The sequence below is a fragment of the Lepisosteus oculatus genome, chromosome 14, assembly GCF_040954835.1.
Source record: "Lepisosteus oculatus isolate fLepOcu1 chromosome 14, fLepOcu1.hap2, whole genome shotgun sequence".
Classification (NCBI taxonomy): domain Eukaryota; kingdom Metazoa; phylum Chordata; class Actinopteri; order Semionotiformes; family Lepisosteidae; genus Lepisosteus; species Lepisosteus oculatus.
In genome coordinates this window covers 49,317,712-49,461,890 of record NC_090709.1, presented here as the reverse complement: position 1 = coordinate 49,461,890, position 144,179 = coordinate 49,317,712, and the positions used below count along the sequence as shown (strand labels likewise).

The window sequence follows — 144,179 nt, the reverse complement described above, 5'->3', positions numbered from 1 at the left end:
TATTAAAAAGTTCTTGTAAAATGCAAGATTTTAAGACTTTTTATGATCAGAAGGTAAGGTCGTGGTAAATATGCAGAAAGTGCCTGTGAACTTGTTTTGCCTTTGTCTTATTTACTTATTGTGTTTGTGTTATTCTGAGTTTTGAAAATTGGTTTACAATGTTCTGAAATGTGTTTCACACAAAAATTCTATTTGGATAGTCACTACTTACATATTCCCCTTTACTGAAGATAAATACAGTAATCCATCCCGATTAGTACTTTTAAAAATTACCATCTACAGGTGAAAGGCGGCAAAACATCACAGCAGCAGCATTTAAGGCAGAAGAAGAAGCTGGCGAATAAGAAGCCAGATTCAGCCTCGTTAATGCAATACCACTGGGTGAGGTGGAAAAATATTTCTTGCTCTGAATCCTAACATTTTTATAGGAGGTGTTCTAGTACTTCTTGCCTCAGATAAAACTACCAATACACTTATTTCTACTCCATCAATAGCAGCAGTGTTATTGGTACTGAGTCCTAAATGTATGTCCTGTCATCATATAAAATGTCAAAAGTTTCAACTGCATTCAACTGATCAAATTTCTCTTTGATGACAGTTATAATTTTATCCAAAATACATCCGAAACAAATTTGCACTGTTTTTTTTTTTTATCCAGAAGAGCATCATCATGAGACTCAAAACATACCTGTTTTTTCTTCTTTCCAGGAGGAAGGATTGTTCAGATGCAAACATTGGTCCAAAATCAATGTACTCTCCTATCGCTGTTGCTTCTTTAAATCCTTCATTTGAACGTCGATATTGGGGGATGATATCTTACACATTTTGGTTTTCTTTTAAAGCAAATTATATTAAAATATGAGCCTCTGTTATAGTTGTCTTGGAAGTTTCAGAAGGTATAATAGACCCCCTTGTGCCATCAGCTAAAATGTGATAAAATACAACAAAATGTATTTACATAGAACAGCATTTATGGTTACATGTATATTAAAATTAAGATAAATATACAAAAGTATTAAAATACAAACGTACAGTCCTAACATCATCATGCTGTCCAACTGTCTTTTTTGCTTGTCAAGTTCTCCAACAAATCTGTGTCGTAATTTTAAATATTCTAACTAAGGATGCATCGAGAGCATAAATGAATTCTTCTGCCAGCCGTTCGAAGATCAAAGTCCTTGGCTGAATATGATGTCCTTGAATGTTGGTCATTATTGGCCATTCCCAGTGATATTGACTTACGTACTTAATTGTTTAACAAAAACATTCACATTTCTTGCAAATATCAAGTGGGTTAAGGTTTTGCTAAGAAATCCGAATAAGTAGAGATGAGGTTTACATTGCAATAATGAGAAGTGCATTTCTGGGTGGGCTCAAACCACTAACCTTTCAATTAACAGAGACTCACGTGTGTCCCTTTTCTCCATTTGCAAGCTTCTGATTAAAAAAAAGAAAATAATGCTTCTTTCTTACCAGCCTGCGATATACAAGGCAAGATTTGTATTTCATCTTTCGCAAGCTGTATGAATTTCATGAAAAGCAAGTTGTTCCAGAAAGAAAATGAAAACCTGCGTAAAACAAAATCAAGCTGTACGTAATCATCCATAGTGATACATTTTGTAAGACAAGACAGGAAGAAAAGCACTGTTGGGATTTGAACTCAGCATCTCCTGTTTAAGAGAAAAGCATGTTAACCAAATCAGCCAAAGTGCCATCAATGGCTCAACACCATGTCTGAGTCAGTGATTGCAGCTGACTGTCACTGGAGGACAGTTCATTGTTCAACAAGTCAGCCTGCATAATGAGGGGGAAGAGACTGACCTCTGTGATGCAGTATCGACAAATACTAACCTTCTGACCAACTGTTCTCTGCTGCATTCTGGATTAGCAGGTAAATATTGGTTTCCATGCATGTGTAGGGGTTTTTTGTATTTACTGGGACAATTATTAATTGTAGCAGTAAGTCACAAAATGATTCTTTGATGGCTATTAGAAAACCGACATTGCGGGTTAACTCATTAACGCACACACACAGATACTAATACACTTATTTATACATAAAATGTGCATATAAACATAACAGATCTTAAGAGTGTGGGTTAGCAGAATACAAAAGGTATATATTAAATCACGAAGAGTTCCAAACCAAGAGGGACATACATTCAGTATACCATTCATTTAGACTGTTTCGTAAATGAACTGGGATTACAACTTCTACACTAGATACTCAAAAGCAAGTACATCACTCATAGGTATTAGATTGATATCAATTGTGGTTGAGGTAACAATTGAATTCTCGAGCTATAATGCAGAATGTTGAATACTCATCCGATCTGTGTGGATTCAGATCTCCCACAGACACAAAGAAGCAGTGGCAGGCTGTTGCTGTGTGCAATCGGCACTCTCTGGCTTGGTGCCAGGCAGTGGCCAGTGCAGCTGGTGAGAAGGAGAGGAGGGAGAGATTCCTGCTGCGATGCGCTGCTAATGCTCTTTGAAGACCGGCTAGTTAGTGTTGGCTGAAACTAGCAGAGCTTGTGCACATGGAAAGTGACTGCGGGTCCAAGCAAGTCACACTCTTTAGATGGGAAGAAGACCAGTTTGTTCCCGATGTAGCGCTAGTCCTGAATCCTGAGATTCAGCTGTCGACAGTTCCAACCGCAGTTCACTCGTTGATCAGGCGAGCTTTGGCGGTGGAGTACCGGTGGTTCACGAGGCTGTCAGCTGGGCTAACCTCGGGCAGATCTTTTTGTTATGCACGGGCAACCTCCGTTCTCAACTCTTAGAACAAAGTTAAGTCCTGGCACTCGGACACACTGGCCGTCTCGTGATTGTCCGAGCTGAGTCTGAGAACATCCTGGAGGGGCACCTTCTGGGCATTGTGCTGCCTGTTTTATCTGGAGGAACTACGGTAGTTCAGTGGCTTAAAGTTCCGCGGGCATTCGAGACCCACGTGGGGTTACCCTGCCCTTCCAGTTCCTGATTGGCTGATTGAGGTGGAGGATGAGTAACAATGACCTCTGACCTTAGGGTTGTAAACCTTGGGATGAGACTCTCCCATGGAATCTCCCAGACAGTAAGGCGACAGAGATGACCATTTATTAGGGTGGCTGGCGAATCTCAGCCTTGGGAGCTGTTCCTTATCAGGAAACTCTATCAGCTAGAAAAACACCTTAAATGTGAACCAGATGGAATGGCCTCTCTGTATCCAGCTGCACTGAGATGAGGAAGAGAGGGACTGGCAAGGGAGCAGCAAACTTAATTCCTGTATTTTAAATAAGCCTTGCCGCTACAGAAGTGTCCTTAGAAGAAAAACATCTTCTATGATAGCGATACAGTCCATCACGCCCCTCCTATAGCCTTTCGAAGAGAAAAAAAACTGACAACAAAGTATGTCTATGTGTGGTAATCAACCAGGTCTAACAAACATTCTTAAACCCTTCCACCTCTTTTCATTGCAAATGATTTGTACATGTTAGAAGGTTAATTTTGGCTTCTGATATGGTGGATTAAGAGTCCTGGAATCTTTGTAGAAGAAAGATGAAAGAAAGAGCATTGAGTTCTTCACCAGTGGAGAACTCAATGCTCTGAGGTTTACTGGCAGAGTCTCACACTGGGTAATGTTAGATGTTGATAAATAATGTCCTATGGAATTCTACTATTGATAAATTCTACTATGGAACTGTGATGCAACAAAGTAAGTCTGTGGTGTAATCAACTAGGTCTTGCAAACATACTTAACCTCTTCCAGCTACCAACATTACAAATGCTGTTTACACATTTGATGGTTATTTTTGGCTTCTGATATTATGGTGGATAAAGAGCCCTGGAATCTTTGTAGAAGGACAAAAGATGGAAAGAAAGGGCAGTGTAACCATGGCCAAGAGAAGGGAAATGTTGGAGAGATCTTTTTTCATTCACTTTTTATCATTGTTTTTCCAGCCCAACAAAGATTAACATATATGACCAGGCGTCCTGTGTCAAATCCAATCTGCCTTCCTTCCAAGCATACAGGAATGTCAGTGAATTAAATATTGACATATGAAAATACACAAAAATATGCAATCACACATATGCAGTTTGAGCAAATATAAGACAATAACAAAGTAACACAAACTACCAGGCATCTAGTATCATTAGCAGTTCAGGTGGGGAGCTGCGTCAGCATGTGTAGGCTTCAAAGGAACAAGTAATAGGTCTATTCCATGCTTAAAAGAGAAGAAAGAAAACACAACATTTCAGCCGTGAAGCCCTCACACCTGAAGAAGGCTCCACGGCTGAAACGTTGTGTTTTCTTTCTTCTCTTTTCATCTAGTGTCATTAGCCTTTTAACAGTTCCTGTCAAAATAAAATAGAAATGGATAACATTCTAGAGAGAGTTTGAAATACCAAGGTACAATTTAAACCATATTTCTTCCACTACAAGATCGTTGAACCTCACTGTTCTGACATGTCCGTTAGCCTCCGTCCTGCTTCAGCAATGAATGTGGCGGGCCACATTCTGAGGGAGATGAGGTCAATCAGGTGGCAGGAAAACCACGCTATGCTTTTTTTTGAGATCCTGAAAAGGACAGAGGGGCCATCTATATGTGTGGAGCTGGCTATGTAATTGCAGGTGGCGTAGCAAATTCTGCTGAAGCCCCACTGCCTGATGTGGACAGTAGCTGTGCATGTTGCAGCAGAATTGTGCATGTGAGATTAAGGGGCCATGTCATGTGTTTCAGCACTTCACTCCCTTCAGTAGCACATGATTCCCTGAGTTCTTTAGATGACCTGTGGACCGATCTTTCATGATGAAGAATTCCTTAAGAAGAATAGATCTCGGCCCACCATCCCAATGCCTCCATCTCACAACAACAACCTCCCACTGCCCTTAGTCTGCAAGGTAGTCCTTTCAAGTGTGATGACGACGCTGGGACCTTCGTTGCCTATTGTACGAGCTGAACTTTTGTGCTCATCAATTCAACGTGCTTCGTGTTTTGCGCTCCTTTGACTTTCGGCATATCGGGTGACTGCAAACACTGAAGTTCTTGCTTACGGAGTGTGGAAGATTGTTTTCAAGTGATCGCTATTCTGTCATGTTGACGCCGAGTGAGTCTGTCTTTGGCAACATGGGCAGGCTGACAGCAGCGCAAGCGAAAGTAATGGCAAATTTCTTGACTTATTTCTGAATGTGAATGTTCTTTAGAAAAGGGATGCGGCGTTGCTTCTCGCCCGTGTAAAGGTCACGCATTCCAGACGTGGTTATGAGCTAACAGTTGCCGCAAGTGTTTGAAAAGAGCAAGAGAGGAAGCAGCCCTGCCCCGTGTGAGGATCAAACTCAGGCCTTTCAGATGATAAGACTGACACACTACCAATTATGCCAACGAGCCCAGCTGCAGTACACACACCGGAAAGTTTGCCTCACATGGATTTCAGTCGCCCGTAACCCTAATCTTTAGACGCCCTCTGCTGAATGTTGCATTTGCTTTTTGATCTCACTGATACATTTTTGGTCTGTTTCTGTTGCGAGTCCGTCTTTCAGATCTCACCTAGCACAAGTCTCTCTGGCTGAAGTGGCCTCTCTGCTTCAGCATCGTGCCCTCACTCAGCCATTAAAAACGTCACTCGGACTTCTGACATGCTGACATGAAATGTCAAGAGAGAGGGGCGGAGTGACGCTTAAGCCAGAGAGAAGATGAAAAGGGGGCGTGGCTGCGAAACGCTTGACAGTTGCACGACGCTCTCCACGCAAGGCATGACCACAGGCTAAAGGACACCTTTCGGCACATTAAGCTCTAAGCACACACCTGGAAGATGCGGGAATCAATCCCGCTACCTCTCGCATGCAAAGTGAGCGCTGTACCATGCAAGCTAACCCCCCTTGCTGGGGCTCATGCCTCGGTGTCGCCTAGTGCCACTTGTTCCCCTCTTACTGGGTTCACTGCCCTTCGTCTGCAAGGCAGTCGTGTAATTGCGGCATTCTTGACTTATTGATGAAGGTCTGACTGGACAAGCGAATGACGCCTCTCCCCCGTCCTCAAGCTCGCTGACTGATTGAATTGGAAAGCACTGCCATGGCTCGTTGGTCTAGTGGTATGATTCTCGCTTAGGGTGCGAGAGGTTCTGGGTTCAACTCCCGGACGAACTCTTCTCCTCCTCTTCCACAAGACTGGGAACTGATATCCACATCACCTCGCAGCGTCTGCTTATGGCAAACGATGGAATGTGACTAATGACTGAACGAGCCTGGTGAATTCTCATCACGTGGCACAATGAGAGCGTGCAGTCAGCTGTCCAAGGCGGCAACCTCATTGCTCATTCAAAAGAACGCGTCCTGAAAACTCATCACCATTATGTCGTAGATGAGCACCGCGATCGCTTGTTGTCATGTGTCCTTATTGAGAAATGCAGAAGCAAAACCTGCCTTCTCTAGGCCACCGAAACGTGTGCGGCTCACCTTGCGCTCTCTGCGCCTCGCATATTTGTGGAGCTGTCTGCTCTTCTTTCTGTTGAAGTAATCAAGTTACGGGGCGTCCTGCAGCCTATGATGTTCTCACTGAGAGCTTTCAAGATTTGAAGGAAAGCTACAAGCTTGATGGCTCAAGTCGAACGAATGTGATTGTTAAGCAATCGATGATCAAAAGCACGTCTTCTAACAATTCGTGAGAGTATTATCAGCACTGTTTTTACTCGGATATACTTTTCACTTGCTAAGCTGACAAATTGGACGAGAAGATGCCAGAGACGCACTCAGTGCAGACTGAGGTTGGGAAGGAGGTGTGGCCTTTCAACACTTGACAACTGAAGGACATTCTCTCCGCAACGGGGAGCACCTGTCAGAAGTCACAGAGGATAAAGGAGAGCACCTGGCTCCCAGAGCTCCAAACTCAGACCTGGAGGATGCGAGCATCGATCCCGCTACCTTTTGCATGCTAAGCAAGCGCTCTACCATTTGAGCTAATCCTCCTCGCTTCAGGCTTTTCGGCATCATGTCTTACTGCCTCCGCCCCTCTTACAGGGCACCATCCACTGCCCTTGGTCTGCAAGGCAGTCCTTTCAAGTGTGATGACGACGCTGGGACCTTCGTTGCCTATTGTACGAGCTGAACTTTTGTGCTCATCAATTCAACGCTCTTTCCATCAACTCATCTTGTCTTTTGACACTTCGTGTTTTGCGCTCCTTTGACTATCAGCATATCGGGTGACTGCAAACACTAAAGTTCTTGCTTACGGAGTGTGGGGCATTGTTTTGAAATGATCGTTGTTCTGTCATGTTGACGCCGAGTAAATCTTTATTTGGCAACATGGGCAGGCTGACAGCAGCGCGAGTGAAAGTAATGGCAAATTTCTTGACTCTTGAATGTGAATGCTCTTTAGGAAAGGGATGCGGCTTTGCTTCTCCCCCGTGTAAAGGTCACGCATTCCAGACGTGGTTATGAGCGAACAGTTGCCGCAAGTGTCTGAAAAGAGCAAGAGAGGAAGTGGCCCTGCCCCGAAACTCACGACTTTCTGATGATGAGGTGATGAGGATGCGAGAGGTCCCTCATTTGTAAGGAATCCACAGTAACAGCTGCTGCCCTGTAGTCGTTGGTGCAGTAGGTGACTAAGCAGAACACCAGATGATATTAGAACGTTCCTGAATATAGTAGAAATAATATCCTCAGTCAGAAATGAACTTGCATCAGTCGCTTGAATTTTATTGTAATATTTCCCTAAAATTGCTTTAAAGACACACCAGAAATATACACAATGAAGTTTAATTAATTCACGTTTATTAATCAGTGCAATTTAACAGTGTATTTTAGTGTCTATAAGATTCGATCTTTTAGCTAACAGATGTAGAGCCTTACTATGCAATAGTGAGTTTTCAGAATTCCTGTGGAGCAACGAGAACAAAAATTAAATACATATTTAAATTCAGTGTATGTCTTAAATGTGATCTGGCCCCTCTGACTGTTAATTTAATAGATTTGTTGAAATTTTAAATGGGATGTTACTCTTCACTTTTGAGAGTGAAAAGGGATAGGATTTGGGGATTCCGAGCATAACGTTTGTAGGCCAGTGTAAGGACATGTCCTCTTTTTAAAAGTCATTATTTAAGACAGTTCTGAACAGTCTCACTTCTCTCACTCACTCACAAAGGCAGAGGAGCAGATTGTTTCAGGTCATTTTAGTTCACTGTAGTTACAGAGGTCTCTCCTGTGTAACATTTTTGACTTATAAGTAAAACAGAAATTATATTTGCAAATTAATTGTATTTGCAGCTCTAAAAAGATAAACTTCAGAGACTTCTGTAACAGATCTTTTCAGATCATTTCAGCTCAGTGCTGCTCCTCTGACCTTGGGAATGAGTCTTAGGAAATTCAGAACAGCGTGTTGCTCGCCTATCACTTGCTCTGCGGACCAGTCCAGTAGGAGCTGCACAGTCACTATGACGTGTGCAGTCCTACACCGCCTTGCTATCAACAGGATGAGCCTCCTCTTCCATCTGCATTACTATCAGCACTCTGGCTGTATATTACTGGACCACAGCCACAGGACAGAGAAGGGGCAGTGTTCCTAAGAACTATCATGAATAATCACTTTTAAAAAGACGTAGAAGGTTATTTTCTTGAACGTACCTGTCACGATTATAGTTCCCCCTCCTTAAGGGTGCTCCAGCCCTTTCACGTGAGTGCACCAGCGCACCTTGGACAAGCCCCCCTGTCTTCAGCCCTGTTTTCCTGCATGACGTTTCCCTAGTGTTTCCCCACTCCGTCGGACTGTGTCGTCCGCATAGGGTCAGGAAAGAACTGTTCGTTACAGAATGCAGAGCCAACACCTGGACCCCGCGGACGGCACCCTGGCAGCCTGGATTCCATCGTTTTTTTTTTCTCCCCTTTTTCTTTTCTTAGGGCTTCGGAGCCGCCCTGAAAAGGAGGGGCGTACTGTCACGATTATAGTTCCCCCTCCTTAAGGGTGCTCCAGCCCTTTCACGTGAGACTCTATTCTATGCACCTGCTCCCTATTCCCAGCCCACCTTAAAAGCCAGGCGCTGACGCTCATCCGGGCTCTGCATCTGATTTCCGTATCATGCGAGTCCGGGACCTGGAAGCGCCTGGTCCCGTTAAGATTTTAACCTCTGTTCCCGTTCCCGTTCCCGTTCCTGTTCCCCGTCCGCCGGTTCCGACCCGGCCTTCGTGGTTTTTTAATTCTTGCTCTGATGGATCTCCTGGTTTTGGACTTACCCTTGCGTTTTGAATTTTCCCTAAGGACTACTCTCGGATTGTTCGCCTCGGCCACACCTCCCCGTGCACCAGCGCACCTTGGACACGCCCCCCTGTCTTCAGCCCCGTTTTCCTGCATGACGTTTCCCTAGTGTTTCCCCACTCCGTCGGACTGTGTCGTCCGCATAGGGTCCGGAAAGAACTGTTCGTTACAGTACCCTTACATTTGCCACCACAACTTAATTCTCTGTACCCCCAAATCCCCAATCTCCCTGCTTTCCCCAGAGAAACACAAGTCTAGAGTCCTGGCACCCTTTCAAACTGCTAGGCGGTGCCGTCGGTTACAAAATAAAAGAAATTCCTTTATTTAGGCATCGTCATTCCCTGACATTTCCATGGCCCAATGTAAAACATTGGACACACACCTTTGGAAATGTCTGAGATGACACATTTTGTGGATATCAGAGATGAACGGCTGTTAATAAAGACCCCGCCCTTCACGAGCACTTGAATATTCATTCAACCGCTGGGTGAAGCCATTTCCAATTGGGGCTCCTTCTGGCCAGTACCTATTCCCACAAGTAACTCCAGTCATTGGGATGCTGGAATGACAGGTGACCCAACTGGTGATGTGCTTGCGTGAGTCTCAGTTAACTGGTGTCATGGGATACCAGATTATAGCGAACAACAGTCTGCAGCTTTATTTCTTCTGCCACCTGGAGATAATCAGGGACTTTACCAAGCTCCCTCGGTAACAACAGCATAGTGAGAGATATTACAGCAATCTACAGCTAGTCCATATTAGGAGAGCAGGACGGATGACCGGAGACAGTTCATCACATCCTTTTACAGAATACATTTGGTTACAAAACAGTTGACCCTTCTGCCCTTTCTATTTCCACATAGGATCCAAGAACAGTGTAAGATTGCAAGGCTTAAGGGGTTGTTTCAGACCTTGCACAGGGAAATGTAAATATAATTAATATTAATATATTTAGAGGTCTCAGGTTTTGCAGTCTTATTTTCCAATAATAGAAAAACACAGAGACAGCAGTTAATTAGTACAAGTACACATCTAATTTCATTTCAAGTACACCTGTACTTAACCGGGTGCCAACAGCGTCTGAAAGCAATGGTCGTACGGGGATTGATTTCTGCTGTTTAAGTTGTGGTATGTGTTGCCAACTAAAGTTCAAACGCTTTCTACAATCTTTCACTGAACGTGGATCTTCGTGGTCAAACTAATGTGTCGTGACTGAGGATGCCTCTTCTTCATGTCTTTGAACAGCTTCTAGTCCATTTCGTCCAGCAGCCAGCCGTGCAGAAGAACATGCTGGATTCTAGGGAGCCGCGCAATGGCCCTTACACAGGTGACGACCAGGCGGGAAGAAGGTTTCAGCAGATGAGACACGGGTCTGGAGATGTCCACCTTCACCAGGTTACTCAGGCACCCCAGACAGTGGAACAATTCCTGCCAACCTCTTTCTGTGGTGTTGATGCTGTGATCTATAATGAGTTTATGAAGTCCAAGGAAATTGCCATTTTGCGTTGCCTTTGCTAAAGAAATATTTATATTTATTTATTACATGGAATAAGATAAGATAAGATCACTTTATTTGCCATATACAATTTCTTGCATGAGAATTTGTCTTTTCACATACCACAGCTTGCTCTGGACAGCTAATCAAGCATTTTAATTCATTTTAATGTCATTTCCAGGAACGTTTCAAAACAGTAGTATCAACCAAGATAATGTTTTCCTGATAGATAGGTTTAAACAATATTATTTTTTGAGAATACTAATACTACTAACTTTATATATATTTCTAATAAAAAAACATAAATTGCATTGAAAAATAAAATGCACTATTGTTAGAAATAGAACTACTGTTTTATTACAACACAGTCCTAAATTAATAGGATAACAATTCTGTCATGCAGCTTATCAAAAATTAGAAAAAGCTCTATTTTATGATTTCCTATGCCTGATTAAAATACCTAAAAACACTCACTTTATTTAGATCTTTTGAATGTTTTATAAACAGACATAGAATGTATCCTAAGCAATGTATTTGAAAAATTACATAGAAAACAAAAAATATGATAAAGTAGAGAGTACTGTTTCACTGGGGAGCTGGAGCCTATCCCAGCAAGTAACAGGCGTAGGGCAGGATACACCCTGGATGGCACACCAGTCCATTACAGGGCAGACAGACACACACTCACAAACAGCAGGGCTAATTAACCTACCAGCATGTGGGTGGAAGCCCACATAAACAGAGAGAGAACATACAAACGCCACACAGATAGCATCTTAGGAACTGAACCGAGGGCCCCAGCACTGACAGGTTTGATTTAGTTCTTATTTTTACACCATTTGAAAATCATACAGTAGACTTGTCATAACAAGCACTTATTCTGTTGTAGATCTATTCTAAACATAAAGGATCTCTGTGCAACTTACCAAATGTGATAAGACTGTCATCGTTCAAACAGGAGTGCATTCGAAGGGACCTCAAGCACGGCAGAGTTTGACAAGCTTTAATAATAATCTCAGCTGCCTCTTTCATGCCTTTTCCAAATGGCAGATGCAAGACTTCAAGGTTTTTAAGTTTCTGCAGTGCACAAGCTGAGAACACAGATAATTAGCAGCACTTATTTACTCAGCTCTTTTCAGGACGGCCTATCCCTTCAGGACATTCAGTCTCTTTACTATACATACTGTACAAATATGTGCAAGAGCGGTGCGAGCGCAAACAGAAACGCGGTAAGAGAGCCGGGCTGCAAATAAGACTAAAAGAACAGCAGAATAGACCACCTATACCCAGCCTGTTCCTCGCTAACGTACGGTCCCTAGACAACAAACTGAACGAAATAAAACTCAGGCTCACTACTCGCCAGGAAATAAAAGACTGCTGCACTCTTGTGTTTACGGAAACGTGGCTTCACAACAACATACCGGACTCCGCCATTCAGCTGGATGATTTTTTAACTCTCCGATCGGACAGAACAGCCGCCTCTGGTAAAAATAAAGGAGGAGGTCTGTGTATTTATGTCAACCAAGCATGGTGCAGAGATACTACAGAAATCGCTATCCACTGCTCACCCGATTTAGAATATTTAATGGTAAAATGCCGACTCTTCTACCTACCTAGGGAATTCACGTCGGTCATTATTACTGCTGTATACATACCTCCTAACGCTAATGCTAAGGAAGCAGTCAAAACGCTGTCCAAAGCTATGAGTAAACAAGAATCAGCACACCCTGATGGTGTTTTTATTATTGCAGGTGATTTAAATCAGGGAAATCTGAAATCAGTCCTTCCTAGCTACAACCAACACGTTGACTGCCCCACCAGGGGAAACAACACACTTGACCTTGTTTATACTAATGTACCCGGTGCTTACAAAGTAGTACCTCACCCCCTCTTGGACAATCTGACCACATCTCCCTGTTCCTATTCCCAGCCTACAGACGACTTCTCAAACGCACCAAGGCTCCAGTTATAACTGTAAAACATGGACCAAAGAGGCAGAATCAATGCTTCAGGACTGTTTTGAGTGCACAGACTGGAGTGTGTTCAAAGATGCAGCCTCCCATGGATCCCACACTGATATTGATATGTATGCATCAGCAGTCACTAGCTACATCAGCAAATGTGCTGATGATGTGGTGAGCGTTAAAAAGATACGCAAACTCCCGAATCAAAAACCTTGGATGAACACTGAGATCCGCTCCCTGCTCAAAGCCCATGATGCAGCCTTCAAATCTGGTAATGAGGAATAACTGAGAGGGGCTAGGAAAGAATTAAGAGCTGGCATAAAATCTGCCAAGAAACAGTACAAATCCCTGATAGAACACCACTACAACACCAACACTAACCCACGACGCATATGGCAAGACATAAATACAATCACAAGCTACAAGAGCAAAACAAGCCCTGTAAGCGCTACTGACCCCTCTCTTCCAAACAAGCTTAACACCTTCTACGCACGCTTCGAAGCTCAAAACCCTGAACCAACCACCTGGACCACTGACTCCCCTACCACCCCACTATCCAAGCTTGATGTGTGGAAATCACTAAGTAGAGTGAACACACATAAAGCTGCTGGACCTGATGGTATCCCTGGCCTGGTACTCAGAACATGTGTCTGGCAGATAGCTGATGTCTGTACCGACATCTTCAACATGTCCTTGGCCCAGGCCACTGTACCTAGCTGCTTCAAGACGACCACCATCGTGCCAGTACCGAAAAAATCAGCCCCCACATGCCTAAACGACTACCGCCCTATTGCACTCACCCCCATCATAATGAAGTGCTTTGAAAAACAACTTATTCGGCACATTAAAGCCAGCATTCCAAAAACACTGGATCCTCTCCAGTTTGCCTATCACACAAACCGCTCCACAGAGGATGCAATCTCTATATCTTTACACACCACACTTACCCACCTGGATAAAAGGAACACCTATACAAGAATGCTGTTCATTGACTTTAGCTCAGCATTTAAACCATCGTACCCATAAAACTTTCTACCAAACTCAGGGCTCTTGGTTTAGATACAACCCTCTGCAGCTGGATCCTAGACTTCCTCACCAGCAGACCCCAGACTGTCAGGATTGGCAACCTCACCTCCAACATACTCACCCTTAACACCGGTGCCCCTCAAGGCTGTGTGCTCAGCCCACTGCTTTACTCCCTGTTCACCCACGACTGTACTGCTAAGTTCAGCACAAACACCATCATCAAGTATGCTGACGATACCACAGTCGTGGGCCTGATCACTGACAATGATGAGACTGCCTACAGGGAGGAGATAAAACAACTCGCAGACTGGTGCCGAACCAACAACCTATGTCTCAACATCACCAAAACCAAAGAGCTGATTGTTGACTTCAGAAGACAAGGAAAAGTTCACTCCCCCATCTACATAGATGGGTCTGCGGTGGAGATGGTGAATAACTTCAAATTCCTAGGCGTTCACATCTCTAAGGACCTTACATGGACACTGAACACCTCCAGTCTCATCAAGAAGACACAACAGCGGCTGTACTTCCTGAGAAGGCTGAAGAAAATACACCTACATCCACTGATCCTCACCAACTTCTACAGATGTACGGTGGAGAGCATACTGACCACCTGCATCACAGTCTGGCACGGCAACTGCACCGCATCCGACCGTAAGGCACTACAGCGGGTGGTCAAAACTGCCCAACACATCATCGGCAGTGCCTTACCATCCATCCAGGAAATATACAACACCAGGAGTCTGAAAAAAGCAACCAAAATTATGTCTGACCCCACTCACCCCAGTCATAACTTGTTTATTCCCCTACCATCTGGCAGAAGGTTCCGGTCACTCCAGTCGCACACAACTAGAATCCAAAGTAGCTTCTTCCCCAGAGCTGTCAAGTTGGTGACACCCCCACTCCTTTCCACCTTATTATGATCTCTCCTAACGTCCTCCTGTACCCACAACGACTGTACTCCTACACCACCACAAACACATGTAAGCCGAAATTGTACTGTCCCCTCGATACCCCAGTAAAACTGTAACAGTCTAACTGTGCTAGTCTGTGAACTGATCCGTCATTAACGAGAACGTGTCCTGTTCCTGCTTGATGAATTTGGGAAGAATGCAAGTCCTCTTGACATGCTGATAGAGGAGTTGATTCATCGGACCCACTTGTGGAAAATCCCAGTAATTGTTGGTGTAAGAACCCAAAGCCTTTACCTTATCTGGAAGCATGCAGAGCTCCTGATCGCTATCTTAGATTTTCCTCTGCATGGCACCATTCTGTCTTGTAACATGGTCCAAGTGGAGGATGCTTACAAAAGATTAGATACATTCCCTGCTATCTGCCCCATCATCAAGACCCCCCTCTTTGAGTTAGCAGCCTGTGTGTCAAGGATTAAGTTCCCCAACAGAGAGTTTAACGGCGTCGGCCTCCTCGACTGCTACCTGCAATTCATAAGGAAAAACTCAGCTGGGCAGAGTGGTGTCTTTAGTGACACAGTGTGTCAAAGGAGCTGTAAAAGAGAAGAGAGCTGCTGGCTGGTTTAAGCACCTGTTGAGTAAACAGGAGATCCTGGGTCCGAATCACAGCGGTGCTTTCCTTCCTTACTTACAGTACAAAATCCATCATTATGGACAGCAACATAGGTCTTGACTTAGTTTAATGAAAGTGTGCATTTTCTTCCTGGATCTTTTTTTTTAAGAAAATCATAGAGCTTGTGATGAAAAATGAAATGGAAATCTTGCTTATCAGTGGAGAAGAAATATCGCCGGCTGGCAAGGAAATGATAGCGATTTGTTTTTGCTCCTTAATGCAAACCTTCGAATGGAGAAACCCGGTGTAAACATTGGTTCAAATCAAAACTCTCCACACTACTGCAGTTGGTTCTTTGAGAGTTTCTTAAAATCTTTCAACTGAACATTGACATGACATGAGACATCTGCGTGGGGGGGCTCTGTCTGAGAGGGCAGTTTGAATTCACAGAGGCTGACCTTCTCCAGGCGGGAGTGAAGGAAACAGAGGCCCCCAGGCTGGGGCTTCTGAACAGACTCGCAGCCCAGAGAATCCAGCCAGTGTATCGGGTCTTTCACCTCTGTTTCCAGGAGTATCTGGTGCGCTCATGACCTCCAGCATCCCTGAGGAGAGGGAACAAAGTCAGAAATACTTAGAAGAGATCGATTCTGTAGCTACTTTTTTATGCTTAGAGCACTTCCTTACCTTCACCTCTACAAGGTCAGAAAGAGCGGCTACAATCGTCACAGACTATACACTGAACAGGATTAACAAGAACGCTGCTTTTAGTGCTGACAAGGCAATCAAAGTTTCCGTACTCATCACCCTGAGATCCCGGTTAATATTGATACTTTCCTGCATGTTGTGAATGCTGTCCCAGATTTTCGCATCACTGTTACAGATACTTTTCTCTATACCCAGGTTTTAAGAATGCTGATTGACTTCCTGTATTTACCGTCCTGTTCGCCAATAATCACAGAGAAAATGAAAGGGAAAACCTTTCACATCGGCCCAATTCCATTACACGTCCTGTTTTATTTAATAAATCAGTATCCAGAGAGCATTAAGGGGATCAAAAGCTTTCGCCTCCACTTTTTCAAGGAAATGACCTATTTCAATGAGAATGAGGATTGCTTTCAAATAACAGAACCACCAGCTGTTGAAGAGGAGTTCGCTGGTTCATTTCGTGATCCTGAGATATTGAGAATGAAAAAAAAAGAACATTGAATCATTTGTTTAATTTGGCAATCAGTTTTTTCTCTGCTCCCATACCCAAGGAGTTTATTTATGTGCTGTGTCCGTCTTACAACAGACATGAATGTACAATCCCCCTGCTGCACATGTCCATCATGCAGACGAGACAACTGGCGGAGAAAGAGCTGGGAAACCTGAGCCTGCTGTTCTCCCTGTCAGACTCTGTAGTTCTGGATCTAATTCAGAGTTCAGGAATAGTTCAAGAACTGCATCTTGTTCTGGAACAATATGCAGCAAAGGTCAAGGGGTGGCTTGTGTTATCCAACAGAATGAGTGAAGAAGAGCAGGCGATTCTTGCCTAACTGACCAATTTAAGGCCCTTAACACTATTTTGCACTAAAGCAGACATTCCAGGTAAGAGCTCAGTCGTGTTGTAAAAGTGTGGTCAGCAGGCCCGGATCAAGTGTCAGGAAACTCTATTTCAAGGATATCTTGACTGTTTCAGAATGGATTAGGAATGCTTCTCTTCATTCAATAACAAATGTACCTACTAAGATCTTTTCTGCATAGATCTGCAATCTATGTTTTAAATAACTTTTAAATAACTATTTAAAACAAGTTTTAAATTTAAAACAACTTATTTAAAACAAGTTTTAAATAACTTAAATAAATATTTAAGTTATGTAAAACTTGTTTTGAATTGATGTTTTTTAAGAATCCATGGGAATCAGACAGCTGTAGTATGTTCAATGTACAGAACGCCATCATGCTGTGTCAGATGATTTTAGACTCACGCATGTTAGCATTGTGCTTTCAGCAGTGAGGAAAAACACTGCTTAATTAGCATCTTAGTAATAAGAATAATGTATAATTTTCTAAATGCACTTAAAATTCCCTGTAATTCAGGTATAATTTAGATCTAATATATCAGATAGTTAGGTGTAGAATAGCTTTCCTCATGAGCTGGACAACTTTCTGACCTTTTTTATTTGGTTGCTAGTACTGAATTGATCCCAGGATGTCATCCATTTGTTTCCTGAAAGAAAACTATCCCACCACCCTTTGTGTGAGCTATTGTCTCCCATGCTCATTTTTAAATGTACTTCCCTGTGGTTTCCATTTGTGAAACAACTTGGATATTTATATTGTTCCATGCTCCCACATCCCTTTGAGTAAAGGAGTGCCTGATAGTTTAGGGATTCATGGAAGATATTTGTTTTAATAACATTTCTTTTATCTGGCAACACAACACTGAGTCGCACACAGGCACTGCTCTGGTAACAGGTCCACACACAAGCCACTTCTAACGCTTTCCTGAAGAAAACTGAACAACTGAATCATTACCCAGGATGCACTGCTCCAGAATCATGTTAAGTCATGTTAACGCAGCTGTGCCTTATAACATTGTATAATCTTATAATACGCTGGGCAAACGTCCCGAGATCGAATTCTTCCGCGACAGGGGTACCTTTAAAGCGGAGACGACGGCACCGAAATTTTTTGGCGCGCCCTCTCTTTAAAGCCCTGGCCAAATACGAAGACAGTACGTACAGTTATAATTCAAACGGAATTAAAAACTACACATCCCAGTTACCATGGTGGTGCTTGTGATCATTGCGTTTAACCAACGAAACAGGGCGAAAAATCAGTCACATGACTTTGGGGCAGAGTTTCGAAAGCTTAACCTATCAGCAACAAAGCGAAATTTACACGATAGGCTACCTCAAACTGTCAGTTACACGACTGTGTATGTCGCTTAAGCCACTCCTATTTGGCATTTTAGTTATGGAGGCGAGAAGACGCCCCCCCCCCCCCCCCCCTCTGGGTGTCTGATTTGCCGCCATGTTTAACCGTCCGTGTCCGAATCGCAGTAGCTACGCGTATGAAATAAAGTTCATCCCAGCTACAAAACATATATATTTTTGTGGTAAGAGGGCGCAAAACATCAGTATTTACTGCTATTAATTACTGTACGATTTATAGTTGAAATCTGAGCCTAGATATAAAGTTAGATATAAAGTTAAAATCTCGACAAAGCAATGTAGGAAATACAGAGAAAAGAAATCCTTTCTGACATCTAAAATCAGTTTCGATCAAGGTCTCTAAAACGAACAAGAAAAAGAGGATTTTCGGAGGGCAATTACGCTGTGTTTATATAGGATAAGTGATCTATGAGCAATCTAATTTCTTGTTCGTTTAAAACAGTGAAATGTCAGCTGCAAAAGATCGCACCAGAAACAGCACTCTCTCTGCCTGTCATAGACGTTCAGGAAAGGCTGAATGAAGTCATGGTGATCAATAATAACAGTTGTAGGACAAGAAACAAAAGATAATGAAAACTTCTTTAGGCTAAAACTCAAGTTCATTCTACAAATTAAGGCAAATGAAAATTCAGGATGTTAAAGTGCTAGAGGTGTAAAAAATACAAAAATGCACATGAGTAAAAAGTTTTAGAAATGGAGCAGGTGTTGCTTTGAAATAAGCAAACAGAAAAAAAGCCATGACTAAAGTGCAGAAGAGGGATGCAGGAACACTTGCTTAGATATACAAAACAAATCACAAAAAGGTGTATGTTACAAAAGAACATGCAAACATGTTCATCATGTACATCAATTTCCCTTCACGATCAATAAAGTCTTATCTATAAACATGAAACAGAGTGAGGAATCAGAAAATTAGCATGCATAAAAAACAGCAATTCTGTCAATAAGCCCTAAATGAATTAATAGCAACCATGGTTTCATGAAGGGCTTCTCAGATAGTTGGGCATTCAGGTAGATTGCCAGGTGAAAGGATTTGTAAACATACTTTGTTAAAGCAAGTCAGTTTTTTCTGCAACACATAAAATACATTTTTCCAAGAAAGTTTAGCCTTTGTCACTAATGAAACCACTAAATAAAGACATAAATATAGAAATCTTAAGATTTTGTTATTCAATGTTGGTAGCAGGATGAACTGTGCTAAGTGTATATTTTGTCGCAGCTTTGCTGCAAGATGTTAACAGTGAAAAAAGGTATTTAGAAATGAGTTATTTCAAGAAGAAAATGTTCAGAATAATTGCAAATCTAGCAGGATAGAGAAAGCACAGAAAACAGGCAGTTAGATTGATCAGATTAGTATGAAAAGTTATTTAGCAAAGGGAATGAGAAGAGTGACAAACTAGTATGCTTTAGATCTTTTTATCTGAACCAGGGAAAACTGATCATGTTTCTCTATAACAATAATAAAAAACTTTATTTTATATATCACCTTTAAAAGTGGCATCTCAAAGCAATACAGTAGATATAAAAACAGATATAAGAAAGACAAGCAGTTAGAGGTGCTACCAAAATTAGAAAGTGAAGCAGATACAGACACTAAGTCTTCTGAAAAGAAAGGTTCTGAGGTTAGATTTAAATGCACTCAGGGTACGTGACTGATATCACTGGGAATACAAATTGAGAGCTCTGGGGTGCAGCTAGAGAAGACCCTGTCACCCACAGAATGTAGATGTTCTTGAGGACAGCTAAAAGACCAGAGTCAGACGGACAAAGGTGGGGAGTAGACAGATAATAAGCCATATACTGTAGGTACTGAATGAGGATGAGGATTTTGAAGTTGACTCGAAACCTGATAGGTAACCAATGCAAGGACTTGAAAACAGGTGTAATGCATCCCTGATAGGATTCTCGCTGTCATATTCTGAACATATTGAAGATTGCTCAGTGTGGATTCAATTTCCCCAGTGAACAGGATGTGCATTTATTAATTCTAGAAAAAAAAGCCTTTCTTGATTTCTCTAGTTCTTAGTTTCTCTAGTTCCCTTTAAAATAAACTATTATTCCACAATGCAGAGTATTATATGGACAGTATTTACACATGATATTGTGATTTAAAGAAATGAACACAAGCAGCTTTTCGAGATTTAAGTGTTGGCTGAGTTATTGCAGGATAAAAAACTAGAGATGTTGGTAAGAAGATAATTTTGGGATAGCTGAGGAATACACTGATAACAAGAACACTTCCTAATGGGGTTAGGCATACTTTTGATGAAGATGATGAAGTTAACAGACTGTATGTTTACATAGATACTGAAATGAGGATTGTATTTTAGATTTTGTGTAGTTGCTAGCATTGAACTGTGTGTTGGATGCACATGAATTGAAGGAATGGGCAAACATCGCTGATGCGGATCCACAGAGCCAGCATATTAAGATGTTTATAATTAGAGGCAATTTGTTTAAATAACTAGGTATGGATACTGATGTGCAAGAGAGGTGGAAAGGCTGTTTACTTAAGCCAGCACTATAAAATATTTTATTCTCAGTGAGATGCTGCCATTTCATAGTGGGTTTCTAACACTGTGTATAGTTCAATCCACACAGTGCCTTTACTTCCATCCATTTCTAATCTCTTTATCCAGTACAGAGGATTAGGAGCCTATCCCAGTAAGCAACGGACACAAGGCAGCCAGTCCATCACAGGACAGACAGACACAAACACACACACACCAGGGCCAGTTTTCCCATAAACCAATTAACTTACCAGTATGTTTTGGAGTGCGAGAGGGAGTCATATCACACATATGGAGAAAAACCATGTAACCCAGAGAGAACATGCAAACCCCACACACACAGGATGGCAGGAATTGAATCTAGGACCCCAGTGCTCCAAGATAGCAATGCTAACCACTTTGCCACCATTATAAATGGATGGATATCTTAGTTATCTTTCTAGTTCACAGGTTTGCATGCATAATTTAATTTTGAAAGGCGCTGAGACATCAGGTACTACTGTTGTATTTATGAAAAAGAAACAAAACAAAAAGCATACTAACAACTGTGCCATCCTACTCTTTAGTTAATACAATTTATTATTTATAAACAGTTAACATTGTTAGCCTACTTAAAAAGGAATTTTACTTAAAAAGAAATAAGCAGCTTTCTGACAATGAATGGATAGGAAAGTGCAACAACTTATTACAGTGCTAAATTTAATATTGATTGCTAATAGTTTATGCTAACACCTAACTTTCTTAATTAGGTGTAATTAAAACAGTGAACTAAGTGTAACATACCATTCAGAAATACAATCGAGAATACTTTTGTGGTGTTTGTATGGATGAAACGTTTCTAAAATGTATAACGTAACAAATTTAAAGACGATTAAATTCTGTAATCTTTCCACTTGTAATGTCATTAGACAGAACAAGAAGTTTCTGCTATGTCTAAGGATGGTATAAAAAAGTAGTCTAGGTGGTGAGATAGCTGTGCTTAATGATAATTAAGTGACTTAAAAGTAAAAAGAGATGGTTCATATTGCTTGATTAATTTTAAAAACTAAGTTATAAATGCAGACGCGATCGCTGCCATAAGCGCTCCAGGCAGTAGAACGTTCGTTCTGTACTGCTGCGCTCTGCGCCTCCTCCCTCTCTCGGTGCCGCGCCCCTCTCTGACGGAGCGCAGTGGGCGGTACGCTATTTTCAGAGCCTCTGATTGGGAAAAAAAGACCTGCTGATGAGTTTCACACAACAGGAAGAGAAAAAAATGGGATTTTTTCTCTTCGAAACGTGTGTTGTCTTTATGATATTCGTGTATTTTAAACGTTTAATTAAGAAGTAAAAACCTTACAGCGTACACAGAGATTCTGAGCTGATCACGAGGAAGAAAAATCACCCATTTTTCGCGCATAAAAAGTGGTTTTTAACTCTCGTAACCCATTTTTATAGGTTTTAAAGTCGTGCAATGTCTAAGTTAAGCAGGAACACATCATTATATCTCATTTTTTATTTCTTTTTAAAAAATTTTAAAAATCGTTTGCCCAGCCTACTATAACACTTTTGTGCAAAGAAGCGAAATCACGAATATTGAACACGGTTTTACTACAGAAAGTTGGCTGTTAGTAGTTTAGAGTTTAATTAATAAACTGCCTTTTCTAATTTTCCAGAATTAATACTCATTTTCAAAACTGGAGGAACTGAAATTAGTACTCGGTCCATATCCAGGAATTTTGTGTGCCCTACCAGTTGGATTCAGCAAGGTGGTTACTGTAAGGAAACTGTACTTGAATATTACCATACAAGATGAAGACACTATATTAGGTAATATCAAGTTAATCCATCCATCCATCCATTTTCTAAACTGCTTTATACAGTACAGGGTCGTGAGGAAGCCAGAACCTATCTAGCGAGCAACAGGGGTAAGGCAGGATACACCCTGGATGGGATGCCAGCCCACTGGAGAGCAGACAGATACAAACATACAGTACATGCACACTCAGATCGGGGTCTGTTCACCTACCAGCACTGCCAGTGGACTGTGGGAGGAAACTGCATCACCTGGAGGAAACCCACATGAGCACAGGGAAAACATGCAAACTCCATGCAGACAGCACTGAAATTGAACCCAGGGCCACTGTGCTACAAGGCTAACCCTAACCCTGAACTGGAATAAGTGGTTAGAAAAAGGATGGCTGGATGAGTCAGACTAAAAAAGATCTGTTGGAATGAATGGCTACTCCTGACCAAGACTGGGAAGTTTTTAGGTGATCAAAACATGATTCCAAAAATATTGTGCCAGAGCAAACAAATATGGGTATTTGTACTGCATTTTCTTCTAAAACATCAAACCATTTTGTCTTTAAAAACACTTAACATGACCGAACAGATGTGTTCCTTGGAGCAATACGAATGCAAAAAATATTGCTGCATGAATCTAAATATCTGCCTTAACTGCATTCCATCTTAAATTTCAAAACTCATTTATGTAATCAACTACAAACTTCCCTTTATAAATTCGACAGTGTGTGACAAGTAGAAGCTACATTAATGCTTACAAATAACCAAAATGTAAGTTTTACAAAAGTGCTGATGGAAAGTGAAAGGACGAAGGAATAGAGTGCACTTTGGGAGTTGTCACAGCATTGTTTGAAAAGGCACAAGCAGATAAATTAAGAATACAAAGACAAAAATGAATCAAGGTAAGGCCAATGCTGAGGTCAAATCAATATACAGTAATTATCATTGGGAAAAATCCTGCTGTATTATTGCAACGTGATTGCACTGCCCTTCTTGGTGAAAGAACCAGAGGCTGTGGTTTTCAGGAGGAGTGGCCAGTCATCGTCTGCACCAGTAACAGTATGAAGCTGCTAATGGGTGGTGTTTGTTTTTTTGTTTCTGTTTCAGCTTTTCGCGCATTTCCCACTCTTGTCCAGCTTTGTATTGGAAAGTGACTCCTGTCCTGCATATTCCAGATTGTTGTTCTAGCAGTTCTTATCCACACCAGTGCGTTTTATAGAGGTTATCTAAACTAGTCACCCTGGCCTAGACTTTTTCACATATTACTGACAAAATCATGTCAAAAAAACAAGTCTACAGCTCATCCGAAATCAATTAGAAATATAAGACTGTTACTTGCATAAGTAGTTAACTACTTTTGCTACGAAACACTTGAACCCAGGGCATTATCCTCAACAACATGCCTGGGAATCTTGTTCTGCTCTCTCATAGTCTCCTTCTGTGCTGTTTGGTTCACATTTCACTGTTCATTCTGACAATGTCCAGCCAGTGTTTCTATTATTTCATTTTCATTTGCAATTACTGTTCAGAGCGTCTCACCACTTGTTTTTCACTTGGAGGACGGATTTTACAGTGTGTGAATAAAGGTAAAATAAATTTTGATTTTAGGTTTATTTCCCTTGCACAACCTTTTCACAGATCAAACTGTACAGAAGGTATTCTATTTCTGGACATAATAGAAGAGAAAAGGTAAGAGGTCTTTTATAAAGTAAACAATCACAGTTGTCGTTGTGATCTCTGCTAATTGTAATGTTTTTTTTTTTCTCAGTTGCACAGCTTGGGAGATTCACAAATCTGAAAGTGCTGAAGCTGTGTGATGAAGTGTTTGACAGTAATGCCAGCTTTCGGTATGTGGAAAGTAACTTCTAAAAAGCCAGGCACTTCTCACTGAGTTATTGAAGCTTTCATGTGAACAACTCGTCTTATTGACGTTGAGACTGTAACGTATTTATGATTTGATCTTAAGTTCTTTGACTTTTTTAATATAGGTGAAATGATTGTATGCTCTGCAATTCAGCTCCAATTTCTTTGGGATGTTGGGCTTGATTGTGTTAACCTAAAACCAATTAGCTTGCTCTGTCCATGGGTGGCACGGTGGCTCACTGGGGTGTATTGCTGGGACATTGGCATTGCCTGTCATTGCATTAGCAGTTCTGGAGCCCTGGGTTTAATTCTGGACCTGGGTTCTGTCTGTGGGGAGTTTGCATGTTCTCTCCGGTTTAGTGTGGGTTTCTTTCAGATGCTCTGGTCTCCTCCCACAGTCCTCCCACAGTGGTAGGTTATATAGGTATGTGCACATCTAGATACACCCAGGCACGTGTATCTGCCAGGCACGTGTTTCTTGCTGGGATAGATTCCAGCTTCCATGCAGCTCTGTACTGGATAACATGGATAGAAAATGGATGGATGAATTTAGTTGACAGAATTATCAGTTTTTTAAATACATCGCATAGATATTGTATTGTATGTGTGTCTATTAAACATTTAAGTATCTACAGCTGGCATCTATATGTGCCCCGTGATGGAAAACCAAATGATGAAACATTTGACTGTCCATTTGACTTCATGTAACAGTCTTTAAACACAGGCTAATGCAGAGAAACAGACATGCGCAAATACAGGCATAAGGCTCAGAAACAGCACTGTTTATTTATAGTGCAGGGAAATAAAAAACAAACTCCAAAGTAAAAGCCTTTCTCTTTTTCAGTCCCTCACTATCAGGAGTGGGCAGCTAAGCTAATTGCCATCCTCAAAGAACTGAACAACTCTTAACTCCAGTCTCTCTCTCTCTCTCTGTGACTCTTCACAAATAAAACATGTGTTTCCCTGAGTCTCTTCATACTAAACACTTCCAGAACCTTGCAGCTCTGTCCTCTGTGTCTTTCTCTTGGTCCCTCAGATGCACAAAGCCTAACGGAGGATCTGCCGTCTGTCTTCAAATGGCAGAAAGCAAAGCAACTGACTTTTGGAAGCTTGAGCTTTCTTCTTTGTGATCTGACACCTAACCAATAATCTTCCACCAGCAGGTCAAGTGACAGAGGGCAGCAGCTCACACCCCACAGCATTCTGGGAAATGTGCTCCAGACAAGAACCTCAAGCTTGTCTTGACTCATTTCCCTCTTCAATTCAATTCAACTTTATTGTCATTAAACTTACACAGGTGCATAGTATAATGAAAAGTGTTTCTCATTAGTCACTCAGGTGCAGTTTATAAATAGGACAGAAGATAAGACAATAGACAGTTACACAATAGCAATAACAGTAACATGTAATAACGTAACATAAATAACATGTAATCAAGTAATCAGAACTGTGCAAAATTCCGCAAACAGAGAAAATATAACAGGACAAAAACAGTGCAAGGTAATTCTTGGAACAGTGCAAAAAATATTATGGTTAAAAGTAGTATGGTTAATTAATAAATATTAAATATTATTATATTTACTCTGAAATACCCAGCTCCTCTTTGAGAAGATGATCCCTAAGTATTTCAGTCATGCTGAGTTTTTCAAGGGCACAGTTCAAGGGATTATAAAATACTCATTCAAATCGCCTCAGAATGGGACATGCCCCCTGAGCCCAGAGCATAGCTATCATTTTCAGACAGGCTGTTTTCCCACTCCCTAGCTGGCCCTCTGACACTGTGATGTTTCGCAAGTCTCTGAGCACTTCGGGCAGAATGACTCGAGCAAGAGGAACATTCCTGAAGTCCTTCGTCTCCATGACTACCTGCGTGTACAGCAGGCGGATATCAAAAGAAATATGGATATCGGAGAACAGGAAGGACCTGCCGAACTCCTTGGTGGCGTAGGCCTTCTTGAGGAGGGATTGCAGATTCCTCGCTTCTTTCTCCAACATATTTAATTCCAGCCGAGACTCTGAAATAATGATTAAAAAAAAGACAACTGAACCAAGCTTGCAGAATGATTCCTGTTAATCCTACGAGCTGTTAAGTTCATCAGTCAAATTAAACTGAACTAAACACCGTGCAAGACATTTCCAAATGAACTGCAGGAAACGTACTTGTGTATTATTCCCAATGCTACTGCCACTATAGAGTGACACAAAAATGAACAAATTATAACGAGTGAGTATAATACAGCTCACAGAGACAAATACATTAGGTTTGACAATATGGGAAGTATTGTCAAGTACCGAATAAACTATTTACTACCTTTGGAAGACAACAGGAGAAGCCGGGCAGAAACACCAGTATCTTGATTGAGCTCCTTAAAAAAGAGAAGATGGGTATCTCTAAATACACCGGTACACATTGAAAGACAATTAGCTTCCTAGATATTTTTCTCAAATGCTAATGTTAATCACTGATGATATCTGGGAAACTCTGTGCCAATATTTCTTTTCATGTCTTCCTTTCATTATATCACTTGATATCTCAAATTTTTCATGCACTTGCACTTCCTGAGTGATATCTGATGTTTTCTCTAAGATTAGTGATTTACAGTGTTTAGTTTTCATGCCTGATGGCTCTAAAATAATGTCTTGGAAAGTCCCTCAAATTTCCTGATGCCCTGTTTTCCTGATAGTGATTCTAGCTTTTTCACCATTTATTATTATTATTATTATTATTATTATTATTATTATTTAGCTGGATTTTGCATACATCTTTGTGTTCCTGTTCTTCATATAATTTTGCAATGAGTAGGTAGAAAGTTTTCTGATTAAGGGTTTAAGTTTTTAAATCAAGACAGGTTCTCTAATCACTCTCCAATCACTGTTCTGATGGTTGGAACTGGATTTTGTTTCAGTTACACACTTGAATCCTTTACTGGCTCAGCAATAGGATTAATTTGAAATGACAACATGTCTGGTCGCTTTTAACACTTACTCATAAGTCATCTCAAATTCCAAACTTTGGGGTAGAAAAATAAAACTTCTAAAAATACTCCAATGAATCAACACGTTATTTAAATTAAGGCTTCAGTTAGGTCATTAAGAGGGTGAGGAATTGAAAACAAGCAGTTGGAAACAATTCCATTTTTGAATTGTCAGAAGTCATCTGCTAATCCTCCCTCCTTTTTCCTCTCTAGGTTTTTGATCTCAGTAACTCCCAGGTCTTTTTAGTGCTCCAGCTGATTCTGAGCAATTCTGAAACAGATAGCACTCCAAGGATCAGAGCTGAATAATCAAGATGGAAAGGTGGAAGTTTTAAAATCTATCCAAACCCTTACCTTTTTGAGGCTAACTGCAGTCTCACTTTGTTGAGGATTTTGACTGATGTTAATGACATATTGTCATCTGAAAGCAGACGTTTATTTGTGTATTAATAACATAAGATTAATGAGGTATCTTGACACGTTATAAAAATATGTAAAGGCCTTAAAAATCCTTCCTGAGGAAATTCAATACCATTGCACATACTGTATATGCAAAAAGATTTAAAATTCTATACGTCTAGCTGCTTCCATTCTCAAACTCACAGACTGATTTGCGCAAAGAAAATATGCATCTCTAAAAGTGAAAACTTGTAGAAAATAGCTTATGCTACTCAGTGCTGCAGGATATTAATAACTGCAGTTAGAAGTTTTATTGCAGGTGTCCAACAGGTTGATTTGAGCGAACTCAGTGACTGTTAGCAACTTCAAAAATCTGTTCTGTGGAAGAATAATTTACTGTGAGAAGATCTTCTGCTGCTCCTGTAATGGATCAGCTCCTCCAGGCCAATGTAAAATCCTCCCACCACACCAAAACCACTGAACAGTTTCCTCATCACCTAGATCCATTTTCAAGTTACATCTACACATTGGAAAGATCTTTACAATATTGACTTTTTTTCTACAAAGACCAGACTGTTGTAACCTGCTGCTTTCTGGTACAGAAGACTGCACTATATCCAGACTTCACCCTGTTCAAAATGTTGAAACGTGTCTCTCAACTTGAATTAAAAAAAAACAATACAGACTTAAAAGCATTTCTTCTGCTCCACAAAACACTAAAGGGTCTACCGCCCCTTTATTTAAGTGATCTGCTAAAAACAGACCAAGCAGAGCACAGCGCTTACATAGTGGACCCAAGAAATTACAAAATAACTGCTGGGGGCAGTGTCTTTAGCTACAGGACCACTAAATTGTAGAACTTCCTCAAACAGTCTAAGAGATAACCCTGTGCTATCAGAAGTGTTTTTTTATCGTTTCACTGCTGTAAAAACAAACTTAATAGTTGGATTTAGAGGATATTGGAGATCACTCGCATGTGCAGTACTTGTGAAAACGTTAAAAAGTGTCCTTTGTCACAATTCACAAACTAGCCCATTAGTGCAATGCGCTCTCTCACCATTTAATATTCTCACTGTCTGAATCCCAGCGCAAGAACACGACATTGAGCGTGCTGCACCCAGGTTGGCAGACCCAGGAAACCAGCCCTGGACCTCACAGGTTTTCCAGATTTAAGATGATCAATGTATAAAAAAAAACTAATTAGTGGAAGGAGGGGTGGGGGATGTCGCCACTGGGGCCTGGGACCTCCAGAGGTTTCTTGTCACCCACGGGGAGGGGTTTTTTTCTCCTCTTTCCTGGCCAGATGCCATTTACCAGCTATAGCAATCTGTAAGGCACTCTGTGGCATTTTTACAAAGGGCCCCAGAGAAAACAAAAGACTGATTGACTGATTTAAAATGACCAGCCGCACCGAAATTAAATTGGTCCACTAATTCAACAAAAACACTGATAAAAACACGACAAAAACAGCAGATTTTAGAAAAATCAGTTGTGATCATTGTAAGAGGACCCGGGGAAGGGTCATTTATAACCAGAACGAAACACTAAAAATACTCTATAATAGACCTGGGCAAGATGGCCACCCAGGATAACCAGCTGACCTGCTATTGGGAAAAGCCTAAGCAGCGAAACAAGGAGACACAGCTGAACTACATCAGGAAACAGGATATAAATGCCCCAGAAGCGATAAGCCGGCGCGGAAGCCGATAAGGTGAAAGCGTTTCGAACAGAAGGAGAGATTTAGGAGTGTGCTGGAAGGAATTTAAGAATAATGGACTATTGGATACGGTTTTTCACTAAGATTACGGATTACGGCTTGGATACGGCGCGGAGTAGTGTGGACATACGGACTTGGGAATTTGGATCCTTTAAGGATACTGGCAACGGATTGCGGAACGGATTTGGGGAGACGTATGGACGAAGAACAAAGAAGATCAGTGTGGTGTGAGTTACATCTCTTTTACACCTGTTTTCCCTTCGGCGACACCACATCATATATGGGATGAGCACACCAGTGTTTCTATTAAAAATAACAAAATTGCTACTAAACTGATATGTATAAAAAGCTTGACAGCTTGAGCACAGATGCCAGATGACAGTGCTGTCGTTTTTAGATTTGTGAGTTACCGTTCTTCACCTGTGGAAAAGAAGCCAGCTTTCGCCAGTTTGGATGGGACTGCAGCTGAGTTTGCTTGGCCATTGGAAGTAGGACTCCATTTGAGAGCGCTCATTCTCAAATACGTTACGGAGGATCTCTTCTGACAAGGCTGTGGAGACAGAAATGGCCTTGGTGAGCACTGCTGGCACGCGACACTGGGCCAGAGGTTCAACTCCTTGGGTACCAAAGACATGATGGTAGGTGAACTGCATTCTGGGAAAACTGGTCCTGCCGTGAGTGTGTGTGTCCTCTGTGATGGACTGGGTGTCCAGGGTGTGTGCCTAGTGCAGGTCTTGCACCTGTTGCTTGGTGGGATTGGCTCTGGCTCTCCCATAACCCTGTACTGGCTGAGGCAGTTAAAAAAATGAATGGATTGATAAAATAATTCTAAATGCCGTTGAGTCTGGAGTAAAGTTCAGGTTCTCCAGGTAGTCTTTGCTAGACCAGTCATTCTGTACTCACCTTTCTGACTCTGCTCTGTTTATCTCAGTTTCTTCACTCACTTTGTCGACAAAGTAATGTTTGGACTATAGTTACATAAAAAAAAGAGTAACAGCATAATTCATGAAAAACAATATTCCTGAGTTTGTTTTAGTTGGGGTCTTAAAACCAAATAAGGTAAAGAGAGCATGTAAGATCCTCACATGAAGGACTTAAATATTTCAATGAATATCTCACACAGTCAGGTATTTAAAAAGTTCAATTTCAAGAAATCAAGCTAATCTAATGCAATAATTTCATATCAATTATCCATGTTTGATACCCATTGTCAAATGAATACTAAATCATCCTGTATATGATTACCATAGTTTGCAGCTCACAATGACTGAATGTTTTGTATATTTTTACACTGGTTCCATTCTTTAAATTCTCCTACTGCATTTAGCACCACCATCGACTCCTTCTCAGCACGTTTATCTTGTGTATTTTTTTTTATTGCTGTTGTGTTTCTGTAAAGCGCTTTGAGAAGCCACCTTTAAAGGCGCTATAGAAAAAAATATTATAAACTGAAATAGAGTATAAGACAGATTTGTCTAATATAAAATCTTATCTACTGTATACTCGTACTGTTATTCCATGGAATCCAACATAGGAACTGATATGTTCTAAAATCGCCCTTTCTGGGAGTCTGCTACGGAGGTAGTTGCAAACAAAGTTACCTACAAAGAAAAAAAAATCATTTTTCAGTTGGGGGGTGGGGTTCAGTTGATTTTCTCACTTTTAATTTTCGGCCGGAATCAACTCGGTTGACTACTGAACAATGTAGGCTGCAGGCGATTTCACTGGCAGGGCTTTAGACCGGGCAGCATGGTAGCACAGTGGTCAGCATGGCTGTCTTGCACCACAGGGTTACGATTCCAGTGCGAGTCTGTGTGGAGTGCGTAGGTTCTCCCTGGGCTTCTGTGCGTTTCAGGCCGGTGGCCAGAACAGAAGGAGCCTGGGCAGGAAAGGGTCTGTGTGACCTGAGCAATAGAGAGACAGAGGATTCTGTGTGTAGTCTGATTGAAATAATAATAATAATAATTGCTTACACTTCTATAGCGCTTTTCTGGACACTCCACTCAAAGCGCTTTGCAGGTAATGGGGAATCCCACTACCGCCACCATTGTGCAGCCCCCACCTGGATGATGCGACGGCAGCCATAGTGCGCCAGAACACTCCCCACACAGCAGCTCTCAGTGGGGAGGAGAGCAGAGTAATGAAGCTAATTCATAGAGGGGGATTATAAGGAGGCCATGATTGATGAGGGCCAATGGGAAATTTGGCCAGGACTCCGGGGTTACACCCCTACTCTTTTCAAGAAACACCCTGGCATTTTTAATGACCACAGAGAGTCAGGACCTCGGTTTAACGTCTCATCCGAAGGATGGCACCTGTTTACAGTCCAGTGTCCCTGTCAATATACTGGGGCATCAGGACCCACACAGACCGCAGGGTGAGCGCCCTGTGCTGGCCCCATTAACACCTCTTCCAGTAGCAACCTTAGTTTTTTCCAGGAGGTCTCCCATCCAGGTACTGACCAGGCTCACACCTGCTGAGCTTCAGTTGGGGGCTGCCAGCTGGGAGTTGCAGAGTGATATGGCTGCTGGCAGATTAGATATATACTTTGCAGATGAGTTTTTGGAATTTTCAAGGCCAATAAGCCCAATAAGCAGCCTAGCTGCCTGGATATTAGTATTGGAGAGAGGAGAGAAGAGAAGAGCTTGCTACACAGTTCAAATTTGACCAGAGCTTTGCTCCACTGCAGGCAGGTGCACCAGAGGTGACCGACTCCAGCTTCCAGGTTCCAAGATGTAATGAGGTGGCTGAGCGCTAGTGGAACAGGCAAAGTCACTCAAGTACAGCGTGTCCTAGACAGCCATGAATGCTGAAATAAAAAGATGACAAAGTTTTCATCAGTATCCAAAATCTGTAGAGTAGATATCTTGAAACCTAATATTTAATTTTTTTCTGAAGCTCGCAGGCATTCGGGGTTCTAGTTTCTTTTGACATTCAGTGTCAATGGTCTGTGGTACCTCCAGGGGAAAGTTTATGTAAATGAGAGAAGTACTCGCACTTTTCTTTCCTGTGTTTCGCGGCATGTCTTCCGTCCAATTATCTTCCAAATCCAGTCCATAAGTCGTTCTCTTAATCCTGATCCGATCCGGGTTCCAAAAGCCCGTATTAAAGCCAATCCGCGAGGTATCCTTATCCACTGTCCGCAATCCGAAAACCATAAACCGTTTCTCCTCTCAGTAGTCCTTTATTCTTTAGTCCGATCTTTAACATAAACCTCTTTCCTCTCTCTCGCTCCAAACCACATTCACCTTATCCAGCCCTGTTCCCTGCCTCCGGGGCATGTATATTTCAGTTCCTGATGCGGCTCAGCTCTGCCTCGTCGTTTCTCAGGGTAAACCCTTCCCCTATATGGCTCAGCTGATTCTCTTGGCCTGCCATTTTGCTCAGGTCCATATCTAGTATTTTAAGTTGGTCATTCCGTAAATACCTGTTATGAATGACCCTTCCCCCGGTCATCTTACAGGTCACAGAATTCAGAAGTTACACCTCAGCACCTGAAGAGGAGGGCAGGGCAGCGCAGTAGGTGCAGGGGTCAGCCCTGCTGCTCTGAGCCACTGTGACCTTGAACTGGATAAAAGGGGGAACCGAAATGGATGCGATGACCTGGAAGTGATTAAAGTGCTATCCGGCGGGTGTGCTCTTTCTCCTCCCGGTCGTCAAACACGGCGAATCCGCATCGCTTCCTCTGGAAACCACTTGGCGTGCTCCCTCCAGGGGTCACTGGCCACCCCCCAGTCTCCCAACCGCCCTCCGCAGAAGAAGCACTGCACGTGATCCTTAACACCTCCAGCCGCATAATGAACAGCAAAATCAGGAGCACGCGCGACTTCCTCCACGGTCTTGTATATAATTATATATTGTATTCTTTTATTGAAATGTTTTTTTAATGAAAGGGAAAATATTTTTTCAGTCCTTAAACACTTTTTTTTACTCCTTAAATGCTAAATTTAGTCATTAGTCTATTTTTTCTTCCACTGACAATAACCCCCCCACCACCACCATCAAAAAAAAATCTTGAGCCCAAAATGAGCAAGGATAGATCTAAAAGCCTCATTTCAATGGAATTTGCTTTTAATTTGTTATTTTCACACATACGTTGATGAATACAGACTTTGGCATAACAAATATATTATCTTGAGTGCAGTGCACAGAAAACCAGAGTTGTTCACTACAGCTGATGAATTGTACAGCGCAGCATTTTCAGTGGAAAAGATTTGCTACCCCCCTACAGGCCATCTGTCATTTATGAACAGACACACCAGGTGGAGTTCAGTTAATGAGCTCATCACTGCTGCCATTAGAACACATTCTCAAATGCTATGGATTACTGGTTTGTTCTAGCATATAATGGGCTTCTCACAGCGATAGCTGGTGGATGAGTTTTGGCAGCTGTCTGGGGTGGCTGCTTCTTTACAGTAGGAATTAACTAGAATCTCTGCAATAAAGCTTCCTGCACTGTTCGCATCGCCATTGTGATTTTTACGAGCTCCGATTCTTAGAGCCACTTGGTTTTAAGGCTGGAGTCTGTCAAAAAAAAACTAGACATTAAAAACGAATCTAGTCTTTTTACTTATACTTGTGTAATATGTATGTGGTATAATTTGTGCAACTGGGGGATGTGGGTAAGATCATGGCAATGTCCATGTGATTAGGTATCACAAAGAGGGGGGAAAACCTGCACTAATTGCCAGCAGCCATATCACTCTGCAACTCACAACTGGCAGCCCCACTGGAGATTAGCAGGTGTGAACCTGGTCAATACCTGGAGGGGAGACCTCCTGAGAAAAACTAAGTTTGCTGCTGGAAGTGGTGTTAGTGGGGCCAACAGGGGGCGGTCACCCTGCGGCCCATGTGGGTCCTAATGCCCCAGTATAGTGACGGGGACACTATACTGTAAATAGGCGCCGTCATTTGGATGAGATGTAAAACCGAGGTCCTGACTCTCTGTGGTCATTAAAAATCACAAGGAGTTTCTCGAAAAGAGTAGGGGTGTTACCCTTGCGTCCTGGCCAAATTTCCCATTGGCCCTTACCAATCATGGCCTCCTAATAATCCCCCTCTATGAATTGGCTTCATTACTCTGTTCTCCTCCCCACTGATAGCTGATGTGTGGTGAGTGTTCTGGCGCACTATGGCTGCCGTCGCATCATCCAGGTGGGGCTGCACATTGGTGGTGGTGGAGGGGAGTACCCATTGCCTGTAAAGCGCTTTGAGTGGAGTGTCCAGAAAAGCGCTATATAAGTGTGAGCAATTATTATTAATTAATTATGGCTCAACCATATAGCCACCTGTTAGATGGCAGAGGCCATGAACATCCCCGCCTTTGGCTTCCTAATGCACAGGGCTGCTAAACACTTTGATAAAAACCAGCAGACAAAACCTCCTCTTCAGTTACATTCAGGGCTCCCACCCGCAGAGGCTCGGCCCGAGAGTGAGGCGCCCTGAAGGTATTCGGCTAGAGAGAGGGAGTTCTTAACATGGGTGTGAGCCACTGCGGACTCTGTGTGGGCGAGACGCAGCCTAGCTGCAGCTGGTGAGGACGCCAGGGGCTGGAGGCAGACCAGGAAGTCCAAGGGCTGACTGACGAGTGAGCCGGTAGCCAGCGTGGCCTGACTGGGAGCAGGCAAACTCCTCCTGCTCCTAATGGAGGGGTGAAGCTCGTTGAGCCCGGGCATCCGCAAGCTGAAGGGCTCAGCTCGGCGAGGAACCCCATGCAGGACTGCGGCTGGGTTGTGATGGAGACTCTGGGCTTGGGAGTCTGCGAGTGAAGGGCCCAGACTTGTCAATGTGGGACGTTAGGGTAGTCCGGCCCTGTGGCAAGGGGGCTGGTGTCAGCACCACTGTTGGAGGAGAGTGCGTGGTCCAGTGTGTGTGTGTACAGGAGCAGAAAAGCTTCCCCAGCAGGCCAAGAGGCGCCTGTCTGTGCCCAAGTGGTGACCTCTACCCCTGGGGTCACAGTACACATCAGCTCCAGGATGAAGGCATCACAGCCTCATGTACATATGAGCCTGGTGCTGAATAACTGGCACAGGGCAACACATCATGGCAGCACATAAAACATTCCAACAGCAATTGACTAAATGCACATTGGCATGAAGCTGCTTAAAGTGGAATAATTGTAGTCAGCGTGTGTACTACACAGGCAGAGGTACAATCAGTGTTGTGCTGAACAACTGGACCTATATTGGAGCTGGAGTTGTGAGGGTATGGAGGCAGCACAGTATGAAGACTGCAGTGTTTAGTGATAACTCCGTAATGGTGCAAGACATTTTTTCCCCATATACTGTACCTTTTCATGCATGATGGCACACAGCCACAGGTTGTGCTCATTTACCGGATCTCCCTGCTTTGGCACTGCATCTGTGTGCAGGACTGTTCAACCTACTCACCCAGCACAAACCCAATAAAGCACCTCTGGGAAGCAAGGTACCGCAGCTTTTAAGAAAAACTCAGTGGTTTCACTACTTTGTAAAACCACCAGGTGGAGCAGTGAAAACTTAATGTTGTGTGTGGAGGATTTGGGCCATCGCCAGAAAACACCTGGTTTTAAAACCCTGTCAATGATGAGGGAGAATCTTTTTCTAGTTACAGTATTTAAGTTGTAGACAGTTTACACTTTTAATAATTTTAAACTATTATAGCATATTAAATATTGAACCAATTAAAAATTACATACATTTGGAAGATTGCTCAGTTGGATATATAAAAAAGTTTATTATACTGTAGCTTTTGAACGTGATGTGCCTCTTTCAGATTTACATCCAGAGAGAAAATCCAAAGGTACATTTTTGTAGCTGAAAATAAAAATAGTAGTATAATATAATTACATACCTAATGTACACACAGTAGATGGTAGTGGTAGCTAAATGCAAAACAGTACACGACATTTTATTCCACGTTCTTCATGAATATTTTATGCATTAAAGTCTTTTACTTGGTGGGTTACAGTGGGTTATGGTTTTAATGTGCTTGTTTTAATGAAGTTTACAGATGCAGCCATTCAAAACAAGCGGGCGATACCACATTATTTTGCAGTGCACTTGACGCAGTTTACCGCAAGTTACCGTATTAATACCGTTAATTCTCGCATAGTGCCGCATGATACTACCTGGTACCAGAAGTAAAATAATAGTATCCAGAATTTCCGCAAGGTGGAGCTAATAAAGCTCAACCTCTCATGTTTGAGCTGTCGCCATCAAAGTCTTTACTGAAGATATTACTAATAGTATTAATAATGAATGACCTTGGACAAGCTGTAAACTCAAAGTATTGCCCTGGTCCACATTCTTTTTTTCATTGACCGTCTTTGTAAAAGTAACACCACAGCATTTCGCAATCACGCATTTGTTTCCAATCATGCAAAGTACAGTAATTTTTGAGAATCTCCGATTCACCATGCCTTTCACATGCTCATAAAAGAGATTGATTTAGGAACATAAACATATTACTGTATGCAAACTGTACTGTATACAGTATGTATATGTAAATTAAATGTCTTTACTGTGCCCGTTTAAGTATTGAATATTTATATGGAATTTTACCACTGAATGGAAATCTTAGTAGCTGAGCATAAAAAGAATAGGAGCACATATACAATGCTCTGCAGTGTAGGGTGGCTGTTTACTTATTAGTGGTGCCTACAATGCAAAAACATAAGATGTTCCAAAAAAAGTAAATGGGCAAAAGGCCTCCTATGTCATTTGGAAGTTGATTTATTAATCCAAGGATCTCAGCCTGCTGTTCCTTGAAAGAAACCAGAGTATCGGCTTCAACAACATGGCTGGATAGTTTGTTCCATATCCCCACAGCTCTTTAGCTAAAGAGCTGCTCCTTGTTGTTCTGTTTTAACCCCGGTTCAGTCAATTGTTGAAATCAAGTGTATGGTACTGTGAGGAGGAATGCATTAGGATATTATTTTTTTTAGCACATTAGGTTTAGAAAGACTTTTTAATGCACAGTCCTACACACACTCTCCCAGTTGAGAGGTCTACAGATGCAGCCATTCAAAATGCACAGTACAAACCCGTACCGCACGCAACTACCCACAACCTACGTGATTGGCTGGCCAAAATGACCGATAGGGGCACTCGTGGTGCATTAGTTGGTAGTGAAAATATTTAATCATTTAATCTCTTTACTGTGCACATTTTAATCTGCTTAGTATTGAATATTTATATGGAATGTTACAACTAAAGGGAAATTTTAGTAGCAGAGTATAAAAAGAAGAGGAGCATATTGCATCTAATGGTCATAAATGATATTAATTTAGGAACATAAATATTTTATGTAAACTGTATATGGCTGGTCTCAGTACTTTAAAGAAAAAATACACACCAGTATTCCACTTTCTCCCTAAACATTATAAGCATCAAAGTTTTACATGTGTTTATTTTGGAAACATTTTTACGTGCTCCTTCTGACTATATTAAGTTTATATACTTTGTGAAAGTGATGTTTTAACCTTTTCTGTGAATTCTCTCATTATCGGCGTAAACAAAAGCATACTTTTAGAATTTGATTAACAGGGAATATAATGTGGAATCGCGTATCTAAACAAATTAATGATGATATAATTATATTCATATACTGTTGTCTGACTTATATGTCTGAGGTCTGCAGTTGCCATTGGTTTTATTTTAACAAATAATCATTTTTTTGCAAGACTAAAATAGCAAATATTATGGACATAACAATGCATAATTTCAAACTGCTATTGATATTATTACTGATAATAAATATTATCAACACTATATTAATTTTTTTGGTATTTCTAAATATCACAAAATGCATTTTAAAGACCTTGTGAAAATTTTCACAGCCTCTCCATAAAACTATCAGTGAGATAATTCTCTTTTTGTAAACCTCAGGTTTTTCACCAATGTGTTTCTTGTTAGTGTGCAATTACGCAAGAAATACTGCTCAATACTGCTTCATGCGATAAGAACCATAAGAAGCAGAACAATTACCCAGACTGCAAGCAAGGGAATAAAACTTTGTTTGATTTCTGAAACATTTTCTTTATTTCCTGTTATCATTCAGCAGGAAAATTCATATTCTTTACTCAACATCTTTTTGAAAACAGCACCCAAAGATGTTCAAATCATGATGTCCGTGATTTTTTTTTTTTAGCAGAAGACTGACATTTAGCATTTTAGCATTCCAATTTATGTTGTGTTTGTACTTGCAATAATAGTGATTACAAACCTTAAAACATACTTGCTTTATACTGTCCAACTCAGCAATCTTGCTTTTATAAAATATACAGACTTTTTCATGTTTAATGTGTAAGATGCTGTAATACAGTTTAAAATGATTAAAAGTATAAACGGTATACAACTTTAATTCGTATCTCTATTAATATAACTATCAAGTGGTATTAAATAAATACAACTTTTGTGTATAGATGACAGTTTTCTCAAATTTATTTTAAAAAATAAAAACGATTACAATCTTATCTTTCCATGTTTGATCCCGAGAGGAAGTACAATATGCTCCTGCTTTGTTTAACTATGGTATGAAAAATAAATCTAAATGGAGAGAAAGCTATGTTTAAAGTTAATTAAGATACTGAGAAGACATTTAGTTAAACATGTTTGCAATTTAAATCTAAATGGGGGTAATGGGGACTCTCTTATTATTTTTCTATTATCATCAAAACTTGTTCAAATGTGTTTCTTTTGAAAACATTTTGACATGTTCCTTGTAACTACACTGCTGTCGATATTGTACCAATAGACAAAATGAAACGCTTGGAGTTTGTAATGTAGGGATTTCTATATGTCTTTATCTAGTGGTTTCATTAGTGACAAAGGCTAAACCGACCTGCCTGCCACACACACACGCCTCAGGACGGTGACGTCACTGCCTTTCATATGAATCCTTTCATATGGAAACATTTTGACACTGCGCTTAACAATTTAACAAAACAAGCCTGTTAGCCTGGTTTTTGCTTAAAAAATCACGCCTGAGAATTGAGGTAGCATTAAGTACCGTGTTTAAGGTGTTTCGCAGATGTAGGCATAGTACGTAACTCAGGCTTTATGAACTCTAATAATTAATAACCCTAATTAATCGAATCCCAGGTGTGAGTTCATAAAGCCTGAATCATGTACTATGCCTACGTCTGCGAAACACCTGATCATCTACTCGAAAGATTTCAGTGCTTTGTGTATATTCTAATCGCAGTGGGGGCAGGGTGTGTGGGGACAGGTTTGGTTGAAATTGCATTGGGGATCTGTGTTCTTCACACCTGAAACATTTTCTCTGAAAGTGTTTTCTTCCCCGTTTAGCTGATCTTTTGCTGCCTACGCATGCTTACACAGCTCCCTGAGAAAGCTTTAGAGAGGTTAACATTTTTATCAACAAATTGTAAATACAACATTTACATTGGCCTTATTAATTTTTCACTTAAGTGTATGGATGAGTGTCAGCTGTCAATGAGAGCAGACTTCCCTTCTTAGGCTGGGCTAATGATTTTTTTTTTCATTTTTAAAAAAGAAATGAGATAAAATGATGTATTCCTGCTTAACTTAGACATTGCTTGACTTTAAAAGCTATAAAATCTGGTTTTGATAGTTAATAATCATGTTTATGCAAAAAAAACAATAGATTTTTCTTCCTCGTCATCAGATATTTCTTGGAAAAATGTCTTATATGTATTGCAAAAAACTGACTTGCTTTAACAAAATATATTTACAAATCCTTTCGCCTGGCAATCTACCTGAATTAAATATCTGTGAAGCCCTCCATGAAACCATGTTCACTGATATTACTACTGACAGTAAATATTATCGACACTATATTGTCATTACAAACATGTATGCCATACGGAGTACGCGTTACTGAAGCTAAAAGTTTAGCCTTTGTCACTAATGTAACCACTTAATAAAGACATAAATATAGAAATCCTTACGTTACAAACTGTATATGGCTGGTTTTGATGTTTTAAATAAAAAAATACACACCAGTTATAGTGGAAACGTTTTTACGTGCTCCTTCTGACCATATTAAGTTTAAGTGCCTGCGGGCACTTTTCCTGTCCGTGGGGGGAAGGGTGACTGTCTTTCATTAGAAGATTCGCCTATTCTACTGTGAGAATGTAGAGGGGGAGGAAAAGTGCCACGGTTCCAGTTAGTGCATAATTACACATGGATAAAAAACTGGAGGTTTAAAAACAGATAATTAGCTCACTGATATTTTGATACAGAGGCTGTGGAAATTTCCACAAGTCGTGGTCTTTAAAATCCATTTGGTTTGAAGGTGTTCTGTGTTTCCCTTGTAAAGATATGGACATAAGAATATTCATGCTTGGTCAGAAAAATGGCATGTAAAAGACAAAGTGAAGGCTGTGAAAACATTCACAATGTACTTTATACACAAAGTAAGTGTTCTCACAACTCTAGGAAGTTTCCTGAAAGCGCTACAGGCATGCCAAGATCATTTTCGAACTTCAAGCTAACTTTAACCCAGTTTGCATTGTCAGATTGTGAATCAATAAAAGCATTTAATAAAACACCCGTTTGTGATTTTAATCAAAATGGGTATAATGGGGTTAGACCATTAGACATGCAATACACTTCCTTGTGATCATCTTAGAATCTTTGTGTAAGCTTTAACTTTTTTTTTTACTTTTTAATTATACATTTTAAACACTTTAATTTTGGAAGCACAACACACATTCAGTACAGATACAGTACAATCATATTCTCCTGTCTTCCTGTGGTGTAAAATGAATTAGCAGGTGATTGAGATATGCATTGCCCACTGAGTGGAATGTTCTCATTTACAAGTTTAAAAAGAGGTGATGCATGTCTTCTCTATAACCCTTCAGTTTACAGAGTAATCCCACCAGACCCTAACAACATTGTCCAATAATACTTTTGTGTCTAATTTTTAGTTTAGCAGGATTTGAGCGATAAGCACATTGTTTAATGGGGATGACATTACCCAAGTCTATTATCACTGTACAACACTTGAGTTGGAGTGTCTGTTAATAAAACAAAGCGCCTTGCAATACTTTTACTCCAATACATTTACTTTGGTGGGTAGTCACGTCAGCCTGCGTAGTCTGCAAAGGAACAAGTAATAGGTTTATTCCATGCTGAAAAGAGAGGAGAGAAAATGCAACATTTCGGCTGTGAAGCCTTCTTCAGCTGTGAGGGTCTTCAGCTCAAAATGAAATGCTTGGAGTTTGTAAAAAATACCAGTTTGTAATGTAGGGTGCTCTGAATGAAGCACATAAAAATGTTTCCGAAATAACCACATGTAAGACTTTGATGCTTAAAATGTATAGGGAGAAGGTGGAATACTGGTATTTTTTCTTTAAAATACCAATACCAGCCATATACAGTTTGGTAAGTAGTGAATGCGATAAAACACAGCCTTCAAACCAAACACATTTTAAAGACCTCTACTTGTGGAATTTTTCACAGCCTCTACATAAAACTGACAGCACGAAAAATCCTATTGTTTACTCAGCAGCTTATTAAAAAGAGCACCCATGATGTACAAACTGATTTTTTTACACAGAAGACTGACACAGCTTTGCATTGTGAATTTCTTTTTATTAATAAAACATTTGTCGGTCTGTCCGTGGGGGGAAGAGGGACTGTCCTTCATTGGAAGGTTGGCCTATTCTACTTTGAAAATGAAGAGGGGGAGGAAAAGAGTTGTAAAACTGGTTTCTTTACAAACACTTTATCCAGTGGGGCATTTTAACAGAGGCCTCAAGCCTTTGAAAGACTTCTTTGAAATACTAAAATAGCAAATATTATGGACACTATATTGACATTTTTAGAATTTGATTAATAGGGAATATAATATGGAATCGCGTATCTAAATACATTAATAACAATGTAATTATATTCATATACTGTAGCTTAAATCCTGCTAAACTTAAAAATTAGACACAAGAAGAGTATTATTGGACAATGTTGTGAGGCACTGGTGAAGTTTCTCTGTAAACTGAAGTGTTAAGGAGGGGACACTTGTGTATCGCCTCTTTTTAAACTTGTAAAAAAGGAACATTCCCATGTTAATGCGACAGAAAATATTATTAATAATGTAGGGCTTTTGGGCTCACGTGGGTTTGCGCCCTACACCCTGCAGTACCACTGTGTACATACAGTATGAACATGTTGTGATATTTAGAAATATAAAAAATGTCAAAATAGTGTCCATAATATTTGCTATTTTAGTGTTTCAAAGAAATGTTTATTTGTTAAAAGAAAACTTATAGTGACAGCTGGGTTTGAACACACGACCCCATGGTTATAAATCAGGAAAGTCTTATACTACTGTTTGTGCTACAGTTATTAATTTCTTTAGATACATGATTCCATATTATATTCCCTATTAATCAAATTTTAAAAGTATGCTTTTGTTTACGCCGATATCGAGTGTATTCGCAGAAAAGGTTAAAACTATCACTTTTCTCACAAAGTATATAAACGTAATATGGTCAGAAGGAGCACGTAAAAACGTTTCCAAAATAACCACATATAAGACTTTGATGCTTAAAATGTTTAGGGAGAAATGGAATACTGGTGTGTATTTTTTCTTTAAACTACCAATACCAGCCACATACAGTTTACATAATATGTTTATGTTCCTAAATTAATATAGTTTATGAGCATGTGAAAGGCATGGTGAATCAGAGATTCTTATAACATACTTTGTATGATTGTTAATGAATACGTGATCGGATCAATGAAATGCTGTGGTGTTACTTTTTGTCAATGAAAAACTGATTTTCGTTTACAAAGATGGTTACAAAAATGTGGACCAGAGTAATACTTTGAGTTTACAGCTTGCCCAAGGTCATTCATAATTAATACTATTAGTAATATCTTCGATAAAGACTTTGATGCATAAAATATTTCTGCATAATTAAAATATTTTTGAGAAAGGTGGTTGGTTGTGTACTTTTGTCCAACTGAGCAATCTTACTTTCATAAAATATACCAACTTTTTAATGTTTAATGATTAACATGCTGTAATACACAGTTTAAATTTAAAAGTCTAAAGAGTATACAACTTAAATTCTTAATTGAATATAGATTGTCCCTCAGCAGTGATCGGGATTCAAAACCAGGTGTTTTCTGGCGACAGCTCAAATGCTGTATATGAGAGGCTGAACTTTAGTAGCGCCACCTGTCGGTTTTGCAAGGTGATTCTGGATACTATTAATGTAATCTAATTTGCATAAGGTGAAATGCAATATGATGCGAAATGATGCAACACACCCACCACGTTGTACCGCAGCGTACTCCCCTTGTTTTGAATGGCTGCATGTGTATACAAAGATGAGTTTTAGGTATTGTTGTGCAGTATCTTGTTAAGCTTCGGTTCAAAAGTCCTTTCTTGCATTCCTGTTAAGTAGTGGCCCCAAATGTATGGCCTTGTCTCTGGATTTGGTGAATCTATTCTCTTGATTTGAGAATCACCACTTCATTTATGGCCAAATAGTTTCATAGCTGTGTTATACAACTCTTATCTCTCCTTGAGAGAGTGGTTCACTGTTTCCATTATTTCAAGTAGTAAGGGTTCCATTTGTTCCCAAATAGCAAAAAAAAAACTATTTTTAACTTGTATGGCATCAAAATGGAACTACTTGAACAGACGTTTGGGTGGAGTTCAATTTTTAATGTCCCGTTTCTCTTCTCCAAAATAGAAATTCCTTGACTGAACACAGTGCCATCAAACATCCTGTCATGCAGTCAACTACTTTGCTATAGATGTACTTTGACATTGCTGGGACCATATTTTAATTGTGTCCATTAGAACCTGAGACACTCTTGCCTCTCCAGCCTCAGTGTGCCACAGTAAATCAACTGCTCACCATTAACCATGCCATCTGTTTTTTTTTTCTTTCAACAAGTCTCCCGGAAACTGAGCAACTGTAGAACCTCCTCTCTCCTCCTAATTCAGCACCATTTTCTTCCCTTCCCTTACCATGGCTAACCCAGTGCACCTACTGCCTCATCTTGTTTTGTCTCTTCCCCTCTTTCCAATACTTCTTTTCACTCTCTTTTATAGGAGCCCCTAGTCTTTGACTGATCCGAACTTCCCCATTCATTGCTCTGCTGTCCCTAGTCAGGCGTAGGGAGCTACATTGATATGATCCTGTCGCCATTTACCTTTTGTTCTGCTGGTGTCCATATGGCCGGTGTGGGCCTTCCCCCACTTTAAAATTTGTTCTTCTGCATCACCACTTTAAACTACTCTACATTTCCCAGCAGCTTCTGCTTCTGCTGCCCACCATAGAGTTCCAATCAAAGCCACTGCTGCACCTGATTGTATTTTGTCATACACAGCATGTGCTTCCCAGGCACTGCATCTGAATCAAAACAAGTGCAGGTCTGCATCACACACGGTTTTCATTCATCAGATTCCCACTCAATTTGGGTGAAACCACAGCTGATCCAACTTGGTCTTAAATTCATTTTAGAATTCTGCATTGGTGTTTCCCCTTGATAACCACTCACAACACATCAGATTCTCAAACATTTTTATTCCTTGTGAAAACGTTTATGTACATTACAGAATGAATTATAGTAATACCAATGTTTCTGGTTTACTCAGTTTTAACTATAAAGAAAAACAATTTTAACTATTAAAACTAAAGTTTTAACTATTTAATTATCTTTAACTATATCACAGTATGTAGGATACAAAAAGTTTAGAATTGATTTATTACTTAATTAAACTCATGTAAATCCTTCCCCTTTAAGCAAAAGACAAATCGGAAATTAAAGGCATTGTAACAAAATTCTTGAGGGTAAAGATTCCATCTAACTTGGATAGATCATCGAAGAATAACAAAAAGCAAGTAGGAAACATTATGAAAAGTAGCACGTTTACTGTACATCACCCATCACAACACTAGAAAATGTTATAAATAATAAAATTAAATCCATATTTAAAACCTGCATCATTTTTACTTAAAAATCATTAACACACCATTCAAAGTATTATGAAAAAAACAATTAATGATCAAATTAAGCTTTGGAAGAATCTATTATAAGAAAACAAGTAGCAGTAGAAAAATAAGTACAATTATTCTTTTAAAAGAATGCCGCTCAAACAACTCTTCCTATACAATACTCTATATTGTCAGACTTCATTGGCATTTTAACTAATTTTTTTATTCACACATGGTGATTTGTAAGTCTTTGCAGCATTTTTTTATTGTTTTAAATTCATCTCGAATATCTGCAAGAAAAAGAAAACAGAAAAAAATATAATATCACAACACAAAGCTTTATAGGCACATATGCTAAGAAAACTAAGCTAATATTTTACAAAAATAAGCATTATTATACTGTACTTGTTTAGTAACAATGCTTTTAAAAATTACATGTTTTGCATTTTTAAATGTTTCATATATTTTAAACATAAATTATCTTCATTTTATCAGAATCACAACCAAATTCCCTCCAAAATGCTGAACTGTTTTGCTATCATCAATAGACAAAAGAACACTGGTTGGTCAGTTGAGTGTACTGTGGCTAATCTGTAATCTACCAACCATAAAGATAATAATGATGGTGGTATGGTGAATATTCAAAATATTTTTTACTTGTTCAGCTTTCTTTCTCTAAGTTATCTAAGGAAGTATATACCCAAATGCATATTTAAAAAGTATATAAAATTTAAATAATTTTGGAATCATTTTTTGGACATAAAGCATAACAGTGCAATGTAATAATGAAATTACTTTACTGAATATATGTGAATTAGTTGTAATTAGTTATCTCAAATAATTAAAAAATTGAAAGTAGTAAGGTTAACAATATGAGGACTAGGTTAACATTGCTTAACAAAAATTTCTTTAAATCAATCAATGTAGTAAACTGTTTCTTTCACTAAACTTAAACTTTAGATTAAACTGTTAATTCAAAGTATATTGATATATATTAATTATATTATATTAAGTACGATGTATTACAATGCAGGATATTTTGATTAATTCCAAACTGAACTGAGTGGACTCTTTGTACACATCGTGTCTCTCATCTTTTTCATAAATAATAAATCATTATTCACATTGAAACAACTTACTTTATTAAACAGAGCAAAAATATAACATTTATATTGAGTATTATTACCTGGGAAAGTTTCATCCACTTCAGACTGATTTAGAGCCAGAGTGATTGATTCTTTCATTTTTTCTTTGATTCTGTTATTTACCAATTTCTAAAAGATTAAAAAAGATGAATAAATCAACATTAGATTAAGATATTTTAACTAGAAAAAAATGTTTTTTGGAAAGCAATATAAAACACAAAAAACTCTGAAGGATAACCTTTAGAACACTTAATATTCATTGAAATAATATAATACTTCATATTGGGAGTCTTGACACATTATGTTAACTGCTACCATCCATTCTCCTCTGGTGTAACAGCTATATATAGTCTTTAGCCTTCATTATATACATGAACATTAATTATGAACGTTAATTATTGAAAATTCATTCAGTTGCAGAAAATGTAAAGGTTGACCAAAAAATGGAAGCCTTATTATCCAGGAAACTTTGAGGGAATGAGTCAGTCAAAATGTTGTTTTAGTTCATTTGATTTGGTGTTTTTATTGGGGTTTTTTCCCCTCATTTTCAACACTGTAAATAAAAAGAACCATTTTAACCTTATGGCAATCGTGGTGTCTCTCTTATGCATCTGGCTATGTTTCATCACAGGGTGTGACAATATGAAGTGGCACATTTGAGACTTGATTTAATGAGAATCTTCAGGACGTTACAGACTTGTGTTGATGGAAAACGAACCTTGAGGTCATCAAATCTGTGCAACATCTCTTCCTTGGCCCTCTGGAACATGGTATTTTGTGATGATACAATTCTGTCTTCAAGAGTTTTCTGAATTTTCTTAAAGGCATGAGTTCCAGAGATTTTTGATGCCTCTGAAATACAAGAATTTTAAAAGTTTAAAAAAGAAAATTCTATATTCATTTAGTTTTGTATATAATGAAACTAATTTAAAATCAACTTCATGTATATGTAAGCATAGTAACAACCAATTTGTGTTTGACCAAATTAATATAAAGTGATTGTTATCCTTCTGGTATTAGCAAAATTATAAGTATTACTCATACAGGGCATAGTAAATAAACATGCTCACTGCTGTCAACATTTTTTCCTTTCTTCCATACATTCTTAAAAAGTTAAGTCACTTACCCTCATAAGCTGGCTGCATGATTTTCTTGATTGAGTCACTGAGAGAGTTGTTGATGCTTTTCTTTATGTAGCGGATTTCCTTTTCCAATTCACTCAGTATTCTTCTTAGCTGAATAAAACATAAATTCACAAAAATAATCTGCTTTATGATATTCTATTCAGACTTTCAGCTGACTTTATGCCTACTAATGAATGTGATTTTTCTACTTTTCAGTTTTCACATTTTGTTGCTTTAAAGCCACAGGTGATCGAAATGTGAATGTATGGACTACTGTATCTTAGCTTCTACTTATCATTTTTTAATCTTCCCATTTCACTTTATCTCAGTCATACTAACACTGATTCACTCCATCGTGAATTAATGTTTTAAAAAAAGACACAGAGTTTTAAAAAATGTTTTTTTATTTTTATCAAATGGGACATTATAGGAAGGCTCTGTGTTCTTCTGCAAGGCACTGAAAACAAGAATGAAATAACTTCTTGTTCCAAATTAAAAATAAAAAGATATATGGAATATGTAGATTCTCAACTTGTCTGACCTGTTAAGTATATTTTCATATATCCATCCATCCACTTTCACTCCGCTTTTCAAGGTGAGGGTCGCGGTGAGGCCGGAGCCTACCCGGCAAGCAACAAGCGCAAGGCAGGGTACACCCTGTCCATCGCAGGGCAAGTGCCAATCATACATGGGGACAGTTTTGAGGCCACGGTAAAGGCTGAGGGGACAAATTTGGCCCGGACACCGGGATAACTCTCTACTCTTATCGAGAAATGCCGGGGGATCTTAAATGACCACTGAAAATCAGGGCCTCAGTTTAACATCTCATCCGAAAGACAAGCAATTTCATATATAAGTTTGGTAATTCTGAGATCCAGACACTCACTTAAATACAGTATTGATAAGTGTTAAATATATACATTGAAAAAAAAAATCAATGGTACATATAATACTATAGCAGCACACTATTCTGTATAATAAAATAAGCTAAAATTAGCAAGGCTCTGAACATCAGTCTGCCTTCTTACCTCTGTTTTCACAAACACCACTTGTGGGTAAACTTTAGAACTTTTATACTTGTTCAACCTCTCACTTGAAATAAAGTCATACAGAACATTGTCAAAGATAACATTGATGGAGCTCCTTGAATTTCTGTGGAGTAAAATACAATTAAATAAATAAGGGCCCAAAGAAATTGTTTTAAGTCTGTTCTCTTGTTTTCTTAGATTTAATATTAAGTGGAATGAAACTGAGGTCTAAGGTAAATATCATGAAAACATTTTTAAAAACTTGTTTTTTAAATGTGACAAGTTTGGAGCAGGTGAAACAGTTCTACTTATATAGAATATATACTAATGTACAGTATTTACTAACATGGAATTTATGCAAACAGATACAAATCTTTCATTTTTTGTACCTGAATGTTTGAAGAAATGTTTTATTCACAGATGTGTACATTGGTCTTGACAAAGTGTAATTCAGATCAATTGGTCCTTTTGAAGAGCTGTAACTTCCATTGCTTCGGCATACAGCTTTGAGTGTCCTGTGGTAGCCTCTGAAATTTTTCATTTTCTGAGATTACATTGAAAGAACAATAAAATAGTGTTACAGCTTTAGGTGTCTGAGAAGTATCTCTTAGATGTTAGATAAAGTCTGTGACACTTGGCAGAGTAAAAACTTTTAGCTTCAAAACTGAGAGGGTGTTTGTTGCAGTCTGGGAGGTCCCTTGAGGAGAAACAATTGTAAAGTTTACCTTGCTATACCTAGGGATGTTGTGGGTTAATAATTGTCAATGAGCAGTACAGAACCAAACAATATAACATCATAACAAGGACAGTGAATAAGAAGAGGAGAACAACAGGGAGAGAGACAGGAAAAGATAAGAAAAATGTTGGGAGTTGAAGCTTGTGCCAGGCGGGAGTCCCTACTTCATGATCATTCAAACAATAACTGACTACAGCTAATTATTTGAACTTGGTAGAGAGAGCTTGGTATTCTGTGCTTTTAGAGAACTTGGGTTTCCTGGATAAAGATACCTCAGTTAGAAACATCTTTCATGCTTTTGGGTGCAGTTTTAGAATAGGGAGATAGGGTCTCATTTATTTTGTGGCATCCGATGTGCAGAGAGAGAGATTCAACTGCTGGTTGTATTGTATCGCATTTATTTAGAAGGCAGCTGATCTCTTATTTGGCCTCTGTAGAGATTAAGTTTCATAATTCATAGAAGGCTGGGTTTTTTTTTTCTGGGTGATCAGAATGTTAGGCCTTTGAAAGCCATGTTTGCAAATAGTGCACATAGAGTAACTTGTGTGCTGTATGTTTTGTTGTGTGCAGTGTAGTTTGTGTCTTGAACGTATAATGGATATTTGTTCAACCAAGTGTGCCTGGATTAGTACTCTTTTCACAGAAGATGTGCCAGAGAATGTGTTTCTAATTATACCAACCTCTTGGGTATTTTCTGGAGAAGTCATTAAACAAGTTGGGGGATAAAAATAAATATTTTACTTATGACTTTAACTGCTCAGTCAATTCCTGATTTTCTTAACCCCCCATTTGTACCAATTGCATTTAGAAAAATCATTATTTCACTGAAAGTTCTTTGTAATAAGAATATGGTGTCACAAATATGAGGTTTGTGGTAGATCCCTAACTGTTTAATTGATCAAAGTCCTGAAGATCACTTTTATAATTAAGAACTAGCTGTGAAAAATAACATGCAATAGAATGCATGTTTGCAGGTTGCGCCACTGTTAAACAACAAGTCTCTCTTCCAGTGTCTCACTGTTTTATATTTATAGGCTTGATATGACTTAGAATGAACCTGCTTTTGGATTGTCCTTGGAAAAGTCATTTGGTTCACTCACTAATATAGTTTTGCCAATTCACAGTGCCTCTACTGTTTGTTTTCAGACAAATATCCTCCCATTCTACACTTAGAATAAGAACCTGAGAGCAATTCTTCCTGTTATCTATACAATCTGTATTTCTTTAGAACACCTTACTCAAGCTATTAAACATGTCAGCTCCAACTGAAATAAAGAGATCAAAATATATTTAATTTTATATAAATAACAAAAATCTTGTGGTTTCTTATAACTGTAAGTCATTTCTAGACATATTGATGTTAATACATTTTCCGGTTTTAATATAGTTTGATCAAAATAGTGTAATGTTTAAAGTCTTTGAATTTCATAATCAATACAACTATAACTTATTAGGCTTATAAGCTTAAATAATAAATAAAACAGCTTATTACTATAATTTATTACAGTAATGTATCATCATTTCATTTTGTTCACTTACTGGCTTTATAACTTCATCCATCGCACTTTTAATGCACATCTTTTCAGCTTCTACAACTCCATCCTTCAGACAACTTTCCAGGTTTTCAGAAACATCATTCAAAAAAGTTACTAAGTTTTCACACACCTTATCCAGTTCATTTTTTAGCAGGACAGAAAGTTCACTGTTGAACTCTGCAACCTGAACGAGCTATTAAAACACAAAGTGAAAATGTTTAATTGTGTTATTAAATGTTTTAAGATATTATTAATAGTTTATAATAGCTATATAAGACATGTAAAGATGCAGCCATTCAAAATGCATGGTACAACCCCATACCGTGCAAAATTAACCACAGTTCACCACGTTGTTCTGCAATACGTGATTGGCTGGCCAAAATGACCGACAGGGGTCATCAAGAAATTGATAACAATAAAATTATATTCCTATAGCTCAAATTATTACAGTAGTACACTTTCTTTGGAAATGTCTGCATCAGTTTCACCCCTTCTTATGTGATTACATCTGTTTAATGGCTTAGGTGTGTGCCTTGTATGGTGGAAGTCAGGGGTTTGAACCCAGCTGTCACCATGATACCTTTAACAAATAAACTTTTCTTTGAAAAACTAAAATAGCAAATCTTATTGACACTATATTGACATGTTTGATATTTCTAAATATCACAACATGTTTGAAGCTAAGTGATTTATTAATAACAACAAATTATCTCAAACTGCTAATGTACTGCCAATACAGTACGGCTTGTGGGAAAAATATATTTGATTTAAACTGTTCCGCCCAAAGAAGGCTCCACAGCCTAAAAATTGTGTTTTCTCTCTTCTCTTTTCAGCATGGAATAAACCTGTTACTTGTTACTTGTTAACAATGACAACATTGCATGCTACTGAAAATTCCTTCTCATCCCCCAGAACTGTTCTGTTCTGTTTTATTCAATTCTGCATAACATTACACAGTAGGGTGTTGACAGTTCTAGCCTTTGTGAGAAGCATGGAGCAGCTTTACATAAGGTAGCTAGAATATACTAGTAGGTAAAAGTTAATTCCAAGCTGGAAAGAAAAGACACAACATGTCTCCTCTATAAATTTTCAGTTTACAGACCGTCTAAGGTAATTTAATCGCATTAAAATTGGAACACTTTTTACAAGTGTAAATCCACCTATTTTCTAACCACTTTACCCAGGACAGGTAACAGTTTCACACCTCACCCTTCCCCCTGCCTGTCTGACCTCTTCCCATTTGTAACCATTCTGTGCCCGAATCGTAACAGGTGAGTGAGAGTAGGAAGAGACAGAAAAAAGTGAATCCTGTTTTTTTTGTATATAGTCAGAAGGCTTCAACTGATGCATAAAAAATATAGCATAATGCCTTCTCGCGTTATGAAGTCACTTGCACCTGGGATCCACTTTATTCAAACTAAGGTTTCTAAAAATGCAACCAGGTACTACATATTGTTTAAATAAAAGTTGTGAAATGTTTCACAAATCGCGATCTTTAAATCTGTAGATTGCAGGCTCTGTGTCATTCACGTTTTTTGTTCATTATAAATATCACTTAACATTGAATATGAAAAACAGAAAAATGTTAACCTAGTGTACGTCATATTTAATATTTAATTTTTAAAAAACTCTTTGTTAGAAGAAAAACTTTTGCCTGAACCAGGTATTAAACTCTGATCGCCTACATACAGTAGAACAAACAGTTTAAAAATGTTTCTAAAGTAATCATGCGTGAATGAGTCAAATTAAAAATAAAACCTGTTTACAAAGAAGGTGGATTACAGTGACACTACCAGCTATATAAATGCATATATTTAGATCCTTAAATTAATATAGTTATTAATTTCTTTAGATAAGCAATTCCATATTATATTCCCTATTTAGCGGATTTAGCGGAAAAAGTATGAGGTTTTTGTACTGCGATAGCGCTCAAGTATTCATAGAAAAGGTTAATCACTTAACTCTCTTAACTTTGAGTGTGTTGTGATATTTATAAATACCAACAAATTCAATATAGTGTCGATAATATTTACTAGTTTAGTTTTTCAAAGAAATGTTTATTTGTTAAAATAAAGATCATGGCAACAGCTTGGTTTGAACCCATAACCTGCATGCAATGCACACACCTAACCCAATGCACCACTTCAGAACTTAAGCTACAGCTGAAAAGGGCTCAGCTGATTATCACTTAATCACGGATGAAAGAGTTAAACTAATGCAGACGATTACAAAGAAAGTGGACCATGGTAATACTTTGAGCTTACAGCCCGTCCAAAGTTATTCATTATTAATACTATTAATATCTTTTTGGCGACAGCTCAAATGCTGTACATGAGACATGATGCTTTATTAGCTCCACCTGGCGGTTTCAAAGGTGCTCCTGGATACTATTATCATTAACATGCGGTATGATGCATTATGATGCACCACGCCTACCGCGTTTTGACGCAGCGTACTTCGCGTATTTTGAATGACTGGATCTGTATTTAGTTCTGACATTAACAAGTCCAGGAAATAATTTTCATTATACAAATCCAAACAGATCTTTCCCAAACATACACCATGCCTTTGCACAGTATTTTGATATACTTAAAGTACACATGTTTAGTATGTTTAGGTGTTTTGTGGGTATTACAATATTACCTTGCTAAACAACTGTCTGAGGACTGTACTCAGATAAAAATAATGTGCAATTATTTATGTACCTTATACTTCTTGTATAGTTTGACCTTTATATTTTATGCTACTATTGAACTCTTATATATATATACTGTTGTTATATATTGTTGTCAGGGTTTCAGCTTTTATAATTTCTTTATTTTTAATATGTTATGTCAGGGCTCACTTTAATCCTGTATGAGTTCCACCAGGACTGGGACTGACTTGCGTCCTGCTATTGCCAGAGGAGACCTGAACATTTGCACAAGCTCTAAACCTTCCTCCGATCCCATGGGAATGAATTCAGGACATCTCTCTATTAGACCTTCCAATCAAGCAGCCAGTCTAGTTTTTAATTGGCTCATTTGGTTTTAAGACTGCTTTCTCAGCTGATCTATGCTCCAACATTAGAGCACTCCAAGCAGCTAACCACTTTATTCTAGCCTAAACTAAAAATCCTTTTTCTCATATTTCTCAAAGCTAGCGGACTTCATTCTGGCTAACTACCACCAGATCTGAAGATTCAAATAGCTGATTTTTTATCATTTTTTCCCTGCTGAATTTGCTGTCTTTTTTTTTAAGCATCAGCTTGTCTATTTCATAATGCAGCTGCTCTCTCAGAATCTCTCTGAAGAGCAGCCTGTGTCTTGTAATTGGTCTTTGGCCAATCAGCTTGCAGTATTTCTGTTAAAAGGTGGCTGCAGCATAAAAGTATGAGCACAAAGTTTTTGACAATACTCATTGCCTCAAAGTGAAGTCCACGAGAACTGCATTATTTGATAGAATGTTAAGCATGTACCTTTTCATTGTCCTTTGAAAAAGTGAGGCATGAGAGAACACCAAACACTTCAGTGACATAGTCCTTCTCTGCTTTCTGAGAGTGTTGGATCACCATATTCCTGATGTGTTCATGAAGCAATGGCAGCTCTTGAAATAAAAGGAATGATACTGATTTAGTTCTACAGGAATGTTATACATTTTATAATAGCTAACAAACTTCCTATGTTTTAGCTTCCTAACTGCTATTAACCCTGGCAAGTGGAAACATACATGGGGGCATCTATAGGTCAGTGGAAAAATACAGCTCATGTCTTAAATGCAGTAAAAGGGAAGTCAAATGTCCTGTTCTGCAAATGTAAGCAATAACAAAAAGTCCTAATAAGGAGTTCTTTATCTCTATCCGAGCTTGCATGAGAACGGATGGTTCATTTTAGGGATTTGGTAATCTATGTCAAAAGTAGGAAGCTTGTCTGTCACTGTGTATAAAAAGCACTGAGCAATGAAAGCTGCTCTCCTGTATGCATGCAAAATAAATTATTCTTCTTTCACCAACATCAGGACTCAGTCACTTTATATGATTCTACAGTTGTATCACTTAAATATCTCCATACATAACAAAAAGAAAGACTTACTGTCCTGTAATTATTTGGCTAGTAACAATTTGTGTAATTTTATTGCAAAAGCACTACAGTTGAAATGTCCCAGTCAATGTGTACTTCTCCTGCCTTGAACGATTGTTGGAAGTGTTCTGTAATGCCTGTAAATAACAGTACAACTGGTAGAATGGTTGTTCAGCACAAAAGGTCTGGTTACCCTATTGTTTTACATGTCTTCGCTTACCTGTATCATTCTCTTTCATAATTGCTGTCCTTCCTTTCCGTATGTTCATATACTCTTGGGAACTCACTGTGTATACATTAAAAACATTTTCTGATTCCTCTTCATCTCCGAGGAGGCATTTCTGAAAGAGGCATTCTGGTAAGTCATTATCTTGATGTACTTGCAAGGTTCACATGGTTTGGAATTTGCTTTATTCACCATCAGTGTTCCCTCAAAACACTGCATATCCAAATCAACTCTTTAAAAAACGCAAGCCTGTATCATATGCACGTCTCCTTTATTACAGGCTGCACACACATTCTGCTCAGACAAACTGAACTGACTTTATTTTAGCACAGTGTTTCAAAATTTGCGTTGGTGTTTTGGGGATGCTCTTGAGGGGATATGACAGTCCTGATCTCCAACAAGTAATATCCTCAGACAGGCAAGCTAAAGCCAAATTATTGTGGGCTGTATTTCCATTATATTCATCTGCTTGTTTCATTATTAGAATTTTACCTAACTATTGAATTCGAATTTCGAAATGTTGGCAATATGACAATAGTCTTTAAACCTGGTACATGATTTCTGCTTTACATTTGCATGATCTGCAGCTGCCTAATTCAAGCAATAAAGCTGTTTTTTCACTTGTGATTTAAGGAAAACAGCCACTCTGTAACTTTTAGTTCTACCGAATGACCAGCTGCCTTTCTTATGTTTTTCAAATACAAGATCTTGCCTTTGCTTCTTTGTCCAGGAGCTCTTGTATCTTCTCTTTATATTTTTGATTACGGAACCCTATAGCAGCTTCTTTTTCCTTCTGTTTATCCGATTGCTTTGGAAAAAAGAGAAATGTATTAGGAAGGTTACATTATGTGACAGATCAAGATGTACACTATATGCGGTGTAGCAATGTGGTTCTGGGAGCCACAGCAAATGCTGGTTTGAGTCTCCGTGAGGTAGACAGAGGCACCGGCATAAGATCAGTGTCGCAGCTGAAGGGGCATCTCTTCAATACTCTTGAGACAGCCAGAGAAAAAAAAGCTGAGCGTGGCTAGAAAAATAAAGACAGACTTGAGAACAGGGAAAAAAATGCTTTCATGAGGAGCAAAGTAGTAGGCACCTTAGCCCTGTGGCTACAAGCGAAGTTTTGACTGAATGCAATGCAGCTGCGTGAGGAATTCTTATAGCTGAGCCGAAATCGGACAGCTGCAGCCATTAATGCAGGCCCCACATTCTCATGTTGCTGTAGATGGGTAGAAAAAAATAACGGTGAGCTAATAGCTGAGCTTTTTAGAGAAATGAACATTTTACGCTCTGCCATGCCACAGTAGACAATAAAGGTCAAAATCAAGTGTCAAAACATCTAAGTTGTTATGTATTTGAAAATTATATCTTGCTAAGTGAAAATATGAAAGCTTTGTAAGTGGATATTAAAACTAAAATTATATTTTTTGTATAAAACATCTTATTTAGTGGCAATGAATTGGCAATACATATACTGATCTGGTGAGAAAAAAATGTTTTTTAGATTACAACAGCATGTGTTGGGTACTGATTGAAATCATATTTAAAAAATATATGATTTAAAAAAGTAGTGTACAATTTTTATTTACCTCACTGGGTGCGAGTCCAAGGTCTTCATTGGTAATGTTGAATTGTCTGAAAACAAAATTAAAAATTACTCATATGACTGTTAGACAATTCTGCATTCAATAATTTGCATACTTTTTCAACTGGAGAGTGTGACTGGAATATTTACTTCATGGTCCTCACAGTTTGATTTTAGATCTTACAGTGAGCCTAGCTGTGTGACAGCTGTGAAAGCAGCTGCCCACAAGAATCAAAGGACACTTTCTAGAGCACATTAGTAAAGACCTATTATTTTTATCCCTCTAAGTATCTTGTAGTGGTGGTGTTCATAACATAACATAATATTGCCCTTGGAATGAAATTCATAATGGGAAAATGAAAAATGTAAACTGGAAATGGGAATTGGATTTGGAAGTTGTCACTGTATGTTTAATTGGGAGACATCAGTCTTTTTGTGTTGTCATTATTAAATTTACAGTATATCTAAAGTAACCAGTCACAACTCCTGGATCCTTAATTTATTCCTGACATACAGATGCAGCCATTCAAAGTGCGCGGTACAGACACGTACCGGAGGTAATTGGCTACGGCGTCGCGCATTATGACGCGCGTTGACACAAAATACCGCGGTACGTGATTGATTGACCGACAGGGGCACTCGTGGTCCATTGGTCTGTCGTAGAAAGATTTACAGTAAACGTCTTTACTGTGCCCGTTGTAGTATTGAATATTTATATGGAATTTTACCACTGAAGGGAAATCTTAGTGCCTGAGCATAAAAAGAATAGGAGCATACTGCAACGCGCGTGAAGACCATAAACAATATTAATTTTGGAACATAAACATACAGTACTTTAAAGAAAACATACACGAAACATGGTTTCATTATGACCAGAATCGGTCTTGAGATATCTTTAACTTGATTTACAGTATTTGAGAGGTATGTCTTAACACCGATACTACAGTGCTTAAGGACTGCTCACGTATATGTTTCTAGGTTTATATTATGCATTTCATACGGTCAAATTACTTTTGAGCAACTGATAAGAAGCGCGAAATGGTATGCCCAGGGCGTTTTAGTTTTCGTTTTGTTTTAATGCAGTGCAGTGGATTGATTAGAGATATCAAGTACATACAAGTCATTTTTTAAATGTTGTCGGTCGTCTTGTAAAAATGTTACGAGTACATCATCTGTCAACAATTACACAGGTTCTGTTTCCATATTGCGGATTTTGGTTACGTAATATTATTTTCTAATTTCACGTTGTGAATATATGATTTGGGCAAACAGAGCCGCAAAGAAGTACATTATGGGTTGTTGTTTTTTTTTGCAGTTTTATCTAGAACAAGCGATGCTTAAACCTTTGTCTGATTCTTGTGAAACTATCCACACGACAGTTACCTAGGAGTTGACTTCAGTGATGTCACTGATGGGATGTTTCTAAAAATCCATCCACTGTAAAACGTCTTCTCCAGTTGTCCTGCATATGTATTCGCTAATGAAGCTGTGTGTTCTGAGCCTGGTTCTCTACATTTCTGTATGAACCAGCTTAAAGGGCTTAAGACAGCTTGTGTTTAAATTGAGTGTAAGGTAATTTATGCTTCTAAAGTCATGGTCAGCATTTATTATTGTACTGTGCTGTAAACGTGTTCTGTGCCTAATTACATTATTTTATAGCTTTATCAAATCTGTACATTGTCTGTCGATAATGTTTCTGTAGTGCTTTTTCAGCACTCAGTATGTGACGGCGCTGGTGGCGCTGTGGGTTAGGTTCCTGACTCCCATGTCACATGGTCTGTGATTGAATCCCATGGAACTATGACTTCATTTTTTAACAAACATTTCTTTGAAAAAATGAATCGTTTCCCTTGGTCAGAGATTAAATAAAACCTCACTCGCACCAAACAAATTTATATTTCTAAATATCACAACATGATCGAATTTAAGTCTTTTTAATAACAATGAATAGTCACCTATGCGTTACAAAATAAACATTTATATTGATTTGAATCGCGTTTTGATTTAAATCGTAAACGCGTGTTTAAATATATGTGTTTAAAGGCGATATACTGTATAAAAGCGCTGATTCTTATGGAATGTGTTCTGCCGGGAATTCAAAAAAAATATTTTTTTTAATCGCGTATCTAAGGAAAATTGCAGTATAACTTTGTTCATGCACAAACAGTGGCATGTTACATTATAATTTGGGTGTCTCCTCTTGCCAGAAAGCTCTAAATTGCATTTTGAGTGCAGTTTTTGACTTTTTCTAAATTGCAACCCATAAATAAAGCTGCTACATTTTAGACTTACTGTATTCTAAACTGTATTACAGCAGCACATTGGACAATGCAACGTAAATTGCAAAAATGCACTTGGAATCTGTCCAAGCCCTACTACGAACATTATTTAAACTGCGACACCTATCATTCATCTTTAAATAAACTTTATTTTATATAGCATTTTAAGCGAATAGGTAATTAGATTGCTCATAAAGCTAATCGTTTTTTCTACATAAACACAGCGTGATTGCTCTCTGAAAATGCTTTTTCTTTATATTTAGGCTCAGATTTCAACTATAGATCATATTATTATAAACTTTCTTGGAAAAATGTCTTTTATGTAAACCATGTTTGCTATTAATTCATTTAGGGCTAGAATAAGTTCATTGTCTTCCAATCGAGTCGAGTTGACATTGGAAGCTTGCCACGCCTGGACTGTTACACCAACACATTAGCATGTTAAATGCTAAATGTTCCAAAAATCAAGTGACTTCTTTGCTGTAGTATTTTTAGTATTGTTTATTTAGTATTAATTTAGTATTAATAAAGTATTAATAAAGTATTAATAAAGAATAGATTTATTAAAGTTGTGCGATGTGTAAGCGGGATATGTAAAATAATGTAAAATAAAGTTTTTTATTATTGTTATAGAGAAACATGATCAGATTTTCCCTGGTTCAGAAAAAAGACGATTAAAATCTGTAATCTTTCCACTTGTATGTCATCGGACATTAACGAGTACAACCCCCCTCTCTGCGGGAGTGCTGGCTGTGATGAATTAAACCAGTTTCACAGGTATTTTCAAAGTAGGAAGTACAGTGTTAACTAGTTAAGAAAGCTAGGCTCCTCAATGAAATCGCTTTAACATGCTAATGCATTGGTGTAACAGTCCGGGCGTGGCAAGCTTCCAATGTCAACTCGACTCGATTGGAAGACAATGAACGTATTCTAGCCCTAAATGAATTAATAGCAAACACAGGTCCAGAATTAATACAGAATTGATACAGTGTTGTAAGGCAAAAATGATAACTGCACCTCTGTGGCTCTCACACCTCATCATAAGACATCCAAATAAGAACTACTGATGGCTAAATGTTTAATTTTGCTACTTCCACAGGACAGATAATCTATCCACCAAATATCGATTGGTTGTATGAGCTCTCTGAATGGGACACTTGTCTAATACGGCTTGCACACACACAGAAGCAGAAAGGGGGAATTCTGAATCACCAGTTATCCTCAGCAGCATATCTCTGGAAGATCAGAGGAAACTATACATGAAGATGCACAGACGTTGTCCTACAGATGCAGCCATTCAAAATGCGCGGGCGATACCGCATTATTTTCCGGTACGCTGTATGCAGTCTACTGCAAGTTACCGGTAAATACCGCTAGTTACCGTAAATTCACCTATAATACGACAAGCAAAATAATAGTATCCGGAATTTCCGCAAGGTGGAGCTAATAAAGCTCAACCTCTCATGTTTGAGCTGTCGCCATCAAAGTCTTTAACGAAGATATTACTAATATAATTAATAATGAATGACCTTGGACAAGCTGTAAGTGTAAACTCAAAGTATTGCCCTGGTCCACATTCTTTTTTTCATTGACCGTCTTTGTAAAAGTAACACCACAGCATTTCGCAATCACGCATTTGTTTCCAATCATGCAAAGTACAGTAATTTTTGAGAATCGATTCACCATGCCTTTCACATGCTCATAAAAGAGATTGATTTAGGAACATAAACATATTACTGTATGCAAACTGTACTGTATACAGTATGTACTGTATATGTATATTTAATGTCTTAACTGTCCCCGTTTAAGTTCAAGCTTGTATGTTCTCCACACGCTCATGTGAGTTTCCTCCAGGTGCTCTAGTTTCCTCCCACGTTCCAGAGAAATGTTGGTAGGTTAATTGGTTTCTGAGGAAATTATTGTGAGTGTGTGCATGTCTGCATTTGTAACTGTCTGACCTGTGATGAACTGATGTCCTGTTCAGAGTATATCCTAATTTGCACCATTGCTTGCTGGGATAGGCTCTGGGTCCCACAGGACCCTGAATTGGAACAATCAGTTAGGAAAATGAATGGATGGATATTTAAGGATTATTATAAAGAAAGATCTGAGAACAAAGAATATTCTGTTTTTTTGTGGCTTTTAAAGAGAGTCCTGCAAAAATATACTTAGTATAAATATACTTAGTATATCTTGGAAATATTTTATTTTTCTAATCCAGCTAATGTGATACGAAAGACTACCATTTTAAAACAAGTACAAATAGCTTACCGTTTGAATTCCTCTGGATCAATTCTATCAGTTTGAGTACAAATGTAAGCAATGTTGCAACACTCTCCCCCACCAGCAATGATTCGGAAAGTGTTCCGAAGAATGTGGATTGATTCCTTTCCATTCAATGCCCTGGTGATATCATTCACAATCCAAACCGATGCACATTTGCTAAGACACTGTTAAGAAACATTCATTCATTAAGCTATCCACATAAAGTACAGTTTAAATGTTCCTTACTGTCAAATTGAAGAAATTTGTTTAATAAATTATAAAGTATTCTTTAAAGGGAACACTGCCGCAGGAGAGACTGAACACCATGCGTAAGGAATCTTATAGCTGCTAATGCTCAGCATTCTCACACAGCTGTGGAAGCATAGAAAAAAATAACAGTAGGCTAACAACAGAGATTTAGAGAAAGAAAAGTATACTCTGCTGTATTATAGTCCAGATCAGGATAGGATAGTTACAGTTGTATGCAAAAGTTTGGGCACCCATGGCTAAATTATATATTTATTGCATTATTAATAAATGTTACATATGAAAAAAATGACATAGGAAAACATTCCTAAAGCAGCAATAGAAAGAATGTTAGCTGGTTACAAGAAATGTTTGGAGGCTGTGATTTCTGCCAAATGGGGTGTTGCTTAGTACTGACTGATAAACTTTTGCACATGCCACATTAACTTTTATTTTTGCAATCTGTTAAATTCAGCAAATAAATAGCAACTGTGCATTACAATTTGCAGAGATATGTCAAGTTTAAGTTTGTTCACTGCAGAGGTTGTGTTTACTTCTTTTCATTTAGAAAATCAACAAAACATTTGGCCAGGGGTGCCAAAATATTTGCATACAACTGTATTTACTGTTCTTGCCTTAACCCTGATCTCATAGTTCCCCCCAGGTCCACACATTTCCCCTTTAGTATGAGAGACTTTGGGCACAGAGGAACTGGAATAGAAATCCAGCTAAAATTGTTGATTTGTTCTATTTCCATCAATGAGCAGGGCCCTGGTAAAAGTTTTAAAGTGTGAGATCTCATTGTACAGACTGTACTTACCTCCTAAATTTATATGACACATATATTAGATATTTTCATTAGAGTAATGAATTCTCCAACTGTTGCTCTTGGTTCTGAGATCTTATTGTTTTACAAAGTTGTTTTATATATTTTATATCATATATTGTATATCATATATATATATAATGATTGCCAATGATTATTTATCTTTAAATTATGTATTGAGTAGTTGTATAGTCCTTTAAAATATCTTTGGTTTGACAAGTAGTGTTAAATAAGAATAATTCTATACCGTTTTCCACATCTCATCTCTCTCTTTATTGATGTCTCCACTTCCAGGAAGGTCAATCAGCACTATTCGATCAAGATATTTAGAAGAGGCAGGCAGACTAATTGTGACCTTCTTCACTAGAGGCCAGTACTTTTGTGGGAAACTTCCATCATTGCGAATATAGCAGCCTATTGCTTTGGAAAGATCAGATGCCTGCAGAAGGAAAAAAATAAACAAGAATTGGTTTAAAATTTCTACTGATTTTATTCAAGTTTGTATGTGATTTTTACAAAAATGTCCAAAGATTATGCTTTTTATATTTGGAAAAATATCATAGAGTCTGTAGTGGGAACATAATGAATACAAGCATGGCACTAGAACAATATTTGAATGGCACCAAATCTCACTAAGAATATAGGTGATTGTTCTTTTTTGTTCCTCTCATTTTGTCTTTTCATCATCTCTTGTCTTTCCTCTTGCCTTTTACAAATTGTATTGGAATGCAGTTCATATTAATAATCTGATCAAAGAGGGAGAATACATTTAGAGGAGAGGAAAATAAATGGAATGAATGCAAGAATCATGAAACACTTATTTGAGTAACTATTAAAACAAGAAATAAGTTGTCCTCCAAGCTGGGGCCAGGTGGTAGAGGGGAGGAAAGAAAAATCTCAGAAGAAGTATGGTATCTCACATGCACGTAACAAAATAAATTACATTTCCTTACATTGTCCTTGAAGATTTTCAGTGTGGTGGGAAATGGTTGGGGTGTTTGGGATTTTAGCAGTTCATTATAGCTTTGGTTTATTCCTTTGCTTCCATAAACAGCTTCGATTTTTTCTCTTGCCATGTCTTCCAACTCATCTCCATCTTCAGTGGCCTCATCAGCTATCATGTCCTTCATAAAGCGTAGATCTGACTCCCACTCCTGAAAACATTTTGCTCAGGTTACAGCTATCCATAATATTTCCACATAATTTGAAAAAACTGACTTAAAACAATGGGTTAACAAGAGCTTTCAGGTATCAGGTTTGTGTAAATCCTAAAGCATTTTAAAATTAATAAAACCAGTATTTAGATATTAAGATTAACATTTCTTTGTACTTAAAAAAAAACTAAAAACATACAAGGTAAATTGAAATGTGAGAAAATATTAAAACAATTTTAAATTGATCATTAAAAGTACATACGCTTTTGCTGATAAACTCGATGCCCGCATTGTAATTGGTTGCATTTGTGTCTGCCTGCACTTCAATTAAAACAGAGGTACATGCTTCTCCACTTCCTGAAGGCAGCAGAAACTCTTCATCCAGAAGAGCATTTATTAAAAAACTCTTTCCAACTCCTGATTTTCCAAAAACACCAATATACATTTTGTCAGTTAAATTTTTATTTTTCAAAACCAAAAGCTTTTCCCTGCGAGAAAAAAAAAAAGTAAATAGAAATAATTGTTAGTATGGATATGTTAGTTCTATTGACGATTGGGTTTAAACAAAAATCTAATCTCTGAAATGTTTTTTTGAATCATAATCAAGCATGTTATTTGAAACATTACTAAACTAAGGATTTCATGTGCACATACAGATCTTTCAAAGAACATGTGCAGTGTGTGTTTCTATAGCACATTATATTAAGAATATAAGTAGATGTTCATAACTGTCAAGTTAATAGTTAATATATAATTAGCACTCATTATCTATGCAACAGTAAATGTTTAATAAGGTGCTTTTGTTAAGTCTTTATTAAAGAGTGTTATCTTTTTTTTAATACAAAGCCATTCATATTATTTTAATGTATATAACATAAGATTTTACTTTATGTCTTTGAAGAAGGTAAAGCCTTCTCTGTCAGATACCGCTTCAAGTTTTTTGAGTGTATCTGAGACACATTTTCTTGCTTCATCTCCACCTGTGATTTAAGAACATATTGTAGATTACATATAGTGAGTAATGCTCTTTGGAATTCAATTACTTTATATCTCATAATTACTTAATTAGTCCTCACACAATAACTTTATATTTTTAATGTAAGATGTCCTACTAAATGGTAGATCACATTCCTCTTTAAAGCAGTAGGAATGATCCAGCATGTGACTCATCTGCAGTACAGGCTTTTCACTTTCACTTAATGTGTAATACTGTAGGAAAAAAGCTGACATAAGCAACATGATATATGCTATATGTCTTTGGAACTTATACCGTTGCTGGTATTGTTTCTAGAGCACTGTGTTGTCTCACAACTGGGGGGCTCACGGGATTGCTGATCTCTGAGAGAGTACCAAAAGGGGGGCTAGATTCTGGACAGCTCTTACACTGGGACAGTGTGCCAGAAGAGATACAGTTCCAGATACCTGAGCACTTGCAGGAAGCCCGTGGTTCTGAACACTAAACCTCCAGGTGTTCAGGGACAGCAGGAGTCTCAGGAAACAGGAATTGAGTTTTTTTGTTCAATTCTGCCTCATATCTTACAACACAGTTGGTTAACAGTGGCACAGGTTAACAGGCTTGCACCCAAAGAGGGGATTCCAAAAGAAGTGGGTCTGTGAGGACCACAGACCATGAAGAGGGCCTGGTTGACACTGACACTGAAGACATTGCAAAACATATGAGAAAGGATTATGAATTTTGTGCACTGAGAAAGGAACAATGGGCTCTGTTCTCATAACTATCTCATAACTATTTCAGGGTTGAGCCACAGGCTCTGTGGCTCTGGATCTGTATCTGTGGCTGAAAGCTTGCTGGTTCAAGTCCCACAGCTAGCAGTGGAATCCTACTCTGTTGGGCCCTGAGCAAGTCCCTCAACCCCAACTGTTCTAGGGGTGCCATATAAATGGCTGACCCCAAGCTTCTCTCTCCCTGCCTGTGTGTCTCATGGAGAGCAAGCTGGGGTACGTAAAAAGACAAATTTGCATTAGGATGCAAGAAATTGTATATGGCTAATAAAGTTATCTTATCAGCCTTGGTGAGTAGTTGGCTCCAATCACTCATGATTCTCTTTTTTTTGGGTAACAGACATTCCATTGAGAAACTTAATGTTCTCCTGCTACACAAACAACTGAAACTACTAAGAAAATATCTGGTAGATGTTTGTTTCTGCTGGAATATCTGCTATTGTTTTGGCTTTTTCTTGTATGACTGTCTTAGTGTGACTGTATAAAAAAAGGAAAACACTGCTGTATTCAATTTGAGCTACATTCAGAACTGTATTTCTAAAGTAAAAAAATGAAATCCATTTACCAGTGGATTAAGAACTTGGGTGCAGCACAAACCAGATGACACAGGACTTCTGAGGACCAGGGTTGAGATACACTAGCTGACCTGCCACTGCTTGTTCTGGAATTCCTGCCCCTCTGTGAACATTTCAATGCCACATACAATCTACAGACTTTTATTTCACACAGAAATATACAAATTCTTAGGGCTCTTACATGAATAGATGGGCTCTTCAGTTTCCTGTCCCTTAGTCTTTTTCTTTTTCTTCGAACAAGGTATGTCAATTTCATTTTTTCTTTTTCTCCCTTTACAAAAAAAAAGAGTAGATTATATTTCACTTTTTTGCACTGTGTTTTCATTATTATTTTCTGAGTAGTAGGTACAGTAGTTGTTTTTTAGATACTTATGCAATAGTACAATGGAACAAATACAAATTCTAGTTAAAATGCTTCTTATGAGGTGTAGTGGAAATCTAATGAGTTAATTGATTCTTAAAAATGTAGAGAGCTTTACAAAAAATATATTGGTGCTTTTAGATAATATTTCAAGGATATAACTGCTATGCTACAGTACGTGCAGAATTTTAGAAAACAGTTCGTCAACAAAGTACACTGTTTAGGTTAGTTTAGAAGACAATGTACCAAAATAATATATGCTGTCTGGGTCATTAGAATTAGCTGAAAGTAACTGATAAGCTTTGAATAACAAATCTAGTTTTTCTTCTCTCGCTCTATGATGTAATCTGTTTTCTCTTAGAGAAAGGGGAAGTTTTAGAAGGGACCAAGTGCTGAACTTTTTTTTACAGCGCAACGTCTTATAAAAACCCTGTACTGCTTGTAACAAATTGAGTCTCTGGTTGCACTTGGCGAAGTGGCAGCAGGGCTCCCAATATTGCAATATTGAAATAAAGACCTTACTCAGGTGAGAACTCTCTCTTGTGGCTTCCTTGATAGTTATATTTCCATGACAGTTTGGGGGCTCGTCCGGGATCACAAACCTGAACGCGAACGGCTGCTGAAACTCCATCCGGACCCGGACAATTTTAGCAAATTGGACGAACCTCGGAGGATAAACTGTTTATCCTTCCAGAGACGCGTCTGGAGAATTGGCAGCTGTCTGACGTCAGTAAGTGATCCTTAAAAATTAATAGTTTGAGAAGCGAGCCACAGGGGTGTTCTCACGCGGGTTTGATGAGTCTGGGACTCATATAAAGAACTTATCTTAACACAGACGTGTGGTTTTTGCTCTGCGGAGTAGTTAATGTGATAAGGTTCTAAGTAAGGCACCGATCGGTAAAAATGGGAAATTAAAATTCAAAGACGAAAATGGGACCGAGCAGTCCAGTAAAAGTACATGTACGACAAATTCGGAGAAACAATTATAGCCTGGGTTAGGGAAAAAAATTATGTTCATGAACTGTAAAGCTAGGGTAATAGGTGTAAGGGAACTTGCACATAATTTATATATGATAATTAGGGGACCATAACTATGAAGGATCTTTGTAAGTGAATCAGAATGGACAGAGGAAAGTTGAATTAGGAAAAAGACGTTTCCTGAAGAAGGGGAAACTTAGAAGAGAAGGAGGAGGCAGATTGGCGGATACGTGACCCAAATGATGAAGAAGTATCCATCTAAATTAAACCACACGGACATGGAGAGGAAAAGTTAGGCGGCCGCTTCTAAAAAGAGGTAAGGACTCCTCTTTTCTAAAAAGTCCCTTGTCCTCTCCATGTTGCTGTGGTGGGTTCAGGGTTTTCCTGAAGCTGAAGCGAGTACAACAGAAAAATGAGTTAATGGTGTATGTGTTTTAGATGTCTGTTTTGTGAAGGTGGGGTAGAAAAGGAGGGATTGCTGAAGGAATAGCATCTCGCCCTGCCCGTGCGAAAAAATCCAGGTGTTACATCCTGGTACACGACTGCAGTACGGCTGAAGGTAGTAACTACAGTAGAACTGTACTCGCAGAAGAGCCGAAAATGGTAACTCGATTCAACTGTGTGTTTAAAGCCAGGATTTGGAACCTGGTCCGTGTTCCCGAATTGTGATAGTTCGTCAGTTTGTCTCGACTGGGGGATTCCGCGGGGCGCGTGGGAGACATGAAAATGGTTTGGTGTGAAGGAAAAAAAAGTTTGATTAATCCAAAGTGAAACTTAAAAGAAATATTGACTGTCAGACGGAATTTAGGCTGAACAGGAATGTAGAAAAGTGTATGAACCTTTGGATAAAAATATTTAGAGGAATATTTGAGAATTCAACAGAATATCATAGATAAGACGGAAAAATCCCTGATGGAAAAGCTAAAAGCAATGGCTGAACGAAACGAAGTTGTATATGTAGAAAAAGAAAAAGCAAAAGAAGAAATAGAACGCCTTGAGAGAGAATCTGGGAGAAGGGTGGGAACTAGTGTGGAGATTTTGGAAAGAGCATTACCCACCGAAAACTGATTAGAGAAAAGTAACAGCATGTCAGCAGAAGGAAGTGAGGATGTTTTCAGATTTTACAGAAAGGTTTATAGCTTTATGGATAGTATACTCGGGGTTAGCCGATGAGAAGGAAGTGAATGAAGATACTTCCACAGTAATAAAACAAATTTACTTGAGTGGGTTAAAACCTGATGTTGCCATCTATAGTGCAACTATGCTTTCCTGATATTACGAACAGTGACAGATGTGATTTAATAACTCGCGAAGTATGCATGCAGAAGTGCGAGCGCTGCAAATGGGTGGTAAAAAGACTCCCAAGGAGGAGAAAAGGGAGCCGCCAGTTTGTCGAAATTATTGTGCGACTTTAATGTTATACCGAGATATAAAACCTCAAAGACAAAACTACTAATAAGCTGGTGTGCAGTTACTAAAAAAAAAATGTGTTTTTTGGAGAAATTGTAAGAAAGACGCTTGATTTCACAATTAAAGAACTTGTCAGAAGCTGAAACGAGAGCCGTGTGTGAACTAACAGTTTTAATCTAGTAAACTTCTCTGAAGCCTTCCTAAATTTATCTCAGGATTTAAATAAAAGTGAAATAATCTTACAGTGTGCAGTAACTGTGGGGCACAGGAGCACAGCTGTCCTGTTTTTAGACTAAAACAGCATAAAGATGTGATATAACGTTTTCTAACGGGTAACAGGAGGCTACAGGAGAAGGAGTGCAAGGGTTGTGTTTAAAGCAAATATAAGCTGTCACAGTCTGCTTGGGTAAAGATGTACAGTTTCAACTACTGATGTGGGTGGGGGACACCCCAGACCTATTTTAGGCCCAGACTGCAGCATTTTATAAGGAATTACTGCATGAAATAGGATTTATGTAAACTAACTCAATAGAGTTATGTGATATTGTGATTGTTTTACCTAATGAGGGAATCCATAAGGCCGGGCTACTCCAAGTATTGGATCTTGAGAGGAAAAAAAAGGAGTATAAAACCAATTACATGATAAAGCCAGGGTGAATGCCTTCTCAGAACGAGCTTGTCTAGTGACGTATTGGTTTAAGGGGGGTAGTGCAGTCTAAAGACAAAATTGCCTTGACCCCTGCAGCAGAAACCGTTTTTGATGTTTTGAAACAAGCTTTCTTGCAGGCACTGGCCCTGGACAGGATTCCCTCAGACGGATCATCTGTATGTAATCTGTGTGTAAGTGAAAGAAATGGATCGTGAGCTGTTGTGCTGGTGCAGGAGGCATGGAGATAGGCATCGTCTGGTGGGTTATTATTATTCAGGACCCCTTGATGCGGTGGCCAAGGGGCCGTGTTTATGTGTTGTGCAGGCTACCTGCCTGGCTGTATAAACTGTGAATAATCTGGTGTAGAACTGGCAGACCGAATGAAAAGATTTAATTGAAACTTGTAAATATGCTAAATGGAAAATTGTAGCAATTTATATAAACTGTATATATACATTTGGTGTATGCCACAATTTTGGATGGCAGTGAAGGAATAGGGATTTCCCCACCATGGCAGGGACTCCAGTTAAGAATGCTGGGTTTGTCTCTGAACTGTTAGAAGCTTTGCAGCTGCTGACTGAAGTAGCTGTGGTAAAGTGTAAATCACATAATAAAGAAATGTTTCCAGTAACTCGAGGGAACAACTTTGCAGATGTAGCTGTCAGGTGAGCAGTACTTGTAGAACAGGAGTCTGAGACCCCTGTGAGACCTCTATTGGTAAAAAGGGGACAGCTGAAGGATATTCAGGCTGAGGCCTCTAAGGCAGAGAAAAGGACATGGTTAGAAAAGAGTGTGGTGCTGCCAACATACTGGACACTCTGCAGGCCCTTACAGCCTAATGCTCTTTATAGCTCGACAAATGCACTCTGTCGGACACCTGAGTGGGGACCGTGTTTGAAGCAGTAGCCACTTATGTGGTATCTCAATGTGATGCTTATCAAAGGAACTCAACTACAGTTCAGGTGCAGGTGCTACAGCTCAAAAGGCCTGCTCCTGAGAACCTTTCATGCAGTAGCAAATGTTTACAATTTACATTTGTAAAGGGAAACCTTGGCTCTTATAATCTGTTTTCCCAGTGGGTTGCTGTCACTGCCTCTGTGTCTACCAAACACTTGATGATGGAGATAAGCCCTCGGTGGGCACTGACCTACCACTTGTATTATGATCAAGGGACAGGCTGTGGCTGGATTATTCGGGGTGAGATGGACTGAGATCACCCTCAGTCTGCTGGAACAGTGGAATGAAGGAACAGAACTCTAAAAGATCGACTAGACATCAGACTGAAGGAACGCCATGGAATGCGGGCTGGATCAAACAGAACTGTGTAATAGAGCCTGTTTGATATTATCACAAGCCAATCAACAAACCTTCCTAGAGGGATGAATTTGGCTAATGGATTGTTGAATTTGCTAATTCTCTATTGTAGTATTGTAGGTTGTTAATTGAAGTGATGCATGGGGCTGGTGAACAGGTGCTGGACGCTTGGAGACCTCCAGTAGAGGGAAGACACGACCTGATACCTGGCGAGTGGGTGTGGTGAGGAAGATATACCCTGCCAGATGTTGCAACCCTGCTGGGAAGGACCATATCAAGTGCAACTGACTATCGACTCTGAGTGATAGGACGAGATCGCTGGATCTACGCATTGCACCGACACCGAACCACTGCACCAGAGACTGAGTGAACATTAATTATTATATTGTCAGTGTTTCTGTGTTTGTTGAGCTTCCTGAGGGGGGGCGACAGTGTACCTGTTAAGTTTAATGAGTTTTACTTTGATAAAATGGGGATATGGAATCAATACTTTATCAGTCAGCCACAAATAATAATCAGAGCTCATGTTGGGATTGTATTGCTATAAAAGATGCTCATGGGAGTAATCCCCTTTGATAGAGGTGATTATTTAGGTTTATTGGCATGGGTAAATAGCCCTGCTTTTAGTCTGAGTGTAACTCAGATCTATTAAAATGGAAATAACTGTATGCTCCTCGCTATAATCACAGTTTTAGGCCATTCTCTATTAGGGTGATAGACAGCTGTTTAGGTGAGCAAAGACTAAACAGTACTTGTATTCTAGACAATTATTAGCAAATGAATGACTTAGCAAAGCACATCTATGATGAAGAAAAATATATATCACAATTATAATCCAGATGATTGGGGCATTGGTGCATGGCTACAGTCTGTGCTAGGAACCTGGAGAGGGTCTCTGGTTCAATACATATTTGTGTGTCTGGTATTATTCGTTATGATCATACTGTTAATATCCTGCTTGAAAAACATGTGGACTAAAGCTGCTGCTTCTGTGCTAATTGTACGCCCTGAAGGGATCATGAAGGTAAAAAAAAATGTAGAGAAAGGTTCTCCTATCTAGTGGCAGAACCTGATGGGTAGAACAATATAGTTTTAAGGGGAGTTACCCTTGGGAGTGATTCCCATAGATGCACATTATTATTATGGTTTGTTTGTTTATAATAAGATGTTTTGCAGGAACGGACCAAAGAGAAATTTTACAACTTCAGCTAGAATTGTTCTGCAAAACGGCACAGCTGAGGCAGTGGAACAATGTGTAGATTTTTCTAAGAGTTATTACCCAGCTGTTGACCAATCTTGTAAAAAACCCCTAAGAAAAATGCTGGGCTCCAGCCCACAGGGATTTACCTGTGCTGTAAGAACTAATGCGTGAATAAGGAGACTGGATTCTGGTGAAAGACAGGAAAAAGAGGTGGTGTTCGCTCAGGTGGAGGGGGTCGTGCCAGGTGCCCTGAATTCATGCTTCCCACTGTAAAAAGGTCACAAACGAACTGAGCAAAGAGCAGGAGTGATGTCTCCACAGGGATAGATGGGGATCACATGCTTGGGACTGATGTGCCCAGCCTTTTTCCTTTTTATGTGGAAGCCTGTCACCCAGAAGCCCAGAAAGAGGAAGAATCTAAACGCGAAGCCTCTTTGTATACAAACTGGCTGAATGAAACTGATAATGAGGGGGATATGAGTAATTTGTGGTACAAATTTATAAATCATACTGTAAAGTTAAAGAAATTTAATGCATCTTGTTATGTATGTGCTTTAATGCCTCATTCTACAGCCTCACCCATTTCTCTCCTGGTTAGAATCACATCACTGTTTGGGCCAGGGGGAATGTTTTTCTTTAAGTAACTAACACCGATTATAGTAGCTGTGATACTTGTCTTCCTGTTTTTGTGTTGCTGTTCGACTTGTATTATTCCAATGCTTCAAAATATGGTAATGAATATGTTTGCGCATCAGTATGTTCTGGTAAGAACGCAAGAACCCGAAGTATGGGAGCCTCCTGGGAGTCCATATGAAGAATCAAACTTTTAATCATTTTCAAGAATAAAAAGGAGGGAATTGTAGTGGAAATCTAATGAGTTAATTGATTCTTAAAAATGTAGAGAGCTTTACAAAAAATATATTGGTGCTTTTAGATAATATTTCAAGGATATAACTGCTATGCTACAGTACGTGCAGAATTTTAGAAAACAGTTCGTCAACAAAGTACACTGTTTAGGTTAGTTTAGAAGACAATGTACCAAAATAATATATGCTGTCTGGGTCATTAGAATTAGCTGAAAGTAACTGATAAGCTTTGAATAACAAATCTAGTTTTTCTTCTCTCGCTCTATGATGTAATCTGTTTTCTCTTAGAGAAAGGGGAAGTTTTAGAAGGGACCAAGTGCTGAACTTTTTTTTACAGCGCAACGTCTTATAAAAACCCTGTACTGCTTGTAACAAATTGAGTCTCTGGTTGCACTTGGCGAAGTGGCAGCAGGGCTCCCAATATTGCAATATTGAAATAAAGACCTTACTCAGGTGAGAACTCTCTCTTGTGGCTTCCTTGATAGTTATATTTCCATGACAGAGGATTCTCAGATCCATAAACATGATAATGAAATTATCAGTGTTTGATAATTTATACTTAATAGATGCATCAAGTTGTTCACATTCTAATTGTGATTCTAATGTAATGTTGTACTGGTAGTTCTAGCTACTTAAAATCGAGACACTAACTTATGAAAGCTGAAATATGTTTGCATCAAAAGAGGTAATTTACTAACATTTAGTAAAGTCCGGTAAATAGGTATGCAAAAATGTAACGTAAAGAAAAGGATGGGATCAGAAACAGAGCAATACACAAACTCAGGATAAAACTCAGATAACTAATTTCAATGCAGAGAACTATATGAAATATTCAGAGGAATACAGGTAACACAGGTTACACAGGAATACAGGTTCTGTACCTTCACTTGATTCCATGCTTAGTCCAGTGGAACCTGGCTTATGTCTCTCCTTATTGGATTAGATGAGGAGAGCAGGAGACAATTGAAATGACAGACATATCTTACATGGTGAGTTTTAGCTCAGATTCTGAAACAGGCCATGACATTACCTCCACCGTGTCTCAGAATCTGCTCAGAAGCACAAAGATGAATCAGATGGGTTTTGAGAAAGTGGTGGAAGTTTTATGGACAGATCCACGAAAGTGATGGAAAGCTTAAGAAACAATCAAACTGCAGATTCTCTGAAGAAAACAACTTCCCCTGTGAGTCATGGTAATGTCATAGCCTGGACATAATCTTTATAGAATAAGTAGAAAATCTTTATCAACCTGTTTCAGCAATTTTAGCTTGAATAAAATACCAGACACTAAACACATGATATTCTTCTGAAATCACATAACTTGAGCTCAGTTATTTGTTATTGTAAAGGTTTAATATTCCAACAGTCAACAAATTCCCATTTCAAATGGAAATAGACTTATTGTATACAGAATATGCCCAAAGAGCACAAAATGTAAAACATAAAATATTGTTATAAAATATTCATTGTGCATTAATATACAGTAAAACCATATATACTTAATTGTAAACCTAAATTAATTGAATGGATAATCACAGGGTAATAATGGTGTTTTCACTTGTTTATGTATAATAAACTATTGGGTATTTTTACTTGATTATATAACATATTACCTCGATGAGAGCGTGTAGCTCCTAGTTCAATTGCAAGGAAAAGCTTGGGTTCAAGATCTAGAAAACAATAATAGCACAAAAATAAATTAATCTCTCACTTTCTATTAGAATATTAAAACCTTCAGACTGGTAGACCTTTTTTATGTAGCAATATGGTAATCAATCACTTTTTAGCACTTTTCAGAGCCTAAAATCAATAGATAGGAGACAAGATGTTTAATATTTAATAATGCACTTTTAGAAAAGGAACATAGATTCTCAGTTACTTCGGACTACTGGGTTGGTCATTCGGGTTTTCAGAGACATAGGCCTCTGAAATGCCATTTTATGTAAATAATATTAGGTTTAACATTGTATACAGTATGTGTAACCTTTTGTGGCTTCTAATCAGTCTCTCACTCAATTACTGTTTGTCCAGAACTCAATAAAGAACTCAGATTACTCAAGTTATATGGGTATAAAAAATATATATGTTCGGACATATATTTGACATTATTTATAACTATTTATATAACTACTTCGTCATCACACTAATAACGTCTTAACCCCCTATGTGTAACTATATAATTAAATATGGTTTTGTCCCTGATTTCTTTCAAAAGCTGCCTGGTCTTCATGGTCTATTTACTGTTTCACTCAGTGTTAAGGCTTCAAATTAAATATCTGTGTGACAATATAACAGATAGTTACTTTTATACTAAAGCCACTTTAGATACTTTAAATTGTGTAAATTACACATACACAGAGTGATTTATCAGTGTCATGGAAACTTTGGATAGAGTCAATACTTTTGCAAGATATTGCATGGAAATCCATTATTTCGAAACACAAACATATCTCAAAAATACATTGACAACATTTAAGGCATTTATAAATAGATTCATGTTTATAATGAGATTTTAAAACCTGAAAAATATGTCAATGTTGTTTAGTATAAAATAACATAATACAATAATCCCATACTTAAGAAGTAAATGAGCTGAGCATAAATTTCAGTTTACAAAGACAACCTGGCCAGGATGTAAATAGAGAACTCCGACAAATAACACGAAATAATATTAAAAAGACTTATTAAAATTAAATAGAGAATATGGCAAAATATATGGCCTGGGGCCATGTTAACACATCACTACAGGACATATCAATGGAACTGAATTCTGCCTAAAATTAAATTACTTCCACTTTTACAGTTCAATCTGAAAGATTACTAAATTGAAATATGGAACACAGAACTACAACATATTATGAAGTTAAGGTGTTTTCTTAATGTTACAATTAAACTGAACCTAGAAAATTCACAGAGAGGGCAATTCACAATTAAAGAATACAGGCTCAAAATGTGCCACGATCATAAGCCCCTCCTCTTAAGGGCGCTCCCTTTCTTGTTTGTATTGATTTTCCTGCACCTGATCCTGTTCCAGCCCTTCCCTTTAAAAGCCAGATGACATTCCAGGCTCAGCTTTGGAAGATAGATACCCAGCAGCCTGCCTATCAGCGAGTGCTCGATGGCACAGGTTTCACTACAGCGTCTTGATCATCTGGGTCCAGGGCTGGCCCCGTTACCCTTTTATATTCCCCCAACCCTTCGCCAGATCCTGCTCCGGATTTCAACTCTTGTCTTGTTTGTCATGGATGGATCACCCGGCTCTGGACTTTTGCTCACCCATGGATTTTCTTAAGGACCCCCTTTGGACTTGTTTGCCTTGGCCACGCCCCCCTGAGCACCATTGCACCGTCGACACACCCCCCTGTTCTCCTAGTCTTTTTTACTCGTGTTTGTTGCACTCCCTTACAGATTTTATCATCTGCATAGGGTCCTGAAAAACGCTTAGTGACAGAATGGTTGAGTGAAACATAGTATCTAGTGACTCATTAAACACAAAACATAGTATTTTATTTTGTAAGGTATATCACATTGCAATTATAAAATGCAATCATAACTCTTTATTGGACACATTTTGACACAACTATTTACAGATGCAGCCATTCAAAATGCGCGAGCGATACCGCATTATTTTCCAGTACGCTGTACGCAGTCTACCGCAAGCTACCGGTAAATACCGCGAGTTACCGTAAATTTTCCTATAATACGACAAGCAAAATATAGTATCCGGAATTTCCGCAAGGTGGAGCTAATAAAGCTCAACCTCTCATGTTTGAGCTGTTGCCATCAAAGTCTTTAACGAAGATATTACTAATATAATTAATAATGAATGACCTTGGACAAGCTGTAAGTGTAAACTCAAAGTATTGCCCTGGTCAACATTCTTTTTTTCATTGACCGTCTTTGTAAAAGTAACACCACAGCATTTCGCAATCACGCATTGGTTTCCAATCATGCAAAGTACAGTAATTTTTGAGAATCGATTCACCATGCCTTTCACATGCTCATAAAAGAGATTGATTTAGGAACATAAACATATTACTGTATGCAAACTGTACTGTATACAGTATGTACTGTATATGTATATTTAATGTCTTAACTGTGCCCGTTTAAGTATTGAATATTTATATGGAATTTTACCACCGAAGGGAAATCTTAGTGCCTGAGCATAAAAAGAATAGGAGCATACTGCAACGCGTGTGAAGGCCATAAAGGATATTAATTTTGGAACATAAACATACAGTATATGGCTGGTCTCGGTACTTTAAAGAAAACATACACGAAACATGGTTTCATTATGACCAGAATCTGTCTTGAGATATTTTTAACTTGATTTACAGTATTTGAGAGGTATGTCTTAACACCGATACTACAGTGCGTAAATACTGCTCACGTATATGTTTCTAGGTTTATATTATGCATTTCATATGGTCAAATTACTTTTGAGCAATTAATAAGAAGCGCAAAACGGTATGCGTTTTAGTTTCGTTTTGTGCTGGGACTCTGCTTTTCACAATGTCGCCGTGGATTGATTAGAGATATCAAGTACATACAAGTCATTTTTTAAATGTTGTAGTTCGTCTTGTAAAAATGTTACGAGTACATCATCTGTCAACAATTACACAGGTTCTGTTTCCATATTGCGGATTTTGGTTACGTAATATTATTTTCTAAATTTCACGTTGTGAATATATGATTTGGGCAAACAGAGCCGCAAAGAAGTACATTATGGGTTGTTGTTTTTTTTTTTGCAGTTTTATCTAGAACAAGCGATGCTTAAACCTTTGTCTGCTTCTTGTGAAACTATCCACACGACAGTTACAGTACCTAGGAGTTGACTTCAGTGATGTCACTGATGGGATGTTTCTAAAAATCCATCCTCTGTAAAACGTCTTCTCTAGTTGTCCTGCATATGTATTCGCTAATGAAGCTGTGTGTTCTGAGCCTGGATCTCTACATTTCTCTATGAACCAGCTTAGAGGGCTAAAGACAGCTTGTGTTTAAATTGAATGTAAGGCAATTTATGCTTCTAAAGTCATGGTCAGCATTTATTATTGTACTGTGCTGTAAACTTGTTCTGTGCCTAGTCACATTATTTTATAGCGTTTTTATAGCGTTATCAAATCCGGTGGCGCTGTGTGTTAGTTTCCTGAATCCCATGTCACATGGTCTGTGATTGAATCCCATGGAACTATGACTTTATTTTTTAACAAACATTTCTTTGAAAAAATTAAACGTTTCCCTTGGTCAGAGATTAAATAAAACCTCACTCGCACCAAACAAATTTATATTTCTAAATATCACAACATGATCGAATTTAAGTCTTTTTAATAACAATGAATAGTCACCTATGCATTACAAAATAAACATTTATATTGATTTGAATCGCGTTTTGATTTAAATCATAAACGCGTGTTTAAATATATGTGTTTAAAGGCGATATACTGTATAAAAGTGCTGATTCTTATGGAATGAGCCTGTGAAAACCGGTTTAATTCGTCACAGCCAGCACTCCAGCAGAGAGGGGGTTGTACTCGTAAAGTAGAAGCAGGCGAGATTTCCAGCGAAAGACACCTCCCCCCCCCCTCACACTATTCAAATTGTATTACAGCATTGTAATTACACATTGTAATTGTATTACACATTGTACACATGCTTAAAAGAGAAGAGAGAAAACGCAAGCCTTCTTCAGGTGTGAGGGTCTTCTGCTCAGAATGAAACGCTAAAATGTAATGTAGGCTCTGAATGGGTTCAATTATGATTTGGGCTTGATTAAGGTCGCTGCCTTTCATCTAAAACCCTACTTGAATCCTTCTAAACTAAAAATCAGTGTTAGTGAGTTCTAAATAAAGAAGTATCCAGGTAACAGTGAAACGTGCGGACAGTCTGGGGAGATCGCCCGTTTTCCATGTAAATAGTTCCCTGGTTCCGCTCCCCTTGGTGTTTCTCTTGCTCTCTCTCGGGTCACCTGATCATTAGCTCGAAAGATTTCAGTGCTTTGTGTATATTCTAATGGTAGTGGGGGCAGGGTGTGTGGGAACAGGTTTGGTTGAAATTGCATTGGAGATCTATGTTCTTCACACCTGAAACATTTTCTCTGAAAGCATTTTCTTCGCAGTTTAGCCGATCTTGTTACAGCATGTTACAGTTTACTATTATTAACCATATTAATTTTAAGTGCTTAATGCCATTTTTTGACCAGGCACGAATATTCTTAAGTCCATATCTTCGCAAGGGAATCAGTGCGAATTGCAATACTAATTAAATGACCGCAGGCACTTTCCACCCCCTCTGCCAGCAGGAACATTCCTATTCTTAGCTCAGCAGCTCATTACAAACCAGGTTTTTTTACAGAGCGATACAGCTTTGCGTTGTGAATCTGTTTTTCCGTGTTTACAAAGAAAGTGGAATACAGTGATACTACCTGCTATACAGATACATATGTTTAGATATTAAGACCCTTAAATTAATATCATAATTAATAATAATGATTATAATGATATTAATGTTAATTGGCCAGTGAAAGCTCTCCTGTCCTTCACATCAATGCCTGAAACATTTTACCGAACCCAGGATTTTACAGAGAGGGAGGAGGCACGGAGCTCAGCAGTACAGAACAAACATTCTGCTGCCTGGAGCGCTTATGGCAGCAATCGCGTCTGCATTTATAACTTAGTTTTTAAAATTAATCAAGCAATATGAAGCATCTCTTTTTTCTTTTAAGTCCCTTAATTATCATTAAGCACAGCTTTCTCACCACTTAGACTACTTTTTGATACCATCCTTAGTCAAACCAGAAACGTGTTGTTCTGTCTAATGACATTACAAGTGGAAAGATTACAGATTTTAATCGTCTTTAATTTTGTTACGTTATACATTTTAGAAACGTTTCATCCATACAAACACCACAAAACTATTTTCGATTGTATTTCTGAATAGTATGTTACACTTAGTTCACTGTTTTAAATACATCTAATTAAGAAAGTTAGGTGTTAGCATAAACTATTAGCAATCAATAATATTAAATTTAGCACTGTAATAAGTTGTTGCACTTTCCCCCGCATCTTGTAAAAATATATTTTCATTGTTCAAATATACATTAAGTCTGACTATCATATAATAAGTTAAATACAAAACTAAAGAAAACTTAGGGTTAAATATAATTCAAAATATTTTGCTAACAATGTTAACTGTTTATGAATAATAAAATGTATTAACTAAGGAGTAGGATGGCACAGTTGTTAGTATGTTTTTTGTTTTGTTTCTTTTTCATAAATACAACAGTAGTACCTGATGTCTCAGTGGCTTTCAAAATTAAATTATGCATGCAAACCTGTGAACTAGAAAGATACTGTAACTACGATATCCATCCATTTATAATGGTGGCGAAGTGGTTAGCATTGCTGTCTTGCAGCACTGGGGTCCTAGGTTCAATTCCTGCCATCCTGTGTGTGTGGGGTTTACATGTTCTCTCTGGGTTACATGGTTTTTCTCCATATGTGTGATATGACTCCCTCTCACACTCCAAAACATACTGGTAAGTTAATTGGTTTGGTTTTGAAAACTGGCCCTGGTGTGTGTGTGTTTGTGTCTGTCTGTCCTGTGATAGACTGGCGCTATGTCCAGGGTGTATTCTGCCTTGTGTCCGTTGCTTACTGGGATAGGCTCCAAATCCTCTGTACTGGATAAAGAGATTAGAAATGGATGGAAGTAAAGGCACTGTGTGGATGGAACTATACATAGTGTTAGAAACCCACTATGAAATGGCAGCATCTCACTGAGAATAAAATATCTTATAGTGCTGGCTTAAGGAAACAGCCTTTCCACCTCTCTTGCACATCAGTATCCATACCTAGTTATTTAAACAAATTGCCTCTAATTATAAACATCTTAATATGCTGGCTCTGTGGATCCACATCAGCTATGTTTGCCCATTCCTTCAATTCATGTGCATCCAACACACAGTTCAATGCCAGCAACTACACATAATCTAAAATACAATCCTTATTTCAGTATCTATGTAAACATATAGTCTGTTAACTTCATCATCTTCATCAAAAGTATGCCTAACCCCATTAGGAAGTGTTCTTGTTATAAGTGTATTCCTCAGCTTTCCCCAAATTATCTTTTATCCTGCAATAACTTACTCCAACACTTAAATCTCCAAAAGCTGCTTGTGTTAATTTCTTTAAATCACACATATCATGTGTAAATACTGGCCATGTAATACTCTGCATTGTGGAATAATAGTTTATTTTAAAGGGAACCAGAGAAACTAAGAACTAGAGAAATCAAGAAAGGCTTTTTTTTCTAGAATTAATAAATGCACATCCTGTTCACTGGGGAAATTAAATCCACACTGAGCAGTCTTCAATATGTTCAGAATATGACAGCAAGAATCCTATCAGGGATGCATTACACCTGTTTTCAAGTCCTTGCACTGGTTACCTATCAGATTTTGAGTCAACTTCAAAATCCTTATCCTCCTTATATACTGTCCTACAACTGTTATTATTGATCACCGAATTATTGTACTTGACATGACTTCATTCAGCCTTTCCTGAACGTCTATGACAGGCAGAGAGAGTGCTGTTTCTGGTGCGATCTTTTGCAGCTGACATTTCACTCTTTTAAACAAACAAGAAATTAGATTGCTCATAAATCACTTATCCTATATAAATACAGCGTAATTGCCCTCCGAAAATCCTCTTTTTCTTGTTCGTTTTAGAGACCTTGATCGAAACTGATTTTAGATGTCAGAAAGGATTTCTTTTCTCTGTATTTCCTACATTGCTTTGTCGAGATTTTAACTTTATATCTAACTTTATATCTAGGCTCAGATTTCAACTATAAATCGTACAGTAATTAATAGCAGTAAATACTGATGTTTTGCGCCCTCTTACCACAAAAATATATGTTTTGCAGTTGGGATTAACTTTATTTCGTACGCGTAGCTACTCCGATTCGGACACCGAACAGTTAAAGATGGCGGCAAATCAGACACCCAGAGAGGGGGGGGGGGCGTCTTCTCGCCTCCATAACTAAAATGCCAAATAGGAGTGGCTTAAGCAACATACACAGTCATGTAACTGACAGTTTAAGGTAGCCTATCGTGTAAATTTCGCTTTGTTGCTGATAGGTTAAGCTTTCGAAACTCTGCCCCAAAGTCATGTGACTGATTTTTCGCTCTGTTTCGTTGGTTAAACGCAATGATCACAAGCACCACCATGGTAACGGGGATGTGTAGTTTTTAATTCCGTTTGAATTATAACTGTACGTACTGTCTTCATATTTGGCCAGGGCTTTAGGTGCCGTCGTCTCCGCTTTAAAGGTACCCCCGTGCTGGAAGATTTTGACCTCGGAACGTTTGCCCAGCGTAGTTATAGTGGACATAAAAACAAAAGTTCGCTGGCAATATATCCTAGAAGACACAGACCGGTGCCAAACCGGTAAATGCCTGATGAACTAGGGATTGGACAGTTTCCAAGTGCTTGTACAATCGATGGAAATGTTCAAATAAATGTGCAAAAGAAATAAACAAAATAATCATTTATTTCTTTATCATATTGGCTAGCTAATGTCCTCTCTTTGCTAGTTAGTGGCTGTGTTTCTGCGTTGGGTAGCAACGGGTGACTGTTCTCAGGCGGAAGATGTAAACAGCTTAATGTTCGTGTTAAATAATTTTTAAAAATTAAAATTCATTCTATACAGCAATCACATATTTGGGTACCGTTTCATAAAACTTTCATGCTTAAAATGTTTAGGGAGAAATGGAAGACTGGTGTGTATTTTTTCTTTAAACTATCAAGACCAGCCATACACAGTACAGTTTATGTACATACAGTAATGTTTATGTTCCTAAATTAATATTGTTTATGACCTTCAGATGCGTTATGCTCCTCTTCTTTTTATGCTCAGCTACCAAAATTTCCCTTTAGTGGTAAAATTCCATATAAATATTCAAAACTAAGCGGATTGAAACGTGCACAGTAAAGACATTAAATGATTAAATCTTTTCACTACCAACCAATGCACCACGAGTGCCCCTGTCGGTCATTTTGGCCAGCCCTGCGGGTAGGTTACTGTACCGCGGGTTTTTACCACTCATTTTGAATGGCTGCATCTGTAATTGCACCTAAGAAGCCTTTTCAGGCCCATCATCCCTTGTGAAGTAACTAGTAATCAGTAATCATGGGAATCTAGAAGGGCCACTGGTATTGAGCAACCAGTGAGCAACATCTGGTATTGTTGTTCTGTTGCTCATGAAGCATAAGAGCAATAGATTTTTAGGTCCTACAAATATTTCAGCTCTTCTGAAGGCAAGATCGCTTCCTTTTTTGCTCCTTTAATTTGGTAAATCCCACATTAACAGTCCTCCACAAATAAATAAATAAAAGAGACCCTTTTTATGCTGCCTCAGAAAACCCACATTTTAAACACTCAGTCACACCCACACCCACAAGAACTGGATTACAAAGGCTCGTACTGTCATGTCAATTTTACTATTGTGAAAACTGAAAGTTCTCTGTCCAGAAAAACAACTACTGAGGTCTGCAAAAGCAGCAGAAAAAGAGATTATGCACTTCGCTCCGTCTCTGTTCAGAGATATGCCAGAAAGCCTGAAAATCTGAAAGACCACAGAAACTCAAACTTGAATCTAGAAAACCTGAAACCTGATCTGTCTGAAACCAACATCAAGCACCGACCCAGTGATATCTGCCCACAACTCCAATTTTCTGAAGATTCACAATTTGCTTTCTCTGTCCGCTATATCTGTTTCACCCCATTCCTGCTTGACTCCTCGACCTCAGCTCTCACCGAGATCTAATCTCCTAGATGTGGTCTGTTGTAAATCACACCCAAATTCTTCATCCAAACACCACTGACTCAAAGAGTTACATTTACAGAGCTAATTCATAGGACATAGTAACAACCTGTTTTAACAAGCAAATCCCCAAGCCCTTTGGCCGTTTGTGATATTCCATTTACAGTCATATGTTGGAGTCAGGTCAGTAGCACAGACAAAAATGTAAACACACCCTTTTTATTCTCTAAGTCAGATAGCCTGTAAAAAGCTACAAAAACTACCGTAACTCGTGCATAGAGAAAAAAAAACAACTAAATCTAATCCATGATAAAGCAATGGAAAACAAAGAGAGCACAGATAAACAGAAGAATAGCAGCAACTACAGTACTGAATATCAGAAACCAAGAGCTGTAACTGAAAATGATAGAGATTCAGAGAAGAACCCTAAGATAAAATGAACCATGCATGAATGCAAAAAGTTTTAGTGTTTTAGTTAAACAGCAATATTGTGTTTATGTCTTAAATCACACCTGTAATCAATTTTTAACTGAATCTGAATAAGTCATTTGAAGAAACTGTTATTTTTGCAAACCTCCAAAAATACTCATAGTGGAGCACTTTATTTAAGTGGTGAAAATCATACTTTATATGTGTTTGACAAAGGTGCTAACACTATTTTAGCTATTTATAAATAAAAATGACATGACTGCAGATAATAACCATGCAGCGAGCCATCAGTAAGGGTCAGGGGTTAGTACGTGGATTTGGCACTACAATACTTTTTGCTTCCTGTATTATGGAATATAAAGATCTAAATTACTTTCATCCCACTGTCAATATTCAAGTTACTGATTCTGATTAATTTTTCACCTCTTTCCTAAATGGAGTGATGTTAGATTGTAGAAAGTTTGAAACCTCTAAGAGTATTATAAAATGGTTCTGTTTCAACAAAAATGATGAAACAAAGAATAACAAAATGCATATTGTCTACTGTTTTATTTTATTAAGCTCACCATATGATAAATACAATGAGTTGTGACTTACAGATGACAGGAAGATGCAATCTTCAGCAAAACCCAGGATTACCTGTTTCTTTCATCAATCTGTTTGAAGAAAATAACAAAATTACATAGACGTTACTAATATTTATTTTCCCAAAAGGATTCTGTGAAATGTTTTTAATGAGCAATTTTATCCTCTGTAGAATATCATGTCTGAAAGGAACTTTGTTCCGCCAAAATTGATTTGGCTGAGTAAAGTAAGGAGTGTTTGCATGTGCAAACAAAATTAAAAACAGACTTTTCCATGTTCTGTTTTTTGTGCTCTTGCAACACATTCAGTCACACCCACACCCACAAGAACTGCATTACAAAGGCTCGTACTGTCATGTCAATTTTACTATTGTGAAGACTGAAAGTTCTCTGTGCAGAAGAACAACTATGAAAGTCTGCAAAAGCGGCAGAAAAAGAGATTATGCATGAAGAATAATCTCACAATAGGCTGGTAATAAAGGAATTACAAGAAGGCCATTGGCCTATAGATAAAATAGATATAGATATAGATAAAAAGTTGAATTAATTTATTTAACAGTGTAATAGTTTTGCGACCTCTTTTCTAAAGTTTCACTTACTGTATTTAAACTATAATGATTGTAATGATTTTTTATAAAGCACATATTTTAATATGTGTTTTATTTTATTAAGCTCATCTTACACACAAAAATACTTTTTTAGATTTCCTTTTTTCTAGGTCCCTTTCAGTTTACAGTCTTTGGGTTAAAGATAAGTCTTTTTTTCAATCAGTTCTACTGCTCGTGACTGAAATGTTCCTTCCTAAGTAAATTGTGATCTGTACAAACTAAGAGATGTAAAAATTCTCCAAATCACAAAAAAAGAAATGACAGTACTACTAAATTCAGAAAGAATAAAAATAGATATAATACTAAGTGAGCAGCTAGTAACCCCTAATTATCTTTTTTAGAGCACTATATGATAAATACAATGAGTTGTGACTTACAGATGACAGGAAGATGCAATCTTCAGCAAAACCCAGGATTACCTGTTTCTTTCATCAATCTGTTTGAAGAAAATAACAAAATTACATAGACGTTACTAATATTTATTTTCCCAAAAGGATTCTTTGAAATGTTTTTAATGAGCAATTTTATCCTCTGTAGAATATCATGTCTGAAAGGAACTTTGTTCCGCCAAAATTGATTTGGCTGAGTAAAGTAAGGAGTGTTTGCATGTGCAAACAAAATTAAAAACAGACTTTTCCATGTTCTGTTTTTTGTGCTCTTGCAACACATTCAGTCACACCCACACCCACAAGAACTGCATTACAAAGGCTCGTACTGTCATGTCAATTTTACTATTGTGAAGACTGAAAGTTCTCTGTGCAGAAGAACAACTATGAAAGTCTGCAAAAGCGGCAGAAAAAGAGATTATGCATGAAGAATAATCTCACAATAGGCTGGTAATAAAGGAATTACAAGAAGGCCATTGGCCTATAGATAAAATAGATATAGATATAGATAAAAAGTTGAATTAATTTATTTAACAGTGTAATAGTTTTGCGACCTCTTTTCTAAAGTTTCACTTACTGTATTTAAACTATAATGATTGTAATGATTTTTATAAAATACATATTTTAATAATAATAAACTTTATTTTATATAGCACCTTTAAAGGTGGCTTCTCAAAGTGCTTTACAGAATGAGAACAATAAAGAAAAAGAATACACAAGATAAAACACAATTACAATATACAGAGGAGACCGTGGATGGTGGTACGAAGAAAAGCAGAGGGGTGAAGAATTGAACCAGTTAAGTAAAGGCTCTTCTAAAGAAGAAGGTTTTGAGTTTAGAAAAGGTGACTCCCTGATATAATTGGGGAGAAAGTTCCAGAGCTTGGGGGATAACAGGAGAAGGCCCTGTCATCCATACAATATAGACAGGCTTGGGGGACAGTTAGGAGAGCAGAATTAGAAGAGTGAAGGTTGAGAGGTGGGGAGTAGGGCGATAATAGTTCAGACAGGTACTGAGGTGTCAAGCCATACAGAGCCTTAGGGGTGAGCATGAGGATTTTAAAGTCCACACGGAATTTGACAGGAAGCCAGTGCAAGGACTCCAGGATAGGAGTAATGTGATAACTTGCACTAGACCTGGTCAGGATTGTGGCTGCTGAATTTTGGACATACTGCAGTTTGTTAAGAGTAGATTTAGATACCCCAGCGAGTAGAGCATGCTTATCATACAAAGAAAAATGTTTTTTAACTTTCTTTTCTCTAGATCCTTTTCAAATTTATCTCTTTATTAAAACAAAGCTGTTGTTTTTTCTAATCAGTTCAACCATGCATGACTGAAATGTAATTTCCTTTCCTTAGTAAATTATCTGTTCAAACTACTGTAGGAGTTTTGTGAATTTACTGTGACAATTTATTAATTGTAGTGGTAAACCACAAGGGGATTCTTTTATGGCTATTAGAAAATCAATCATCAGGAACAATCAGCTACGCACACATGGATTTAATACACGAGATCCTGGTGCAGGCCGAGGTTGCAAGATTTCTGCTGTCAGCGATGTGCCAGACAATGTCTCTCTCAGGACTGTCTAGTTAGTGTTAAGCATAACTAGGAATTCTCTGTGCACAGAAGGTGACTTTGCTGGTCCAAGAAAGTCACTCTTTCGGGGTGGAGGAAACTGATTTTCTCCCAGCGTAGCGCTACTGCTGAATAAAAACTTATTCAGGTTGTCGACAAGAGTCCAAAGGTATGCTCCGGTGATCAAACAGGGCATCCACGTTTGCTTTTGCTAGCGTTTCTCTACTGCAGACTAGACCACAGGATCAGAATTCCTTACATACGGGCTTTCCCCTGGCTGATGCTTTGCTGAAACGAGGTCTGAGTCCCTATATAGACCACACTGGCAGTCATGTGATTGTCTCTAAGGGTGCGTAACAATGGCTGGAGAAGCAATGTTCTGAGCTCTGCAGTGTCTTTTTACTAGAACAAACACAGGTGATGATTGGTTGAGAGTTTGAGACTCAAATGCCCCACAGGTTCCCAATTGGTTGGCAAAGGTGAGAGATGAGTAACAATAACTTCTAACCCCAGGAACATAAACCAGTTGAGCTTAAAGTTTACTAGACAATGAGGCACCAAGATGGTCGCATTTATCATGAGTAGTTCAGGTGGGTAGCTGCGTCAGCATGCGTAGGGTGGGCATAATATACATTAGCAAGCAAAGGCAAATTCAATGTAGGTTACTAGGTGGAACAGACAGTGTTTGCCAGAACATGATTCCCTGACACTCCTGAGACACTTTTTTTCACTATTCAGCCATCAAAACATCGACAATGAAGGAATTATAAGAAGGCAACGGGTCCTTAATAGATAATACATTTATTTTATTTAATTCATAATTTTAATTAATAGCCCTTATTCTGAAGTGGAGGTTTTACTAATTTGAACTACAATGATTGCAGTTATTGTTGAGAGATTCTGGTGAGCTATTATTTGTTAATCAAAAATAATAAAACAAAAGCTGTCAGCTCATATTCTGCAGTATTCCATTAACAAACTATGGAGTGGAAAATAAAATATGTTTAATTTAAAGTGTTCCACCAAAAGAAAGCTCCACAGCCAAAACATTGTTTTCTATTTCTTTTCAGCATGGAATAAGCCTATTACTTGTTCCTTTGCAGCCTACGCATGCTGACACAGCTACCCATCTGAACTACTAGGGAGAGAGAAAGGCTACCGAAAGACTGAATGAGGGCTGTGAGGACAGTTGAAACATCTGATACAGACATTTCAGATGAAGGAAGTGTGACATAGAGTAGGAAGGAGAGGGAACATGTCAGGTAAGAATGAAGTCATAATAACTATGAAATACTCTAGAGGAACTACAGTATGTAGACAGATCAAGTTCAAACACATTTTGATAAAACAAACAGGTTGTAACGCTGCTCTGTAGAGGTGAAAAGGATCCGATGCAGATGCAGGAGTCGCAGGGAGGTAAGTAAACGTACCGAGCGAATCCAGGAGCTGAGTCGTAGTCCGAAGGCGAAGGTAGGTCGAGATCCGGTAAAGGCACTGGTGGCGAACAATCCAAAACGTGTGACAGAATCGTGGTCGAAAAGAGAGCTACAGGGTCAAATCCAAAACAGGCTACGATAGCAAACAATCCAAGGGGCGAGACGAGATCCGAAGTCCGAAGGCAAAAGGTGCAGGCAGAATTCCAGGAAGGCAAAAGAGGGGTAAGAACGCTAGGCTGAGCAACAAGTAGAGAACTCAATACCGAGCAACGGGAATCAGGTAAGAATGGTATAAATAACCCGGCGTGCCGCACGGTAGAGCAATTGCAGGTGTGTTAACTCGTGCGGCGGCGCTTGTTAGTAGTAATCCGCTGCTGGTGCTGATTGGCTCGCTTACGTGTTGATCTCAGCTGGCTGGTGGTCGTGACAGTACCCCCCCCTTCACGGGTGGCTCCCGACGCCCGAGACGGCCGATTAGGATAGTCCCTGTGAAAGTCACTGATTAGTGTAGGGTCCAAAATATCCTTCTCTGGAACCCAAGATCTCTCCTCGGCACCAAAACCCTCCCAGTCGACTAAATACTGAAGGGTACCGCGGTTCCATCTGGAGTCAATGATCTTGTGGACCGTATAAGCCGGGCGCCCCTGAATGCGACGAGGAGGTGGCGGGCAATGTTGGGGAGCCGCAAGGGGCGAGCGGTAAACAGGTTTCAGGAGGGAGACATGAAATGAGGGGTGGATTCTGAGGGTAGGGGGGAGAGCAAGGCGGAAGGTAACCGGGGTGATCCGGGAAAGATTCCGGAAGGGACCGATATATCTAGGCCCAAGCTTTTTGGAAGGCTGCTGTATAGGTAGGTTCCATGTAGATAACCAAACAAACTCTCCTTTCCGAAAACGAGGGGCTGGTCTGCGGTGTCGGTTAGCGAATTTGGCGTGGCGCTGGGTTGACTTAATAAGAGCTGTCCTCGCCATTTTCCAGGTCCTTCGCAGTATGGCAATATATTGTTGCACGGACGGCACTGCCGTGAGTGGAGGTGTGACAGGGATGAGTGTGGGCTGATAACCTAAAGAACAAAGGAAGGGAGAGAGACCTGTGGAGGAGGAGGTAAGAGAATTGTGGGCATATTCTGCCCAGGGAAGTAGTGATGACCAATCATCCTGTGAGCTGGAGGTGAAGGCTCTCAAAAAGGTCAGGAGGCTCGGTATTCTGTAACGCTGCTCTGTAGAGGTGAAAAGGATCCGATGCAGATGCAGGAGTCGCAGGGAGGTAAGTAAACGTACCGACCGAATCCAGGAGCTGAGTCGTAGTCCGAAGGCGAAGGTAGGTCGAGATCCGGTAAAGGCACTGGTGGCGAACAATCCAAAACGTGAGACAGAATCGTGGTCGAAAAGAGAGCTACAGGGTCAAATCCAAAACAGGCTACGATAGCAAACAATCCAAGGGGCGAGACGAGATCCGAAGTCCGAAGGCAAAAGGTGCAGGCAGAATTCCAGGAAGGCAAAAGAGGGGTAAGAACGCTAGGCTGAGCAACAAGTAGAGAACTCAATACCGAGCAACGGGAATCAGGTAAGAATGGTATAAATAACTCGGCGTGCCGCACGGTAGAGCAATTGCAGGTGTGTTAACTCGTGCGGCGGCGCTTGTTAGTAGTAATCCGCTGCTGGTGCTGATTGGCTCGCTTACGTGTTGATCTAGCTGGCTGGTGGTCGTGACACAGGTAAATTGAAGCCACATGGCTAGGTTAGTGATTTATCTAACTAACTGCTTCACAATGCACAGTCATCTGCACTGTGGACTGCAGAACCATAGAAAACACTGCAGAAATGATGTAAAGACTGGACTCAGCTTGGGACTAAGACTCCACCCATCTGAACCTACAGGAGACTTCACTGAAGATGCCCCTGTCAGCTATTTCATTAATGATTCAGGGATCTGTGGCAGAGGGCTGAATATTCTGAACACACTGCCCATTGGCTATTAACTGAGCTATAAAACATTTTACAGATTCCCGGATAACATGAGTACAGATCAAACCAAAAAATACCAAAACACAGAAATAAGGCAGAAGCTTTAGAAGTGGTTGAATCTTACTGGAGCTACTGAAATTTTACGCGAAAAAACAGTCATATAGTTGGTGATGAATTTACCACTAAAGACAGGGAATGAAACTACTGGACCAGAAGTATTGACAATTATATCACTGTACAATTAGTACAGGTGAAAGGGATAAAGTTTGTATCTGTCTCATTTAGACTGATGTTTTCAATTATGGTCACCACATTATTGATGAGATATTGTTGCTACAGAATCAGTTCAGAGGAGCAACCAGATAGTACATTGTGAGGCTGAAGGAAGTGTCTCACACTGACAGTCTGAAAGAACTGAGTCTCTTCAGGCTGAAGGAACTGAGTCTCTTCAGGCTGAAGGGAGTGTCCTACACTGACAGCCTAAAGGAAACAAGTCTTTTTAGACACTGACACTGACAGGCTGAATAAACTAATTTTCAATCAAGATAAGGTCATTCCTATATTGACTCAAGCTGCCCAGCCATGTTGTTGACTGAATGTGCTGAATAGAATGTTGCTCATTGGCATCTCATTTTTAACTGTTTTTATAAAGAATTAATAAAAATTCCTTACACCTATAAAGCACTTCTCTGGTGTTATCATATTTTTTCCCTCTGTGGGATATCAATAATCACTCATTTGTCGACTGTTGCAGCAATGAAGGTCTTTTATTTTACATGCATGGGAATTACACTTTAGTCCAAAAGACTACACCCTGCAACTCAACTTTTTTTCTCTTTAATTGGTTTGCTTTTATTTTCTGAAGGTACTAAATGAAGGTGGGGGCCAGAGTCTAACCTTGTTGCTACGCTTAACAGTTGTTTTCTACCTAAGCTTGCTTGTACAAAAGTTGTTTTTTAAAACCTTACAGACAATGAATACAAAGTTCATGGCTCATACCAAATATGTAGAAATTAATTCTTCAAAAATTTTCAACCCAACATGAGAATCAAAGCGCTTTTCAGGTAATGAGGACTCCCCACCTCCACCAATGTGCAGTATCCACCTGCATGATGCAACAGGAACCAAAGTGCGCCAGTATTCTCACCACATATCAGCTATCAGTGGGGAGGAGAACAGTATGATGAAGCCAGTTCATACATGGGCAGTTAACTGGTCATCCTGTTATTGTTGTCTCTGCCTACTTCTTTTTTTAATCAATCTGTCTACATAATGAGGAGAAGGAGTCAGATAATTAAAATTACTCTTGCAACTGTTGGATGATCAGACTTCCTGCTTTCTTTATGTCGATAGGGATCTTGGTGAGGCTGGGCGTTGAGCAGGACTGTCAGAGTCAGTAGATCTTGCTCTCCTGCAGGTTTAGATATGTAGGATGGACACAGACAGAGGGATCAACCATCTGATGGTGAGACAGAGTCTCTTCTGTGATCAGTCATAGGGAGTAACAGCAGAGACAGGCTGAGGGCTCAGGGACATCAATGGGGGATTGTGGGCTCAGTCTGACTGAATGGCTTGGAGACAGCAGGACTTTCAGCAGACATGCTAGCCTGGAAGCACTAGAGCTGCAGCTCACAGTGAGCAGTGCTCAGAGCTCTTTCTGGCGTGAAAAGAGCTGGGAGGTCTGCAGACAGGAGTTATCTCCTCCATCTCTGGCGTGTGTACTTGCAGCTCAGCATGAGGAACAGAGGGGACTGGGGATGGACTCTATCGCTTAGAAAATCTTCAGAGGTGGGAATGTGCATCCCAGCAGTGTTTACTGTAGAAAGACATGGAGAGCTGCTGAGAATTTGCATGTTTCCTATTCAAATAATGTAGAACTGAAAGAGTTGAACATGATTAGCATTTTATTCAAAGCAGGTCCGTGGAAACAATGAGGCTGTGTGAATGCTTGTGTCTGTGTGTGTGAGTGCTTCTGTGTTACTGTACTGTTCACACAGCTCTGTAATTTAGAAACACTGAATTCCTAATTTCTCAATTTGCACTTAATTTTCTCATCAGGATGAGTGAAGGTGCTGAGCACAGCATTTTGTAAAAAACACAATTATGCTGAGTGTGACAGAGAGAAGGAGATTAGAGTTCAAGTTTCATAAGTATCATATACTGTATTTGGCACTATCCTTATATCCTGAGAATGCGAAATAACAACTAAATCATGTCAGACAGGAGGTCAGAGCAGATAAGAGACAGCATGTACTATACTGACAGCTATACTGTAGATAAAGACTTGAGACACGCCTTTCCCGCTACTGAGCAGTCAGGCCATGTCCTCACTGATGGTTAAAGAACACTGCATGGTCAGTTTCTGGGAATTAGATAACACCCCTCTGGTTGCCTGGATAAGGCCAAAGCAAAAAGCTGTTATTGAAATACTGTATATTACTACAGGGCCTGTATCTATCTCCATTTCAAAAGTATCTCCAGACATTTTGCAAACATCAAAACTTCAGCATCACAGTTTCTGAAGCTGGTTTAAAAAGCAGGTAAGAACAGCATACTTGTTTACACACCACCGGGTGGACTTGTATGACAGTTTACTATATTCAAGTATTTACTACAGTAAAATGTACAGTCTCTTCTATACAGGGATCTGTACGAACACCATCCCTGGCCATTAGACTGACCACAGCATCCAGATTCTACAGCTGAGATAGGATTTCATCACAACAGCACTAACTATTCCTCCATAGTGTGTTTTTGTAAACTCACAGGAGTGACACAAAGTCAAGTCTTGATTAACCTAGAAAGGGTGTATACATAAAAATTATCTCCAATAAAATGTGGCCGGATTAGCAACTGCAAACCTGTCATCATCTTCTGTATGTTCTCAGCATAGGAGTCTGCTGGAGACATCTGGCCTTGAGCAACTTTTCTTTGTGTAAAAGTGCTTTAAAAATGCTTGTAAAAGCAAACTCAGTCTATTTCAATAGATTGTTTGGTAGAATTTAAATGAACTGAATAGTAGTTTCTTCCTCTTCTTAAGCCATGATGTCAAATTTCATCATAAAAGCCAAGAAGAGTTTAGCCATGTTTGTCTTCCTGTGTACGATTATCATTTCACACTTGTAACCATCTGTTCACTTCCTAAAGCAGCAACGACTCCTAATAATGTCAACAATTATAATCATGAGGGGTTAAGACTGAACCACTAACTGGACACAGGACTCCCAATATTGCAATATTGAAATAAAGACCTTACTCAGGTGAGAACTCTCTCTTGTGGCTTCCTTGATAGGTAAATTTCCACAACAAGATTGGCACCCCAGATGGGACACTAACCTGAGCGTGGACGGCTGCTGAAACTCCATCCTGGCCCGGACAATTTTAGCAAATTGGACGAGCCTCGGAGGATAAACTGTTTGTCCTTCCTGAGACGGGTCTGGAGAATTCACGGCTGTCTGACGTCAGTAAGTGATCCTTTTAACAAACTTTTGTTTTAAGACGATTTAGAATATTTTCTGTGGTTTTATTGCAGAAAGAGAGGAGGCCGGTGAGGGTGTTCTCACGCGGGTTTGATGAGTCCAGAACTCATATAAAGAACTTATCTTAACACAGACGTGTGGTTTTTGCTCTGCAGAGTAGTTAATGTGATAAGGTTCTAAAGTAAGGCACTGATCAGTAAAAATGGGAAATGAAATTCAAAGACGGAAACAGGACTGAGCGGTCCAGCGAAGTACATGTACAAAGAATTTGGAGAAAGGGGAATAAAGTGTCTTCCATCATGGAGTAAGTTAGGTTTTCCAGAAAATGGTAGTTTTAGTACCAGGCAGATACAACAACTATATGAACAGTTAAAAGAAAAAGAGAAAAAGGGAAATAAGAAAGTCGACTGGAAGTGTTTTGAGTTGTGGAAAATTGAGGCGCAAGTTAGAGAAAGACAAAGTAAGTTAGGCAATAGTGTAAAGAAAACTGAAACGCCCATGAATATAGTGGGAAGAGAATGTGGGTTAATATACTGTCAACCTTTTTCTGATAATATGTCAGGATGGACAAATGAGAGATGGCCCCGTGTAGGTAGTTTTCAGCCATGGGCCATACGATTATTACACAAAATGACAGATTCACTTAACCCAGAGGGAGATCCCGGGTGGGATTTTAAATATATGTGCAGATGTGTACGTGTGTGGGAGGAATGTGCTAAGAGGCATGAATCAGGATGGGGTAAGAAACCTGAACAGATGATGTTGAGCACTACTAAAGTGTATCCCGAATTAGATTGTCTTGCAGTAGCTATTGCTCCTGTGACTACCCCTCCGTCGCCTCCACCATATGGGGAGGGCCGGCCGGCTTATAATAGGCGTATAATAGGCGACGGGATGAGAAAAAGGGTGACACGGAGGGGATGCTCTCGCCGTCCCGCACAAGGAGAGGAGTGCGGTATGGTGGGGGTCGCTCCGCAGATCTTTCTGCCGTTCCACATCCCAAGTCCATGGAGGAGGGAGAGGGGGTGCTCCACATGCCAATGATTGAATGTCCTAATCCCCACACCGGTGATAATGAGGAACCTACTGTCCTCGTTTATCGCCCATGGAAATTAACTGAGTTGGCGGCAGTTATTGGGGAGCTGCCAAACCCCAAAACCAATGGGCGTAAGTACACAACAGCCCTGAGACGGCTAGTAGCACAAAGCAGACCCACGAGCGGAGAGCTAGAGACTATTTTTATAAAGACTTTGAAGCTTGATTATGCTTGATTATGGTGATGTAAGGGGAGATGGTCAAGATGAGTTTAGCCCTGACCACCCATACAGCAGCGACGCTGGCAGTATCTATCAGACCCAGCTTAATGCCATATGTCGCAGAATAAAGGCTAAATACCAGGGGAAAGTGGATTGGGTAGTGCTAAGGCGAAGTAACCAGAAACCCGGGGAAACCTGTAATGACTTTTTGGAGAGATTGACTCCTCTCTTCAGTAATCTTAGTGGCCTGTCTGAACCCCCAGCAGGAGAGGCAGGATCAGTTTATGAAACCCAACTCACTAACCTTTTTGTAGAGGGACTGCTTCCAGAAATAAGTGGCATGGTAAAAGCTACCTGTATAGGCTGGGACACTGCCCGATTAGCAGAAGTATGTCGCCATGTTTATCATGCTGAAAGACAGCTCACAGACAAGAGAGAGCGAAAAGCCCGAAAGGATAATTATCAGCTTCACCAGCTGCAAATGGCTCAGTTACAGTTTTACCAGAGTGACCAGAACAGAGGGAGAGGACAGCGCGTCCGGCGAGGCCAAAGAGGAAGAAGCAAAAGCCCGAGAGGGGACTTCAAGACTTGCTTCAAGTGTGGACAGACGGGACACTGGGCTCGTGACTGCCCCGAACACAACACAGCAAAACGAAGAAGCAACGGCAACAACTGGGATCTACCACCACCACCTCCACCTGAGGTAACCGTGAGCTCACCCTGGCAGGAGGAAAAAAGGGACTGACGTTCATCGCAAGCTGAGGTAGGGCCTGAGGGCACCGAGACTTTTATCTTATCTGCCCTCTCTCCCCCGTCTCAGCTACCCAAGGTCACTTTATACATAAATGGAGACCCTTATGAAATTTTATTGGCCACACATTTGTTAACAGAGACCCTATTTATAGGTTCTACCCGTCCTCAAAATCCATTTTAACAATAGGAGTAACAGGACATCCCACAAAGTCTTATTTTACTGCACCCCTGACAGTGGAATGCCAGCAGCATTGGTTTGGGCCTGGTAACCACTCCTTCCTCCTTTCTAAAGGGTACCCTGTTAATATATGTGGCAGAGATTTACTCTGCAAAATGGGCCTCACCATCGTCTGTTCAGAAAAAGGGCTTGAGCTAACCCGCAATGAAGACTGCTTGCCACGCACCATGTTGTTACAACACTCATCCACAGTCCCTGACTAATACTATAGCTGGGACTTAGTGCAGGATGAGGAACAAACGCCACAACTTCTTTTACAAGAAATAAAAAGACTGTAGTCAGGCCAAGGTGATTTTCAGGACGTGAGCAATTTACATTGTACAGCAGAGGTTCGTTTTGGAGGTCCAGAGGTCCAGATGAGGAATTTGAGATGGCGTTCAAGGAAAAAAGTAAACTTGGACTCGTATGCCTTCGGGGGTATGCCGAGGCTCCTACTGTATTTTCCTCTGCATTGCAGGACTGTCTCTCAGGATTTGGGTTTAAAAACGGTAGTACACTAGTGCAGTATGTTGATGATTTGTTGATTTGCTCTCCAAGTGAATCTTGGAGCACTTGAAGCGCTTGCGTTCAGGATACTAAAGATCTTTTAAATGATCTTGCCAGTACTGGAAATAAAGTTTCACTATCAAAGCTGCAGCTTGTAAAAAAGAATGTACGATATTTGGGTCATGACATTTCTGCAAATTCATGCTCAATTACGAATAACTGCGATCCAAAAAATTCCAAAACCCCGCACCAAGAAGGAAATGATGTCCTTCTTAAGCTGCACAGGTTACTGTAGGGCATGGATACCTGGGTATACAAAAATAGCACAGCCATTGTCTGACAGGGCGCACGCCTCAGGCCTGAATATGACTGACAGACTGACTTGTACTGAAGAAGCGGAAAACACTTTTGGTGAACTCAAGACTGATGTCTGCCCCTGCATTGGGCATTCCTGATATGACTAAGGGGTTTACTTTATGTAAATATCTGGTTTCTACGGTGCTGTCCTTTTACAAGAGCACAGAGACTGTCTTAAACCAGTTGCTTATTATTCTCAGCGACTTACCTCTGTAACCAGAGGCCTCCCAACCTGCCTATGTGCTGTAGCGGCAGCAGCTACAGCTGTCATGGCTTCTGCCTCTTTAGTTTGTTATCGTCCCGCTGAAGCTTTTGGTTCCACATGCTATGGCTTCTATCCTCCTTCAGAGTAAAACTTCAGATTTCTCTTCCGCGTCTACTCTTCACTACCATCATGTCCTTTTATCTCTGCGGCATGTTACTATCGAGCAATGCACAGTGTTAAACCCTGCAACCTTGTTGCCCACTCAGGACGAGGGGGAGCCACATGACTGCCTGGCGGCCATCACTTCTCAGGTAACGCCCAGGCAGGATCTCTCTTCTTCTCCCCTTCATAACTCTGAGTTGCTCTTCTATGTTGATGGGTCAGCTCGTAAGGACCCAACCACCGGATTGAGTCATGTGGGGTTTGCAGTGGTCTCTGACCACTCCACTGTCGAGGCTGCACACCTCCCTTCGCATTTATCTTCCCAGGCAGCCGAACTTTTGGCTTTAACAAGGGCTTGTGTCCTGGCAACCGGAAAGTCAGTTACTATTTACACTGATAGTAGATACGCTTTTGGGGTTGTGCATGACTTCGGTACTCTCTGAAAGAATAGGGGGTTTCTCACATCACAAGGCACACCGATCCAGCACTCCCTCCTGATAAGCAATTTGCTCGAAGCTATTTTGTTGCCCAGCTCTATTGCTGTGTGCAAGTGTGCAGCACACATCCACTTGCTGGATGAAATTTCAAGAGGCAACTCCAGGGCCAATGCTGCAGCAAAGGCGGCTGCAGTATCTCCTTTTTCTTCTGCACTTCTACTTCCCCTTCTTAGCCCTGAGCCCGCAATGGCTTCACTATCTGACATGCAGGCCCTGGCCATTCCGGCTGAAAAGGCAGTCTGGAAAAAGTCTGGCTTGTTTTCCAATGGGGTCTGGCTAGGCCCAACGGGGAAACGATGTCTTCCCCGACGTTTCTTCCCCTATATTGCTAAAATGACACATGGGCTAGACAATGTGTCAAAAGGAGGGATGGTAAGTATGGTAAGTATGCACAACTTTTGCAGAGAAATTTTGTAATAAACGTCTCATTTGTGCACAAAACAATGTAGGACGAGGCACTAAAACTCAGGCCTCAGCGCACCCCACATGAGAATAGGGCTTCCAGAAGTAAAGGGGGAGGCCACAGACCTCACCCACTTAGATGAGTGTTTGGTAGCATATTGCCGGAAAATGTCTAAACTTGTTAGTGATATTCATAAACAGGTTAAAGCTGCACTGTCCGCACCAGACCAGGACCTCTGCCACACACTCCAGCCAGGAGACAGCCAGGAGAAAAACAGCAAGAATCAGACTCCATTCCCCATTTAAATCTGTCGTGCGAGGCATGCTTTTTGGATGCATGAAGTAAATCCCACGATCGCTTTTGAACTTGGACAAAGTACTTCCAAAGGAGCGCTATGCGCAAAGATTTAACAAGCTCAACCCCCGCCGACGATTCGGTGTGAAGAAGCAGAACATTCAAGTTTCACAGACAGAAGTAGCACGCCAGTACAACCAACATTAAAGCATAGGGCACACTATGATTTGCATTGACACAAAAGTGATCTCGGCAGACGTCGTTCCCTGTATAACGCAAAAAGTGGCAAAACGCTTTTGGGTTGAGAGGACACAAGAACGTTTTTGGTTTTTGCCTTGATGTCAAGCTGAGAAAGAATCTTTAAACACTTTGCTTAGTTTCTCGAGAAACTGCCAAAACACAGCTCCCTCCCTTTCATCTGAAGTCAGCTGAAAGGGGGTCTCAACAGAAGCACCTGGCAGTGGTGGGATTTGATCCCACACCCCAACAGAGACTGGGAGCCTTAATCCAGCGCCTTAGACCGCTCGGCCACACAACCCGCTGTGCTCTCTCTCTTTGTCTCATTAATTGCCCGGAGGAAGCCGGGTGGGTTTTGCTCTTGTCTCCCGACTTAGTGGCGTTATGACCGTGGAACCAACTGCACCTGCTTTTTCTGAGATGCTTCCCCTCTCATGGGGAGATCTCGACTTCTTTAACACCTCTGGATAAAGATCTTCTGTGGAGCAGGTTTCAGACCTCTGCGTACAGCACCCTTGATGTCATTTTATTTTTACAGCAGCCGCATCCGGAAAGTTGTGTCTTTTACGTTTTATTTGAACAACAAAACTACATACAATACAAACAAGAGCACATATTACGTATCAAGAAAATCGTCAGGGGCACATGCTATAATACAATTACACTTATACAACACACCCACAGTATTCTAATGGTGGACTGCAGATCTGTGCTATAGTTCAGTCAAATTCGAAGGATCCAGCAATCGTACTGGATTTGACTGGGATTCTGAAATGTCTCTTGCAAAAGTATTCGGGTTTGCTTGAACCTTTGATAAAAAAAGTGATCTGATCTGAAACTACCCAGCTTACAAACTCTGAGGTAGTTGTCACTAAACTCGGACGTGATGTGGCACACATGTGCCATGTGCCTTTACTTTTGTAAAAAACTGGTATTGGGAAAAGTTTCTTAATATTTCTTTTGATTAGCATGCAAGAAAATGTGTTCATTACCTATGGAATTTCCCGCCAGCGTGGAGTTTGAATTCACAACCTTGAGACTCAGTGTTCAAGAGTCACAGAAGAGGTCGGCCTGGTCTTCAGTTTGCCAACGATAAGCTCCGGCAGTGCTCTTCTGTAAAGCAGACTGTTCGGATCGGTTATGTAGGACGGCACTTCGATACTAAGATCATTTGCAGTACACTCAAAAAACATAGACGAAGAAGGTGTCACAGTAAGGTGAACCCTATGGGCGAGGGATGTTCCTGCCTCGTGTACGACTACACCACCTAGCAATACAAACGGGTGCTAGGGCCCCTCTACATTACCACAGGTTCTGTTTATCTCCTAGAATCACCAATGCACACACAGACCAGCGACAAGCATTTGTATTGTATAAGTGCCCTTTTTATTTTCCAACTACATTCACATGCACTATCACCCAAAAACACAACGAAAACAGAATTCACAGCAGCAAGAGGTCCTTCCCAGGGTCAAAATGAATACAGAGGGGCAGCAGTCTTTCCTGTAAAATACTAAAGAGAGGTCCCTCGAACGTCTCTACTTAGTACCTGTAGTCTCTGATGGCCCACTTTGAGGAGAGGGGTATCGCCCAGTCCTATTTCCCCAGTCTCTGTTCAGGTAACAATAGAAATCCTCTGCGACTATATTACATTCCTCTCAGTTTGAATCGGCTAACTGTGCCAGTTTCCTTGTTCCTCACCTTCAGGTGTTAAAAGTCTCTGTACAGTACCTCTGTTTCAATGCCAATGTCTCCTGTTGTCGTCAGTTACTGAACCAGTAGATCCTTGCCTCCAGGTATTAGAAGTCTATGCAGAGTACCTCCGGGGTCTTGCACTCTGCAGCTTCCCTTGTGCTGCCTGTGTCGTCTCCAGGGTCCAGTGGGAATAGGGAGCCCCCTCTGTTCTGTCTCAGGTCTTTTAATCCCTCTCCTTAGCCAATCCCTTTCAGGGGGGTTTCCACTTTCCCTGTCAGAAACGGGTCCAGGAGGAAGCTTGTGTTGTTTGAGGGGTGTTGGAGTGCTGAGCTAGGTGTCATGGAACCTTATCAGTTCACCCCTTGGTCTGGCTAAAACTGGCTCAGCGACTCCTCACACCTCCAAGTCTCGATACCTAATTGCTCCCTGAACGACTTGGGTTTGACTGTTTTTACAATTGGGACAACTGCAGTCACCCCCTTGAGTGAGAGGCAACATTGACACCATCCTGGAAATCAACATAACCTAATCAATCACAGCCTGTTACTGCCTCAATGACCCACACCCTGTAACACAAATCAACATAACCCAATCAATCCAAGACCGTGACTGCCTCAATGACACACATCCTGCTACACAAGCTTCACCTGGAGCACAATGGCTGTGTTTTCAGCTACGGAAACTTCCTGTTGACAAGTCGGTGTTTGTGTTGCTTTTTCTGCTCAATGGAGCTGTATTAATGCAGGCACACGTGCTTCCACGGCAAGTTATTTTATTAGTGCTCACAAACCAACACACTGCAGACACCTCTGATACTGTCACTGCTTGTGGGCTACATGTTCCTGCCGTCAGCCTACTATACCATGTTCATGCACATCTAGAAATATTACTGCTGTAGTACAGGAGCGAAAGACGAAATGAAAGCACACCCAGTTTAAAAAGGCACATTTGTCAACTGCGGAACTTCACAAGGATGGGATTCACACTACAGAGTAGTAGTTTATGTGGTAATTTCAGGTATAATGTAGGAACTTAAGTTAACTAGTCCCACAGTAATGCGTGGGGTCCTATCAATAGAAAAAAAATACTTGTAACCTAAAAACACAACAACCACGATGCGAGAAGCCTTCCGGGAACCTAGGTAAATCACTGTAGTAGTCTAACAACTACAGAAAATAAAATAAAAAAATACTTAAAGGAACAACTTCAAAACAAAAAGAACATTAAAAACAAATCTGGGAAACAACATAAACACAGAATGTAATGCGAGAGCTTTTTCAAGTCTTGGGTACCCCATCGTGCTCCCTTAGTCCCAGCAGACCTCTCGTCTAAGAAGATATCTCTCATCTATCTGTGTAGAGATCAGCTGGGGGTCCACAGCTGATGGGAATTTAAGTAGTGACCTGCGTCAGCTGCAAAGGAAAAAGTATAGGTTTATTCCATGCTGAAAGGAGAAGGAAACACAACGTGGAACCTTCTTCAGGTGTGACGTGGAATAAACCTTTACCTGTTCCTTTGATGTTAATTTAGACCGGATCTCCAGCAAATACCTAACAGGCTACAATCCTGTTAGATAACCTATAAGTAGCAGTATCTAAAGTGGACAGTTGCTTTCAGTAGCTAAAGACAGGCCACGCTGCTCCAGGTGAGGCTCGAACTCACAACCTCGGCATGACTCTGCTGTGCATTGCTGTATAAGTACCGCACGCTGACAAATTGTGCCACTGAAGCTGCATAAAATCCCTTCCCTTCACAGACTGACGTTGCAGGAAAACAGGATTTCGGCATGTTTTCCGTCTCTCCGTGGGGGAAAGGGACAGTAAAAGAGCAAGGAAACTACAAGGGAAGAAAATGAAAAAATAGTGCTCACTGCAGAAGAAGGAGGAGAGAGATTGTCAGACACGTAAATCAGCCTGGCGGATTTACACTACAAATTTGTCATTTGTAGTGACATTTATGAGTCTTCATGTGTCTGAAACTGTCCAGTTTGTATTTTCATTTAAAAAATCCAGTAAACTTGAATAAGAAAGAAGGCACACTGCACATCTGCGGAACATCACGTCCGAGTTTACAGTGACATCAGAGATTGAAAGCAAAGTCGTTTTTTATTAAAAGTTCAAGGAAACCTGAATATGTTTGCTAGAAGTATTTCAGAATCACAGTGAAATGTAGTACGATTGCTGCACAGATCTGCAGTCTGCAATTAGAATACTGTTTGTGCGTTGTATAAAATACGCCATTCAAAACTTTTCTAAAACTGCAGAGATTCATTTCAGAATGCGTCTTCCTGTAAAAATAAAATATCTATTTTATTTAACGGGCGCTATAAGCAGAGTCTGAAGCCAGCTCCACAGAAGAGCTATATTCAGAGGGCCAAAAAAGTGAATATTTCACCAAGTGGACAATTACTGTACATCATAATCATATTTGTTTTACTCCTCCTGCCATTGCAATTTGTGCACAAAGATTTTTTTTATTTTCAAAATGTATTAGCCTTGATGGGAAAAAAAAAAACAGGGGCACGGTGGCTAAGTGGTAAGGCGTTGGTTTCGTAAACCGAAGAGTGCGGGTTCAAACCCCGTCCGTGCCTGGTTTGCTTACTGCGACATACCTTTATCTAAATCGTCAATTGTCTTGCAATGTAGAAATCTCTATAATAATAAGAAAAGAACTGTCAGTAGTAGTTAATAATCCTTTGACAAAGCAACAGGCATCCTCCACTGCTTGTCAGGATGGCTGAGTGGTCTTAGGTGCCATCCTCAAGAACTCAATTATGTGAAGTGACAGTTTTATGTTATTCACAACCCGGATTTCCCTTCATGTTCATTAAGATGTGTAATTTGTATGTTGCTTATATGAGAACAGTTTCTTCAAAAGTTCTGTCAATTAACAGTGGAGAGCTAGCCGATATATGTCTTCATGAAAACTCTCTTTAAGCCGATTACAAGTATCTTGAGCAAATCTGCGTCATATTTAAAAAAAAAGTTTAGCTCAAGATGCAACAGGAGTATAAATGAATTCTCCCGCCCTACATTCCAAGATATGGAATCTTATTTTTCTTGAAGTTTCTGATGTTGATATTGGAAATTGCCAATTATATCGACTCAGGTAGTCAGTTGTTACGTGCTGTAATTCGATACATGCAAAGCATTTTTATTCCCACAAAATATCAATAAGGTCAATAATGTATTAAACAGTACATGACACTTTTTCTCTAGATGATGTTCACGATGGAACAGTGAGAAAGGCGTGCCTAGATATGCTTGAACCAGCACCTTACTATCGTTTTAGTCCCGACCTGACCGCACTGACCAATGCTACCGGGGTAAAGTTAGCTTGAAGTTCGAAAACGATTTTGGCACGCCTGTAGCGCTTTCGCGAAATCTCTTAGAGTTACAAAAACACATGCTTTGTGTATAAAATACATTGTGAATGCTTTCTCAGCCTTCACTTTGTCGTTTTTTATGACGTTTTTTTAACCACACTCGAATATTCTTTTGTCCATATCTTCGCAATGGAAGCACAGAACGCCTTCAAACCAAATGCATTTTAAAGACCACAACTTGTGGATATTTCCAGAGCCTCTACATCAAAGTATCAGTGAGCTAATTATCTTTTTTTAAACCTCTGGTTTTTCATCGATGCGTAATTACGCACGAACTGGAACCCGGGGGACCACTGTGTGCACACGTTCACAACACGAGAAATACTGTTCAATATGGCTTCGTGAGAAAAACCCGTATATGACCATAGGAAGCAGAACAGCGCAGTCTCCAATTACCCAGACTGTAAGCACGGGAATAAAGCTTTGTTTGATTAACCCGTCCTTTACATCCTATTTTCATTCAGGTAAGGGTCAACTATATTGACAATACTACTGACAACAGGAAGATTAAAATATTCTTTTCTCAGCAGCTTATTAAAAACAGCTCCCATGATGTTCAGACCGACTTTTTACACAGAACACTGACACAGCTTTGTGTTCTGAATCTCTTTTTCTCGTGCTTTTATTTAATGTGGCACAATGCACTGGGATAGGGGTATTCTGTTCACAAACCAATAGCATTTAAACCACAGCACCCACAATGCTGCAAGAGTATTGCACACTAAGCAGGTCCTCTGACTTTTCCCAGCTTTGTTTTGGGTTGTGGAACCTTTATTTTTGTATGCTTTTTTGAAGATAACACTACAGGTAATACACTGGGACAGGTCGTCTTCACGGCTCAATAGCATTTCAAATACAACAGCCACACTGCTGAAACCAAGTGTTTTACACACCAAACAGGCCCCCTAACCTTATACAACCTTGCTGTGGCTGTGCCCCTTTCTTTATTTTTTTTATGATTTTTTGAAGATAACACTACAGGTGATACACTGGGATAGGTGGGTCTTCTTCGTGGCTCAATAGCTCTTCAAGCACAACACCCACAGTGCTGCAACCAGGTGTTTTACACACCAAACAGGCCCCCTAACCTTATACAACCTTGCTGTGGCTGTGGCCCCTTTCTTTATTTTTTATGATTTTTTCAATATGGCACCATTAGACAGGCGGAACATGGGGATGGGCGGGTGCTATTCATGAGTCAATAGCTCTTCAAGCAAAACAGCCACAGTGCTGCAACCAGGTGTTTTACACACCAGACAGCTTCCCTAAACTTATACAACCTTGCTTTGAGTTGTGGACCATTTCTTTATTTTTTAATTATTTTTTTACTGTGATCAAGTGTTGTGCTCACTAGGCAGGCCTCCTGACCTTTCACAGTCATGCTTTGTTGTGTGAAACTTTAATTCTCTTTTTAGGATTTTTTGAACATGGCAACTTCCACCGAGATGTGTAGGGGGTGGGGGGTGCCCTTCAATAGCTTTTTCATCTATACACACAAACAGATGTAACCAAGACACTCAGAACCTGTCACGCAGGGGCTGAATGCTGAGGATAGGGATCCAATGCGGTGCCCTTGGTAAGGTTGGCGCGAGACGCAGGCGTAGTCAGAGTAAACAAGCAGGGGTCCGAATCCGGGAAGGCGTAGTACAGGCATAGGCACAGAATCGACAGGCGAAGGCGTAGTCGAGGGATTGGCAGGGGTCAGAGTCAGGGAAGGCGTAGAAGTTGCGTCGGTGTGGATTCAGAAGGCAGAGGCGTAAACGAAGAGACAGGCTGGGGTCAGGATCCGAGAAAGCGTAAAATAGGCGAAGGTACAAAATTGAGTGGCTAAAGCGGTAGTCAGAAAAGCGGGGTCGAGGTCCAGGGGAGAAGTCGTAGTAAAACAAAGGTGTAGTTAGTAGGTAAGCTCCGGGAGAGAATCTCAATCATGAGCAATGACCGGGGGACAGATGAGGGTTTAAGTTGAGGACTGATTGACGCGTACATGTTAGGTACGGGGAGAGCTCGAGGGAATGTGGGAGCGCTTGCTTGCATGAGGGAGATTCGTGACAGAACCAACAGAATCAACCTGAACTCATAGAAAAACAAGAATGCCCCTGAGACACCTGCACCCCCCTCCTGGACCGCTCTGGTATCAACACCCCCAAACCCATCCATTCCAGCTAACAAGACTCAGAATGGGTGCAACCCTCCAACCTGGACCAAGAACTTCCAATCTCTGATGTTACTATCTCTAAAGTCGGACGTCATGTTCTGCGGATGTGCAGTGTGCCTTTTCTCTTGTCGTGTTCAAAGTGATTCGTTGCATACGCTCCTGACTGCATGTTCTATATTCCTCTGTTATTTCATCCAGATGACCTATGTGGTGTGATCACAAGGTTCAGCACCAGCAGAACCTGCAGACACATCAGCTGACCTCGACATGATTTGAACACGCAATCTTCTGAGCTGGAGTCAGACGCGCTACCGTTGCTCCACAAGGTCACTTGCTACAAGTGCTTTTAATTCCCCCAAAGAGAAAAATCAGCGTCCCTGAAAAAGATTTTGTTTTCATTCTCTCCTGTGAGAAGCGCTGCTCTTCTGAAGAGGGTCTTTTCTTCCCAGACCACAGATTCTTCTTCCTGCCTGGCTCTCACACAGAGAGCAGGCACACCATCTCCACTAATGTGTTTACTATATTTATAGATCTGACCCCCTACAGCCACGATATTCCTGAACAGGATATTTACCACCAGCCTCGTGAACTTCTCATCTTGACCTCTCCCAGGAGGAGCCAATTAACACAGAATCCTCTCTCCATTTAGCAAATAACACAAAACACTGTTTACCTGTCAAGACAGAAAACCTGGCTGCTCCAGGTGAGGCTTAAACTCACAACCTCGGCATGACACCACTGATTATGTCATTTTACATGGCCTGAACCAGGAAAGAGATTGGAACTCAAGAAGTTATGGTGCTGTTTTAATACTTGCCTACTCTTTCAATTTTTCGGTCAAATCTTTTATTTTGGAGTACTTTCAATTGATGTTAATCCTTGTCCCGATGAACCACTCTGGGCCATGGTGAGTCTTGAATAATGTTCTTATAAGCTTCAGTTTGAAAAAGTGCGCTCTCCAGAAGCTACCAAAATCGCTAATGGTTACATAAAACTTAATGCAAAAGCTACGTTCGGGGTTGAAAAAGAATATTACTTGCTATGAATACAAACACTGTTACAGGAGGGGTGTTAGAGCTATTTTAGCTTAGATCATCAATTCATCTTACAGTTCTTCTCTGTCTATATCAACAGTGTTATCGCTACTGAGCGCTAAAGGCAGGTCCTGGCAATACTTTATGGGATCTGCTTTAGAAAACACTTAAAAAATATATTTCCACTACCATACATAAAGTAAAAGATACCGATTGCAGCTAGAAGCAAATTCCAATCGAAAATGTATCAGCTTTAAAATGTTCTTTTGGAGCCATACAACGATCAGTATGAGACTCAAAATATAACTGTGTTTGATTGTACAGCATAGATTGTACAGCATTTATCTTTATATTTATGTTAAAATTAAGGTAAATATATTAAAATATCAACATCCACCTTCACAGTGCTAACGTAACAATGCTTGTCAAGTTCTCAAACAATTCCTCGTTGTATTTCTAAACGATTTTAGCAGAGGACGCAACAGGAGTATAACTGATATCTCCCGCCAGCCATTCAAATATACTTTTCCATGGGTGAAAATGGTTTTCTGGGGAGTTGCGGTGTTGATCACTATTGGACTTCCCCGGTCTCTAGTGTTGTTGTTAGACACAAGCAAAAGACTTAATGTATAAAGAGGGTTATGGTTTCAGCTTTAGTGGAGACAGTGTTTACATCCCTGGGTGGGTTTGAACCACCAATCTTTCAGTTAATAGTAGAACACTCTCACCGATTGCGCCACGGAGAGCGATGAGAGAAGGTGTGCTCCATTTGCACCTTTCCAGTCAAAAAATAAACATCGCTTGCGTTTTCAAGCCACAACCCATTTGTATCTGCTAGGCGGAACAGTCGTCGTGCACAAAGAACGCTTTGAAAAGCGTCAAAGGCAAGTCATTCTGAGTTGGTTGTTTGTGTTTTCCGTTCAGACGCAAAATGCTGAAATGATCTCTCGGCTCCTAGGTTGTCATTTCTGCTCTGTAAAGGAATAACAGCACGCGTCGGCTTCCAGCACGGTGGGTCGGGACACGATGTTGGGGGTCGGAGAGAGCGATGTCCTCCTCGTAAGTATTGTAACGCCCTCGCCCGGTGGTGAGGAGGAAGAGTACCTAGGCACTCATAGCACCACGGAGGAGGCTGGGAGTTGTAGCTGGGGAGTGTCTGAGGGTCAGCTCGATGACCAGCAGCTGACCCTCCATATATAAATAGTGTCGTAGTAGTTTTAGTGTCCTGTGTAGCCTTATAAGTGTATAGCCTGTTGTTAAGTAATTACCACCCTAAAGATGTGTACGTGTTCCCTCAGTCTCCTCATGTGTGTGTAGATCCTATGCTGTTCAGCAGTCTCTCGAAAAACTAAGTAAAGTTTTTAAAGATACTTTGTCAGCTTGACATCAAGGCAGAAAACAAAAACCTTCTTGAGTCCTCTCAACCCAGATGCGCTCTGCCACTTTTTGCATTATGCAGGGAACGACATCTGCCGAGATCACTTTTGTGTCAATGCAAATCGTAGTGTGCCCTTCGTTTTAATGTTGGTTATCCTGGCGTACTGCTTCTGTCTGTGAAACTTGAATGTTCTGCTTCTTCACACCGAATCGTTGGCGGGGGTTGATCTTGTTAAATCTTTGCGCATAGCGCTCCTTTGGAAGTGCTTTGTCCAAGTTCAAAAGCAATCGTGGGATTGACTTCATGCATTCAAAAAACATACCTTTCACGACAGATTTAAATGGGGAATGGAGTCTGCTTCTTGCTGTTTTTCCTGTGGTTGCAGTTACAAAGTTGACCATGCTTTCACATTCTGTTAACAGTATTCACTGGGTGAGCTTTATCAATTGAATAGGAAAGGACATCGCTGCTTCGGCTCCAAAAAATAATCTGTAGTGTGTTTTTTTTCTGTGCACTTTGCCATCTTTTATAGCTTGTAAAAATGCCGGCAAAGTTAATTTTTCTCCTCTTTAAAAGAAAAAGGATTAGCTGGGGCGAGCTCCGTTTACCATTCTTTCAGTTAACCGCCGAACTCACGAACTGATTAAACTGCAGAGCCACAGGCACGTCTCTTTTCTCCATTCTCTGGGTCAGGGTGAAAAAAAAATTTGCTGGTATTAGCTGGCCTGCTGGGAGTACCTCTTCTTCACTGATAAGCAAGATTTGTGTTTCATCTTTCGCAAGCTGTATAGATAGTGCTAAATGATTAAAGTGCAGCGCCACCGAAACTGTTTTTTTCAATTTGCAGGGTTTAACAATATACATATTTGATCAAACTGAGAAACAGGAACGTATCTTAGCCCGAGCAGATAAATTATAACCTATAGTATTCATACCGGGAACTTAGATGCAGATAAGAGCTACAGCTATCACAACTAGTGTTTAAAATAGTAATAGCTCCTGTCTATTTACACTGTAATTTACCCTAGCGTTTCCATAAACAATTTGCTTGTAAGAATGCTAAAAACTTAAATGGGTATTTAAAAAAAATATTCTGAATCTTTTCGCCATTAACAGTTTCACTGTGACTTTGCAGGTAACACGTCCATTATGAAAATCATCTTTCGAACGCGATAATAACCGCACCGGAAAAAAAAATATCGGGGAAAGAATCGCGAAAATCGGCTCTTCAGAAATTGGAAATATATTCCCGAGAGGAGTGCTTTTCTCGACGATTAACACTTTGCAGGAGTCACTTCTTTCAATGAACATCTGCAGGTTTCCGTAGTGTGCCTGCAAAGAGTGATTAATTCGAGACTGGCACATGTCCCGATTTTATTTAACAATGCTACAGTAGATACACATTTTCTAATGCAGCCTTCATTACAATACAGTTTATTTATCGAAAGCCTGTTATGTAAAAAAGAGTGAAACAAAAATATATGGATTACAATCTTTCAAAGCTGAAGATGTGACTTAGATAAATTGACATTTTACGTATCCAGACGCTTTTTTTATTATTATTTTTATTTATTTATTTTTTATTTTATTTTTTTCAGATGCTTTTCAACCTCTGCTTTTAGAACTGTGCTGTGCTTCCTGAATCACAGGAGCGATCTCTTTTTAGAGCAGTTGATTAGTCTGAACAGCTGGAGCTGTTCAGACTACTTTTGCTATTTCTCAAATGCTTCAATCATTTTTCTTTCACGCTAGGAAGCGAGTGTGTTTGGTTTTCGTTTCACTGATTCTCATTGAAGATTTGGGAATTAACGACAAAAGAATCAGTTGCTTAGGAAAGTAGAAGCTTTGGTTCACAACGATCTTGAAGACACGCCCATGTAGAGCAGCTTGTGATGATTCGTACTATAAAAGACCAAGTGCTCAAAGTGACGTCTGCGTTAACTGTTTAGACTTTTCATCTTGGGTGCACTTTTCGAAAGCAAAGATAGAAAAGTTGTGTTGCATCACACTAAGATAGCTATCAGCAGAGTGGCGCAGCGGAAGCGTGCTGGGCCCATAACCCAGAAGTCGATGGATCGAAACCATCCTCTGCTATGTACATTTTATGCACGATTGATAAGCACACCATCCGTTTAACGAAGTGCATTAAAACTATTTTTTTCTCTCGTGTGTATGCAAGCTTCACACTTACGGTACTCTTTCATCTTTACCAATAGCAGATGCCCAAATGTATCTTTGGTTGTTCTGCGATCCTTGATAGTTTCCTCAAATTCTTCAAATGAACATCCATATCAAAACAATTATGTTTATATATATTACAATTAAGGTACATATTTAAAATAGCAGCGCACATTTGTATAATACTTATTTAATAATAATTGTCAAGGACTGTCAAGTTCTCCAACAAATCTGTGTTCTAATTATAAAATATTTTTGCTAAGGATACAACGGGTGTATAAATGAATTCTCCCAACAGCCAGTTGAAGAAAAATTCCCCATGTGAAGATGGTTTTCTTGGACATTGACTTAGGTACTTAATTCTTTACTTGTAGTTCCACACAAGTAAAACGCACATTTTCTGCGAAGTTCAAGAGGGTTTGCAAAGAAATCCCATCAATTTTTAGCGAAGGTTATGTTACATCATAACAATCTGAAGCGTGTCCCTGAGTGTGCTTGAACCACCAGCTCTTTGTTTAATAGCTGCACAGAGACACATTTTCACCATTCATACGTTTGCAGTTTAAGAAAATAAAATACTGGCATTTTCCTGTCAGCTGGCAGTACTTCTTCTGCACTGACGAAGAATAATCAAGAACTTTATTTCATCTTTCACAGGTTTTTATTTTCATAAAAGGAAGTGAATACTTGTATTAAGCTAAATCAAGACGATGGAGATGCACTGCCGTTGTTTTTCTGCACATTTCGTTAAAATGAGAAAAAATCACTGGCATTTTTTTGCAGTATTTCTTCTGTCCTGATAAGCAAGATTGTTTTTTATCTTTCAGAAGTTGTATGAATGTCTTGAAGTTCAGAAACGACTTGTTCCAGAAAGGAACACTTGCTTCAAAGTAAATCAAGACGTATGTCTCTCTCACTGCGTGTGCTCTTATCTGTCCATCTCTCTCTCTCCTGTTCTCTCTGGCAGTCTGTGTAGAGTATCTAAAGGGGATGTAACACCACCTGGCAAAGAAGAAAAATTCTCAGAGGCAGAATAAAAAATCAATATTCTCTTCTCATTCGGATTCACAGTGTAGACTAACACTCAGACTGAAGCTCAACTCCATACTGCTCGCTATCTTCACAATCCAGGACCAGAAAATATTCAGACAATCAGTGCTGCTTCATGAATAATATCAGAACAGCTTGGACTCAAGTCACATCTCCCCCTTTTCTCCTTCCTAACAGCCTCTTAGAGACAGAGAAGACCTCCTGGTTCTCCTCTCTGTGAACTGGGCTCAGGGGTCACTGATCTGGCAGCTGTGGGCTCTGTTCCAGGTCAGAAGCAAGAAGTTTCTATTAACCCTTTCCAGGACTTCCAGCCCTTCAGTATTACTTTCTTTACTGTATGTCAGCCTCCCAAAATTTATAAATGTTTTATAACACACATGAGTGTGGAATTATCTTATTATTTATATATAGTATTTATGTAATAAACACCAGTAGTGAGACTATGATCAGTATATTGATTATTTGTAACCAATGGTCCGATGCTCGTGTCTACAATAGTGACCATTTGACCAGTCTGTAGCTCTGAGCAGTGGGACTCAGATCACACAGAAGACCTGTCTGTGTGTGATTCCACACCAGCCCTGGGATTCAGCTACTCTCACAAATGTCTCACAGACTGTCTTATAAATTTACAATTAGATGAAGTCATGTAACAGTTTTACAGATAATTTAAATAATCAGACAGCAGTTTTGGCAGTGGATACATCTCCACATGGGGGAAAGGGACAGTAAAATAGTAAGGAAAATACAAAAGAAGAAACTGAAATATATGCGCTCACTGTAAAGTACGAAGAGGTGGTCAGACAAGCAAAACAGCTTTGCGGATAATGCGAAGCGACATTGTTTTGTGTCAATCAGCTCACGGATTCAGCTTCATGTGCCTTAAGCTGTGCATGCCTTCATGAAGACTCTCTTTAAGATGATTGCACCTTTCATTGTCAAATCGCCTTCTTTGGATACAAAAGTTGCACCAATACTAAGAGAAAGGATGAGGAATGGCTTTTATCAAGCGATTGCATTGTTTGTTTGACTGAGGATCCTTGTGTGCTGAACTGGCCTCTGGAGAAGTGTAGTGCAGTAAAACAGAAGGTTTGTGTCACTCAAGATTGTTACAGAACAGAACAATACAATTACAATACTTTTGTGAGAGTAAATATTACTGGTGCATCACAGTTCTTATAATGGTGAAAACAGGAGCACCTTCTCTACATTTTTGACTGAAGTATTTAAACGGAAAGAAATACTATCACTATGCAATTCATAAATGCAATTGAGCTCCTATAAAAGTTCTAGTCTGATGAAACAATGTATAGAATTAGGTGACAATATCGGAATTCATTCAAATGCACGAGATTAATTTTCAGCAACAAAAAAAGTGCTCGGAAATATTTTACAAGAATGAAACCTTACATTCACCTAAATAAGCATTCACCCTCTACATTAGCAGAGAACAGTAGGACAGAAGGTTAGTGTCACTGGACACTGCATCAGAGAGGCCGATCTCTTCTCCCTCATTATGCAGGCTTACCTACTCATGATGAACTGTCCTCCAGCGATACTCAGCTGCCATCATCGACTCAGACATGACGTTCATGTACATATTATACCTTAATATGGCACTGCGTTACAATAATTTGATCAAAACAACTGGTGAATAAATAATAATCAAATATTTTTTCCTTTCTTTTAGTAGCTAAAGACCAAAAAAGAAGCATTTATTCTTTTCCTCTCCTACCAGCCCTTACAAGTCAGTAAGTTTTTAGTTTAGAGCTGGATTAAAGCTCCAGTCTCTTTGAGGGTTGAGTTGGAATCCCACATCTGCCAAATATCTCCAACTATCTCAGTGTTAAGAAGCAAAAAAACTCACATTTGCTGCAGAAGGAACAGGAGAATTCGTGCCATTCAGCCTTATAGCGTGATGTCATTTTCTCATTCTCATTTTTAGATGCTTGTGATCGAATCTATGATCCTTATGAGTGTGGTCACCCTCCATAAAGGTAGCACAGATACAACGTAGTTCAGGTGGGTAGCTGCGTCAGCATGCGTAGGCTGCAAAGGAACAAGTAATAGGTTTATTCCATGCTGAAAAAAAGAAGAAAGAGAACACAACGTTTCGGCCGTGGAGCCTTCTTCTACTTGTTCCTTTGCAGATACAACGTGCCACGTTTTCAGAGAATCACATTAATTACAGGTCAGAAGAAGGCGACAAAGTGTCCGCTAGGCAGTCCAGCGATTTCAATGGTGTTCTCTGTTGTTTAGGTCCAGAATGACACCCGTTACAACCAGGAAACACACAGTGTCAGGCATCAAAAAGACTTCCCAAAACCCTGATCCTCTCCTTGATCCGGTGATGGCATCCAGACATTTCCTGCAACACAGCCAGGATACGGTCTTCAACAACACGAGTGAAAAGCTAATTCCCAACCTTTGCAATCCTTTGCAAAGAAGGACCACATGTGCTCAGTGTTAAATGCACTGTTCATTATTAATAATAATAATAATCTTTACATTATATAGCGCTTTTAAAGGTGGCTTTTCAAAGCACTTTACAGAATGACAACAATAAAGTTAAAAAAATACACAAGATAAGCAGGATGAGAATACACAGTTAGAGGAGACAATAGATGGTGGTATTAAATACAGTAGGAACAGAGGGGTAAAGAATAGTGCATTAAAAGCTCTTCTAAAGAAGAGGGTTTTGAGTCTGGATTTGAAGGAGTTTAGAGAAGGTGACTGATATCCTTGGGGATAAAGATCCAGAGCTTTGGGGCAAAACAGGAGAAGGCCCTGTCACCCATAGAGTGTAGTCCAGATGGACTGGGGGACAGATAGGAAAACACAATTAGAAGAGCGAAGGTTGTGAGGTGGGGAGTAGGGCGATAACCCAGACAGGTACTGAGGTGCCAAGCCATGGAGAGCCTTATAGCTGAGCTTGAGGATTTTGAAGTTGACAGGAAGCCAGTGCAAGGACTCCAGGACAGGAGTGATGTGATCACAGTCCAGTGCTAATTTCTTTCTTGTGGCTGCTGGTTCATTTTCAACTGTGGACTCTTAAGAAGTCCTGTATTTGACTTGATCAACACCAATCCCTAGAGGATTTCGAAAGGTTCAATAAAAATGATACATGACTCTGGTGGGACTCGAACCCACAACCTTTGAATGACTTCATTCTATCAAGGCCTAGAAGTCCAACGCGCTCTCCATTGCGCCACAGAGCCAGCTGTATGAAAAAGAGTTTGCCCCCTTCCTGATTTCTTATTTTTTTGCATGTTTGTCACACTGAAAGTTTTAGATCATCAAATAAATTGAAATATTAGACAAAGATAACACAAGTAAACACAAAATGCAGTTTTTAAATGAAGGTTTTTATTATTAAGGGAAAAATTAAACCTACATGGCCCTGTCTGAAAAAGTGATTGAGATTTATCAGTCTGGAAAAGTTTATAAAGCCAGTTCTAAAGACCAAAATTACCCCAAGAGCACAGCGAAGACTCATCCAAGAGGTCACAAAAAACCCCACAACAACATCCAAAGAACTGCAGGCTTCACTTGCCTCAGTTAAGGTCAGTGTTCATGACTCCACCATAAGAAAGAGACTGGGCAAAAATGGCCTGCATGGCAGAATTCCAAGACGAAAACCACTGATGAGCCAGAAAACATCTTGATGACCCCCAAGACTTTTGGGAAAACACTCTGTGGACTGACGAGACAAAAGTTGAACTTTTTGGAAGGTGTGTGTCCCATCTGGCGTAAAAGTAACACAGCATTTCAGAAAAGGAACATCATACCAACAGTAAAATATGGTGGTGGTAGTGTGATGGTCTGGGGCTGTTTTGCTGCTTCAGGACCTGGAAGACTTGCTGTGGTAAATGGAACCATGAATTCTGCCGTCTACCAAAAAATCCTGAAGGAGAATGTCCGGCCATCTGTTCGTGACCTCAAGCTGAAGCGCACTTGGGTTCTGCAACAGGACAATGATCCAAAGCGGGCAAACTTCTATGCCCACTTTGATGCTCTGAACAAGGGCAATGCTGAGAAGACCCCAAGTGTGCAGGGCGAGTTTGATCTGAAACTCTCAGAGCAGGACGTGCAGAAGACTCTGAGCAGGGTGAAAATCCGTAAGGCTGCAGGGCCTGATGGGATACCACCTCACGTCCTGAGGACATGTGCAGCCCAGCTGACCACAGTGTTTACGGACATCTTTAACTCCTCCCTGTCACAGTCCATGGTCCCCACCTGCTTTAAAAAAAACACTATTGTTCCAACCCCCAAAAAGACAAAAGTGACATGCCTGAATGATTACTGCCCAGTAGCATTAACATCTGTGGTGATGAAATGCCTGGAGAAGCTGGTGTTGTCACACATCAACTCCTCCATCACAGAATCCCTGGACCCCTTGCAGTTCGCCTACCAGAACAACAGAGCAGTGGATGATGCTGTCTCCCTGGCTCTGCATACAACCTTGGAACACCTGGACACTAAGAACTCGTATGTGAGAATGCTGTTTGTGGACTACGGTTCAGCATTCAATTCCATCATACCCAGTCAACTGGTGACAAAGCTCAGGGGATTAGGTCTGTGCAACTCTGTCTGCAACTGGCTGCTGGACTTTCTTATTGAGAGACCACAGGTGGTGCGGATAGGCAATAAAACATCAACACCACTCACCCTGAGCACTGGAACCCCACAAGGCTGCTGTCTGAGTCCAAGGTTGTACTCCCTATTTACTCACGACTGCACAGCAAGACACAGCAACAACCGCATCATTAAGTTTGCCGATGACACCACTATAATAGGACTGATCAGTGATGATGACGAGTCCACTTACAGGGATGAAGTTGTACAGCTGCTTAGGTGGTGTCATAGCAATAACCTGGACTTGAACATAAAGAAAACGAAAGAGCTAAAAGTGGACTTTCGGAGACACAGGCCATACACTCACAGCCCACTCAGTATTGATGGAACGGAAGTGGAAACAGTCACCAGCTTTAGGTTTTTGGGAATTCACATCTCTAAAGATCTAACCTGGACTGTGAACACTGACTCTATCATGAAGAAGGCTCAGCAGCGCCTTTATTTCTTGAGGTGCCTCAAGTGATGGGGGATGCCAATACATGTGTTGGTGAACTTCTACTGCTGCACCATCGAGAGCATCCTCACCAACGGGATCACTGTGTGGTATGGTAACACCTCTTCGCGAGAAAGAAAGGCACTACAGAGAATGGTCAATATGGCCCAGAAGATCATCGGCTGCAGTCTCAACGAGATTAAACAGCTCTATGAGGACCGCTGCCGTGGTAGAATTCTGGCCATCACAGAGGACAGTCACCACCCCGGGCATGAGCTCTTCACCCCACTGCCCTCAGGCAAGAGATATAAGAGCATACGGACACTTAACACTAGATTCTTCAACAGCTTCTATCCACAAGCAGTGAGACTGGCGAACAAATTTAGCCATCCCCCTCGGACCACACCTACACCATCACCATCTACCTCTTTATGATTTCTTATCTATTGCACATCTCCAGTCATTGTTTACACGTCTGTATTGTTTACATTCAAACTGTCTACATGTTTACTTGCACATTGTCTATTGTTTGTTTGTACATTGTCTTGATGCACTGTTTGCACTTTGTCTTGTTTTTTACACTTGTTTTACAATCGAGAGACTTTCTGTAAGTAAGAATTCCATTGTACCAGTACCGGTTACATATGGCAATAAAGTTCAAGTTCAAGTTCAAAACACACCAGCAAGTCCACCTCTGAATGGCTTAAGAAAAACAAAATGAAGACTTTGGAGTGGCCTAGTCAAAGTCCTGACCTGAATCCGATTGAGATGTTGTGGCATGACCTTAAAAAAGCGGTTAAGGCTCGAAAACCCTCCATAGTGGCTGAATTACAACAATTCTGCAAAGATGAGTGGGCCAAATTTCCTCCACAGCATTGTAAAAGACTCATTGCCAGTTATCGCAAACGCTTGATTGCAGTTGTTGCTTCTAAGGGTGGCCCAACCAGTTATTAGGTTTAACTAAATGTTATCCACAACTTCAAACACCTGTGAGAAACGGGCAACTGCAGTGTTTCGCCTGCTGGCTCCACAGATAATCCTTTTTTGAAGTTTAAGGAGAGGATTTCTTTGTCAATTCAATTAAACGTTTCAGAAATGCTGAACTATTGATGTGTTTCACACGCAGCACGGGCTCTCCTTTGCTTACAAATATTTTTTTTACACCAATTTACTCAACTACGATTTTGCTGAGCATTTTGTTTGCTTGCTTCCTATTGTATACTGCTCTGATTTCTGTATTGTTCAATTTCCCTGTTGATTTTAATTTCTTGTTTTCTAAGACAATCAGACCAGCTGTTCTGACCTTACCCTGCACTGGAGCCACTCTTTTCTTTCCAAAGGCGTGGAGAGAGATACTACTGCAGGTAACACCCCATGAGAAACATCATGAGTTTCTGGAAAAGCTCTCTACCTGCCCGCTCCCCACACCGACGTGTGTGAGCAGGGATTTAAAGGGACATTCTGAAGTGTAGAAACATTTTATCGTTACATACTTTTTCTGTGCAGTTAGTTCTCCTTCAACTCCGCCCGACAACAGAGGTCGTTTTTAATACAGGAGTAAAGGCACACTGCACATCTGCAAAACATCACGTTAAGGTTTAGGGAGAGCGACATCAGTGATTGGAAGGTACAGATGCAGCCATTCAAAGTGCGCAGTACAGACACATACCGGAGGTAATTGGCTACGGCGTCGCGCATTGTGACGCGCGATGACGCAAAATACCGCGGTACGTGATTGGTTGACCGACAGGGGCACTCGTAGTCCGTTGGTCGGTCGTAGAAAGATTTACAGTAAATGTCTTTACTGTGCACATTTTAGCATTGAATATTCATATGGAATTTTACCACTGAAGGGAAATCTTAGTACCTGAGCATAAAAAGAATAGGAGCATACTGTAACGCGTGTGAAGGCCATAAACGATATTAATTTTGGAACATAAACATACAGTATATGGCTGGTCTCTGTACTTTAAATAAAAAATACACACCAGTATTCCATTTCTCCCTTAACATTTTAAGCTTCGAAGTCTTTAACTAATGTGATACTGGAGTCAACAAGCATACTTTTAGAATTTGATTAAAAGGGAATATAATATGGAATTGCGTATCTAAAGAAATTAATAACGATATAATTATATTCATGTACCGCAACACAAGAATAGTACATGCTGTACATTGTCTGTTGATAATGTTTCTGTAGTGCTTTTTCAGCACTCTGCATGTGACCTTGCTGGTGGCACTGTGGGTTAGGCTCCTGACTCCTACCTCACATGCTGTGTGTTTGAATCCTGCTGGAGTCATGACTTTTTTTTCAACAAACATTTCTTTGAAAAAATAAAACATTTCCCTGGGTCAGAGATTAAATAAAACCTCACTCGCACCAAACAAATTTATATTTCTAAATATCACAACATGATCGAATTTAAGTCATTTTAATAACGATGAATAGTCACCTATGTGTTACAATATAAACATTTATATTGATTTAAATCGCGTTTTGATTTAAATCACAAACGCAGGTTTAAATATATGTGTTTTTTGATTCACAATCAGACAAATGCAACATAAATTGATATTTTTGTCTTCTAAGTATCTTAATAAACTTTCAGCATAGCATTCTCCCCGTTTAGATTTATTTTTCTTGGGATCCTGGGATCAAACATGGAAAGATTAGATTGTAATCGTTTTTTTTTTTAAATACATTTTAGAAAAGTGTAATCTATACTAAAAAGTTGTACACCACCTGCTATAAAGATACATATTGTAATACTTTCGGGTTCGGATAGGACAGACACGAGAACTCAGACTTGCGGAGTTAAAGCAAGTTAAAGCCTTGATTTTATATATCACCTTTAAAAGTGGCATCTCAAAGCAAAGTAAATACCCAACACTGATTGTACCAATCTGTCATGCTAATAAAGCACCTTGAATTGAGAGAGAGAGAGAAGGGGAGGGCGAGCAAGCGAGAGAGCATAGCCAGGACAGACAGGCAAATAAGATACACTCCACAGACATTCACAACAGCGACATATCATAAAACATTTGCACATATAGTTAAATTATTATTTGTTTTTCAGGAAGTTAAAAAAAAAACACTTGAATTACTTATCCAGTCTCTCGAAATAAAATTATTTTTCAAGCAATGCAACTAACGTCGGGCAATGTGTCTTTTTTAATCCAACATTGACAGCCACATCTTAAATCTTGTCAGTCAGCTCTTTTTTCTCTATTTGAATTGTGGCAATTCAAACAACCTGGGATAACAAGTGGTCTCAAAGTCACAGAGCTCACAGAGCTTTCACAACAGATGACAATTCCCTTAGTCCTTCCTTAGTCTTCCTGAAATTGTCAGATTATGAGTGAACAAAAACATTTTATTAAAAATTTAATAAAAATTATTTTTTAATCGCGTATCTAAGGAAATAGCAGTATAACCTTGTTCATGCAGTGGCATGTTACATTATTAATTTGGGTGTCTCCTCTTGCCAGAAAGCTCTACATTGCATTTTGAGTTCGGTTTTTGACTTTTTTTAAATTGCAACCCATAAATAAAGCTGATACTGTTTAGACTTTTAATTATTTTAAACTGTATTACAGCAGCACAATGCAACGTAAATTGCAAAAATGCACTTGGAATCTGTCCAAGCCCTGCTTTGTCAGGCATTTTCTTTTACTGTAATGGACATAAAAACTCCCTTGCTTTTAACAGAGCGTTTCATAATATCTAACTACGAAAATTATTTAAACTGCTACACTTATCATTCAACCAGAGCTCGAAATATCACAAGGATCCTCAAGAGCACAGCAAAGACTGTATTAAAAGTATACTAGTGACAAATTAGTATACTTTAGATCTTTTTTTCTGATACGGGGAAAATCTGATCATGTTTCTCTATAACAATAAAAAAAACATTATTTTACATATCACCTTTATGTGATATCACCTTAAGGACAGCACATACAAGTGTAAATTGCACAATGGACCGCGCATATAAATTTAAAATAGTCTTCTTTAGGTGTGAGGGCAGGAGTGGATCGCAGAAAGCATAATCAGCAAATTAGGAAAACAAAGAACAGGACAGGTGAGACGTGTATCCAGAGAGCGGGTGATCAGAAAAAGGAACAGCTGTTATGCCCAGGTTTTACGCTCTCTCTGCTGAATGAATAAAAGCATTTTATTAAAAATTATTAAAGCGTTTGTCTGGGTATTTACTTTGTAATCTGTGGTTTCCATCTACTGTATTGCTTTGAGATGCCACTTTTAAAGGTGATATGTAAAATAAAGTTTTTTATTATTGTTATAGAGAAACATGATCAGATTTTCCCTGGTTCAGAATAAAGACGATTAAAATCTGTAATCTTTCCACTTGTATGTCATCGGAAAATACAAGAAGTTTCTGCTTTGTGTAAGGATTGTATCAAAAAGTAATCTAACTGGTGAGAAAGCTGTGCTGCTCAAAGCGCTTTACAGGATAAAAACAATAACAACAATAGTGTTAGGCTGGGCAAACGATTTTTTTATAGAAATACAAAATGAGATATAATGATGTGTTCCGGCTAAGACATTAACAAGTACAACCCCCCTCTCTGCGGGAGTGCTGGCTGTGACGAATTAAACCGGTTTCACAGGTATTTTCAAAGTAGAAGGGGGCAAGATTTCCAGCGAAAGACACCTCCCCCCTCCAAAAGTACATTACTTACTAGTTAAGAAAGCTAGGCTCCTCAATGAAATCGCTTTAACATGCTAATGCGTTGGTGTAACAGTCCGGGCGTGGCAAGCTTCTAATGTCAACCCGACTACGGCAAAAGGAACCCTTCTTTCATTGGAAGACAATGAACATATTCTAGCCCTAACTGAATTAATAGCAAACATGGTTTACATAAAATACATTTTTCCAAGAAAGTTTAGTCTTTGTCACTAATGAAACCACTAAATAAAGACATAAATATATTTTCATTCCTTCCAGAGAAGCGCATGAAAACGAGTTTCCATCTGCGCCATTCTCACTCCTTCTCTGCTATTGTCACAGCTCCTCCTTGTGCACGACCAACACAAGGAGGCGCTGGCACACTCTGGCGAAGACCTGGGATTCGAAGTTACGCCCCTGGTCACTGTGTAATTCCTCCGGCACCCCTAGCCTGGCAAACATCCCCTCCAGCAGTGCATCGGCCACGGTGGGGGCACTCTGGTCCGGGAGGGCATAGGCCTCCGGCCACTTTGTAAAATAGTCCACCACCACCAGGACATAGCAGTTTCCAGCCTCAGTGCGCGGAAACTGGCCCAAAACGTCAACCCCCACCTGCTCCATAGGAGTCCCCACCTGGTGTTGTTGGAGGGGGGCTCCTTCTGGGCCACGGGCACCGCACACGTTCAGCAATACCGCTCCATGTCCCAGTGGCAAAGACCCCAATAAGAAGTTTTTTTTACAGCCGAAATGCCCCACGCCCGGCTGGCCGTGCACCACTCGTGCAGGACCTCCATCTATCACACCATCTGCCCCTCTGGCTCCTTAAAGTGGAGCAGCCAGGTGAGGGACACATGGTCGGTCCTCAACTGGAATTGGGTCCTGAACAGGCACGGCCTGAAGTGGCGGACCGCCACCATCACCGCCAGCAGCTCACGACGGGTCACGCAGTAGTTCCGTTCAGCCTTATTCAAAACCCGACTGTAGTAGGCAACTACCTGCTCCCCATCTGGCCCCTCCTGCGCCAACACCGCGTCCAACTCCGAGACACTCGCGTCGGTATCCAGGATATACGGTAACCACGGATCGGGGTAGGCCAGCACGGGGACCCCCACCAGAGCTTCACGTAACCGGCTGAAAGCCATCTCGCAGCCCGAGTTCAAGTCGAAACAGCGGCCCTTATCGGTGAGGCGGTGCAGCGGGGGAGCGATGCTGGCAAAGTCCCGGACAAACCTCCGGTAATACGAAGCCAACCCCAGAAAGCTGCGCAGCTCCGCGACAGTGCGGGGGGTCGGCCAACCCCTCATTTAGGCGACCTTACCTGGGTCTGTAGCCACCCCTCACAGTCCAACAACATGTCCCAGGAAGGTCACCTCCTGCCTCAGGAGCTCACACTTGCGGGGATTGAGCCTCAGGCCAGCACGGCGGATGCAGGCCAGCACCGCCTGGAGGTTCGTCAAGGCCTGGTCGAAACCCTGGGCATGAACCAGCAGATCGTCCAGATACAGCACACACTGGTTCCACGGGACCGATGCCAGCACCCTCTCCATCAGCCTCTTGAAAGTAAACTGCAAGAGGCTTCGAGCGAGTGGTACCTGCCAGTAGCCACAGCGGAGGTCAAGGGAGCTGAACCAGGTCGACCCGGTGATGTAGTCCTTGGCATCGTCTATCCTCGTCAGGGGGTAGGAATCCTTCCAGGTGACCTCGTTCAGCTTGCGGTAGTTTACGCAGAACCTCCACGAGCCTTCTTTTTTTTGGACCAGTACAGCTGGCGCCGAGGGCTCGCAGAGGGCTTAATCACTCCCGCTGCGGCCATCTCCCGGATCTTTTCCTCGGCGGCGGTCCGCTTGGCGTGAGCCATGCGTCCAGTTGGGATGCGGATGGCAGAGGGTCTCCAGTCTCGATGTCGTGTTGGTAGAGGTCCTCAACGCCGCGCCTCGCTTCCACGCAACCGCCGCCGCCGACTCAGGGGCAGGATCCGGCATGCTCGCTCCCCGGCTCACAGGCCCGGTCTGCCACCGCCGCCACTGACTCTTTTTCCCCCGGCTCCGGCAAGCCCGTGTCCCTCAGCCTTCGCCGGGTCTGCCCTCCACCTGGTGAAGTTGCTCCCCCTGCCACACCAACTCCTGCCGGCCCAAGTCCAAACTGGCCCCCACTCGCTGCAGTAGGTCCAGCCCCAGAATGCAGTCCTCCTGGATGGGTGCGAGGTAGCAGGGGTGGCGCACCATCGCTGCATCTAGACGAAAGGCAAGCACCTGTTTTCCCCGCACTACGGCGAGCTGTCCCATCACAGTCCTTAGCCGCAGGCTGGAGGCCTCTCATCCTGGGGGGTTGGTGCCCTCGGTGTCGGGGAGGATGCCCGGCCGGAGTAGGGTTACCGATGAACCCGTGTCGAGCAGGGCCAGGCAGGGTTGGTCCTCGATTCGTTTCGGCACTGGAGGTACAGGCTATAGCCGACTCGCCCCACAGTGGTGTGAGGGGTGCCGGTCTTCACAGCGCTCTCCGGAGAGGGGGTTGAGGTGTTCAAGGGCGGCCGTCCCCGCGCTGAGCCGACCCGTTCCCGTTTCCCGACACTGATCGCGGAGTGCGAGGTTTGGGTGCCCAGCAGAACCGGGCTCAGTGTCGTCTCTTCCTGCTGCGGTCGCAAAACAGCGTGCGGGGCTGTTCCGCGGGGGTTGCTGCACGGGCTGGCTTCTCTTCCCCCTTGCTGGACTCCTCCGTCGGTGTGGGAATCGCTAGTCAGCTCCGGCAGGGAGGGTATCTTCTCTTTGGGGCATCCACTGGGCGGGAGTAGCAGGCAGTCGCCCCAATTCTACCGGCAGGACCACTACTGGATAGCCCTGGTAAGGGCTGTGGCCACCTGTCGCACCCAGGAGTTGCTCAGGCTCCCTATGTGCGCTGCCGATGGGTTCTGTCTCTTTTAGAGTCAGACAGCACTTGACAGAATCGGCTAATGTCTGCCAAGATTTGTCCATCCTGCCCGCTTCTGACACCAATGTAGCATTTACAGGTTTTTCTCAGAACAAAGGACCAGTGGAGACGCAATTAACAAACCAAGCAATAGCTTTATTCTTTAACAACCACAAAACCAAACACAGCATATACATGCACATGAGGAGACTGACAGAACACGTACACATCTTTAGGGTGGTAATTACTTAACAACACGCTATATACTTATAAGACTACACAGGGCACTAGAACTACTAGGACATTATTTACACAGGTAGGGTCAGCCGCTGGTCACCGTGCTGACCCTCAGACTCTCCCCGGCTACAACTCCCAGCATGCCCAGCGGTACTATGCACGCCTAGGGGCGCTTCCTCCTCACCACCAGGCGAGGGCGTTACAATATATATATATTTTTTCTCTGGTTCTCAGCAGTATCATTGGGCTGAACTCCAGTTAAATGCTTGTCTTAGAAAGATCAAAAGTGAGCGATGGAAGATGGGTGGAGATTAATGGAAGTTATAAAGGCAATGGGTTGGCTCTGCTTAAGCTTCATTCAGACCTTATTAGGGCAAACTCTATGGGTCAATTGCATCGAACTGAAAGTAGCATACTAACAGGAGTTCAACCCGTGCTTAGAACGCAGATGCCGTCTAAACTTGTGCTCCACCTTAAGTCCAATTGCAACAAACTTTCCTGCTGTGCTTAGTCCGCAGTGCCGAACTTAACCTGTTCTCAATTGCAATGAACACAAAGTAATAACTGCAGCACTCCAGAGTAACTAAAGTAGCGGACTAATTTAAACTGTCTTCATTTGGCTTAGCACCGTACTCGGTGTAACGCAGGATTGCATTAGAAGGCTCCCAAATATAGTGGAAATAATCCGTTGCTTGGAAATGTATTGGAATATTAATTAAAATTGCTTTACACTCATACCATATTTATTAATAATGAAGTTTATTAATGTGTGTATTTACAGAAGTGTCATTTACTATTTATGTTTAATGTCAATCATTACTAGTAGCTGTGAGCTTTAAGATATGCTAGGAAGTGAAGAGAACAGAACAGAGCAAATGGTTATATAAATAGAGTGGGAGCTTTTAATATGTTCTATAAAATTTGGGAGTCAACTGAATAGATTTGCTAAGTATTTTATTGTGATGGGTCTCTGTATTTGTGGTTATCAGTGGAAAGCAGGGATAATAAGGAAATGGGTGGCACCCAAGCACATGTTAAAGAAAAAAACTTGGCTTCTTAAAAGTGATTATGATAGCCACAGGACAGAAGAGACAGTGCACTGTGGTCCAATAATGACTGTGTTGAAACAGCCAGAGTGTGCTGCATGCCATGGAGATGGAAAAGGTAGCTCATCCCAGTCAATCGCAAGGTTGTGTAGGACTGCACATGACCTGATGATGATGGTGCTGGCTCTTGATGGACTGGTATACAAACCAAATGACAGCCAAGCAAAGCGTTAGTTGTTTTACAATTCCGAAAGATTGTTCAAAGTGGCTTCTTGCATTTTTATGACTCCTGTTATAGTGCTTCTCTTGTTATGTTGTAGGATTGTGCACAGGTGTCAGAAGATATAGTCATAAAGAATAACCACAGGCAAAACAACATGCCAGCTTGCTCTTCCCTACTTTGAAAGGAAGATATTGGAACTGATTAAAGAACTTAACTTGAAATGTAAGCTCCTACTGACACAGGAGAGAGAGTTCTGAAAAGTAAGCACAAGGCACACTGTGGATAAATAAATGTATTAATTTAAAAAAAGAAATACTGAGAAGGTCAGAGGAACAATAATTGTTGTATTTATTTGCTCAGGTAGTTTTATAAGTTTAACTTTCAGTAAAGTTCTGTTAAAAATAAAACTGGTCATTAGTTGGCGTCTTTTGTAATGATTTAGCAATAGTGACATGTCGGCTTGTTCGACTGGAGTGTTAGACAAAATTAATACAGTAGCGTCCTGTCTCAAGTGTACAGCTGCAGTTCTCGTTTGTTTCGTGACTAAGTGCAATTGCATTAGTCTGTGTAAAAAAAGACTTCTGCAGCTCCAGTGGTGCGATCGAACTCATGCTGAGATTTAGTTCAAGCCTCACCTGGAGCAGTGTGGCCTATATCTTCAACTATTTAAACTAACTGACCAGTTTAGGTCCTGTTAAGTATTTGCTGGAGATCAGGTCTAAATTAACATGAAAGGAACAAGTAAAGGTTTGTTCCTTGTCAGACCTGAAGAAGGCTCCAAAGCTCAAACGTTGTTTGCTTCTCTTTTCAGCATGGAATAAAATTTTACTTGTTCCTATGCAGTCCACACATGCTGACACAGCTCCCTACTTAAATTACCATCAGCAATGGACCTCCAGCAGACCTATACACAAATATATGAGAGAGGTCTACTGAAACGAGAGGAGCACGATGGAGTACCGAAGACTTGAAAAAGCACTCACTTTTCTGTGTTTTTGTTGTTACCCAGATTTGTTTTTAATGTTCTTTTTCTCTTTGTTTTGAAGTTGTTCTGTTTTTTTTTTCTTTTTTGTAGGTGTTAGACTACTACAGGGATTTACCTAGGTTCTATTAAGACTTCTTTTATCAAAACATATTTTATTAATTAAAGCGTGATTTCTTAATAATGAACTTTAATGTTATCTTTATTAGTAGCTGTATTACAGGTAATGCATGCACAGCCTTTATTATGTTATAGTGAATTTTCAGGTATCCCATGGAGGGAAGAGAACTGAAATTAAGGAAATACTTATTTAAAGGGGTCTTAAAGTCTTAAAAGTGTTCTGTCACATCTGGGTGTTAATTGAATAGATTTGTTGTATTATTTCATATGATTTGACTCTACACTTGTGTTTCTCAGGAGACAGCAGTAATATTGGGGATTTGCGGGTACAGATAATAAATTATACTATACAAGTGTAGAGGTTTGATGGGTTTACTGAGACAATTATTAATTGTAGCAGTAATCACGAGGTTGTTCGTTGTGGTTTTTAGAAAATCAATCGTCAGAACAACTAACAACGCACACACACGGGTTCAATACACGAGATACATTTATTCATATAAATTGTGCACCAAACATATACTAGTCTGCCTGGATATGAGCAGCAGACCTTACTGTGAGGGTTATCAATATACAAAGTATATAATCTCGAAGAGATGCAAACACAAAGAGATACACAACAGAGAATATATGTCAATATATATCGTTCGGTTACCAAATCGCTAATCAGTGTTATTACCCACTGTTACTCTAAACTCGGAAGTAAATACATTACTCATGAATTAAATTGATAACAACTTGTGTTGAGGTACAATTGAATTCTCGAGACGCAATGTAGAACTTGGGGTTTACTTATCCACTGTGTATGGATTTGGAATTTCCCGGCACGAACACCAAACCAGCTGACAGGCTCTGTTGCAGCCTCGGTCCCAGCGGTTGTCCAATGGGCATTGTCCCGGAATCCTCTGGCTACTGGCCAACCAGTCGAGGTGCAGCTCGGAGTAGGACGGGCGGAGGAATCTGACTGCGGCGCGCAGGGCAGTCGTTGCTCCGAGGGGATCTACCAGCAGTCCGGCTGGCTAGTAGAAAGTCTCTATGCACTATGCACTCTATGCAGTGTGACGGCTAGTCCTCACAAGTCACTCTTTTGCCCAGGAAGAAGCTGGTTCGTTCCCGGTCCAGCGCTGCTTCTGAATAAGCTATTCAGGTTGTCGACGAGGGTCCAACTGTGGGCTGCCGTTGATCAAGCGGAGCGTTCACATTGGTAGAATTCTGAGTACGTACGGGATCCTCGGCCCTGCGCTTAGAACAAAGTCCAAGTCCCTTTGCAGACAACAGCCTTTGTCACCTGATTGTCTCTGAGGATGCGCGAAAATGGCCAAGGAGAGCCCTGATCTGAGCTTGCGCTCCCTTTTTGACCAAGACCCAGATGTGTTCTGATTGGTTGAGAGTTTGGCGGGCATTGGAGACCCACATGGTGTTACCACACCCTGCCAGTCTCTAATTGGTTGATCAAGGTGAGATACGAGTCACATACTCCTGACACTTAGGAATGCAGTCCAGATGTCCATTTGGCACTCCCTAGACAGATAGGCGCCAATGGATGACCATTGATCATGATAGCCAGGCTTATCTAAGTGCATCCCCGTTTGGGAGCTGTCCCTTATCAAAAGAAAACATCTTAAATCAGCCTGCATGAATACTTTCTCTGTGGCTGAAGCACAGAGATGGAGAGTGAGATGGGGCCTCATTAAGGAAAGCACAGCAACGCTTAATTCTGTCTTATTACCAAGCATTGCTGCTACAACTGCTTAAATTCAAACTAAACAGGACTATGGGAATGAGATTTGATTTCGAACTGGGTTTTAAATAAATAGGACCGCTGCACTACATTGTGCTTTATGTAAGACAAAAGGTGGGCTTCCTGTGTTTTCGATAACTCAGTTGTAAGAGCGGAGGAATATAGTGGAAACAGCTGGGAACTCTTTGTTCTCTGGTTTGAATTTGGCTGGAAGAAAGGTGTTTTTTATGTTCTTTAATCAAAAAGTGAAAATTTGTCGTTCACTTAGTTGTCTTATTTTCTAGGCTTGTAGACTCCTCACTCTTTCTAAAAGAAAGTGCTGCAGATAAAGATACAGTAGTTGTCGGAAGTTTCGTTCAGTGGTAGAGCACATACAGGCTGTATGTGGTTGTTTTCAATCGCCGGCATCTCCACTCTGGATTTCTTCCTAAGCGCGATATCTTTCCTTACTTGTGTGTGAATTTCAGCGCGACACATAAACCCTTTGTCTGTTTTATAAAGATTAGATTTTAAATCAGTTAAAACAAAAAAGTACCTATTACATTCACGTAGAAAACACATGTATCTAATTTGAAAATTTGGGCAATGTATTACTAGTAGTGGAGCTTAGCTCACAGAAGAGCAGTTGATATTGTTAAACCACGTATTATTTTTAAATGACGCTACTAAGCACTGGCACGGTGTTTGTGCAGTCCTACCCAAGCTTTCTATCGACTGGATGAGTCTCCTGTTCCATCTCCAATTCTTTCCGCACATTTCGTCTGTTTCACCACCATTATCATTAGACTATAGCCACTAATACGAGAATACTGTTCTGAAAGACTGTCTTAAATAATAATGTTGAAAAGGGTAATGATAAGAGTTTTTTTTCATTAAGGTAACCATACATTTGCCTGTATAGTACAACTTATTATCTGTATCCGCAAATCCCCAATATTAATGCTGTCTCCTGAGAAACACAAGTGTAGAGTCAAATAATATTACAACAAATCTATTCAATTAACACCCCTATGTGACAGAACACATTTAAGACTTACACCCCTTTTAAATATGTATTTCCTTCATTTCAGTTCTCTCCCCGGGATATCTGAAAATTCATTATAGTATAATAAAGTCTGTGCATGCATTACCTGTAATACAGCTACTAATAAAGATAACATTAAAGTTGATTATTAAGATATTACACTTTTATTAATAAAATATGTATTGATAAAATTCCTTGTGAATAATTGTAGTGTCTGGAAAGCAATTGTTCATTACTTAATGACGATATTATTTCCACTACATTCAGGACAGTTCCAATGTAATCTATTGTTCCACTTCGTCTGCTTAGTCTCCTACTTTAGTAACATCTAATGGGGAGCAGCTGTTATTTTAGGTTTGTTGCAATTGAGAACAGGTTTGCTGACAAATTTCAGCAGCCAGTTTGTTGCAACTGACCCGTTGTAGCTACCAATCAGAAAAAAAACCAAACGCAACAACTTCAAAAGAAAAAGAACATTAAAAACAAATCTGGGTAACAACATAAACACAGAATCTAATGCGAGAGCTTTATCAAGTCTTCAGTGCTCCTCTTGTCTCAGTAGACCTCTCTCATATATTTGTGTACAGGTCAACTGGAGGTACACAGCTGATAGAAATTTAAGTAGGGAGCTGCATCACAGCATGCGTGGGCTGCAAATGGAAAAGTATAGGTTTATTCCATGCTGAAAATAGAAGTAAACACAACGTTTCAGCTGTGGAGCCTTCTTTGATTGTGACTCGAAATAAATCTTTACTTGTTCGTTTGATGTTAATTTATCTCCATCAAATACCTAACAGTATCTAAACTCGACAGTTGCTCTCAGTAGCTAAAGACACTGCTCTAGGTGAGGCTTGAACTCACAACCTCGGCATGCCTCCGCTGTGCACTGCTGTATAAGTACCACGCGCTGACCAATTGCGCCACTGGAGCTGTACAAGTCGTGCTCCTCATACAGACTGACGCTGCAGAAACACAGGGTGAAAACGGTTTCGGTTGTGGATCCATCTATACATGGGGAACACTAAAATAGCAAGGAAAATACAAGAAAAGAAACTGAAAGAATTGTGCTAACAGCAAAGGGGAACTGAGGGAGGTGGTCAGACAAGTAAATCAGCCTGGCAGATTATTTGTATCGACATTTTTTGAGTCAATCAGCAAACAGATTTCTCTTCATGTGCCTTAAACTGTGCAGTTTGTATCTTCGCTGTAGATAGGTTTCTTCAGAAGTCCAGTAAACTGACAATAATGGAGAACTAGCTGACGCACCCCGTCGTGAAGACCCTCTGTAAGGTGATTACACGTTTCAATTTCAAGTCGCCTCCTTTACACTCAATTGCAGCCCCGAAACTGAGAGAAAGCATGAGAAATGGCTTCAGTTTCAATGTGAAAGTGCAGTACAGGCTTGATGGCTTCACATCTCCCATCAATCAAATAAAATTGCAGTAAAGCGATCTAAATATGACTCTTAAGTACTGGGAAAGATGATTATTTTGAGCGTGCCTCCAAGGGTCTGCTACGAGGCTTAAGTTGGCTTCTTATTCGCCAGCTTCTTATGCGTGTTTTTCGTTCCACCTTAAATGGTGCTGCTGTGATGTTATGTCGCCTTTCGCCTGTAGATGGCTCTCTTCGATCAGTACTAATCCGGCCATATTTTTGTATGGAATATATTTCAGAAAATCGCAAACCAATTTTAAAAACTCACCACAACACGGACTTACACTGGGAAAAGGTGATTGCACTTTCTGCTTATTGCTACGGCCTTCCCCCCGATTATGAAAATATCTCACAGTTCTAACACCGACGTGTGAAAGACAATGTAACAGACTATCAAAATCCTGAAGTACAAGAAATTTTAATGCACCAGTTTTTTAAATATGACCCTCTGATCCTGGCATGTCAGTATACATTTCGAAAAAGTATGGCACCAATCGCACGAATTGCAATGGCACAAATTGTTGAGAATATCACTGACCTTGCCGATATTTGCAGGGGATACGAATGTTTTGCACATGTTGAACTACAACACGTAAAAATTGAGCTTCTTAGTCAATATCATCGGGAATGTCCAATAATGACGAACATCAGTAGCTTCAAGGAAACTTTGACTCGCACATGGAGTTTTATCTTCAAATGGAGGGTGGGAGAATTTATTTGTACTCTCGTTGCTCATTAGCTAAACTATTTTAAAAATATGACACAGATTTGTTCGAGAAACTTGTAATCGCCTTAAAGAGAGTCTTCTTGAAGATGTGCACCAGCTAGCTCTCCACTGTCAATTGACAGGACTTTAGGAGAAACTGTTCTCATACAACCAACATACAAATTACACATCTTAAGGAACATGAAGAGAAATCCGTGTACTAAATAACATAAAATTGTCACTGCAAATTATCACCAAGCTGTTTCATGTGTCTGACCACCTCTTTCCTACTTTGCAGCGAGCACAAATCTTTCTGTTTCTTCATCGCAATTTTACTGTCTCTTTCCCCCATGTGGAGATAGATCCACAGCTGAAACTTTAGGTCAGTTCCTGTTACTCTGTCCGATTGAAAGAGCTGTATTAAAGGCACTCCCATCTCTGCAGGAAAGTTATTGCTGCTCTCAACACAATATACTGCAGCCAAATATAGCAATACTGTCACTGCCTGTGGGCCACGTGTTCCTGCTGGCAGTCTATTATGTCATGTTCATCCACAACCAGAAACATTACTTCATCGCTATTTTACTGTCCCCCATGTGGAGATGGATCCACAGCCGAAACTTTAGGTCAGTTCCTGTTACTCTGTCCGATTGAAAGAGCTGTATTAAAGGCACTCCCATCTCTGCAGGAAAGTTAATGCTGCTCTCAACACAATAGACTGCAGCCAAATATAGCGATACTGTCACTGCCTGTGGGCCACGTCTTCCTGCTGTCAGTCTATAATGTCATGTTCATCCACACCCAGAAACATTACTGTTGGAGCACAAGAGTTATATAGGCGCAGTCCATAGAGCAATAATCTCTTAATCTCAGAACTGTGGGTTCAGCCCCCACATTGGGTCCCTCTGTGTCAATTTCATCCCCCCAATCCTCCTAGCATGACCTGATGGCATAACAGTGATACCCAGTACCCAGCGTAATTCAGCTTTCTTTCCACTTCATTCAGATTTTGATCTGAAATCATCAGCCGAACAAGAGTTTGTCTAAATCGAGGGAGATCTGCTCACAAGCAAGTATTAAACACTTCAGCATTTTCTGTTCGAATACCACACTTTGTCAAAACACTGCCGTTTCTTAAGCTAATAAGTAACGGTTTTTGAGCACGCATTGTATTGTTAATGCTTATATTAAAAAAGCATAAATTCACATAGTGGAATTTGGACTGAACACAGTAGTCCAGCCCCTTTACAACATTACATACCCACTGATTAAAGCTTAAAACTACAGCAGCAGGAGTAACAATAATGACAACAACATGTTTGGAGTTCGGCATTTCATTTATTCTGCGGAAACATCGTATCGGAATGAACTGCCCGAGATAAAAGAGTAATTGCGGCTCCAGATCGTTTTTACAGAGCATTGCGTTGTTCTGTTCATGCTGACTACACGCTTTAGATTTGTCATTTACTGCAGGCGTTGCTTTTCCAGGTTTTTCTGAAATTCCTCGCATTTGAGCCAGCACTAAAACATTTCATTCCCGTCGCTGAATACATCGTGGAAACGGTATTTGGAACGGAATTCCCGTCACACATGAAACCTCTTTGTTATTCGGTTCTGAAGTTTGAAAATGAAAATAAAACGGGGGTCACTTCATAGGCTTGAAAGAAGTCCAAGCAGCATAAAAACCCGCGAATTCTCACAAAGGCTGCACCTTTCTTCTGCTGCTGTTATAAATCAGCCTTAAACATTTGAATACATACCTTACTGCTGCTAATCACATTCACGTGTTTACGAAGCTTTTTTCTGTCCGTTATGTTTTTGCTAAGCAGTTTCTCCGTTTTCCTCGTACTGTGATTGTCAGCGAGCACAACAAGACTGAAACAGTGTAAAGGCAGGTAAAAAAGACAGGGTAAAACGCCTGATTGTCGGGAGTGGGATTTGAACTCGTGCCTCTATTTAGAGAGCGAAACACAAAGCTTAAAAGACACAAATCTGTAAATTTGCTGTTTTAAACCGCTCAACTATCCTGAAGAAATGGGTGCGGATTGTATCAGTCACATCCGATTTTCCGTAAATTTAGGACGATTGATACAACTGGACGAACAATTTGTGGCGTTTAGCATGACATGGAAAACGGTACCGGAGCATTCGGGTTCGGACTACCAGACTCGAAAATAATTTTACCCCCGCACTATCAAACTATTAAACTCCCAGCCTCTCTCACTCTCTCCTCACCTCTCACCTATGACCTGAACCTCACGGTGCCTTCTTTCTTACCAAAAACCCAAACACACATTGAAAATCTACCTCTACCTTACATGTCAAAAGCTCACTCCCCATAATTTCTATCTCTTTATTTCATTCTTTTGATGCATGTTTTTGCACATAACCTGTTACCTTTTTGTTGTTTTGCACACTGCCTGTTGTTGTTTTTTGCACATCGGCTGTTATCTCTATCTTCCTTTTGTTATACAATTGTATTGTTGTTGTGTTTTTTTCTTGTACTACTTATGTCCGAGAGCTAGCTAAATAGCATTTCGTTATACCATATACCTGTGTATGAGTATAATGACAATAAACTTGGACTTGAACTTGAACTTGACATAGTCTTGCAGGCAGTATATTATTTTATCGTTTACTCGTTTAAAAAAACATGGTCTTCTTGTTCCTAAGTCAGATTTTTAGTGCTTTCAACCTGGACTGACAGCTCACCCGATCTGTTTGTGATCAGACCATGGAGTCGGGGGCTGTACCAAGCGCACGTTCCTTCCCAATGCTGAGGCGATCATTCAGAAGATGGTTGTGAAGAGAGACAAGCTTTGTCGACTAAAAAACAAGGCAGGATATGCAAGAATACTAATCACTGGCGACAGTTATGCTCTCTTACTATTGAGACTCTTACATTGCGAGTTTTTTTGAAGACTTTGAAACTAAAGGAAAGTGGAGACAAATGAAACAGGCACGGGTGGGGTGAACCCACGATCTTCGGTTTACAAAACCGACGCCTTACCACTTGGCCACCGCACCTTCGAGGAAACATGGGAATAATGTTGTCCAAATTATTTTTTTCTGAATCTGGTTTACATCGCCTGGAGGCAGCAACAACAATAAAAGGGATACTTAACAAGGAGATACGCTGTAGCAGTGCGACTCCAACAGATGCTCCTGAAGAGGCTAGAGGTTTAAGCCAGCTCCTTAGAGCACTCGGCCACGTTACTCTCAACAGCGGCTCTTCAGCTCTTGTTGTTTGACCTAGTGTTTTTATAACGCGTGGAATTGACCGCAGCTTCGTTTTCTGAGATGCTTTCTCTCACGTGGTGAAATCTAGACCTCTTTGGCATCTCTGGCTATAGTTCTTCTGTAGAGCAGGCTTTCACACCTCTGCTTTTAGTGCCCTTGAAGTCATTTTATTTTTACAGGAAGACGCATTCCCTAACGATCTCTCCTGTTTTAGAAATGCTTCATAAGGCGTGTTTGATTCAACGGACAAACAGTATACTAATTGTACAATGCAGATTTATGCGGCATTCGTACTGGATTTGAGTGGGATTCTGAAATACTTCTTGCAAAGGTATTCAGACTTTCTTGAACCTATAATAAAAAAACAGACCTGAAACTCCCTAACTTCCAATCTCTGATGTTGCTGTCCTTAAACTCGGACGTGATGTTCTGCAGACGTGTGCATAATGTCCTGTTTTCTTACAGTGTAGACATTTTGCGGTTCACGCTCCGCATTCATCTGCTTTGTGCATTGTTAGTCCGCACCTGTAACATGTAATGTCAGCCGTCCCCTGTTCTTCTATATCTCTAGCATGACTGCGTCCGGCTGCTCGGCTTTTGTTTGTAAAGTTTGAGCGAGCGCCCCGTTCAGTGTCACTTTGTCACTGTGGTCAGAAAGCATTCTTGATTCTGCTTGAGCTGCTTCATGAATTCAAGCGACTGTAAGAGCTCTTTCTAAAGTCAGCCCTTCCTCCTGCAGCAATTTATAGTCTCTTATGTGCACATTTTTCCACAAGTTGATATCTTAACATGTCAGTTTCCAATACTCCAAAGTCACAAGATTTAGCCAGTTCTCTTAGTGCAGTCACAAAAGCAACAACAGATTCGTCCTGAGACTGAGTTCTCTGCCTAAATTTATGCCGTTCCAAAACCACTTTTCTCCGCGGTGTAAAGTAAGCGTCTAAGGCAGCTACAGTCTGTTCATATGTACCTTTTTCTCCAGGGAGGTTGGCGAAAATCCGCTGCACGGGAGCCCCGATACAGTGCAGGAGTGTAGCACGTCTCACGGCATCCTGAGCTTCTGTAGATCCACTGGCTATTTAAAAAAAATCTGTACGACTCCATCCATATCTTGTATTCCGTATACAAATCCGGAGCTCCGAGGTTCAGTGGAAGCGGTGGAAAAAGTTGGGCATAAGCAAAGCTTCTCGGCGCGGCTGCAATTTCCATGGCGCAAGCTAAACGAAAAGTCCGAAAATTCCAGAAGTTCGTTTCTACCAGCAAGAGAACTAAAACCTGCAGTGTTCTGCTCGCTTTGAGTCCGTCAAGCACTCATCTCTCGTCGCCATAAATGTTGTGTATCTTAATAAAGAGACGTTTTCATATTATTTTAACTATTTTATTAACTACACAGATCACGCCCTTACACCATATATTCCCGCCTTCTACTCTCTCGTTCTGTCTCGCGATGTCTACTCACTATACTACATTTAGCATGACTTCTTGTTGCAGTTGAGCTCAAAGCTGGAGATGATCTCCATATTCTACCGCCGTAACTAGTCCGAAACGTAGTACACAGTACACACTTTTTAAGTGAACTCAGGTTGTTAAAAAATTAAACCAGCGCCCTGTCACAGAAACGTACCCCAATCTCCCGCGCAACAAGCGGGGGTACTCAGCACTATACTAAAGAGGAGCGCTTGTCTGCAGCTGAGCGTCAGCTCTGTTTACTGTCAGCAGTCATTTCCTCATTTCCAAATACTTTTTCACCTGCTTTCAGCTTTTAAACTAAACGCTCAAGAAGTAATTAATGTCAGTTGGAAGTCTGTGTCTGTTGTCTCAGCTCTTGATAAAGAAAAGCCGTGCATGGGAGACTCCCTCTCTGAAGAAGTTTGCCGTCACCCTGCGAGGGAGAAGAGCCATCAATCACCGAGGCAACTACTGAGACAGTTAACATTAAACACGTGAAATGCGAGATGTTGTGATTTTTTTCCCGCTTAAGGCTTCTATCGTTTCTACTCTAACGAGAAAGACCTCTTTATTAGAAGTGAGATTTTAACAAACGTCTCCAGGGTTAACTGCGACCTGAACGCAACGCCTTAGACCACCAGCCATCTGGCCTGTGGTACTTAGAGCAGTGCTCAATAAAAATGATCAAAAACCGAAAGCGCTTCTTATGCGGATCAGTATATTCCGATACCACTGGTTCTGCAGAAGAAATAAGAAAAGCCGAACTCAAAGCAGTTTGTTGCCATTACGGGTACTCTGCAGCTGCTTTAAGATCTACTCACACCGTGTTCCCATTAAGGCTACCTAGTTAAAAAAAAAACTTATCGTCATCTTTTTGAACGTGATTATTAGACACCCGTTAAATCTCCACCGAGGTTTCTTGAGAGATCGTTCAGCGAGCGAGTATTAAAAAACTACGTCGCTTCCAATCTCTGCTCTCACTGTAAACTCGGACGTGATGTTCTGCAGATGTGCAGTGTGCCTTTCCTCTTGTCGTATTCAAGAGTACTCACTGTGTGAGCTCCTCACTGCGTGTTCTGTACTCTACTGTGATTTAATTTAGATGATTACGTGGAGTAGTGACAAGATCTACTTGAACATTTTCGGTTTGTGAAATGAAACACTAAATACACTACTGTAAATACAAGTAATGGACATTTAAAATAACCACAGTACAGCTAGAAGAGTGAAAGATAAAAGACTATTTGGAATGACATTCACAATAGACACAATAAGAACAGTACAACTGCCCGAACAGGGACTTGAACCCTGGGCCCTCAGATTAAAAGTCTGATGCTCTACCGACTGAGCTATCCGGGCTCTGAAAGAAGGAAGACACTGTCGGGATCCTCGCAAGTCACGTGTCTCTTGTTCCGAAGAGTAGTCATACCTGACCCGTCTGGAATGACCACTGACAGACTTTATCCAGAAGCGACGGCACCACTTCCAGTAGAATGAGTGAGAAATACAGCATGACATGGGTAGTTAAGGGGCTCCCACAATCCATCTTTCCTCACATTACTGATTTTTTTCAATAGCATTTTGACCTTTTTTCACATTCAGATTTTTTTCACATTTAATAAAATCTTTTAATCAACAACATTAAAAAGAAAACAAATGGAACATTTTTTGGAACAATAATTAAAAAAAAAACTTTCAATGCCTTGGTTGTATACGTGTGCACACCCTTTATAAAGGGAGTTGCAACAGTGCTGAAATGTAAAGAGCATTTCTGTAGAGAAAACAGCATTTTTTCTGCCTTGATGTTAAGCTTAGGGAGCCTGTCTTTTAGAAATTCTATTTCTTAACACCTTGCACAGCCTCCCGACAGACTAACAAATATTTTTTGGAGAAATTGGCTCACACACCGGAAGACACTAACGTTTATTTACGTTAGAGTATGTGAATAACAGTTTAACCGAAAAAGTTTGTAATTGTGATTTTGTTAAAATTTAATAAATCGTCTATCATCAGTAAGTAATTATTAAGAAATTGTTTTATTTCATAAACTATAAGACAATTTAGAAAGTTTATAGGTCATAAACGTCGCTTATGTTCTTTTAACTCTAGCGTTCAGGATCCAAACCCAGGTGCGGACGGTTGTGTTTCTTGAATCTCTTGTAATCATCAAAAGTCGATGTGTAGTCCTTCAGTACTTTCTCCAGTTGTGCCATGGATATTTTATACGTTCAATACTTGTCATGCTCTTTTGCATTTTCCTTAACAAACGGAAAAAGTTCAAAGTGTGCTTATGGCTGTGCTTCACATCTACACGACAGCACTTGTAACAGTACAGGACACGCAGTGAGGAGTTCGTGAAGCTTTCAGTTTAATGCGGAGTTCAGAAGGAGGATTCGCTCGCTGAATGATCTCTCAGGAAATCCCGGGTGAGATTCAACAGGTGTTTTCTGCAACAGCCATGGCAAGTGTGAAGCAATCTCAGGATTTCCTGAATTTGAACTAAATTATTAGTTCAAATAATTTAGGATTTAACAGAACTAAAAGAGGTACATTAAAAACAGCAGCGCAACTCTGCAGCACGTCGAGTGTGCCTGCATTTATTTGTGTAAACCTGGCTCTCTCTGAACACAAGCAAAGAGTTCTCACTCACCAGAAGATTGCGATGTGAGTACTGTAATATAAAGCACCTAGAGATGCCAGGGATTGAACCCGGGACCTCATACATGCGAAGCATGCGCTCTACCACTGAGATACATCCCCGATGAAACAGTTTACGGAACAGACTAAGAGATGTGCAAATGCTCACTGATCACACCACTCATGAAGAATGCCTGCAGTTTCCCACTTTCGCGTTTCTTCTACTACAGAGTAAATTCATAGGAATGAAAAAATAAGGAAGGAAAAATAATGGCATCGAAGCTTCAAGAGACTGTGCACAAATTAATCTGTTATTTTTACATCCAGTTACATGGGCGACGGTGGTTGATTCCCAGACGGGGGAGTGCTTTTTTTCTACCTCCTTACTCGACTGTCTTTCAATTCTATTTTATTTGTAAGCTTTTTGCATCTTTTAAGTGCTCTTGATTAAACTATGCATAGAAAAACAGCAGTGCTAATGATTTAATGTAAAAGGGTGAAACGACGCCCCAACCACAGGAATGGTAACAGGAAGGATCGTGTTCTTATTTAATATGTCCTTTTGAGGTGTCTTGTCAATGCACACAGGCGGTAGAGCTGAATAATTTACTTTTAGTGGTGTTTTTAAACAAAGATGGAACACGTTCTTTCTATACCAGGAAGAAAGGAGCAGACTTTACCTTTTTAGAGGCAAAAATGACACCTTATCAAAGCTAATATTAATTAAAATGACATCACAACAAAAGAGTGGAGGCTTGAGTGAATAAACCCTTGAGTGGAGCCTTGAGCTTTCATTGGACGTCTGTGTCTCCATAACTTTGTAGGTGAGAGAGAGGAGTGTGATAATTTGCAGGTGCTTCTCGGAAGTGCGTTGGTGGTACAGGCGCCTTCCAAATAATTGAGTCAGGTTTGAATCCCAGCCAGTGCAAACCCAAATCTTTTCAAGATAATCTGTGGTCCGCTAACACATCTTTTGAAACACTACAACAGGTAACACCCGTGTGAAACATCATGAGCATCTGTTAAACCTCTCTACCTGCCCGTTCCTCACAGAGACATGACGAGGGTCTAAGGGGACATTTTGAGCCGTAGAAACATTTTATCATTCCGTACTTTCCTGTGCAGTCAGGCCAGTTCCACTTTAACTGCGCCCGACAACGGAGGTCGTTTTGAAAACAACGAGAGTAAAGGCACACAGCACGTCTGCAGAACATCACTTCCGAGTTTAAGGACAGCAACATCAGAGATTGGAAGCTAGGGAGTTTCAGGTCTGTGTTTTTATTATAGGTTCAAGAAAATCTGAATACCTTTTCAAGAAGTATTTCAGAATCCCAGTCAAAGACAGTACGAATGCCGCATAGATCTGCATTGTACAATTAGTATACTGTTTGTCCGTTGAATCAAACACGCCTTATGAAACATTTCTAAAACAGGAGAGATCGTTAGGGAATGCGTCTTCCTGTAAAAATAAAATGACTTCAAGGGCACTATAAGCAGAGGTGTGAAAGCCTGCTCTACAGAAGAACAAAAGCCAGAGATGCCAAAGAGGTCGAGATTTCACCACGTGAGAGAAAGCATCTCAGAAAACGAAGTTGCGGTCGTTTCCACACGTTATAAAACCACTAGGTCAAACAAGAGCTGAAGAGCCGCTGTTGAAAGTAACACAGCCGAGCGCTCTAAGGAGCTGGCTTAAACCTTGAGCCTCTTCAGGAGCATCTGTTGGAGTCACACTGCTACAGCGTATCTCCTTGTTAAGTATCCCTTTTATTGTTGTTGCAACCTCCAGGCGATGTAAACCAGATTCAGAAAAAAAATAATTTGAACAACATTATTCCTATATTTGCTTGAAGGTGCCATGGCCAAGTGGTAAGGTGTTGGTCTCGTAAACCGAAGGGTGTGGTTTCAAACCCCACCTGTGCCTGTTTCAAAGTCTTCAAAAAAACTAGCAATGTGGGAGTCTCAATAGTAAGAGAACGTAACTGTTGCCAGTGATTAGTGCATATCCTGCCTTGATTTTTAGTCAACAAAGCTTGTCTCTCTTCACACCCATCTTCCGAATGATCGCCTCAGCATTGGGAAGGAACGTGCGCTTGGTACAGCCCCCCCTCCATGGTCTGATCACAAACAGATCCGGTGAGCTGTCAGTCCAGGTTGGAAGTAACTAAAGCACTAAGAATCTGACTTAGGAACGAGAAGACCGTGTTTTTTTAAACGAGTAAATAAAATAATATAAAATAATATACTGCCTGCAAGACTAAGTCAAGTTCAAGTTCAAGTTTATTGTCATTATACTCATACGCAGGTATATGGTATAACGAAATGCTATTTAGCTAGCTCTCGGACATAAGTAGTACAAAGAAAAAAACACAACAACAATACAATTGTATAACAAAAGAAAGGCAGAGACAACAGCTGATGTGCAAAAAACAACAACAGGCAGTGTTCAAAACAACAAAAAGGTAACAGGTTATGTGCAAAAACATGCATCAAAAGAATGAAATAAAGGGATAGAAATGATGGGGAGTGAGCTTTTGACATGTATGGGAGAGGTAGATTTTCAATGTGTGTTTGGGTTTTTGGTAAGAAAGAAGGCACTGTGAGGTTCAGATCATAGGTGAGAGGTGAGGAGAGAGTGAGAGAGGCTGGGAGTTTAATAGTTTGATAGTGCGGGGATAAAAACTGTTTCTGAGTCTGGTAGTCCGGACCCGAATGCTCCGGTACCGTTTTCCATGTCATGCTAAACGCCACAAATTGTGTTAGTCCAGTCGTATCTATCGTCCTAAAGTTACGAAAAATCGGATGCGACTGGTGCAATCAGCATCCATTTTTTTCAGGATAGTCGAGCGGTTTAAAACAGCAAATTCACAGCTTCGTGTCTTTTAAGCTTTGTGTTTCGCTCTCCAAATAGAGGCACGGGTTCAAATCCCACTCCCGACAGTCAGGCGTTTTACCCTGTCTTTTTTACCTGCCTTTACACTGTTTCAGTCTTGTTGTGCTCACTGACAATCACAGTACGAGGGAAACGGAGAAACTGCTTAGCAAAAACATAACGGACAGAAAAAAGCTTCATAAACACGTGAATGTGATTAGCAGCAGTAAGGTATGCATTCAAATGTTTAAGGCTTATTTATAACAGCAGCAGAAGAAAGGTGCAGCACAATGCAATTTGTGAGAATTCGCGGGTTTTTATGCTGCTTGGACGTCTTTCAAGCCTATGAAGTGACCCCCGTTTTATTTTCATTTTCAAACTTCAGAACCGAATAACAAAGAGGTTTCATGTGTGACAGCATTCCGTTGCAAATACCGTTTCCACGATGTATTCAGCGACGGGAATGAAATATTTTAGTGCTGGCTCAAATGCGAGGAATTTCAGAAAAACCTGGAAAAGCAACGCTTGCAGTAAATGACAAATCTAAAGCGTGTAGTCAGCATGAACAGAACAACGCAATGCTCTGTAAAAACGATCTGAAGCCGCAATTACTCTTTTATCTCGGGCAGTTCATTCCGATACGATGTTTCCGCAGAATAAATTAAATGCCGAACTTGCCAAGCAAGTTTAATACTTGCTTGTGAGCCCTAGATAAATTGGCTGCTGCAATTTCAGCAAGCGGAGTTCTGCTCAGCTGCCTGTAGTACACATTGCTGATTCATTTTGTGAGGGCACGGGCAATCTTTCAACGATAAGGCTGACGTGCCTGTCGAAATTGTGTTTCCCTTTCACTGTGTTGTATTTGCCCTACTAGTACAACATCAATTGTGATGTCATCATTGCCCATTGGTTTGTCTTGTTGTCATTGTGTATTTTACATTACAGGAACTGAAAGTACTGAACTGAAGGTACTGAAGGTAGGAACTGAAAGTACAGACTGCTTTAATTATAAGAAAGTTTTTTTTCTGCTGCTCTCTTTCCTGATGTATTGGTATTTGAAGGCTATTGGGCAGCAAGGATTTATCTTCCTGAACTCTCTATACAAGATATGGGTCCATGATCATCTTAGTTTAGATTTACCTTTTAAAAGTGGTATTATTCTCCATTGTTCAGCCTTCAGACATACTTGGAAAGTTTTAGGCACAGACATAATCTTTCTTAATCCCCTTTTATCCTGAGGTGACGTCCCAGACGAGCTTGCCCCCTGGGAATATTCACTGTGCTCTTCAGGCTTTTTTTCTGATTCTACACAGATTTTTTCTCCTTCAAACATGTCACCACTGTCTGTGCTGCCGTGTGCAGCCCATGCATCTTCTGTATCTTCTGATGAACTTCTGAGCTCTGTGTTGCCTTCCAAACTATGTCCCTCACTTTGACTTGAAATATGGACTATAGATTGTGTACTGTCATCTGGTTTTGAATCCTTACCAATACTCACCTCCTTCTGCGCCCTAAGCACTTGGATTCTTACTTTTTTTCTATCTTCATGCCAAATCACTGATAACCATTTCCTGTTGCTGGAGCAATCCTCTCCAAGGACTCTGTTTGACAGTGTTGACCACATATTGTCATGCCACCTAATTTTTGTTTCTAGCTTAAAAAAACTTCAGAAATTCTTTGATCTCATTCCCTACTCCACCAGCCCTTGACCACAGGTCTGGCCTCCTACTTCTCTGTCCTCCTTTAACATGTGGCATTGCCAACAATCTGAAAAATAGGGAACACATCTGAATGAAGTGGAAACATAATTGAAATTCAACACCCACTGGATGTTAATAGTGTAGGAGTGCAACAGATGTACAAATCCATTCAATGTTTTTATTTCTGTGTTTAATTTTTGAGGGACCCTATATTTTGATATAGCATCAATCACAAAACAGCATTCTGTCAATGTCACGACCACCAGCCAACTGGTGGAGATCAACATGTGTTAATCCACCAGCACATGCTCTACTGTGCGGCAAGCAGCACTGTTTTAACCATTCAAACCCGCTTCCCGCTACTCGGTATTGAGTCTTCTCTTTGAGAGCTCTAGCTCGCGTTTACTCTGAATC

General features: G+C 40.2%; 1 protein-coding gene and 6 non-coding genes across 7 annotated transcripts; 1 reads left to right on the top strand and 6 right to left on the bottom strand.

Annotated features, from left to right (window-relative positions):
• Nucleotides 1–44,942: 44,942 nt before the first annotated feature.
• LOC107076224 (nuclear GTPase SLIP-GC-like) lies at nt 44,943–85,685 on the bottom strand. The gene is made up of 21 exons (XM_069198962.1): nt 85,465–85,685; nt 84,493–84,551; nt 74,258–74,314; nt 73,526–73,574; nt 66,047–66,136; nt 64,434–64,527; nt 63,810–64,035; nt 63,347–63,547; nt 62,641–62,832; nt 61,328–61,506; nt 56,782–56,827; nt 55,905–56,000; nt 55,187–55,307; nt 54,366–54,493; nt 50,913–51,101; nt 49,027–49,181; nt 48,638–48,761; nt 47,612–47,720; nt 47,204–47,337; nt 46,527–46,614; nt 44,943–45,630 (listed from the first exon to the last, which is right to left on the bottom strand). The coding sequence occupies exons 4-21, from the start codon at nt 73,539–73,541 to the stop codon at nt 45,563–45,565; spliced, it is 2,256 nt and encodes a 751-aa protein (XP_069055063.1). The 5' UTR covers nt 73,542–73,574; nt 74,258–74,314; nt 84,493–84,551; nt 85,465–85,685; the 3' UTR covers nt 44,943–45,562.
• Nucleotides 85,686–102,151: 16,466 nt separating this feature from the next.
• Nucleotides 102,152–102,245, bottom strand: trnai-uau (transfer RNA isoleucine (anticodon UAU)). The gene is made up of 2 exons: nt 102,208–102,245; nt 102,152–102,187 (listed from the first exon to the last, which is right to left on the bottom strand). It is a non-coding gene; the product is annotated as a tRNA-Ile (tRNA).
• Nucleotides 102,246–103,032: 787 nt separating this feature from the next.
• On the top strand, nt 103,033–103,104 carry trnat-cgu (transfer RNA threonine (anticodon CGU)). The gene has a single exon. It is a non-coding gene; the product is annotated as a tRNA-Thr (tRNA).
• Nucleotides 103,105–114,819: 11,715 nt separating this feature from the next.
• trnar-ucu (transfer RNA arginine (anticodon UCU)) lies at nt 114,820–114,912 on the bottom strand. Its single transcript has 2 exons — nt 114,876–114,912; nt 114,820–114,855 (listed from the first exon to the last, which is right to left on the bottom strand). It is a non-coding gene; the product is annotated as a tRNA-Arg (tRNA).
• Nucleotides 114,913–130,566: 15,654 nt separating this feature from the next.
• trnai-uau (transfer RNA isoleucine (anticodon UAU)) lies at nt 130,567–130,660 on the bottom strand. Its single transcript has 2 exons — nt 130,623–130,660; nt 130,567–130,602 (listed from the first exon to the last, which is right to left on the bottom strand). It is a non-coding gene; the product is annotated as a tRNA-Ile (tRNA).
• A 7,185-nt stretch (nt 130,661–137,845) lies between these two features.
• trnak-uuu (transfer RNA lysine (anticodon UUU)) lies at nt 137,846–137,918 on the bottom strand. The gene has a single exon. It is a non-coding gene; the product is annotated as a tRNA-Lys (tRNA).
• Nucleotides 137,919–139,247: 1,329 nt separating this feature from the next.
• On the bottom strand, nt 139,248–139,319 carry trnaa-cgc (transfer RNA alanine (anticodon CGC)). Its single transcript has one exon. It is a non-coding gene; the product is annotated as a tRNA-Ala (tRNA).
• Between the last annotated feature and the right edge of the window lie 4,860 nt (nt 139,320–144,179).

Bases quoted from the DNA above. Each gene is read 5' to 3' on its own strand.
- LOC107076224 (XM_069198962.1), bottom strand. The intron at 64,036-64,433 runs GTAAAATCTTAT...TTTTTCTCGCAG, and splicing joins ACCTTCTTCAAAGACATAAA to GGAAAAGCTTTTGGTTTTGA. The intron at 56,828-61,327 runs GTAAGCTATTTG...TTTTGTTTTCAG, and splicing joins GATCCAGAGGAATTCAAACG to ACAATTCAACATTACCAATG.